This window comes from Cavia porcellus, unplaced genomic scaffold (genome assembly GCF_034190915.1).
Source record: "Cavia porcellus strain 051 isolate PalLab524CR breed Dunkin Hartley unplaced genomic scaffold, mCavPor4.1 scaffold_5, whole genome shotgun sequence".
NCBI classification, from domain to species: Eukaryota; Metazoa; Chordata; class Mammalia; order Rodentia; family Caviidae; genus Cavia; species Cavia porcellus.
This window is the reverse complement of record NW_026947488.1, coordinates 18,144,781-18,286,927: the sequence shown is the minus strand read 5'-3', so window position 1 is coordinate 18,286,927 and position 142,147 is coordinate 18,144,781. Positions and strand designations below refer to the sequence as shown.

At 44.6% G+C, this 142,147-nt stretch overlaps 4 protein-coding genes across 21 annotated transcripts; all 4 read left to right on the top strand.

Annotated features, from left to right (window-relative positions):
* The first annotated feature begins 20,367 nt into the window (after positions 1–20,367).
* On the top strand, positions 20,368–25,792 carry Srsf6 (serine and arginine rich splicing factor 6). The gene is made up of 6 exons (XM_003467664.5): positions 20,368–20,554; positions 20,781–20,929; positions 22,173–22,297; positions 22,422–22,630; positions 22,721–22,804; positions 22,915–25,792. The coding sequence occupies exons 1-6, from the start codon at positions 20,448–20,450 to the stop codon at positions 23,264–23,266; spliced, it is 1,026 nt and encodes a 341-aa protein (XP_003467712.2). The 5' UTR covers positions 20,368–20,447; the 3' UTR covers positions 23,267–25,792.
* Positions 25,793–36,709: 10,917 nt separating this feature from the next.
* On the top strand, positions 36,710–72,985 carry L3mbtl1 (L3MBTL histone methyl-lysine binding protein 1). 11 transcript variants are annotated; one of them, XM_063248313.1, is made up of 22 exons: positions 36,734–38,218; positions 43,467–43,612; positions 43,807–44,033; positions 44,352–44,493; positions 44,721–44,871; positions 44,964–45,084; positions 45,728–45,812; positions 54,162–54,250; positions 54,750–54,854; positions 55,654–55,789; positions 56,151–56,242; positions 58,172–58,323; positions 58,736–58,812; positions 59,363–59,448; positions 59,531–59,737; positions 60,153–60,267; positions 60,661–60,760; positions 60,900–61,097; positions 61,191–61,240; positions 66,251–66,408; positions 66,851–66,913; positions 67,104–72,985. In XM_063248313.1, the coding sequence occupies exons 2-22, from the start codon at positions 43,477–43,479 to the stop codon at positions 67,251–67,253; spliced, it is 2,640 nt and encodes an 879-aa protein (XP_063104383.1). In that variant the 5' UTR covers positions 36,734–38,218; positions 43,467–43,476; the 3' UTR covers positions 67,254–72,985. The 11 variants fall into 11 exon arrangements, with proteins under 11 accessions (XP_063104381.1, XP_063104379.1, XP_063104383.1 ...); XM_063248315.1 differs by having other exon boundaries at positions 36,735–38,218; positions 67,378–72,985; XM_063248316.1 differs by having other exon boundaries at positions 36,741–38,218; positions 70,045–72,985.
* A 5,217-nt stretch (positions 72,986–78,202) lies between these two features.
* Sgk2 (serum/glucocorticoid regulated kinase 2) lies at positions 78,203–103,795 on the top strand. Of its 7 annotated transcripts, none has more exons than XM_063248304.1 (14): positions 78,203–78,664; positions 85,034–85,284; positions 86,427–86,486; positions 86,809–86,858; positions 87,357–87,414; positions 87,561–87,644; positions 88,553–88,684; positions 90,233–90,345; positions 90,619–90,655; positions 91,626–91,712; positions 92,794–92,889; positions 93,741–93,896; positions 96,567–96,656; positions 99,716–100,079. In XM_063248304.1, the coding sequence occupies exons 3-14, from the start codon at positions 86,451–86,453 to the stop codon at positions 99,980–99,982; spliced, it is 1,206 nt and encodes a 401-aa protein (XP_063104374.1). In that variant the 5' UTR covers positions 78,203–78,664; positions 85,034–85,284; positions 86,427–86,450; the 3' UTR covers positions 99,983–100,079. The 7 variants fall into 7 exon arrangements, with proteins under 7 accessions (XP_063104374.1, XP_063104375.1, XP_063104376.1 ...); XM_063248305.1 differs by lacking the exons at positions 78,203–78,664; positions 99,716–100,079 and adding exons at positions 79,213–79,370; positions 102,499–103,795; XM_063248306.1 differs by lacking the exons at positions 78,203–78,664; positions 99,716–100,079 and adding exons at positions 79,213–79,370; positions 101,071–102,493.
* Positions 103,796–104,675: 880 nt separating this feature from the next.
* Ift52 (intraflagellar transport 52) lies at positions 104,676–140,249 on the top strand. 2 transcript variants are annotated; one of them, XM_063248301.1, is made up of 14 exons: positions 104,676–104,870; positions 107,500–107,624; positions 109,170–109,257; positions 111,405–111,534; positions 111,817–111,892; positions 114,459–114,530; positions 118,605–118,731; positions 123,031–123,117; positions 123,849–123,917; positions 127,325–127,479; positions 134,250–134,337; positions 135,448–135,556; positions 138,795–138,940; positions 139,840–140,249. In XM_063248301.1, exons 1-14 carry the CDS (start codon positions 104,850–104,852, stop codon positions 139,885–139,887), a joined length of 1,341 nt encoding a protein of 446 aa, XP_063104371.1. In that variant the 5' UTR covers positions 104,676–104,849; the 3' UTR covers positions 139,888–140,249. The 2 variants fall into 2 exon arrangements, with proteins under 2 accessions (XP_063104371.1, XP_063104372.1); XM_063248302.1 differs by lacking the exon at positions 138,795–138,940.
* Positions 140,250–142,147: the final 1,898 nt, after the last annotated feature.

The following is a 142,147-nucleotide window of genomic DNA, read 5'->3' as shown; positions in this document are numbered from 1 at the left end:
GTTTTATCCAAATATTTTAAGGAAAAAGACAGACACTATGGTAACTACTATTCTTTAAAAAAATTATTTAGCTATTTCTTATGTTTATTTTAATTAAGGGAAAAACTTTAAAAGTTAGGATATATAGTAGTAACTCTTTTTGATCTCCTATTAACTTGTTTTGAAGTCCTGTAATACTCCCAAGATCTTGTTTTGACTGATTAGACTCTGTTCCATTCTGTGCGATAGTAGCAAGTTTGAAGGTATAGGCAACTAATTTGAAGGCAATAAGATTCACAAAGATGCCCATTCTGGTTTGACTATTGTCTCCTTTGGAAGTCCTGTAATGTTCACAATGCCTAAGTTTTATTGGTCTTGTTCTCCACTGTTTTGTCCGGCTTTATAATATCTAATGAGATGGACAATTCCTTTTAAGGAAACAAGAGACAATGTTGATAACCATTGTTGATGACCTTGTACTCTGTTCTACATCATGTGCTATGTCTATCCTTGGTTTTGACTTACAGCTTTGTTTTGTCATATTTGACTTTATTCTCTCCCCCCCAAAAAAGTAATAAGAACTAAGGAGTAATAAAATCCAAAATGTGTAAATTTTGTTATAAAAAAGAGAGGGAGGGGAAAAAAAAGAGCTCTAACGGATATAACAACAAGTGTGTTTAGGGATGTTAAATAGCTGACTATATTAATGTTTTTGGATCATTGAACACAGCTGTTTGCAGTCTCTCCGTTTGAATGTCTACTTTGTATTCTTTGATACTGTGATTTGAGCAACTATTTCCAAGATGATATTATGTAATCTATTAACAGGTGATTTCTTACTGTTATGTTTTTTTTTTTGTAGTTCTGTATTATGTGTAACCTTACACTGCTTTGTTTTGTTTTGTGTTTTTCTCTTTTTCCTCTTAAATAAAAAAAAAAAAAAGAAAGTGCTCTAAAGGATATAACTGCATGTGTTTAAGTATGTAGTATTAATAACCATATTACTAAGTTTTTGTTGGATCATTGAACAGAACTGTTTGCAGTCTCGCTGTTTGAATGTCCACTTTGTAAGCTTTACTTTTATAACTTGAACACCTATTTGTAAGAGGACAATATGTAATTATCAACTAGTGATTTCTTACTGTTTTTTTCTGAAATTATGTATTATTTCCACCCTTTTTCTGTTTTGTTTTTTTTTTTTCTTTAAATAAAGAAAAAGAATTGCAAGGAGGCCCATAGATGAAAAACAAAAATAAATTTTTATTTTCTCCTGTTTTAAGTAATATTTAGCATTTCCTGCAAATCAGAACGTAGATGACAAACAAGTACCTGAGACTTGGTACCATTAGAAATCACAAAATTTGAGAACATATTAGAGTTATTACAGATGTCTCAAATCATCATTTATCACTATTTTAAAATGTCAGTACAGTAATTAATAGACCTTCTATAGGACCTTGCTTTTTCAATCACTAATAAAGAAGCACTGTGGTAGGCAGCTGGCTCCCAAAAAATAAAGTTCTGCTATACAGCATTTACCAATTGCCTTAGTGTAAATACTCTGACCTTTATTAATGTTAAATGTGGCTACATTTAACAAGTGCTTTGCAAATTTCCTTAAAAGGACAGGACAGCTCTAACACAGCACTGGCACAAAAGTGGGTTTTCCGGGGCCTCCATACCTTCCAAAGCACCTCTCTTCCCTGAAACTTCTGCAGGCTTGGGTGTGGTAATGCTAATAATAAAAGTAGATTTTTAAAATATACGTGTTAGGTCCTAACTCTATTCGAAGCATAAGCATAGGCACTCAACATGAAATACCTCGTTTAAACTACCAGAAATCAATGGGCTGGGATTTAGCTCAGGGGCTCCAGTGCTTGCCTGGTAAGCTTGAGTTGTGAGTTTGATCTCCTGTACCAGAAAAATAAATAAATAAACTATCAATAATCCTATAAAGCAGATATTATTGGAGTTGTTTTCAACTGAGTGGAGAGTATGGAAGGGAAAAGATGGGTTTTGCCCCCTGGAAATATTTGGCAAAGTCTCGAGACATCCTTGTCATAACTGAGTTTGCTACTGGCATCTAGTGGGTAGATACTGCTAAGCATCTAACAACAACATATGAAACACACAGTCCATCCAACAAAGAATTATCCAGTCCAAGATGTTAATAGTGCTGACATTGAAAAAATAATTTTTTTTGAGACAGGGTTTCACCATGCAGTTCAAACTGGCTTTGAATTCACTTTGTAGCCCAAGCTGGCCTTCAACTCACAGAGATCCTCGTGCTTCAGCCTCCTGAGTGCTGGGGTTAGAGATCTGCACAACCAGGCCCTGCCTCTCAAAAATTGTTTATTACTGCTATTCCCTTTTCAAAGATGGGAAAAGTACAGTCCGCTAAAAGGTTACTTCGTTCAAGTTCACACAGTTTTCATACGGCAAAGCCAACATGAGCACTAGTTCCCACCCTCTGCCTGACTCTCCCTCAGCAGCTATAGGGAGACTCACTTACCAAAAAGAAAGAACCTGCTAGGCTCAAGCTTGGCAATGAGTCCAAAACTTGTCCCATGAAGGCTCCAGCAATAGGTTTTAGGGATTTCAACCCTAGCTGCTTCTAAAAAGTAAGGGGATGTAGTCCCAGAAATCCTTCCCAAATGAGATCAACCAGATGGCCCTCTGGGCTATGTCTTAGTCACTTTTCTTGTTGCTGGGACAGAAAAACTGACACCCACAACTTGAGGGAGGAGAGGTTTATTTTGGCTTCTGCTTTTAGCCCGCAGTTGGCTGGCTCCAAACCCAGGTAGTAGGCAGAGGGGAGCAGCAAAGCGAAGATGCTTAGTTCGTGGCTGTCAGGAAGGAAAGCAGAGAATCAGCGCCAGAGAGAAACGGGCCAGGGATCAAAGGTAAGCCCCAAGGTCACACCTCCACGATCTGCACAGACACCCCCGGAAATGAACCTCACTGACTCCCCGGGAGGCTTCCAAGCAATCAAATTGACACGATGAAGTTTATCCTCCACAGGGGACATCATCTCAGACAGACCAGCACGCCAGGTGGTGATGCTCTGCAAAAGGAAAGAGGGTGGTGTGTTCTAATCATCAAAAGAAGTCCCTGTGGCTGGAACACACAGGATAGAGGAGGGCAGCTCAGCACCAAAATGTAATGAGGGCAGCAGTGCCCACTGGGCTTTGTAAGCTACGTCCCCTTACAGTGTGTACATAGGACTGGACTCAGGACAGGTGCCTTAAATACAATGTGAGCCTCAGATACGACAGATGGAAAAGCGAATGGCTGGGAGGACAGAGGTAGAGGTACCTGCAAGGTCTTCTAGACTCCCCCTGCTCTCTCACCCACCTCCCTTTACCCCACATCCTCCACCCACACGAGATTCCCAAATGCCAGAAATCAAAATGTGTGTACATACACATGTATATGTGCAAAAATGACGATAACCAGGCGGTTACTGGGCAAATGCTCAGTTCCAAAGTCAATCATAGATAGCACGGGGAAGCCAGCACCGGCTCCACGCTGAGAAAGTCACTCTAGTAACTAGTCATCTGATTAGCTTCAGCCCACTTACGCCTGATCGATGCACTGTTCAACAACAGTTGGATGGGCTGGTGCTCAAGAGCTGGATTAACTCTGCTGAGTGGATTAACAGATAAACTCTGCTCAGAGAAGCGCATAATTCCAGATTGAGAGTCTCAGCTCAAAAAGCAGGGGAAGGAATGTGGGAGGCAGTGAGATGCAGAGGGAGAGAAACAGGAGGCCCTGGTGTGGCCCAGTAGTGTGTGATACTTCACTCTCTGCACGGGCAGCAGCACCTTTGAACTTACTATGTAGCCCAGGCTGGCCTTGAATTTGCAGCAATCCTAACTCAGCCTCCTGAGTACTAGGATTACAGGCATGCACCATCACGCCCAGCGGGAATAATGTTTTCAAACTATCAAATCCATGACTTTCAATCTCCATGGATCACAGTGCCCTGTGTCCCTTCTCCTTACTACTCTCAGCCTCATTAAATCAGACTTTAGTAGTTTAAGAGGACAAAGAGGGGCTGGGGATTTAGATCAGTGGCATAAGCACCTGCCTTGCAAGCAGGCAGTCGTGAGTTTGATCCCCGGTACCAATTAAAAAAAAAAAAAAAGAGGACAAGTGAGACCACCTGAAATAAAGAGGCCATAGCCAGCTTCAAGTCTGTATGGAGACAAGTATCTTAACAACTGGCCTGAGTGGGGGAAGAAAGAGATTCTGAATTCCAAAATATTCCCTTTCCATATCAAAGGCAGAGCCTGAAGTTTCTCACAAAACTCCCATCTCAGAGGTGAGATGGGATTCAGGGAGTGAGGTCAGGAACGGATTCCCTGCAAGAAGAAGTGTCCTCTTCCAGAGCTGGAGATAGAAGCCAGGAAGCAGGAAAATGTACAGAGAAAATGTGACCAGCAAAAAGCCACGACCTGCCTCTGCCGGGGCACCTCAGGCCCAGCGCCCATGTGAGCAAGTGAGGGAACAGATAAGGGATAAGGAAAATCGGGGCAGGCTCTGCGGTGCTGAGGGTCAGAGACCAGCCTCCAGGTGCCCAGAGAGCAGCCGTGGTACAGCAGGACTGGGAAATCCAATCCACTGGGGCTTAACCCCAAAAATGCAGCCTCCACAAGCTGGACCTGAATAAGAGATTTCATGTTGGAAAGAGAACATACGGGATACAGGAAGACTTGGAGACATGAAGGAAATCATCCAAGGTCATGTCTGCCAGAAACAGTGTCACAAGTGGACATCATAGAGTTTGCATGAAAACCCAAAAAGCCACTCCTGTCTGCCAAACGGAGACCTTAGCAGAAGTGTAGCAACAGGAAGGAAAAAAAAAAAAGAGGACAGAGTTGAGGGGCCACGGGAAGTGGGTCAGAAGAGCAAGAGCAGCATAACTGGAGTTGGGAATAGTAGCACAGGCCTATAATTCCAGCCGCTGGGAGGTTGAGGCAGGAGGACCCCAAGTTAAGGCCAACCTGGGCAACTTAGTAATGCCATCTCAAAATAAAAATCCAATGAGCTGGGGATGTAGCTTAGCGGTAGAGTGTTTTTCCAGCATGTGCAAAACCCTGACTTGAAGCCCCAGTTCCACACACACAGAGACTCACACATGTGCACACATACACACAAAGAGCTGAGGAGGGGTGAGGAGCCAAAAAGATCTCGGATTTCTGCTTGAACAGCTGAGTGGACCAAATGCCATCCCCTAAGATGGGGACACGTGGGAGGGAGAAGCTCGGCCAGGACTAGAGTGAAGAGAGTGAGCCACTCACTCCAGACACTGCTGTCATTTGAATGTGTCACCAGTTTGGCAACTTGGTCACCAGTGTAACAGTTTTGAGAGGTGCAAACTTTGCAAGGTGACTGGGTCATCTGGGCTTTGTGCTTAAGGACAGATTCACCCATTCATGAGTTAACAGCTCACTGGGGAGGGAGTGAGTTAGTTACCAGGAGTCTGCAGGACAATTTGGCTGCCTCTCAGGAGCCCCCTCCTCTTAGGTACCCGCTGTGGCACCTTTGGATTCTACAGTCACCACCAGCAAGAAGGTCCTCACCAGATGCCGGTGCCATCTGCTGGGACTTCTCAGCCTCCAGAACTGTGAACTGAATAAAACTCTGCTCTTCATAAATTATCCAGCCGGTTGCTTTCTATTACAGCAACAGGGCGCAGACTAAGTCACCACATATAAGGTATACCAAAAAAAGTAATCAAAGTAATGTTTTAATGCAGTAATTTTTTAAAAAATCAAAATGAATGCAAAAAATCCATGATAATAAGATCACGTTACTGATTTTTTCCTTTTGCCTCAGGCTTCAATACAACTTAGCTCAGTAAGGTTACTGATCTTACGTTGATCAAAATTGTTATTTTGTTCATCATGGATTTTTCTGCATTGCTTTTCTTTTCAATAGTGTGTTAAAACACTATGTGAATGCTATGTTTTTTGACGCCCCCTTAAATTTTGCAACTGAAATGAATGCTTCATTGATCTCATCCAATCCTAGCCCTAAGAAATAGGTCTGGGAGAGGAGGTCAAGCGAGATTTATGTAGTACACACATGCACTAGTAGACTAAAGTAATTTAAAAATCATTTTAAAAATTGTATGAAAATAAAAACAACTTAAAAGGGCTAGAGGTGTAGCTCAGCAGTAGAATACTTGCCTAGCATGCATGAAGCCCTAGGCTCAATCCCCAATGTTCTCAAAATAGTAACTAACTAAATAAATATTTTTTAAAAAGAATTAAATGAGATCACAAGTGCAAAGTGCCTGGGCTATAGTAACCTTTGATCCACGGGCAGCAGATTCTGTGTGTACCTGGCTCATCCTCCAGGCTTCATCATATCAGGGAATACCAGGTTGGAAACGCTGGATAATTAACACCCTAGTGCAGCTCTCAACTAATGATCACAGAGCCGGTATATAAATACCCCAGCTCCTTCATTCCTCAAACAGGAATATTTCGAGAGGTAATTTCAAGACTCATTTCGCAGAGTCCCCAGGTAAGATGAAGTTCCCACTGCCCACAGGGAAGTGGCTTGATAACATACCTGCATGCCTGATCCTGCCCCCTCCTCAATTTCCTACCCTCCTAACTAACCATCTTTCCTAGGAGCACCTCCCAGATCCACTGTGCGTACTTGAATGTGTATCTCAGGACCCACTTCCAGGACAACCCAAACTGAGACACACATGTCCTTCCTTGTTTTATCCGCTTCCCTGTGCAACACAGAGTGCTCAGAATACACTTGCAAGTCTGAGCATCCCTCAAAGAAGGCACCTCCCCCAGTTCCCCGCCTCTCTTGGGAGGAAGCTCTGTAGTGTGACTGCCAGCCAGTGCTGGAAGGCCTGGATCTGAAATGGGCTTGGCCATGTTTCTGTAATCTCTGCACCTTGAGTGGAAAAATAATTGGCAGGCACCTTTCCTGGCCATTAATTCTTTACAGCCATCTCTGAGCCCTTGGGGCAAAAAGTGATTGTCTGCAGTTACTGCCAGCCTGGCTCTGAATTCAGAACAGAGAGCTTGACTCCCCCTTTCCCGTCTTCACAGACTCATCTCCCTGTGCCTCTCCCACCTCCCTCCAGAGCCTAAAAGGGCCAGAGACAGCTGCCCTGCAGATCAGAGGACATGAGAAATGGCTATCGGTGCACACACACTAAAGGTCCATGAGTTAAAAATCATGGGTGGTGGAGGCTTTCTTCATGCTTCTTTCCAGAAATTATTTTTTTCAGCTTCCATACTTTTTACACTTTTTCCTCACCATCTCCATTAATACTCTCCATGCCTTCTGCAGAGGGTGCCATTATTGTGCCCACCTATGGGTACTGAGGCTGAGAGAGGACAAGGGCCGTAAGCCCAGCCCTCATGGAGAAACCCGCTCTCTTCCTTGGGTCATGTTTTTCTCTTCCTCAGCACTCATTTCCTGAGCATCTCCTACGTGAAAAGCCCCATAGTGTGCGTGACAGTTAAAGTGGGGGTCAATCTAATGGGCTTTGGAATCCGCCCTCGAGAGTAGGTCAGCACACTTCTGGCTGTGTCTGTTCTGTGTGGGTCACGGAAACATGGTGTTGGGGTCTACATCTGGTCCCTCACTTCTTTCTCCCCAGCACTCTTCCATTCTGCTTCCCAGCCACCATGAACAAAGCAGTTTTACTCCACCCAACCTTTCCAACGTGATGTGCTTGCCTTAGAAGCAACTGAGTAAGTATTGAATCCTCTCAAACTGTGAACTAAAATAAGCTTCTTGTTCTTCAAACTGTGGCTGTCACATATTGTCCAAGAAACAGGAAAACTGACTATATGCCAGGACCAAAGGAGGATAGAAGGGTGAATTTTTAAAAACATTTATTCCCTCTGGGAAGGAGAAATAAAAGCTTTCCCATCCAGCCCATTCTCTATACCATAGGCAGCACACGTTCTTTATAATGTCTATGTAATGCTTGTGGTGGTTTTAGTGCTACCAGGCAGTTTTTAATAGATGCAGTAGAGATCATGTGGCCCACAAAGCCAAAGCATTTAATGCCTGACCCTTTCAAAAAAAGTTTGCCACAGTCTACGCTATGCCAAGCACTAAAGACAGATAAACTTAGCTACTCTGCTCTGTGAGGTATCCTATTATTGTGACCCTTTTAGAAGTGAAGGAAAGGTGCCCCTCCACTGCTCCAAGTCACATAAAAAATACTGGTGACCAGCAGGCCATGGTGGTGTACACCCGCAATTCCAGCCCTTGAGAAACACTGGCGTTCATTCTTGAAACAGCTCAAAGCCTGCATGAAGAGTGGGCCACTGAGCCATCCCTCTCATCCTGCCTCCCTGTAATGCCAGCAAGGATAGAGTATTAGCTTTCTGTTACCATGACAAAATACCAGAAGCAACTAACATCATAAAGAGAAAGGTTTTATTTGTTCAGTTTTGGAGATTCAAAGTCAAAGATCAGGGTCAAGGATGTAGCTCAGTGGTATAGCACTTGCCTGATACGAAAGAGGTGCTGAGTTCGATCCTCAGCAACACAAAGCAAAGCGAAAGAAGGAGCGGCCCATCTGTTTGGAATCTGGTGAGGGAAGTGGACAGCAGCACATCCTGGCAGGAGCACGTGTAGACGCAAGCAGTCACACCACAAGTTGGAGGCTGAGGGAAAGAGGACAGGAGGAACTAGGCTTGCTTCCTCTAGAACAGTCCTCTCTCAAGAGTTCACACCCTGCCCCCCAGTAACCCGGGACTCTCCTAGGCCTCACACCCCCCAGATTCCACCACCACCTCCCGACAGCACCACCGGGAACCAACCCTCAGTACATGAGTGTTTGGAGAACACTCAGACCACACCCAAGCCACAGCAAACTGAGCCCTGGCCATACCTTGGCCCCAACCTCCATGAGAAGTAGACCACTAAACAATCCAAATGGACTCCTTCAGCCCCGAGCTCGAGAAGGTCACTGGGTCTTCCCCTGATCTCTTCCTTCCTGTCACCTGACACCTGCCACGTTGGCCACAGGGCTGAATTTGGTCTGGTCCCAAACCTGCCTGAGTGTCCTTCTCCTACAGGCATCTGAAGACCTCTTCTGTAGTAAACAGGCATTCATGTGTTAATACAAACCAGGAGGCTGGCATAGCTATCTTTTGTTGGTTTTATTATTAAACCTTTGTGGGAAGGGCAGAGTGACAACCATGCAGGATGGCATGCCAAGGAGGATCTGGCAAAGGCAGGGAAGAGGACAGAGGGGACCAGCTGGAGAGTGTGCGTGACAAAAGAGGCCAGGCCAATTCACAAGAAGCTACATCCTTCTCGGGAGAAAGTGCCTTGGAAATGGAGCCGTTTTGGGAGGCAGGCTGACTTGCCTGTGGCAGACGCTGTCCGCTCCACTCTGTTACCCCAGCATTCGCCTCCACCAGCCTCGGTCGGCTCCCTGGGAACACCTGCCTTGCCGCCCTAGGGCTTGATTTCTGGCTGTGGAAAAATATTCAGCCACTCAAACAAGCTGCAGTGTCAGAGAGTGAATGTTCCTGGAAGCAGCCCTCAACTAATGACAATTTCCTCCATCCTGGCAGGGAAGACACCACTCTCTTTCCTGGATCTGAGGTGTTTTCTGCTATTTCTCTCAAAGTTCATAGGGACATTAAGAACCCTTTGCTCACAGCAATCCACTAGACTTCTGCAGAAACTATCCAGATGGCGCTTCTTATGTCAAATCCTAACAAACTGGAGCCAGAAGCCCAGGCTCATATGCCCATGGACTTAAGCGCAAGAATGTCCTGTGTAAATGTCTACAATGAGAACTATGCAAGGAATGCCTCAAAACAGAATCCCAAACAAGTCACTTACAGGATCCAGATAAGCTGCTCACACAAAGACGTCTGCCCAATAATGGCCTCTGCCAACCACTGTGGGTGCTGCAGTGGGTGCCTGCAATCAAGACGCTTAAACATGTTTCAGAGCAGCACCTCCGAGCTGCTTCTTTCCTTGCCAGGAGAATGGCACTCACCTACAATCTCAGCTACCTCGGAGGCTAAGGCAGGAGGCAGATGCAAAGTTTAAGGCCAGCCTTGTCCACTTAACAAGATTCTGTCTCAAAACAAAAAATAAAAGTGATGGTACTGAGCTCAACGGTAAGACACCACCCCTGGGTTCAACCCCCAGTAACGGAGGGAAGAGGAGGCTGTCCCTTTTCTATGGTCCTGTCCCCTCAGAGGTGCTTGTGTACCCCCACTTGCAATCCACTATTCCCAATAAGCTCTTATATTCTGGAAAACCTCTCTCTAGCGTTTCCTTAGATTGATCTTCCTTCTATCCTCTGCCCTGTAACATCTCCAACTGCTGATTTCCTGGGGTTACTTCCAAATAAATTACTTGTCCACTGAATTTTGTTACAGAGTCTGCTTCCAGAAGAATCCAAATCAACACAAGTATCAAGCACTGCTCACATCATCTCCCCTGACCCCCAACACAGCTCTGGGAGCAGAGATCATCCCTATTTTTCAGAAATGGCAACTGAAGGGCTCATAGAATTAAACAGAACCCCAACTGCAAGGGACCATCAAGCACCACAGCGCTCAAGAAAGGTTCCTAGGGAAGAGATGCAGACTTGTCTCCTTGACCACAGACGAACCATGCTAGACCTAGGCTCAGGCTCCCCCTTACAGCTCATTCTGCTCCAGTTCCAGCCCCATCTCCATCCTTAGGAATCCTGTCTTCCTGAAGACCGATGAAGGGAAGACCCAGAGCCCCCCTATCATAAAAGACAAGTTCTTATAAAAGTATCTCTATGGAAAAAAGGGGAGGTGAATAGGGATGAAATTTGCATTTCTTCAACAATAAATTCCAATCCTTTTTGCACGCCTATCATACACTAGTGGCTATTCTAAGTGCGTTACAACAAAATAACTTGCAATCTCTGACATAACTCCTTGAGACAGATACTATTTCTTTCTCCATTTTACAAACAAGGAACAGGAACAGAGAGGTTAAGAATTTGTCCAAGGTCACACAGCTACCAAAGGATGGAGCTGGACCCAAGCAATCCAGCTCCACCCTCAGAGGCCTCCACAGAGAAACGCACCAGTAGAACAGAGCAATGGACACAGCAGACTTCTCCAGGTTCAGATGTCCCTCAGGAGAGAGCACTTGGCTGGCAGCCATGTTGGAGAGAGGCCAATTGAGCTCAGGACTCAGAACAGCTGCAAGCCACCTCCATCTGGAAGCTCCGAGTGACAGGGTCAGGGAGCCAAGTTGAAGTGGGCAGGAGGCAGACTGACTGCTGCAGGCTGAACAAATCTGGTTCGTCTCACCGCCAGAAAACAGCCTGAACCTCAGCGGAACTGAAGGTACGGACCCACTGGGATTATCCACTACCCTGCCCTGCAACCACAGCTGGGTTTCTGGGCTCCATCAGCACAGATCTGGGCCCCATCTGCCCACTGTGTCTACCAGTTCCCCAAAGTTTGCATGATCTTCCCTTGTCCTTCCAGTCTTCCAATCTCTTCCTCTTCTTCTATTTCTCTATTTTTCACCCTAACCCTTTTTAAATTTTTTACCCCGAGGGTAAAACTGCAATACTGAGAGCTTGTTTCCTGTATACAACCTTCTGGGATGTAGTCATGACAGGAAATATTTCCCTCTCTCCAAAGCATCCCTTCCTGCCTCTTGGCACTGTGCCCCACCCCTCACCCAGTTACCAGCCCTGGTGATCCCTCATCTGCTTTCTGTCCCTTTAGCTCTGTCTTTTCGGGTGTGGTCACCTGTCCATGTGCATCACAGTTAGAGGAAGCTATTAAGCACACAGACCTCCAGGCCCTCCTGCCCACACCCAGGAAATCTGATTGTGGAGCCCTAATACCTGCATGTGTAAACCTCACTCCTCAGTGACTACTGCGTCACTACTAGGTCTGTCTTGTTCCTGGTTTCAACCCCCAAAACTAGTACTGTGCCTGGACCATGCAAGGCACCTAGGATTCATTTCCCCCTCACTCTCCTAGGAGGTGGGCTCAGCCCCGCCAACCAGTTCAGTTCTGCTCGGCTTCTCCTGCCTGATGGCATGAGGGAGCCAGTGTTTGATGCAGCCACAGAAAAATCACGGCACTGAAAAGCACAAGCACCCACAAGGCATTCAGGAACACATTTCCACTTAAATTCGTCCGAATAACAGGAGCTGGAACTACTGATGAATAAAGAGTCTGCAGCCACAGCTCAGTGCCGGGTAGAAGGACAGAAATTCAAACGAACTAGCTTTGGGGAAGACCCAGGAGGGGGACGCCAGTACCGCCTCTCACGGGACCATGGGATTCCGGCAGGCTCCAAGAGCACCATCGGGTGTGCCGTCGGTGTGCCTATGACTGCCTTCTCATTTCCACTGTGGCTGCGTGCTCTTCTCCTCCGCATGGCCAGTGAGGATTTCCCACCTGGCATCCCTACCTCGCCACGGCCCCAGACGCTGAACGGGGCCCTGCACCTACCCACCAGCAAACACTGGCTTCCTGTTCTGCTGCCCTTGTTGGCTTCCACTCGAAAGACAAATTCTGTTTGCCACAACAGGCAATTTCAAGAAGAATTAGGGCTGAATGATGAATCGGGCACCAGCTGCCAGCTCTGCGAACAGCCACACAGTCCTGCATGGGCCGGAGAAGCATGCAGGCGTAACTGGCATACCCAGGCACATCCAGGAGGGTCAGGGTCAGTGAAACGGGGCCACGCAGTCATCAGTAGTCAGCGGCCAGCTGAAGAGGAGATTTGAAACCAGATCACAGGAATTATGTTTTAGGAATTGTGGAGAAAGGCATTGGATAGAGGGTGTGAATGCTGTCCCCAAACATCTGTAAGACCCATTTGTGGAAAACAAATCTGGTATTTGCACAGTTTCAGCCACAACTAGCTAGGACTAATGGGGGAGACAGAGGCAGCAAATTTTTTACGAAATCATTTACACACAATAAAACAATGTGTGTAATAGTCGAATGGCTACCTCCTTAGGCAGTGGACTGTCCACCACAGAGGTGGTTAACTGGGGACCAGAAAACTTCAGCATAAATAAGAGACTTGACAACAGAAGATTTTCTTGCATTCAGGGACCATCAAAGCTCTATCCCTGGCTTCCCTGAGAGCCATAGAATTTATCTAACGAGGTAATCACACAATAACCACAAGGTGGCAGCAAAGCCACACCTTCGGGTCAACGGAGAGCACCTTAGCTGGTAATTAGAATACAAAACTAAAAATTCACATGCACAAGGAATTAATTCGGACAAATCAACATTCGCGGGCAAAAAGTCTAAGTCAAGTATTTAGTAGAGCATTAGTTCCCCACAAAGCCCAAAGGTCTCCAAGTAAAGTAAATTGCTATGATGGTTCTTTTTTTTTTTTTTATAATTGTTCTTGGGACTTATTACTCTAATTTTCCAGTAAAGAACAACATTCATACAATAAAACACACAAATGATAAGTACTTCAATCAATGAACTGTCACAGACAGAGCACACCTGTATAAGTGGCACCCAGATCCACAAAGGAAATATGACCAGGACCCCAAAAGCCAGCACCCTGAGGTTTCTCGTCACTCTCCTGCTCGGGGTAACAAGCACCCTGACTTTCGGCACCACCGATTATTTTTGCTTGCTTTTCAGTTGCACACACATGCAGTGATAAAATGTGGATTCCTGAATGTCTCCTCTCCACGTTGCTTGTGAGATTACAGGCATACACCATACCCTGCTGTGAGAACCCAGAATTCTGCTCTGATCACCTAACAAATTTCTTTTGTAGGTTTATGACCATATTTCCATTAAGTGTGTAACTGCTAGGTCACTGGGGTAGCCACTGCCAGCTTTCAGCTTTGCAGACAACCTCAGTAGACACTACTGCCTTATTTTTCAAAGTAATTCACACTCCTGCTAAGAATGTCTAAGCATTCCAGTGGCTCCTGAGCTATACTGGAATTTTCTGTTAAAGCAAATTTTGATGGAGAAAAGATGGGGTGGAAAGGTGAGCCTGTGAGCCCTCAAGGGGTGGTCTGTCTGGACACTACTAATGGGTGGTCATAGACCAGAAGGCAGAAGATCTCACCCCACCAGCAAGTTCAGTGAACTCAGGAGCACACAAGCACTGCTGAGCGAGATGCCCACCGCCTGTGTTCTCAGCAGCTCCACAATGGCACTGCTCCCGGTGCGACCTCACAGTGTGTGTGCAACTCTTCCAAGTGCTCGGGGGAGAGACTGGAAAAACTAAGACAGCAGCTCTGTTCCAAGTCTTCTATATTCTAGGGGAAGGGGAGACAGCATGGCGTATATCTACATGTCCCCCCCAAAGCCTCATGTGCTCAGAGGCGGGTTTGTTGGGAGAGGATTGGGTCACAGAGGTGTGATACTCATTTGGGGACTAGTCCACTGATGATTGTACAGCAAAGTCTGCCGTTGGAAAGCAAAGCCTGCTGGGAAGAGGGGGGTCCCGGGGGCTGTGGCCTGGAAGCGGGTGTCTCCCTCTCTCCTCCCTTGATCTCTGTATCCTGCTGCCATGCTGCGAGCAAGCCTCCTCTGCCATGCCCCTCTGCTTTGGACTGCCAGAGCTGACTGCGCACTGATACTTCAACAAACAGTGAGCCAAAATAAACCTTCCCTCCTAAGAGTTGTGAGTGTTGGGTATTGTGTCTCAGTGATGAGAGAACTAACACAGGTCAAGGGATGAGAAGTTTTATAAGGAAAAATAAAACAGGAAAGGACAATACAGGGAGGGTGGGTGTTGTTTTTAAAAAGACTGTTAGAGGAGTACCCTCCAATAAGACAATTTTGAAACTGAGGCCACATGTGTAATCTTGGCACTTAGGAGACTGAGGCAGAAGGATCACTGTTACAGTGCCATAGGAACTGCCAGGCTGGACAACTTAGTACAGCTCAAAACTCGAGCTAGGAGGGATGACACACAGCTATAATCCCAGCACTTGGGAGGCTGAGGCAGGAGGATCACAGTGAATTTGAGGCCAGTCTGGGCTACGTAGCAAGACCCTGTCTGAAAAACAAATTTTAAAAAACCTAAATATATAAATAAAATAAAAAAAGAATGAGCCAGAGGAAAAGTTTAGTTCAAGAAACAGGGAGCTGTTTGGTGAAAAAGACATGAGGTGGGTGTATGTCTGACATATTCGAGTAAGAGGGGTAAGAAAGGCAGAGAGAAAGCTGGAGCTGGGACAAATAGCACAGGACCTGCCCCCGTGCTGTACCCCACTGACACACCCCCACTGCTGTGCACAAGGCTGCACACCCTGCTCAGCACAGCAAAGCGATGGTTTGGGGCCGAGTGTTGCAGGGCATGTGCATAGAACACACCAAGCCTGGTTCAATCCCCAGCACCAGAGGGAAATAAATAATAAGAGTTAAAGAGTTCAGGAGTTTAGGTGGAAGCTGCCTACCAAAATGGACTCACAGACTAACTAATATTTCCGGCTTTTTAAACTTAGCTCTACACCACAGGCTTCCCCCCCGCCCCCCCCCCCCCCCACTTTTTGAGACAGGGTCTCACTCTGCAGTTCAGGCTGGCCTTTAACTCACTTTATAGCCCAGGCTGGTCTTCAACTCACTGCAATCCTCCTGCCTCCGTGTCCTGAGTGCTGGGATTACGGATGTGTGCCACCATGCCTGGCACTACAGGCATTTTTATAATAAAATAAATAAAATATAAAATAAATTGGGGTAGGCAAAGTGAATTATAGAGCAAGACCTTGTCTCTAAATAAGTAAATAAATAAGAGTTGAAGAGCATTTGGTTGCTGAAATAACCATCCTTGTTTTATTTTGTTTTGTTTTGTTTTGAGACAAGATCTCGCTGTGTATTTTAGGTTGGCTTTGAACTCACTTGGAGAAACTAGAAAGGGAAAGGAACTAAGAGTCTCCTCTAGTGCCTCCAGGAGAAATTCAGCCCTCCTGTCACCTTGATGTTACCTCAGGGACCCATTCCAGACTTACGACTTCCAGATCTGTTTAATAATAAATTTGTGTGGCTTTAAGTCACTAAACTGATGGGCCTCTGCTACCGTGCCATAGGAACTGTATACAGAAATTAATCCAGCCTCTTACAGCCCGGGCCTCAATCTTCTACTCTCTATCTACTCTTCTGTCCTTGGCTGGGCGTGGTGGCACACACCTGGGATCTCAGTGGGCAGAAGGATCACTCCCAAGTTCAAGCCCAGCCTGTGCTACACAGTGGGACCCTGTTTCAATCCTCCCCACCCCCCATTAATCCTATTTCTTTGAGGATTTTCATCCAGTTGGTGACAACCTCACAAACTTTTATCTCTGGTCCTTTATGTGTACCTTTTCTGCCAACCCTAACAGATTTTTATTTGCTCACAGGTTCTTAACACAGTCATTTTACCAAACACACGCTTAGATGTTGTGGCCTTAAATTCATGCGTTCAGAATGAAAAAACAAGTGTATGCCACAGTTAATATTATCTAATTTCCTCTGTCCATCACTCAGATAAAATCAAATATTTAACTAGTTCAGGTGATCCTCACTCTATCTGAGAATGCGATCCAACTGTATCTTGATGAAAATGCCATTTATCCCGCAATATATGGAGCACAAGGGAGGCCAACCTCAGTGCCACGGGTCCCTTCACCATTAGAAGTACATCAGGGGTTCTAGATGGGGGAGGATTCTGTTCCTCAGGGAACATCTGAGGACACTTTTTATTATCACACCTACAGGTGTGAGCGAGCTTTTGGCACTGTATAGATAGAGGCCTGGGGTGCTGCTAACCATCCTCCATGCACAGCACAGTCCCCTACAACCAAAAAGTACCTGGCCCCAAATGACATCAGTGCTGAGGCTGAGAAACCGCTGTAGGTGATTCCAAGAATCAGATGTCTCAGCCAGGCGTGGTGGTGCACTCAATCCCAGCACTGGAGAAGCTGAGGCAGGCGGACAGTTGCAAGTTCAAGACCAGCCTGGGCTACCAAGTGAGCCCAAGGTCAGTCTGAACTGCATAGTGAGATCCTGTCTCAAAAAGATTAAAAAAAAAAAAAAAAAAAAAAAGAACAATCAGATGTCTTAAACAAGGGTTTGGGTTGGCTCAGCAACATTTAATTCAATCTCCCAGCTAAAAGAGCCTTGGAGGCTCTTTTGATCATGCAGTTCACAATTCTTTCTTTGTCGTGGACAGTTTCCATTTATGGATTCCGTTTCTGGAGGAACGTCAGGTACAGGCACTGCATTCCACATAGACACACTTGAGTTGCTCTGTTAGAGTCTGCAGAAAGACACAATCAAAAGGAGATAGACAAGTAAGAACACATTTATCAGCGGAACAGGTTCATGCTATTATGAAGGCTGGGAAGTGGCATGATAGGCCATCTGAAAGCGGGAGAGCCAGGGACACCATGGGAAGGCTGGATCCAACTTCAAAGGCTGCACAACCAGGAAAGCTGACAATTACCCCCCCCCCAGTCAGTGGCCAATGGGCTAAATTTGGGGGACCACTGGTGCAAGTCCTAGAGCCCAAAGAGCACAGAAACAGAATCCTGATGTCCAAAGGCAGGGGGAAATCCTGATGTCCTAGCTCTTAGACAGAAAGCAAACTCACCTGTTCTCTCCCTTTTCATTCCATCCACATCTCTAACCTGATGTTACCTGCCCACACTGAAAAGGACAGATCTTCCTTACTCAGCTGACTAATTCAAATGTCAGTCTCTTCTAGAAACACTCTCACAGACATATCCAGAATAATGCCTTACCAGGTATCTAGGTATTCCTTAATCAAGTCAATTTGACACCTAAAAACATTTTTTTTTTTTTTTTGCAAATACCAGGAGCTGATCTCAGGACCTTGCACTTGCCAGGTAGACACTGTGCCAATAAGCTATTATCTTCAGTCCTTGACACCTAAAGTTAACCATCAGTTGCTACGGTCTCCCAAAACATACTCATGAAAACAGCTGCTAGAATACTAAAATTTCAGCCAGGCATGGTGGCTCACGCCTGTAGTCCCAGAACTCAGGAAGCTGAGGCAGGAGGATCACTGTGAGTTCGAGACAAGCCTGGGCTACAAAGTAAGCTCAAGGCCAGCCTGAACTGCATAGTAAGACCCTGTCTCAAAAGGTAAAAATAAATAAATAAATAAAAATTTAAAAAGAATACTAAAATTTTCAGATATAACAAAATCATTCAGAATCTGGTTCATAGCCACTTTGAATCATGCGGTGTTTTGAAGATCCCTTTGGTTCCCAGGTAATACATGTAAGAGCATGCACTGGATTGAAAAACACAATCACTATGTACTCGAGACTGGCTTTGACAATCTGGACGATTATAAACCTGAAGTTAACACTTTTCTGGATCCAGAAACATGGATCCCGGGAGGTAACGCTTCCTTTTCTGCTGACAGATTCCTGCACTTACTGCTGTAATTCTAGAAATGAGCTTTCCTGAGGCACATTCAACATTTCTCCTTGAGTTGTTCTTCCGAAATATAAAATTAGCTCATCAGCAAGACTCCACAGAATGATAATATTAGAGACTATTTTCTGCTGCTGTTGGTCTCCAGTGTTGTTATCATTCATGTTTGTTTTGTTTTGTGCAGGGAAGATACTGGGAACTGGACTCAGGACCTCACACTTGCCAGACAGGTGCTGCACCACTGACCTAAATTCCTAGTCCCTTGTTTTTGTTTTGTTAAGGGTATTGGACTCTGGGAAAAGTGAGAGCAGAAGATGTTAGCTCCATCCTTCTTTTTCCACGAATGAATGAGGAGCGGGGCAGCAACACCTTACTTTCCACTGCAGCCACTAGCTAAGTACTACTCCAGCTCCTTCCCTACTAAAGGAATGTTCGGTTCCACTGACAGTGTATTAGTGTCAGATCCCGGTTCACTTTTTTTTTTTTTTTTTTTTTTGGTCTCGGGGATCGAACTCTTGACCTCACGCTTGCAATTCAGGTGCTTATGCCGCTGAGCTATATCCTCGGCCCTCCTGTTTCATTTCTTGTAAATAAAGTACTTTAACAACCAAGTACTGATTGTTTGACAGGCGACCATTGTTGAGTTCTCATTTCCTCCCCTACATTCCATGAATATTTCAATCATTTTAAGCCTATTTATATTATCTAATTTTAAGTTTGACCTCTACTCACTACATGCCAGTATTAACATCGCTTGCCCAATCATGACAATCAACAATACATACTGACTCTGCCAAATCTCCCATAGGGGACAAAACCGCCCCTTTTCAACAGAAGCTGAAGCCCACTGAGGCTGCATCACTTTAAAAAAGGAAATAGAGCTCAGGGATAATCTTTTTGGTCTTAGTTTGTGTGACTTTATACTCTCTTATCTTTTCTAATCTACTTCTCTAATCATTCACTTCTCGTTCCCTTTCTTGTACTTAAATAAATTTTAAGAGTACCAGATGACACAGTCAAGGGTCTTCTGCTTTTACTCTTTGAAGTTATCTAGTTCTGCAGCTTTAAATGGCATCTGTTGATAAGCTCACAACGTGTATCGCGACACATAAAATACTTTCCAAATCAATGAGAACAAGGATAGTATGGTAGAACACTCCATATGAGAGGGAAAGAGCCAATTTCTGTGGGAGGGCTGCCAGGTCTTGTGCAAACTCCACCACGGGCAACTGCCTTCTTTGGTGCCAAGGGCTTTGGCCATACTTGCTTTGTAAACAACCGCAGCAAGCGCGGGATGCCCCTGTGCACTGCAACAAAAATGCCAGTACTCCAAGCAAGACCCGTGGAGACTGGAGGACGAGAGAAAGGCAGTGAAGGCTGTGATACCCCGAGAGACTGAAGCCGGCAGGACCGTGCACTCACAGCACGACACTGGCCGAGTCGCCACGACCCCGGAGCACAAATCTGAGATTCTATGAAACGGGAGAACCGGCCGTGTTCCAGAGCAAGTCCCCAACCAAAATGAGCGTGAACCATTCGGTGGAGCAAGTCCCAGCCTCGGTTTTAACGTACCAATGAGAAACCACGGTGGCCTATTATGCCAACCTCGAGAACCAATGAAACACGGCGACTGTTTCAGGCTGCCTCTCAAACTCTTGTCGGAGAAATCACGCGGGAACAGTTTATTCAAAAAGCGAGCTACGGCTGGAGTGTGGATACTGTATTTTGATTACACAGATGGTGGGGCGGGTTAGAGAAGATTCTGGAAGCAAAGTAGCACTCTATCAACCGCCGCCCGCCAGGGACTCACCAGTCAGTCTACAACCAAGAGCACGACGTGGGGGGTACTACGTACTGCGTGCTGACGTCACACAGCGGGCCCCGCCCTCAGGCCGCCCATATAGCGTAGTCCTGGCGCGCGCGCGCACCATTGTGTGGCTGGACTCGGCCACCGCTGCGGTGTGAGGCGCGTGTTCGGGTTCTCGCCGTCCCCGCACCCGCACCGCGGCTCCTGTTTTGCGGCTCGCCGTTGGACTAGCCTTCGGGACCCTGTTCGCCACGGACATGCCGCGCGTGTACATAGGACGCCTAAGCTACAACGTCCGGGAAAAGGACATCCAACGCTTTTTCAGCGGCTACGGCCGCCTCCTTGAAGTAGACCTCAAAAATGGGTGAGTCCGGCCTGGGCGCCTGCGTGCGCTCCCGGCTCCCCGGCACTGGGGACTGAGTGGCTGTTCGAAACAGAAGGCAGCCAAGGCCGCGGCGCCGCGTGGCAAGGCCTCCAAAATGGCGGCGACCTGGAGCCGCGGGTGCGAGCGGGGTTGCGGGTGCGCGCACGCACTCGCGCCGCCGGCTAACGCGCCCCCGCCGGTGTCTGGCCGGCGTTACCGCCCCCAGATACGGCTTCGTGGAGTTCGAGGACTCCCGCGACGCCGACGATGCCGTTTACGAGCTGAACGGCAAGGAGCTCTGCGGCGAGCGCGTGATCGTGGAGCACGCACGGGGCCCACGTCGCGATCGCGACGGCTACAGCTACGGAAGCCGCAGTGAGTCCCACCCCCGCGCGCTCCGCGTCCTTGGGGCTTGGGGGCGGGGCGCAGGCACTAGGGTGGGCGGGGTGGGGCCTCCCAGCCCGGGCAGGCGGGAGGGGGCCGGGAGTTGTTTCACCCGGGCGTCTCCGGGGCTCGCTACCTTCACGCCTGCCTGGGATGGCCATGGGACAGTGGAGCGCGGGGATTGGGTCTGGGTTTTGTCAGATTTGGAGGGGGTGGTTTCTACTGGGCCCTCTTTAGCACTGTCGTGGGCTCTGCCCACGTTGGAAGCGAGGAGTAGCTGTATTTGTATTCCCTTGCTTTCCTGGCAGTGCATTAGCCAGATGTGTAGAAGTTTGTGGACAGGCTGGGTGGAGGTGGGGGAGCGGAGGGGGCGGGAAGAGGAGGGGCTTGAAGGATAGGCCTTAGAATTACTGAAGTTAGTGGGGGCCAAAATTACTGTTTTAAAGTAATGTGGTATTGTACCACAAAGTAACTAAACGAGCTTTATGCTATATTTGAACTAGTTGGGGCATGTTATTGGGAGGAGGTTGGGGGGATTTTGGCTATGTTAAATGTTTGATGTTGAAATTGTTGCATGTTGAATTCAAACTTTTTAACAAGTCCTTGATGTTTCAATTTGAAAGTGACCAATGGGGCTGAGGCTGTGTCCACTGAGGCTAAGATGACTGCCTTTCCTGATTGGCCTTGGCTTTTCCATACATTGTGTGACCCTTGCCCTATGACCCTTTGGCTGACCTTACCGGAAGCCATGACGACAGCAGCCTTTTGCCATTAGACGCAGGGTGATGGTGAGGATTCCAAGGGTTAGACAAAACTGGTTAATCTGAACTAGGTGACTGTTACCTTGCGTGTTTTGTGGCCAAACCACCACCAAAAACCTCACACTGTGATGTAAGTACTTAGTGTAACTAGTAAACATTTTTGTAAAATGTAGAAATGCATGTAATCAGTTAAGTTTTATATTTTACAATGTTCTGTAAAATAAAACTTAGCGAGGTAAATTGAATAAAGGAGCAGTCACTCTCTAACAGATTGTAGGAGAGGTTTAGTTGGATTTAGTGTGTTTGACTTGCCCTTAATTTAATTTATGGCAAATCACAAATGTATCGAAGGTTTAGCAGTATAATAGCAAAGTCCTACTCCAGTATATGAAAGTTGATATGTTTGTACTAACTTTCAAAACATGCACTCCTATCATTACAAAGCATCTGATTGTTCGCTCCGTGTGATAAAGGTGGTGGAGGTGGATACAGCAGTCGGAGAACCTCTGGCAGAGACAAATATGGACCACCTGTTCGTACAGAATACAGACTTATTGTAGAAAATCTTTCTAGTCGTTGCAGTTGGCAAGATTTAAAGGTATGGACTATACTTTCAAGTAAAATCAATGCTTCAAAAGTAGGTCTTTTAATGTTTTCCTATAAAATCAGTGTATAGATGTTTTTATTTAGATTTCTGGGTCTGACCAGTCTTACTGTTTTAGGATTTCATGCGGCAAGCAGGTGAAGTCACCTATGCAGATGCTCACAAAGAACGCACAAATGAGGGGGTAATTGAATTTCGTTCCTACTCTGACATGAAACGTGCTTTGGATAAACTGGATGGTACTGAAATAAATGGCAGGAATATTAGGCTTATTGAAGATAAGCCACGAGCAAGCCATAGGCGGTCATATTCTGGAAGCAGATCCAGGTAACTTGAAAGATGTGGAGAGGAGGCGAAGAGTACTTGAGTTGTTTTCAGTAGTTTGATTTTAAGGTTTCATTGGGTTTTATCTTACAGATCACGCTCTAGAAGAAGGTCACGGAGTAGGAGTCGCAGGAGCAGCCGCAGTAGATCTCGAAGTATCTCAAAAAGTCGCTCCCGGTAAATCATAAAGTGTTGGGCTTTTTTTTTTTCTCCTGAACACAGCTGTACTCATTTGTGGAGTTTACATGTATGTTGACAAGGTACTGAAATCTGGCCTTTTTGTCCAGATCCAGGTCACGGAGCAAAGGTCGATCTCGTTCTCGATCAAAAGGCAGGAAATCTAGATCAAAGAGCAAATCTAAGCCCAAGTCTGAACGGGGTTCCCATTCACACTCTCGAAGCAGATCTAAGGATGAGTATGAAAAATCCCGAAGCAGGTCTCGGTCTCGATCTCGGTCCCCCAAAGAAAATGGAAAAGGTGATATAAAGTCAAAGTCCAGATCAAGGAGCCAGTCTCGTTCCCATTCACCTGTACCTGTACCACCCTCAAAGGCTCGGTCTGTATCCCCTCCACCAAAAAGAGCTTCGAGATCCCGTTCTAGATCTCGTTCAAGGTCCAGATCAAGTTCCAGAGATTAATCCAGAACTCTGTTCTTTGCACACTATTAGAGAACACTTTCCTACTTGCTTAGGCAGTTACTCTTCCATGTTTGTACTTGGCCTCTTCTGCAAGAGGATCTCCTAAGAACAGGGGCACACAGAAGTTTAATTTGTGGCCAAATTTGATGAAAAAGATGAGGTTCTAAAATGGTGGCATGAAGTTAAAGACCCTCCCCCTTCTTTGTAGAATTAAGATAACTTTTGATTTTATAGCTTTTGAGCTAAAATAACTTTTGTAAAGATTAAGCTCATTTAGATTTTTTTTTTTTAAGTATTTCAGCAGGATCTGCTGCAGGGTTTGTTTTTTGTTTTGTTTGCTTATTTTTAAATTAACCGTTTCAAGCTTTGGATACTTAAGGCTTTAGAGGGAAACCCAATTTTCAATTATGTTAGCTTTTTATAAAGCTTGAGTTATGTAAGTTTTAAATAAAAGTTTGCTACCAAGATGATTGCCTTATTGAATAGGTCACTGTTAAATTCTTTAAATGTTGATATCTGGTATTTGTGAAAACAGTGTAAAACAAGGCAAGCCTCAGACCAGCAATAAATTATTCCGTTTGGATAACATTATTTTGTGCTGTTAATCAAATTTGCCAAAGTCTTTATCTGTCCCTTAACAAGTTGAGTTAAAAATAAAAATTATTTTGTAGTTGGTCTATTACATAACTTTGTTAAATTGATAGATTTTTAAATAATGAAACTTTTCAGGCTTAAATTTTGAACTTTGAAGAGCTCCTAGTGCTTGGGATCTTGTTTAGCTGGCAATCCCATGTTCTGCAAGTGATCGATGTGACTAGTCCTGTTAGGAGTATGGTTTGGTGGTCTTTAACACTTGTTACGTAAAAATGGAAGTAGTCCTACCTAGAAATTTAGTGTATTCCAAGTGGAAAAGCACATAATGCATTTTCTGCTGAAAGATCATTATACTTAACAGAAAGATCATTATGCTTAACAGGCACTTAACAGATTATTTAGTAAGTCAGTTGATAATTAAACTCCCAATATTCAGGTTCCTTAGTAGTTACAATTTGTTTGGCTCATCTTTGTAAATGTTATACTTTCATGTGGTTGATTTAAAAAACAATGAAATGAGTACTTTGTACTTTTTGAATGAAGTATAATGGATACTGTGGAAATCAAATTATACTACAAATTTGTGGGACTTGTTGGGTTACTAACCCATACATCCATTCCTAGGTAGATTGCAGTTCAAGAAATGATTACCTTCTACCCCTTTGGGTACTTCTAAATAATTTCATTTTTAAAAATTAGCTTTAGTCTGAAGTCAAGGTTTAGGTGAATTGGCTTAGGTTTAATAATTTCTAAGACCTATCTTGAATTGTCAGTAAGGCATGATAATTCCTACATTTTTAGATTGATAAATAGGACTACATAATCAGAAGACATCCTAATAAAACAAGGTTGATTGAGAAAAGTGAGCCAAGGATCTAAGTAGATGTCAGTCACAGTAGTTGGAAGTACTTGGTAACATGGAAACCTGGTTTTTAAGAAATTCTTACCTAGGTTTTCTGTTTGAAAAAAAATTTTCAAATCCTAACTTTGGGAATATAGTGCACCATAAAATTGATGCTGCTTCCGTTATTTTTTTCTTTGATGCTTTATGTAGCTGTTTATAAGAAATTGTTTTATTTTTTCAAGATAAATAAGAATATAAGGAGAAGAAGAAATGGTGTCTGTAAGTTTAGTTATTTTGCCTGTTTAAAGATTAGAAATCCATAACTCTTAAAATAGGCCTTGAGCAGTTTTTTTGTTTTCAGAGAAAGACCCGTAAAGGCTTTTTGAGCCACAGCCTTTTAAAAGGAGGCAAGGACCGGGGAATATAACTCAGTGGCAGAAGTGCTTCCCTGCCAAGCACAGGGTCCTGAGTTCAATTCTCGAGATCCAAAAAAAAGGAGGCAAGGGTGATACTACATTGAGATTTGGCTTTCTAAAAGTATCACATCTCATGTGGACTTTGTTACTATGACATCATTTGAGAAGAGGCATACAACTACATCATTAGCTGCCTCAGTAAGTGGTTATTACTTAGGTACATATTTGCATCCATAAATTTTTTAGTAATGGTGAAGACCAGTTATTAAAAATTCTATTCCGAATCTGTAGACCTAAGTTACTGAATGCTTTAAGTCGCTGTATGTATAACATTGGCCTACTTACAAAAACAGTTGACTGATTTAAAGTGCTTCCTTGCTAACTAGTGAGCAGAGTCAGAGAATCAGCAACGTGCCTCACATTTTTGTTCAGTTGCTGGATGCAGTATTGATCATATAGCACAAGGAAGGTGAGGAGCATCGAGAATCCCCTTTCTTTCACTCAGTGTTTTATTGATTTGCCATAGTACCTTTCTGGCCAGTTTGAGTCCTGCCTACTCCAACTTTTTATGTTCCCATTCCTGTGTTACCACCTTTCATCTTGAATCTTCTTTTTTCCACTTTGTTAACCAATTTTACGCATTTACTTCAATAAAGTGCTTACTGAGGGAAAGACTTGTTTTGAATTTATTGTGTATTTCCACTTAGCACCAAGTTCTTAGCCAGTGGGTTTTTGCATAGGGTTGCCATTGGTTGACTGTATCTGTCTTGTATGAGAAAAGAATCTCAAACAACAAGAGTTTGGGATCTTGAGAGTAGCAGATGATTTATTTTGGGCAAATCATTAACACCTATGCTTCATTTTACCCTTTGAAATGGTAAAGATGAAACAGACTATAAAGATTAAAAACTTATAAACTACTTAGAACAGTGCATAATAAATAGCTGCTATTATGAAGGATTAACTACACTAATTTTTTTATTGACTTGTTTTGTTTTCATGTAACATGCACCTGTTTTTACCCTGTAGTAATCATTTTCTAAGCCCCAGCCGACTCCTTAGTTCTGGACCTGGCAGCACTTTTAAAACTGCAGCAGTGGGGCTGGTGGTTTAGCTCAACGGCATAAGCACCTGTCTTGCAAGCAGGCAGTCGTGAGTTCGATCCCTGGTACCGATAAAAATGAAAAAGACAAAAAAAAAAAAAAAAAAAACTGCAGCAGTTTCCATTTCAGTACCTTCATATTTTCATTACTCAACTTTACCATCAACCCGTTTTTCCATCTTCAGTCTTGATGGTTGCATGCAGTTTAGATAACATGATGGCAAAACCTCATGGAGAATTTCATTTTCTCTTAAGGTCTGATTAAACTGCTTATGAAAACATTCTAAGACTGGAGGTCACTCAGTGAACAATTAAAGCACTTACCTAGTGTGCTGTCAGAATTAGACTCCCTAGCACTGCCCCCCTCCCTCAGAATTTACTTACTAAGGTAACCATTGTTAATAGTGTCTGTTCAGATTGCTGTGGTCCTTGTTTTATGTTGTTTTTACACAATAAATGCTAATCCAAAGCCCCAAGTGTTTATTACACTATATTTGATTGGGGTGTTTTTGTTTTTGGATACTCATGACCCTGCATTTGCCAGGTAGGTACTTAACACCACTGAGCTACCCAGCCCTAGAATGAATCTTTTTTGAAAATCAAATTTGTATGAAATAATTTTGGCTCATAGAATAACGCAAAATGTGTTTTCTCCTTTTTTTAGGGTCTTATGTAGATGGGGCTAGCTTCAAACTCTTAAGCAGTACTACTCCTGTCTCAGCTCCCAAGTGCTGGCAACGTGATTTTTTTCCCCACCTCTGGTACAGGGGATCAAACTCAAGACCACATGCTTGCAAGGCAGGTGCTTATGCTGCTGAGCTAAATCCCCAGCCCTGATTTTTAAAATTACTTTGAGCATTCATGAAACTACTTTAGAGCTGTGACGGTATAGCACCTAATGTAATTCAGTTTACATGGTACTTTTTAGATTTTTTTTTTTTTTTTTTTAAGGTAGTGAAAACATCTTGAATAGGATACAATAAGTAGTACCTCAGTTCACCAACTTGCACAATTCTGGTAACAGTTCCTCTTGTTAAAACCTACAGAAATAGACTGAGGATTTAGCTCAGTGGCATAAGCGCCTACATGGCAAGTGTATGGTCAGGAGTTCGATCCTTGGTACCAAAAAAACTACAGAAAATAGGTTAAAATCTTAAAAAAATGATCTCTTAAAGTTATTTTTAGAAATTGTACTATTTCTACCCTTTTTTCTGTTTTGCTTTTTTTTAAAATTAAAATCTTAAAAAGACTTGCTGCATTTGTCACTTGTTTCATACTTAGGGAAGACTTGGCAGGTATAGCACCAAGAACTGTATACTACTACCTTTTTTCTTCCTGACTTGTAGAAAGTAGGTTGGAGATAACTATGTTTTTAGATCCCTAAAATGGTATGCACAGTTTGCCTCTCAGTGTCCACAGGGAATTGGTGCCAAGACGCCTTCCCTCAGATACCAGTTGGATGCTCGGGTCCCTTAAGAAATGTTACTAAATGACATATTTTCATATAAAACCTTACAACATCCCATATACTTCCGATATACCTGATAAACTGTCACAGCACATTGTGTTCCATGATGTACTGCACATACTGTCCCATGAGATTTTATCACTCGAAGCTGCAATCATCTTAGTTTGAGTAAGTATTCTTACATGCCCCTGGTGAAGTCACCTAGCAATGCACTGTTAGAATACTCCAGTTGTTAACACATAATAGTTTTACACTACAAGGAATAAGAACAGGCAGGTGGAAGGCTGATTGCACCACACCAAAGTTGTGTTAAAAGGATATGGCTTAATCAGTCCATATTTACTTTTTGGATTTGTGTGTGTGTGAAGACAGACAGCATCTTACTATATAGTTGAGGCTGCCTTTGAACTCATTGTGCAGCCTAGGTTGTCCTCAAACTCCATGATCCTCTTGTCTCAGATTCTCAAGTGCTGAGGTTACAGGCCACTATGCCCAACAGTATTTAAGCTTTAGCTCAGCATTTTTCATAACCTTGTTTTCAAAGAAGAAAGCCAGGTGAGGTAGTGCACACCTGTAGTCCCAGCCCTCAAGAGACTAAGGCAGGTAGACTGTTGCAAGTTCCAGACCAGCTTGGGCTATAAAGACCTCAAGACCAGCCCGAACTGCATGATGAGATGGTCTCAAAAAGACAGTTATTTCATAAAATTTCTAGCAGTTTGGGTTTCTCATATGACTGAAATAACCCTCAGCATGAGTCTTAATGCATTATATCCAGTGGCCCGTGGCAATAACGTATCACTGTAGTTCCTTTTTCCTTTCATAATGCTTTGTAAAGACATGAGTCTGTTAAATACCTACTTATACAGACACCACCTGTGGATGTTTTCTGGTGTTCTGTACAGTGGTACCTCTGTTCACAAACTTAATTCTGTGATTTTGATTACAAATCAAATTGAGAACTGACTCGATTCAATGATTGGTTAGTTTCGATGTTACCCTTATGAGGAAATGTCATTCAGTTCATCCAGTTCGGTTTGTGACTAGAATCGTGGGAATTAAGTCTGTGCTACTGCTATGTTTGCTGGCATTTTGTAAAGGAAGTGCTTTCCCTTGGGAACATTGCCAAAGAAAAGATTTTGACATCCAGTTGTGGAAATGAGAGAACTTGAAAGTTTGAAGGCATTAGATTGAACCAATTACTCAGACCGAGAGGTCGCTAGTTCAGGGCAAGAGTAGCACTGGGAGGCATTTGTGTAAGAGGAATAAGGAAGAGAAAATAAGCTGCGTCCTCATCTATATAAAACAATGCCTTCTAATGACAGGTGGATGCTGTTATCAAAGTACTTTGCATAGTCACTAGTAGCTGCCTTGTACTGTAACTATAATCGCTAAGCCCTAACACTGTCGGGGCCAACTGACAAAAAAACAAGGTTGCTGAATGTGGTGATGCAATAGTAAAGTATATCTACTGCCCCTATTTCCTATTTTGTATATCTTGAATGGCCTGAAAATACTAAACATTGCTGTTACTCATGGAGGATCAAACACCAGTGGAAAGAGAACAGGATGATGAGCCACCCACACACCTGTCCAGCTTTAACAATATGTGTCTGTCAGCTTCCTCCTCCAGATAATTTTAAAGGAAATCCAAGACATTTCTTCTGTAGGTACATTGGTGTATACCTCTGAAGTCTAAATGTAGTCTTATCTGTTTTTTCTTTGCAGTGTATTTACTAAACAATCCAGGTCACTTTCCTGCCCTTTCAAAGTCTTGATTTTGCTATTTGTAATCTTGTCAGTAGTCTAATTTTGCCCCCTGCACTTCCTATAAATTGATAGAGCATTGGTTTTCAAAAGGAAGAGCCCTGAACCAGCATCTTCATTGCCACCTCAGACTGTTGGAAATGCAGGTAAGCCGGGCATGGTGACTAATGCCTGTAGTCTCACCTATGAGCGACAGAGAAATCACAGATTTGAGCCTAAGCTGGGCAATTAACTTGACAAGATGCTGTCTCAATAATATAAAAGGACTGGTGACTAGGGTGGGACTCCGCAAGGGCCTTGGTTTCAGGTTCCCAGTATCACCAGAAAGGTGAGTTCTCAGGTCCTGTCTTGGACTTACTGACTCAGATACTAGGCAAAGCCCGGCTTCCAGGTAGTTATGGTGCATTCTAAAATTAGAAACTAGTCCAGCTTCTTCAAGTTGGTTTTCCTTTTCAAGACAACTACTTAGGTGTCCTGCTTTGTTATAATGGTAGCCATTGATCTTTGCCTAGATTCATCAAACCATGAATTAATGATTTTTGGGTTTGTTATTTTTTGGTTTTTTGTTCTTGGGGTTTGGTTTGTTTTACGGTACTGGGGATCGAACTCAAGACCTCGTGCTTGCCAGGCAGAATCAATGACTTTAAAAATTTACTTTGCACTATTGTTCTTACTATTGCTGCCTTATTCTGTCTTGTCTTGGCAAGACAACTCAGTTGCTTTCTGAGTTCTTTGGAAACAAAAAGAACCTGTACATTCTCATGCTTTCTGGTATAGTATTTCCAGGATCATCATGTACATTTTCAGCACCAGATCTGAAATTAGCCATTTCTCCAAGGAAATGGTTATTTTTAATTAGAAATTTATTTAGCAACCACAAATCTGGGCCCTTGGGATGCTCATGTTACTTGTTTCATCATGGGCTGTTGAACTAGACAGAGCTGGGAAACCACTCATTGATTCTGCTTCTGACCATACAAATCATGTTACCATCTGATCATCTCCTGTCTTGTCTATGCAGCAGGTTTGAATACCCTGGCCATCTCATTGTCCTATACTGTGGTTTGTGAGTGTCCTTGTAATGTAGGATCTACAGGAGAATACAGCATTCCAAATTCACTCTAACCTCTAAAGCAGAAAATTAGCTGACCTTCTCTGCCCTAATAGAGGCTTCCACAACTGCCTTGTGTGCTATTTCTGGTAAAGAATGAGGGGGTTAAAAAGGAAACACTGCCAGGCATCAAGTCATACCTATAATCAGAGCCACTCACAAGACTGAGGCAGGAGGATCTCTGGTTTGAGACCAACCTGGGAAATGTAGTAAGACCATGCCTTGTCTCAATAAAAGGGGTGGGGATATACCTCAGGGGCAGATCACTTGCCTAGCCTGCAGGAACTCCTGGGTTCAGTCCCCACTGCTGAAGGAGAAAAAGAAAAAGGAGAGGAAAGAAAAGAGGAATCTCTAAGACCCCCATCAGAGTTTAGAGCAGATAATGTTCTGGTATTCTAGGTAATGAGATAGAGGGTACATTTGAGAGCCTAAATTTCATTGTGATTTTGGGAGTGCACAGCAGCACTGTCACGGAATGAGTAAGATTTTAAATTACAGTTTTCATCCATCTTTGCCATACACAGCAGTGTGACTTTGATTATAATGAGAATTCATGGGTATTTTTAAGAAGCCTTGAAGAGTTGCATCTCGCTCACCATAGTCTCAATATATTCAGTAAACACTACTAAAGGAATTGCCTGATATTGGATAGATCAAATTATTGTTAGGAATATTGGCAGTCACCTTAACCACATGTGTTGGTTTTGGCAAATGAAATTTAGCCGGTATAGCAGGCTGGATGCGCCCTCTCTCCCTGAAATACTCCAGTTCTGCTTTCCAGAATCTGTGATTACATGACCTAACATGGTAGATGGAATTTTGCAGATGTAATAAAGGTCTGAGAATGAGGTTATCTTGAGTCATCCTACTGGACCTCGTACAATCACAAGCATCTTGGTAAATAGGCTGCAAGGTCAAAAAATCAGAAAAAATGTAATGTGAAACTGGAAGCAAAATCAGGTTGGAGATGCTGCACTGCAGTCTTTGAAGATGTTAGAGGCCATGGGCGAGGAAGCATTCTCCCCAGGAGCCTCTGGACAGAAGGCAGTCCTGCCGACACCTCTAATAACGCTGATGAAATCTATTTTGGGCCTCTGGTCTCTGGCAGTAAAAGATAATAAATTTGTCTTATGCCACATCTTGTGTGGTAATCGGTTCTCAGAGCTGCATAGAAAACTATTACATGACCAGCAGCGTAAACACTTGCATTCCCAGGCTTGCTGCCTGCCTCTTAACCACCATGAGAATGCCTTGGCAGCCTGCCAGGCCAAGGCAGAGGTGAGAGGAGGCTGGGCCACAGCTGCAGAAGCCCAGCCACCAAGAGCTTACAGCAGAAACCAACCCAGATCAGCCAACCTGGGCACATGTGAGAAATAGTTGGATGCTACTCAATTTGGAAGATTAGCATTAATATTAGCTAATTGATAAAGGATGCTAAGCAGCCCCACGTATGCCTTTGCAATAGCTAGCTGGAGGCTGGGGTGTTGCTCAGTAGCAAAGAATTTAGATTCAGTTCTCAGCACTACAAGAAAAAAAGATTGTGTTAAACAGATTGGATAAGTCCACATTCTGAGCATCACAATAGTAAGGTCTTGACTGTTCATCTACAGTTGCTGCTGCTGCTGTCACCACCCATTCACTCTGCCTGTTCTAAGCCTCAGGAAACCAACCTGTTGACTACCTGCTGTGCTCACTTGCTCTCTGGTTTCTGATGAGGCTCAGTCGCCAGAGGGCAGCAGTGGGATTTGAAAGCCAGTGGAGATGAAGCTGGGGTACTTACAGCTCCTGCCTTGCGCACTAAACGAAAGCTGACAGTAGCCTCAAGCTCTGACCGTAATATCTGGTTTACACAGCCCTCTTGTTCCAAGTCCTAATAACCACTGCCATGCTGTGTCATATCCCATGGTCTGATGCTAGCAACTGTGGTCTTCCTACACCCCACCCACACTTCATATGTAGCCCCTTTATTAAATTCTCTTTAGATTTCTCAGGCAGAATGTGCCTCATTTCCTGTCATTATCCTAACAGGCAACAACAGTATTGAAATAGTATATAGTTCATACTTCAGTGGAGTGTAAAAACATTGTTCTTAACTGACACATAAAATCGAAGTTACAGAAGTTTTCTCAAACAGTGATTATGCCGATAATGCCAGCTCCATTAGAGGCTAAGGCAGGAGGCTCACAGATTCATGTCCAGCCTGGGTGACTTAATGAGAACCTCCCTCAAAAAGGGCCAAGGTCTTATGCAGCTCAGTGGTAGAGTGCCTCTGGGTTCCATTTCCAGTATCACAAAAATTCGTTCTCATTTACGATTTTTTTATTTTAATATTTTTACTTTATTGATACCTGTTTGCAGCACATGAGTACATCCCTGTGGGAAGTTGGTACATGTTTACCTTACTTCTTTTATCCCCTTCCCCTCCTCTCCTTTCCCATTCCCCCAACTCTTGATCCCCTCACCTTTTGCAAAAGATCTGTTAAAAGAAAGATTCCTGAACTAAAAGTGCACTGAAGAATTTTCTTGTTGTTAGCCTCTCAAAGGAAGATAACCACCTATTCTTCTGCACGGACTAGCCAACAAGGCAAAGTGTATCAGTGCCTGGTGCAACCCAGAAAGCCAGAGTGTTCCTATTTATTTGTACTGAATATTAAACCACCTTCCTACATTGCTACATCCCCTAGCCCAACTTTTTTTTCTTTTTTAAGACAGGGTTTCACACATAGTTCAGGCTGGACTTGAACTCACTTTGTAGCCTCAGCTGGCCTTGAACTCACAGCAATCCTCCTGCCTCAGCCTCCTGACTGCTGGGATTACAGGCATACACCAACACACCTGGCCTCCCAACTTTTATTTTTTCAGACAAAGTCTCACTGAATTGCCCAGGCTTGAACTTTGATCTTTCTGCCCACCAGTGTGCTGGGACTAAAGAGACACATGTGTGCCACTATGTTCCTTAACTGAAGTGGAGGAAGAAGGGAGATTAGAAACTAACTTCCTAGCAGCCCCATTCAAACAGCTGAGAAGGTACATGATAAATGAACTCAGAAGATTGCCTGAGGCAGACAGAGCCAAAGCAAAGCAAGTTGATGGCTCATAAGTGTCAAAAGACAAAATTACAACAAATGTAGTTTAAAGGTCTAGATTTTGTGAATCAGGCAACACATCATTCTACAAAATAAAACAAGTGTTCTGATAATCTAGATCACATTCTCTGTCTCCCAGCATTAACTTACAACACGGTTGGTTGGTTGGTTGGTTGGTTGGTTGGTCTTGCTATGTTATCCAGGTTGCTCTTCAACTCCTGGACACAAGGAATTCTGCCTCAGCCCCACTTTCTGGTACTCAGGCATGCTCTACCTCACCCAGCTCACAATGAGATTTCAGTGTTGAGGGAATAGAGGAGGATTTCACTAGCAATATACAGCATTTCTTACCCAATCCCAAGTCTCCATTTGATGGTTCTATTACTCACCCACATACCTTCTCTCTTTCAAAGGAAAAAAATGTAGGCTGGGGGTGTAGCTCAGTGGTAGAGCACTTGCCCAGCCGTGTGCTAAAAGGAGGGAAGGATTCAATGTACTTAATTTTTATTGTTTGTTTCTTACCATATGCCAGGTAACAAGGGAGGACAAGGCTTTCAGCCACAGCATCAGAGAGTCTCAGAGCTGAAATAAACCACCATCATCATCTTATATCTGATGCTTGATTCTGTTAAACTGGCTCATCTCCTCTTGAGTTCCTGGAACCCCGTAGTGCATATTTTAAAGAACCTGAATTATAGAGGTCCTGTTATACTGAGTTGTGGCTGTCTCATCATTGTTTCTTTGATTTCTCTGTCCTTTTACTCATGTGTCCTGTGCTTCATTAAGCTAGACAATAAAGAGCACAGATTCCCTGGCTTTACCAGCTTGAGCTCAAACAAAGCAATGCAGCCTCTTCAGTCTGAGAATGGGCTCAGAGTTAAAATTCTGGGCTTTACTTTCCGCAGCGACTAAATGTTACTTGTTAAATTTTGGCAGGCCATTGTTTTAGACTGAGCATTTGCATTATGTCCCAACAAACCAAAATAGGGTTATGCTAAAGTTCTATAACACAAAAATAAACTGTTTAGCTTACTTTCCAGGAAAGCAGGAGAGAATAATGACAGCCAAATAGGCCAGTTTTAGATGACATGAAAATGAAGTTCCTCTGCTTTAAACTCTTACAAAGAAAACAAACAGCCTCTGAATCTGCTTGTTTTAACTTTTGCAAGTGTGTTGCTTATCCTGGCACAATTTTTGCATTGTTTTCCTAGTTTAAAGATGTACCAGGTGGGTGGCACAAATTTAGAATCCCAACCCATACAGAAGGGCTGGGCATGGTGGTGCACACCAGTAATCCCAACACTTGAGAGGCTGAGACAGGAAGATCAGTGTGAGTTGGAGGCCAGCCTGGGTTACATAGTGAGTTTAAGACCAGTCTAAACTACATGGTAAGAACCTGCCAACAAACAAAAAACCCAGAGATCCAGTCCACATAGAGCAGTATTAAGGATTTGATTTTCCACAGTTGGTTGCTCCTACTCCCTCTCCTAGGCAATTAAATTTGCCAGCTTCTTTTCTGTTAGGACTGCTACACTGAGTTTTTCTAGAACTCGCTTCACTGACTACATAGTTTGATGAGAGAAGGGTCCAGTCTTCATATAGTAAGTTTCAATTCCAAAGCCTAATACCACGTGGACCTAAGATCCTATCTCCTGTCATTGTGTAGGTGATAAAACCAAATTTCCAACAGGTCAGCTGTCTCTAGCCAAACTGCCACCTCTAGAACAGGAGACATCAGGCTTCTCCTGATTTCCTCTGTTTTTTACTTCTGAAGATTATGTATGTTCAGCAGTGAATTTACTTTCCTTCTTTTATAGCTCCCAAAAGCCTCACGTGCTCATAAATGGGGCTTTTTGCAGGTGACTGGATTATGGGTGTGTGAAAATGGATTAGGGTGTGTGGTACTGGGATTAAGGGTGTGGATAACGGAGCCCTTCCTGGATGTGGATGGCGCTACCCAAAAGACTGGTAGCCTGCATGAAACAAAACAGGCTTACTGCCTCCTCCCTGCTCTGCCATGAATTGTTTCTCTTCTGCTATGCCCATCTGCAGCCACTGAAGCCAGCCAACTATGGACCGAAACTTCTACAACTGTGAGCCAAAATAAATCTCCTTTAACTTTGGGTATCGGATATTTGGTCTCAGCAACAAGAAAAGTAACAAAGACATCTTCATTATATATTTGCTTGAGTCCTTTCTTATAATATTATCAAAGATTTTTGGGTGGCTTTTGAGTAGTTTGTGTTAGAAAGGGCTTTCTGCTAACATCAGTGAAACTAGAAGCTCATAAAGGGCATGTCCTGATGATTTTCCTAAAATCCATGTACTGTACCACCCCAATGATTAACTGTCCTACAGAAATAGGTGTGAGCTGCTTACAAACAAGTTTCCTCAGTGCTTACAGTTTCCAACAAGTGTTGGGCCACAACTATATAGAGCTCAGATAGTAGGGCTCTCACTTGAGGGAAGGACTGGACTTGTCCACTAGCTCTTAAGGTAGACTGGGACTAGCAGGGAAAAGTGGGCGAATAAGGCAGAACCTCCCTCAAACACATTACTTTTGGAGGAGCACTCCATCCCTGAACACGTTGAAGCAAACAAATATTGTTAATAGGTAGAAAAATAATCTGAGCAACTTGAATCTATGTTTGTTCTGGATCACAACCTGCTTGCGTTCCACTTGACTTAGTCACTCTTTCAAGGTTTCATTTGCTATTGAGAAGTCCTGTGTTTATGTAGGTTCACTGCTTCTCTTTAATCTTCTGAAATACCTAAAATAAACCATTTGGAATCCAGAACAAGCACAGTCTGGGATAAAAGAAGAGATAAAAGAAAACCAAGTTATGGTTTTGTGTGTACTGGCGTGTATGAAGAGGCATCCATTGTTATGGCAACCAGCTTCCTTAACTGATGCAGTCTTGTTCTCAAGAACACAAGACGCGATTAAAAATTGACACTGCAGCAAGGCAGAACACATGTAATGTGTTGGCGTGGCAACAGGAATAGTTAAATTTTGCATAAATTTAAACCTGTTGATTACAGCAATTTTGAGAATTCACCCAAAATTAGGAATTCTTTTTCATCTGACTGGTGGCCAAATGGACTTCAGTTTTTTTTGGGTTTTTTTTGTTTTTTGTCTTTTTCATTTTTATCAGTACCAGGGATCGAACTCACGACCACTTGCTTGCAAGGCAGGCGCTTAGGCCGCTGAGCTAAATCCCCAGCCCCCAGTTTTTTTTTTCTGTAAAATAACTAAATTTAAAATTTGGTATGGGAGTGGGGGATGGGACTCTGAAGAGTTAACCCTGTTTCATCTGCTTGAAGTACCTCATTAGTCAATCAAAAGGTATTTACTGAGTAAACACTTTGCTAGGTGGTAAGAATGCAAAAACTTCCCCTCTTGAAGCATGCAGTCTCATATTCTTGAAATACTTAAATCTGAATGTGAAATATGTGTGGTATGTGTAAGAAAGACAGATATTTTGTGTTAGAAGAATCCATAACTGCTGGGTGTGGCAGCACATACCCTGTACTGGAGTGACTGAGGCGGAAGCTGAAATAGAGGAATCACCACGAGTTTGAGGCCAGCCTGGGATACACTTGAGTTCAAGACCAGCCTGGACTACATTGTCAGTTCAAGACTGGTCTGAAATACAGAGCAAGAGTCTCTAAAACAAACAAACCCAATAACTAGGTTTGGCCAGAGAGATCTGACGGAGGCAGGAATCAGCAAAGGAAATAAGCACAGAGGAGCAATGACTTGCTAGAATCAACACCATAAGCCAGAAAGTAGCCTACACAAATGTTGAAATGGAGGACTAAGAGAATTGAGGGAAGGGCTGGGGATTTAGCTCAGCGGCATAAGCACTTGCCTTGCAAGCAGGCAGTCGTGAGTTCAATAAAAAGGAAAAAGACCAAAATAAATAAATAAATAAATAAAGAGAATCGAGGGATGTTCCCTAGGTCATGTCATAAGATAGTATCCGTGGAGTCACCAAAACACGCTGCTGATGTCCCTCAAGCCAGGAGAGACAGGGTCAGAACCCAGGGGTTTTCTTTCCTCTAGTTGCAGAGGTCCGTTGCTCTTCCTGGGGCAGTTTTCTGATGCTTCTTGACACCCCTTCTGCAGGTGGACGGCAGGTATGATGGGAAATCACAGGGACAGCCACCGACAGGGGTGCGTTGCAGGGTACAGCTCTGTCGCGTGTCACCCACCACCCAGTTCAGGAGCTTGGCAAATGCACGGTCTCTCTCTCTTTTTGGCTCCATGGTCTCAGCGCCACCCTGTGCGCCTTTGAAATGATGTAGGAGCGGGAGGCCAGAAAGATCTCAACCCTGAGCAGCAACCCCGTCTCAGGAAGAAGGTACAATTAGCCCTGCACTGCCAGAGCCTCGAAAGAAGGCCAGGAGACGTCCGCGCCGTGGAACGCCGGGGTCCTGGGGGCGCAGCAGATCCGAGCTCTGCGTCCTGCGGGGAGGCGGACCCGCCCCCCTGTGCGCGCAGGCGCGCGCCGCGCCCGCCTCAGACCGCAGCTCGGCGCTGGGCGGCCGCTGGCGGGCCTTGCAGGTGAGGCTCGCGCGGCGGGCGGGCGGGCTGCGCCCCGCGGTCCCGGGACGCCGCGCTCCGGCCCAACCCGCTCGGCGAGCGCTGGGCTCTGCGGTCCTTCCGGGCGCCCGAGCAGGGCCGGCTGGGGAGATGGCTGCCGCGACCCCAATGCGAGGTCTGGGCGGGCGGCCGCGGGGCGCGGGGTCCGGCCTGGATCGGGGCGCGGCAGGGCGGAGGCGTCGTCGGATTTGGAGAAATGCAATCAAGAGTTTTTCACTCAGGGAAGGGAGGGCGGTGGCGGACGAGGTTTTGGTTTTCTTAGGAAATGGGCCATTTGGCAAACTTTCCTGTCATTAATTTTTGATAACGGAAATGGGATTTTTTTGTATTTTTAAAATTTATTTATTTATTTAGGGTATAAAGGGAAAGAAAAATAATTCCGCCATTTTGGCGTTTAAAAAAGTAACAGCTCTGCAGAGCCCGCGGATCAGTGGCCGCCCCGCCCTCCGCCGTCTATTAGTCCCGGGTGGCAGGGGGCGCCTTCGGGTGCGGGGCCGGCTCGGGCGCGGCCACGCGTCCCGCGTCTGGCGATCCCGCAGCAGGTGCGGCCAGGGGGCGGCGCCAGGGCCGGGAGTTTGCAGGCGCTGTGTGTTGCCGCCACCGTATCCGTCTCTGGCACTAGCTCCACATCCTCAGCCGCTAGAGCCAGGGCGTTTATTTGGCGTCAGTTGTATACAAGGCCTTGAAGGGCAAGGGGTGGAGGGTGGGGGATGGGGAGCCTTGGCAGATAGCACTCTTGGCAGATGGCAACCAGTTTGGCTGCATTCATTTAGTAACTATTTATTGAGCAGCTGTTATGTGCACTGCTTTTGGCTGGGGGTAAGTTAATCATTGTTAAATTTGGTTTCCTGGGAACGCTGAGATTAGGTTTATCGGAACATCCATCCTTGTGAAGACAGTAGGATTGGGCAGAGATACTAAAATACTGGTGTAGTCTCAAGAGGAACCTCAGCCTGTCCCAAGGGAAGCTCTGGAACTGAGAGACACCCCCTACCAAAAAAAGAAAAAAATCCCAGATAAAAGGGACCAGACTTTTATACTCACGTGTCTGTATGGGAGTGAGGCAGCTCTCTTGGTGGAAGGTGATTCCAAGAGAATCTGGAAATCAAAGGCTGTAGCCCCCTCTTTGGGGTCCCCTCTCACCTCAGCACAGCTCTTCTGTCTTGTCACTGGGTCCCATCCTCTTCCCAACCTGTAAGTAGTAGTGAGCCCCAAGGGACCCCACCTTTTTCCTCTTTTACTCTGTCTCAGTTTTCAATGGCATCTACACAAGAAGACTGTCAAATTCATATCTGTAGCCCAACCTTATCTGTTATGTCGAGAGTGTAAGAGAGCCCTCCGTCTTGCTTTCCCTGCCTCCAAGAACACAGAATACTGCTGACACCGAACGGATTCTCCAGTGTTTGCAAAACAAATAACAGGCAGCAAACTTGAACAGAAAGGCTGTTCTCCCAGTCACTCTTTTTTTTTTTTTTTTCCTTTCCCCACTAGGTAGTGAACTCTGGAGTGTACTAACAGGCTAGCTTCCCACACTTGTTTTGTTTTGGGTTTTTTTTGAGACAGTCTCCCTAAATTGTCCAAGCTGACCTCGTACTTGGGATCCTTCACCTCAGCCTCCCAAGTAGCTGGGATTACAGGTATGCACTGCCCCAGCCCACTCTCATTCCTTCTTAATGCTGCCAGTGCTTTGAATAAAATGATTAATTCTGTTTATTTTAATAATGGTACGTTATTTCTGTGTATAGAAAAATAATTAAAGTTAAAATTCAGGAGGTTCTGGTTTTTTTTTTTTTTTTTGTCTTTTTTGAGTCTGGTCGCACTATGCAGTTCAGGCTGGCCTTGAGCTCACTTTGTAGCCTGGACTGGTCTTGAACTCGAAACCATCTTCCCACCTCAGTTTCCCAAGTGGTGGGATTACAGGCATGAGCCACCACGCCCGGTTTCTGTTTTATTCTTAAAGATTAGAAAATTCATCTTGGTTTGAATGTTAACCTTTTATACCTAGACTTTATCCTACCTGGTTATACATCTGTTTATATCTCTAGTATAATATATATCAATACTACAGAAAGTGGATTTTGCATTTTAGAGAGAAAATCTGGAAAATAGATGAATATACAAGAACAGAAGGAGTGAGGAAAAGCAGGAGACAGCAACCATCACAAACTGATTTCATAAACCAGGAGCTTCCACATTACTGTACTGCCAGAGCTACCACACTCCCTGGAATTTCTCTTTAGCGAGAGTGGGTTGGTATTGGTGTAAAACATGATGGTAGAGACATTTTCATCTCTTTTTCACATCTAAGCTTCATCAAAGCCTTTGAGATAGGTATCATTACCACCTTCCTGTTACACATGAAGACGCTGTCTCAGAGAGGTAGGTAAGCTGCTCATTTGAGTCACAAGTGTTAGGTGGGGGAGCTGGGATTCGAGTCTGTCTTGGGTTGATGCCCATGTCCTTTCCTTTAAGGTGTGTCAGAAGCCATTGCCAAATACCGCTAACAGGCAATCAGTAGGAATCAGTCCACAGTGTTTTGTTTTTCTTCTTTGGTGCTGGAGATTGAACTCAAGGCCTTGTACATACTAAACAATGGTACTTACTATTGACTACATCCCCAACCCTTCTAAGAATGTTTTTATTAATAAATTCCAATTACTGAAATACAACAAAAATACTGTGCGTGTGTGTGTGTGTGTGTGTGCGCGCGTGTGTGTTTGTTGCTGGAGATTGACACAAGTATTTATTGAGTACGTAATGTGTGCCAGTTGCTATTCTAAGTACTGGAGATATATCATTGTATAAGACAGATAAGGTCAGCGAGCACACATCTGTAATTCCCAGCACTTGGTAGGCTAAGCGAAATGATAGGCTACATAGCAAGTTGTAGGACCAACCTGAACTGTGTAACCAGACCTTGCCTCAAAACAAGAGAGATGAGAGTTTTGCATTTATGTAGTGATGACTGATCAAACACAGAAATACAAGATCAGTACTGATTCTAATGATGAATTTGACAGATGCAAATACAGTTAGTGATATACAGTGGTGGAATCCAATGAGAGGTGTGCTACTTTATGTGATCAAAAAAGACCTCTAAGAAAGAAAAGAAGGACCTCTAAAACCAGATGTGATGTCATGTGCCTATAATCTTAGTACTTGGGGAAACTGAGGCACAAGCATCATAAATTCAAGTTCCACATGGGCAATGTAATAAGACCCCCGTATCAAAATTTAAAATTTTAAAAAGGGCTGGGGATGTAGCTCAGTGTGAAGGCCTGAGGTTTAATCCTCAGTTTCAAAAAAGAAAAAAAGATAAGACATGACCTCTAAGCTGGGCTGAGGCAGGAGGATCAAAAGTTCCAATCCCACCTGGGCTATGTGTCAAGACCCTGCCTCACAATTTAAAAGAGAGGGGGCTGGAATGCAGTGTAAAGGTCCTGCATTCAATCCCCAGTACCACTAAAAGCAAACGAAAGCTCTAAAGGTAGTAGGCAAATCTGACCCGAAACTTACAGTACAAGAATGAGCCAGCCAAGTAGAGAATTTAAGGAAGAGCATTCTAGGTAGAGAGAACAGCAGTGGCAAAGGCTCTGAGGTGGGAACATTGGTGAAGCAATAAAAGGAAATTGAAATGGAGTCTGTTCAATATAGAGAACACAGGAAGCCTAATAAAGGATGCGGTCAGATTGGATACTGATCTTAGGGAAATGATGTGATCTGAGCTTATTTATTTATTTGTTGAGACGATCTCACTGTGTTGTTTAGGCTCTCAAACTCCTATATTCAAGTCACCTACCTGCCTCAGCCTCCCAAGTAGCTGAGATTACAGGCATGCACCACATTGTAGAGCTTCTGGTTTATATTTTTAAAGCTTTTTATTACTGCAGAATAGACTGTTTGAGCAGCAGAGCACCAGGGAGGTGAATTGGAAAGCAAGTTTAGAAGTCCAAAGAGACTGAATGGATGATGGTTGGGGCTAGGGATGGGAAAAAGCAGTCAGATGTTGAAATGTGTTTTGCGGTAGCATCCTCGAGCCAATTACAATATATATATATAAAGCTGTGCTATTCAATACATTAGCCATAGCTCCTCTTGCTATTTAAATTTATTTTAAAGTTAAAATTCAGCTTCTCAATTATGTGAACCACACTTCATGTACTTAGTAGCCACATGTGGCTAATAACAACTGTGGTAGACTGCTTAGACATAGGACATTTTCACCATCACAGAAAGTTCTATTGGATAGTGCCAGTGAGGCATCTGGGACAGTGGCCAACATGTTTTAAGAGTTGAGTAAATTCTGGCTATTAAGTATATTTGTTGCATCACTAGGTCTTTTTTATGCTCAACTGACTCTTTATTAAATGCCTCTGTAGCTTTGCTTTATTAAAAGAGAATTGTGCACTGACTAAGTTTCCATGCACTACCTCTTTGCTCTTTGATGCATGCATTTGTTCAACAGATATTTCAGAGTCTAGTCTGTACTTGAGTTGGAGGGAGTGCTGGTTGCACATACAAAAGAGCATGATCAGGACATACCCCACCTCCCAGGAAGATGAACCCTGTTTGGGTGAAGTAGATCCTGGCACATTGAAGGATCAAAGGAAGAAGGGAGTGTTTCTAGTGGGGAGGAAGATGGGATCCAGAAAGCAGTGAGCCTGGACTTGCCCCAGGCTGTCATAAGGCTACCAGCTGAACTGAGCCTGGACCCTGGCATTCTTTGGAGTTTGTGCACAAAATTTGTATAGTACCCTCACAAAGACTGCGGGAGGTGTAGGGCCTTGCCAGAGCCACCACAGTGACCCCAGTGGACCCAAGGAGCCAGACCTGGTGCTGATTTCCTAAGACACCCTACTGCCCTCAAGGCGAAAACCTTTCTTTGCAAGTTGCTGGCTTGAAGACAGCCAGCTTCTCTGAGAACCCCATTTCCTTTCCATCTTATTGCTTTGTAGCAGAGGCCCCCTCCTTGCCAAAGTGGCACCTATAGTCCCAGCTACTCAGGTGGCTGAGTAGAAAATCAAAAGCTTGAAGCCACGCTCAGGAACTTAGCAAGACCCTCTTTCAAAATTAAAAAAATAAATTTAAGGGACTAGAGGTGTAACTCAGTGATAGAGTGTTTGCTGAGCATAGTTAAAGGCCTGATTCAATCCCCATTACTGGGGGGAAAAAATCTCCTGATTGTCATGGGGCTGTGTTTGGCTTGTAGGCCTTTCAGAATGGAGAGTCGTACTGAAATGGAGATGCTGAGGACAATGAAGGGGCCTTCTACAGGGGAGGTCAGTGTGCACCTGGTGACCAGAGACAGCCCAGGTTCTGGTCCTCACTTGCCAGCAGCTGCCTTCATCATTCCGGGTAGGTTAAGCCATGTGTCTGGGGAGGGAGGCATTCCCATACTAGCCATAGCAGACCTTGTGGGTCTGAGGTCTGGGTGGCACTTTTCACCTTTCTACACCTACCTTCGTTCACCTTCCTATACATGCAAGGCAGGATTGATGGAGGACCACCAGGCTCACCTGTGCTATGTCTATCTGTGTACCTGTTCACAGCCAGCTCAGCCACCCTTAGCCTGCCCAGCAGTGCCCTAGATATGTCCTGCTTTCCGCGAGAGCCAATCCATGTAGGCGCCCTGGAGAGGGTAGCCAGCAACGAGCCAGTCACAGCCACAGTTCTGCCACAGCTAAGTGCTGGGCCAGCAGCCAGCTCTAGCGCCGGCACAGTGAGACTTCTGGAGTGGACAGAGACTGCAGCTCCGCCCCCTGGCAGTGGTCTGCGGGTCAGTGCCTGTGGGGTTTGACTGGACCTCTTGAGCTGCACCTGTGGGGCAGGGGCTGTGGGCTGGGCAAAGGCGGAGCCTGAGACAGAAAGTGGGAGGCTGGCAGATGCAATAGATCCTGGGAGGGTGTGTGGGGCGTGGTTTAGGGAGAGGCAGCCTGGGATTGGGCATGCAGGTTTGAGGCGTGGCTTATGGTGAGGCAGGGGCGGAGTCTCGAGGCCAGCTGAGGCTGAGTTGACAAGAAGCAGGGTTACAGTTCCTGAGGTGGGGCTAGGGCTGGTACAGGCGCGGCTGTCTTCAAACTCTCCCACGCTCCAGTTCCGGATAAGCGAATATGCGCCGCTGAATATGGTGGGAATAGAGCAACCACCGAGCCCCAAGCGGCAGCAGGAAGGCATGGCCGAATGCAAAGCTGGCGGGGCCACGTCGGAAGGTGGTCATGTGGACACCCATCAGCCCGGTAGGAACCTGCTCCCCGGGCTCCGAGCCAAAGCACCACAAAGGTGGGGCGAGGCCTGCGCAATCCGAGGAGACTTGGCCGTGGTGGGGGTGTGACCCGAGGCAGTTTCCACAAGTGCAACCGGGGGTGGTCCATAGTGAGAGGCTGAGAGCTATCCAGTGTGCACTTGGAACCAGGGTGGAGGCAGCGCCTGAAGGGGTGGCCTGAGGCCAAGTCGGCCCCCACAGAGGGCCTCCCCCAGGACCCTCCTGAAGACCCCTCTCAGGATCCCCCAGAGGATGACAGCACCTGTCGGTGCCAGGCCTGCGGACCTCAGCAAAGCGCTGGTCCAGATCTTGGTTCGTCCAGTGATGCCTGCCCTCCTCTGTTCCAGGCGCGGTAAGCTGAAGGATTCACAGCCTCCCTTGCACTGTCCCTGTTCAGGGTTTAGAAAGGGGTTGGCCGAATGGCTAAGGCTGCTCCTCCCCCAGGTCTGTCATAGTAGAGAACTCCTCAGGCTGCACCAGCGCATCTGAGCTCCTCAAACCCATGAAGAAGAGGAAGCACAGGGAATACCAGAGCCCATCAGAGGAGTCAGAGCCAGAGGCTGAGGTAGGGGAGGGTAGTGGGGAGGGAAGGGGAAGACTAGAGCAAGTACCTCAATTCTCACTATTTTCTTATGTATCCAAGACATAGGACTGGGCCAGAGAAGACACTCATAATAACTTACTCATATTTTCAAGTCCCATCTCAAGTCGAGTCTATCTGATTGGAGGGAAATAAATAAATCACTCCTGATTTTCTAGATCTCCAGTTTCAGTCCAGTGTCAGGATTTAGACAGACTCATGTGAATTTCACCCAAAGTGACTTTGTGAAAGGTGGAAAACTCCCATCACTGCAGTCCAGGAAGCACAGATCTCTTGGGCAGAGATGCAAAGAGACAGATCATAGAGATTCGAGTAGGCAGGTACAATCAGCACAGAGCAGGTCCCCCTGTGCTCACTTGGCCCCCTGGGAAGAAGGGGAATTGTAATAGTCATTCTATTACCCACTTGGGCAGTATATATGCTCACATGAGTATGTGTCCAAGTGGGTAACAGACTCTGCTGGAGCTATATTCCTGCTAGTGACCTATGAGAAATTCTACCTTCTGGGGGCAGAATACACATATCCAAAGAGCCAGGCATGGGCTCAAGTCAGAGTCTGGGCCTTTACCCTAAGGACAGTAGCTGAGATCAGGCTTTCCTTCCATAGGAGAAGCAAGAAGGAGGAAAGGATCCGGAGGGACAGCCCAGCGCCAGCACTCCAGAGAGTGAGGAGTGGAGCAGCAGCCAGCCTGGTATGGTGTATATATAATTGTGTGTAATGTGTGTGTCTGTCTTTGGAGGTGTGAGGCTAGGAGTGTGGGTCATGGTTGTGTTGGTAGGTTTTCCATATATCAGTGACCATGGGTGGTGTATGTGAAGGAGAAACAGTGAGAATCTGGCTTGTGTATTTTATGTGTGTTCTTTGGTGTTATGTTGTATATTTCCCTTTTATTATTTGATTGTGTATAGGCTCTTCTGCCAGGGAAGTCTTGGCTCAGTACCTAAAGATATGAGCAAATTTGACATCACACATGGCATTGCTTTGTTTCAGTGATATAGGCAAACTCACACTTGTCATTGGTCTGACCTTGCAGTTGGGCAACAATTCTGATCCTTTCAGTTCAAGAAAAATCAAACAGAAGTCATTCATACTCAGCTTTAGTCCTGTACCCTTCTTTGTTACCACTATCGCCCCCCCCCCCGAGATGACAGCTATCAACAGGAACAGCATTTGTCACATTGAGTAGCATTTATTACATTGGAGTGACCTAGATGCTATGTGGCAATTTGTTTAATGTCTGTCTTTGCCCCTCAAGGCTTAGCACAATAACTGAATTAACACAAGAACTGAATTTGTCTTATTAATCACTGTATCACAGATGCTTATCCTAGAGCCTGCTGTGGAGTAGTTTCTCAATGAGTGTTTGTTCAATAGATAAATGGATGATTTGTATGTTGATGATTTCTCATGGACTATGGGTCAATTACACGAATCACTGTCTTTTGCATCCCAAAGAATCAGAAGGGTTCTTAGGATATCTCTCTACTTTACTGGACCCAATACCAAGTGGGAGATGCCCAACCTGTGTCCATAACACCTCTTCCAGATTCTACCCAACACAGCCAAATCAAATTTCCACTGTGTGTCTTACCCAGGAACAGTCACATCAAGAATTCAAAGACTTAGCCCTCTTGGGTTTATAGACTTATAATACTTACACAGAGGAAAAAGATTGTATCTTCCTACTGTCGGCCCAGCTTCTCTATCTTATGTAGGGAAATAAATTCAGAAGTCAGTGTTATTTTAGCTGGGCTATGTTGACCAGTAGAGAGTTAGGTACCTTTTTCTTAACACTTACTGGAAACTGAACCTAAGGTTTCATGTCTACAGACAAGAGCTCTACTAGTGAGCTACGCTCCGTGCTGCAACATTATCTTTTTTTTTATTTTTTTGGTACCAAGAATTGAACTAATGACCTTGCGCTTGTCAGGCAGATGCTTATGCCACTGAACTAAATCCCTAGCCCTAACATTATCTTTTATTCATGCCATTCATCATCCTGACCTCAACTTGAACATGAGTGTAACATTGGTTTCTGAGGATTTTCCCATACCTTTTCTTTTTCTTTTTTCAAGAAAAGACACTCTATTAGTAGACAGAGGTTAGCATTCATGACTAAAATGTTTTCCACTTATTGGTCGGATCTTCTCAAAGAAGAATCTGAGGGCAGAGATGGAGACAACAGGTTTGCCTGAGTATCTTGTGCTCACATGCGTGCACATGCATGCACATGTGTGTGTATGTATGTAGCATGTGTGTTACCTGCACTTCTTGGCAATCTGATGACCAGCCATTGGATTTCTGTTGTACAGAGAAGAATATCTGGGGCTGGTGGAGTGCTTCAATGATTTACAAGTTAGGAACATGGGACTCACATACATCTTGGACCTATGTTTTCTTCAACTTTTTTTTTTTTTTTTGAAACAAGATCTGGCTATGACTATAGTTCACACTGGTCTTGAATTCACTCTGTACCCCAGGCTGGCACTGAACTCACAGGGATTCTCCTGCCTCAGCCTCTCACATGCACTGGGATTACAGGCATGTGCCACCATACACAGATTTCTTCATCTTTCTAACTGCTGTTTTGTATGAATAATCTCTGCCGCAATATTACAAAAGTCTTTGCAACTTGTTTAGTCATGAATAGTTATTCTGACCTTATGAACATCCGTTGATATTCTGTCATCTTTTGTTCTGCCCACGTCCAGATGAAGCATCTGTGGTGGCACCATTTGGGATGGGCTCATCACTGCCTTCCCAGATTCACTGCCTCCTATTTTGTTCCCTTATAGTTACTTTAGCAAAACCTCAAAAATACTGTGTAAAACTCAAATTTTTATCTTTTTCCTATTAATTCTTTACATATTGTGAACACAGCTCTTTCTGTTTACAAATTATTTTCTCCCAGTCTGTATCTTGCTTTTTTTTTTCCTAAATCATGACTTTTGAGGAGCAAAAGGTCTTTAGTTTGATGATGTCCAGTTTATCAGGGTTTTATCTCTAGACAAAAAATGACTTTTAGGAGCAACGGAGGTTAAGATCAGAATATTGATTGAGAGAGAATTAACTGAGAGAAAGAAAGCTTCTGTCTGAGAGAAAAGCAGCAGGGGTTCCGAGTGGGTTGCCCTATCAGGTTTTTATCAGGTTTTTTTTTTAAATACCAGGAATTGAACTCAGGACTTCTTGCTTGTGAGGCAGCTCCCAGGCCACTGAGCCTCCCTGCTCCCTGTGGTTAGATCATTATGTCTACATTTTAATGAGGTTTTTAATAGCTTTCTTGAGCTATAATTCACATGTAACATACAATTCACCCATTTGAAATATATAACTATTTATTATATTCAGAGTTGTGTAATTCTCACCACAACCATTTTTAAAACATTTTGTATCACCCACAAGAATGACCCCTAACCATTAGCACCCTTCCCTTGGGCTCCCTCTACCCCTTGGCAGCCACCAATCTGCTTTTTATACAGAGCCTATTTTGGACATTTTATGTTGATTTTATGAGGTTCTTTGTGAGTGACTTCAATCACAGTATTTTTGAGGTTTAACCACGTTTTAACATGCATCAATACCTTATTCCTTTTTATTATTGAAGCACATTCCATTATATGGATGTACTACAGTTTATTCATTAATAGGCACATAGGTTGCTTCTACTTCTGGGCTATTGTGAATAATGCTAACTAATAAGAACATTTGTGTATAAGGTTTTTGTTTCTTTGTTTGCTTGTTTGTTTTTTACCAGGAATCAAACTCTGAACCTTGCACTTGCCAGGCAGGTGCTTGTGCCTCTGAGCTATATCCCTGGCTCTGTATACAAGTTTTTGTGTGGATATATGTTTATACTTTCTTGGAATTGTACCTAGGAGCAGAGTTGTGTGTTCTTATGGTAACTCTATGTTGAACATTTTGAGGAACTACCTGACCACTTTTCAAAGTGCCTGCACCATTTTACTTTCCCACCAACAGTATCTGAGGATTCTAATTTATCTGCATCCTCACTGACACTTATTACCACGTGTCTTTTTAATTGTAGCCTTGCAGCAAGAATGAAATGGTATTTAATTGTGGGTTTTATTTATATTTTCCTGATGGCTAGTGATGTATTGATCATCTTTTAATCTGCTTGTTGGAGTCTTTCTCCTAGATCTTTTTTCCAGTACTAAAGATTGAACTCAGGGTCTTCACGTTGAGCTACATTAAGCTGCTCTGCTCTGCTCTGCTCTGCTTTGCTTTACTTTACTTTCTTTAGATAGAGTCTTGCTAAGTTTCTTGAGATAGAGTCTTGCTAAACTGCTAAGTTTCCCCGGCTAGGCTTGAACTTGTGATCCTCCTACCTCAGAGTGGTGGGATTACCGGAATGCATCGCCATGCCTGACTTTCTTGTGTCTTGAATAAACACTGGCTTCCTTCTGTCTGTATTAATCTCTTAGCAAACAGTTGCTTGTCCACATCCTTGGTTTGGTCTCCTAAATGTACCTTTTATCTCTTTCACAGTCAAGCTGTGACTTTTCAAATCTTTCCTTTTTGCTCTTGTAGATATAGACTTTATCATTAAGCCAGTTTTTGCTCTAAGATCTTTCTGTGTAGTTAAAAGTAGCCAAGCAGCCTAAGTACTTTGCTGCTTAGATATTCCTTGCACTATGTATCCTTCATCTCTTAAATTGTCTCTTAAATTCTCCCTGCCCCTTCCTCTTTCTCTCTCTCTCAGCTGAACCCAGAGGTTGGTGTGTATACTACCCTAGAGCCACATCCCCGGCCTTGTTATCCAGATCTCTACCAACAGTCTGATTACATCCAATTATGTAATCTCTAATAAGATTCAGATTTTCCCGGGCTGGGTATGGTGATACACAGGTCTGTAATCTCAGCACTCAGGAGGCTGAGGCAGGAGGACACCCATGAGTTCAAGGCCAACTTGGCAGTAATACATGGTGAGACTCTGTCTCAACTCCACCCCCAACCCAAAGAAAAAGATAAAATTTTCCTCATAGGTCTCCTATCCTTTTAACCCTCTCTAGAATTGCTTTAAAGCTCTATTTATGGCAATCTAGGCTTTTTCTACTCTTCCAAATACCTTGTTTGAAAGCTGCTTTCACATTTTCAGATATTTATTATAGCAACAGCCCTACTTTTTGACAGCAGTTTTCTTAGTCCATTCATGGTTGCTATACAGAATGCCGCGGACTCGTTCATTTATAAGCAATAGAAGTTTATGTGGCTTCCTGTCCCAGAATCTGGGAAGGCTAAGAGCATGGTTTCTGTGCTGTGTCGTCTCATGGTGGAAGGGCAAGTGAGCGCGCAGGGGAAAATCAAACCAAACCTCCTGTTTCTCAGGGACCAGCCCTCATGATCTAGTCAGCTCTTCAGAGTCCCACTTAATAAAGTCACAATGGCAATTAAATTTTAGCCCGAGTCTCACAGGGTCTATTCCTGCTTCCTAGAAACTGAAGGCAACTTTCATGGTTGTCAGCAGGAAAAAATAGACCACAGCATTACAAGGCCCTGCTTCTTTGAGTTTACTGTTCTCAAGCACTGGTTCATAGGAGGCACATGTGAAACCATGAAACACAAGCATCAGGATCTTGGTTAAACTGTCAGTTTTGTTTTGTTTTGTTTTGTTTTTTGAGATGGTCTGGCTATATAATTCATGCTGAACTTGAACTCACTTTGTAGCCCAGGCTGGCCTCGAATTCTTTGTAGTCTTCTAGCCTCAGCCTCCTGAGTGCTGGGATTACAGGCATGCACCGTCACACCTACCTAAATTTTGAGGGTCTTTTTGTTCCTTTGATGCTGGGAACTGAACTCAGGGCCTTACACATGCTATGCTAAGCTCATGTTCTACCACTGAACTGTACCCTCAATCCACTTACAGTGTTTTAAAATGAACTTATTATGAGCTGGCTAACCATGCTTCACAAGAGGAGGGTAAATACAAAGAAATATCTGTATCAAGTTTAAAATAAAAGACCCAGCACGTGGTAGTACCCTAATGACTGCATGCAATTGATTGTTCTTGAACTTTGGCATCCTGTTTGTCTCTTTACATTTTATTTCTTTCCTATAGACAGTATCTACTGTATCTTAGCACTGAGCTAGATGCTAAAAGTTCAGAGTAAGCGGAACTCAATCCCAGCACTTAAGGAGGTCACAGTCTAGTTGCAGAGATAGTAATATAAATGGGTAATTTATAGCATAACAGTATAATAGGAGTTGTGTTTCAAGTATGTAAATACAAAGGACTGTCACAAAACAGGCTCTGCTTCATGGAGTCAAAGAAGGCTCCATGGGATAGGGTGAGTGACATTTTATCCATCCTTCTAGTCTTTTTTTAGAGGTACTAGGGATCGAACCCAGGGCTTTGTTCATACTAGGCACACATTGAACTGTATCCCATCCCTTGTTTTTTGTTTTATTTTAAGAGAGGGTCTTGCTAAATTATTGTGACCCTTCTACTCAGTCGCCCAAGAAGTTGAGATTACAGGTGTGTACCACCATATGAGGCTTCTTCTACTCATGTAACAAACATTTGTTGAGCCCCTTTTATGTATAAAGCCCTGAGATGGGTGCTGTAGCTATACTGAGTCTTGAAGCGTGAGAAAAAAACAGGAGAATGGTATGGGAGAGGAGGAGTGGCTTTGAAGAAGAGGGATCAGCCTGTGCAAAGGCACAGAAGCATAAAGGCATGGACATGCCCGATGAAGCTGAAGCAGTTGGTTTACTGAGGGCTTTGTGTGCTGTGGAAAGGTGTTTTGTTTTGTTTTGTTTTGTTTTTCAGTTGTAAATGAGCAGCTGTTGTGGAATTTAAGTCTGAAGCACAGGGATCAATTAAGACACTAGGTTCAAAACAAAGGCAGTGAACATGGAGAGGTGAGAATAGAGTTAAGAGAGACCTAAAAGCCAGAAGCAGCAGGACTAAAGGGTCCTTGGAAAGATCATTTCCAAGTTCCTGGCTTGTGTGACTGGAAGGATGGATGCTGGATCATCACCTAGGGTATACAACACCAAAAGGGTCAGAGCTTCCACAAAGGAATTACAAGTTTGGTATAGTCAGGCCAAGCTTGCCAGTGTGTTAGCCAGGAGCATCTTGCCTAAGGAAGCAAGGATAAGCAGAGGAGCATTTCTAGGAGTTAAGGGAGCATCTGTGACAGCTAACTTGTATGGCGCCTTTGTATAAGTCTTACGAAAGTGCCTCTTCTGAGCAGACCAATTAGCAAAGGTCATCTTTCCTCACTGTAGACTCAACCACGCGGCTTGACAAGAAGCCCACGCTGGACTTCAGCCTTCTCACCCCCATTCCCGGATACCAGTGTACATTGCCCAGTCACACACAGGAGGTTAGGACTTCCATGAGTTAAGGGATGTGTCTAAGGCTTAGTGCATTGTTCCCCAATGGAAAAGAAGATGGAGGAAGCCAGGGACTCAGCTAGAGAAGGATTCCAGTTATTACCCAAAGGGCCAGTGGTCAGTCCTCTTTCAAATGGATGATATTTAATCTCTTCTATCTGTGAAGGAGATCATTTGTCTTAAGGCATTAGAAGACTTAAAGGAGATGATAAATGAAGTCTCTGAAGCATCTCCATCCCCGGTTTCTGGCACACAGGTGTCAGACATGGCACCTAGGTGACTCCACTAACTGACATAAGCAGTGGTTAAAGTAAAACAAAGTGGTGTGTGATAGGAAACTGCGAAGACTGCAGACTTTATTGTGTTTAGTGAGAGTGCTGAGTTAGCACAGGCTGAGGCTGGAAAGTGGCAGAGCCAATCGAGGGGCACTAGTGTAAGAGAGAACAGCTAGAGAGAGTACCTGCTGGTCAGAGAGCTGGTCAGAGGTACCTGCGCAATGTGGGGTTCTTAGGATTTAGCTGCATTGCAGGATGGCTAAAGGGAACTGAAGTCCTCAGGAGTAAGACAGAACTGAAGTCCCCAGGAGTGACACAGAGGTGCTTGAGATGAGAATTCTGACATTTACAGTCTCCAAGGAATAGGCAAAAAGCAGAATGTTATCTCGGAAGGAAGGAATGAGCAGTGTGAAGGGCTTGGCCATAGCAGTGGTGATTTGGATTAAGTAAAGCGGTATTAGGCAGGATGATAACAAGGCAGAAACAGCAAGACAGATCATGCTAAGCCTGGCATTCAGAGGTTTCTTTCTCCTCCTCCTCCTCCTCCTCCTCCTCCTCCTCCTCCTCCTCCTCCTCCTCCTCCTCCTCCTCCTCCTCTTCCTCCTCCTCCTCCTCCTCCTCCTCTTCCTCCTCATGTGTAAGTATGAATGAAACCCAGTGCAGACCTAGAAGGTTTTTCAGGAACATATCATAGTAGATGATGTGTTTTAAGGAACAATCTGGGTCTCACTTAGGACAAATGGTAATTTGAAGAGATGCGCCCTACATTGAAGCATTGGCATAAACTGAGCTCTGGCATAAAGCTCAGAGAAAGCGTGACGGCTTAATGAAACTTTGGTCCAACTGGGTCAGGCAGTTGTGACCTCAAGTTTTTCTAGAGTGACAAGAATTTTAGTAGTTGCAGGACAGATGCTTTTTCCTCCTATGTTTTCCCTCTCATTTCTCCTTTTCTTCTTTCTTTTTTTTTTCTTTTTTCTTTTTTTGTCTTTTTCTTTTTTATCGGTACCGGGGATCAAACTCACGACTGCCTGCTTGCAAGGCAGGCGCTTATGCCGCTGAGCTAAATCCCCAGCCCCCCTTTTCTTCTTCCTTCATGAGGTAAAGTAGCACTGTGATTAAGTTCTCTGGCTCAGGTCTCGTTACTCATCTTTGTCCTTGTTACATATCAGAGGATGACATATCGCTCTGTGGCCAAGACTTTTTAACTAGGTTGCTGTGTAATCCAAAGTACTTCTGATGACCCTGAAGGGAGGGAGGACTGGGCAGAATGTGGTAGCTTGGCACTGTTACAGTTGTGTGGCATCAGAGGGCATGTGTGACCATAGAAGAGAGATGGCTTGGAGTTTGGTCAGGGGAAACTTGTACATCAGGAGCAGGCCAAGTGTCACCTGTCTGTCTCCTCTTCACAGCATCAGGCGAGAAGAAAGAAGGCTGGTCATGGGAGACCTACCTGGCAGAGCAGAAAGCCGTCACTGCCCCAGTCAGCCTCTTCCAGGACGTGAGTTGGGCACTTCCCACCAAGGAAGAACTCGTCTTCCCTGTCCAGGCACTCACCTCCAAACTCAGGCCTTCTGGGGTTTTCTTTCTGACATTCCTTGATGGACTGGGATGTAAGAAAGAGTCTGGTTAGGGGCCCTGAGAAGGAAAAAGGGCGTCTGGTTTGGGAATAAATAGGGAAATGGGACCCAGACCTACCCACCACTGGGTCTTCAAGCATTTGAATTCTGATACCGCTACTCAGTACTGACCTTCCTAGGACTTGGGGCAAGAAGGAAGTCTTATATCCAGCCCTGACATACCCATCTCAGAATGGTCCCACGGCTCTTCTACCCCTTTCTGGATCCCACAGTTCGGGGATCTGTACAGATCCTCAAGTGCATTGCTCCTTTGGTAACACCAGGCGGGTGGGGGCTAAAGGCAGCTCCTTCACCCCAAGCCCACTAGGCAAGGATAAGGCTGGATGGAAGCTGGGTCCTCTCCACTCTGTGCGTTGACAGTCCCAGGCAGCCACTCATCTCAAGAATGGCTTCAAACTGGGCATGAAGCTGGAAGGCATTGACCCTCAACACCCATCCATGTACTTCATCCTCACTGTGGCTGAGGTGAGCTGGGGCTTAGTTATACCCTTCTGATGTCTCTCGGCATAGGACCCTGGATCCCCTGGGGGCATTAGGGAGACAGTGCCCTGCCTCGGAAAGCAGTCATAGAAGGGAGGGAGTTAAAGCACAAAGGAGAGGGAGAGCAAGAGGATGAGAGAGAGGAGGGAGGGAGGGAGAAACAGTGCAGTACAGAATAAGCCTGCTCGGAAAGATCCTAAGGGCTGGGGATGTTGGCTGGAATCTCAGCCAGGACTTCCGAGCTGTACAGGGAATTGGTCCGGTGAACATACCAGTGAGATCCACTGGGTGGCCAGTGCACAAGGAAGGAATGCACCTTTCCAACACAGGAAAGAGCCTGTCTCAAGGGAGGAGTGTGACTGAATGGGAATTCCAGGCAGAAGCAAAGTGAGCAAGGGTCTGGGGCATGGAGCTGGTCACCACGTCCAAAGACCTGCCATTATCTCAGCAAGACCGCAGAAGGGTGTGTAAATGGCGAGTGATGACATGTGACAGCAGGAGGAAAAGCAGCAGGGACCCAGGGAAAGTTCTGAGCCTTGTGGGCACCCTGCAAGCTCTTCCCAGGGCTGGAGAGGGCAAGCAATTGTCATAGAGTCCACATCCAGCACTTGGGGCTCTTGAGTATGTAAACTGTCTTTATTGCAGGATGGGACAGTATGGGACAGAGTTCAGGACAGGAGAGAGAAAGAAAGTTGCTATCATTAGAGCCCCTGAGATCCCAAGCCGACCGGTAGGGAATAGGGTATCTGTTAGTACTGGGGTCCCTATAATTCCCTCACTCTAGGTGTGCGGCTACCGCCTGCGTCTGCACTTCGATGGGTATTCTGAGTGCCATGACTTCTGGGTCAATGCCAATTCCCCCGACATCCACCCTGCTGGCTGGTTTGAGAAGACTGGGCACAAGCTGCAGCCTCCCAAAGGTAAGACCTATCCAGATTGGCCCCCTGAGGTAGTAAGGCCTGTGACCCATCCCTTCTCCCTGCCAGCCCCATTCCAGCCCCCCTGTTTTCTGTCACTGTCACCTATACCAAAGCCTGCCTCTTCATCATATTCTGATATGACTCTTCCCTGGGGCCAAGCTGGCCAGAAGCCCGAAGGCTTTTTCCTTGCCCTCCGAGTGTCCTAGTGGTCACCTGCTTCAGCATGGGGTTCCTGGATAGATAGATTCCTGAGGATCGTGAGGTCCTCAGGCCTGTGTGATTCTGCTGCCTCAGTATGGGGTGCCCACACCACGGACCAGTCTCTACACAGCGCTCTGTTCGTTCCCCCCGAGGGGCCTAGGTTACAAGGAGGAAGAGTTCAGCTGGAGCCAGTACCTGCGCAACACAAGAGCTCAGGCAGCCCCCAAGCACCTGTTTGTGAGCCAAAGCCACGTGAGTGCCCCTGAGCAAGAGCGGACAGCATCCCAGGGCCAGAATCACTGCAGCCACCCCAGGGGTTCTGACTCATCAGAGTTTATCTACTGGTACTCGAAGCTTTGTTGTAATTTATTCTATCAGATGGAAGAGGCATGGCTGGGTAGGGCGAGGGGCCAGAGGTGGGAAAGCTGGCAATAGGTTTTCCCTTGGTTCCTTTCTTCTGTCCTGTCTAAGTCTATATTCTGTGGCTGTAACAAAATACCCAAGGCTGGGTATTGTATAACGAAAAGAAGCTTATTTAGCTTACAGTTTTAGAGGCTGAGTCTAGATGAGGTGGCTCCATCTATTCAGCCTCTGAGAAGAGCCTTATGGTAGAGGACTAAAGGGTGGGAGCACAGATGGAAGAAATCACAGGCCAAGTCTGGAGCCAAAAGTACTCAAGGGTCAGGATTGCTTTTTTTTTTTTTTCTTTTTATGGTACCAGGGATTGAACTCATGACCTTGCACTTGCCAGGCAGGTGCTTACACCACTGAGCTAAATCTCTGGCCCCTGCTTTTTGTTTTTTTATTTGTACTTTATAGCACTCGCTTCCACAGGAACTAACCAGCGTCCTACAAGAACCACATTAATCTCTTCTGAGGGTGATGTCCACAATGTCAGATGTCTCCCGCTAGAACCCTCCTCTTTAAGGCCTTGCTAAAATACTGCCAACCTGGTGTTAAGTCTCCAGCGCATGAGCCCCTGGAAGACCAAACAATAGCACTGCCCTGCTGCAGAGTTCCCCCAGCATCCCCTCTGAGGCCACTGCCTGGCAGGACACTGACATCGTTGCTCATAATCCTTTGCTCTGCAGTTCTTCTGCACGAAGTCAAAGGCTCCATTCTGAGATCTTTGTTTTCCTTCTTTTCTGCTAATATTGAGGTTCTCCCATTCATTCTGAACAATTCACCCTTGTTTTTTCCTGTCAAGGCAACCTGCACTATATTTAGCAAAATATCTCACATAATTCCAGGCAAAGTGTCTAGGAGGTTTAGGGAACCCCTATTAAAAATTGTGCCATAGGGCTGGGGATTTAGCTCAGTGGCTTAAGTGTTTGCTTGGTAAGCACAAGGTCATGAGTTTGATCCCCAGTACCAAAAGAAAAATAAATGTAAAACTGCCATATTTGGAGGTGAGGTGTACTTCAGTGATAGAGCACTTGCCTGCCATATGCAAGGCTCAAAGTGTGATCTCCAACATACAAAAAATACCAAAGCAAAACAAAATGAAACCAAAAAAACACTGAAGGTCCAGGATCCCGGTATTGAATGGGCCGAGAACTCTGCTGTTCAGACAAGATCCGTTACCCACTTTGCCCCAGCTGAATACCAGAGACCATACCTAGGGGTTCACAGGTCACTGGCAGTGTCCCACCTGCTACATTTCCCACAGGAAATGTAGACTTTTAAGTCAAACTGTAAGTCTTGTCCCTGCCACTGATCAGCATTGTGTTCTGGTTCGACCTATATAACTTGGAAAACAAGAATAATGGCTAGGTGTGGTGGCGTACCCCTGTCATCCCAGAACTTGGAAGGCTGAGCCAGGAGGCCTGTTTAATACTGGACACCTGCCCCACTTTCCAGCTACCCCACTTATTCCTCAGCTGGGCCAAGCCAGGCCAGGCTAGTGTGGGTAGGGGAGACTTGTATATAGCCTGCTAGATTCTTCAGGTACATGCATAGCCTCCTACCATCACTTCTGCCACAAGTCCAGCCTCCTCTGTAACCGGAGGCCAGAAGTTCCTGAGTGGCTCAGAGCTCTGGTTATGACTGTCCTGAGAATCCTCCTTCCCAGCCTATTTCTCCTCCCTTTTCGCCAGACAGTTCCCTAGAAAACTTACTTCTGTAGTTTCAAGCGCTGGCTAGCCTAACCCTAGCCACAGTAGTCCCTCTTTGTACCCCTAGAATCCCCCTCCCCTGGGCTTCCAGGTGGGCATGAAACTGGAGGCTGTTGACCGCATGAACCCGTCCCTCGTCTGCGTGGCCAGTGTGACCGACGTGGTGGACAGCCGCTTCCTGGTGCACTTTGACAACTGGGATGATACTTACGACTACTGGTAGTGGGAGGATCCAGACTTGGTCTGTGGAGGGAGGGGGGGTCAGGAGCAGGGGGCAAGTACTTTCAGATCTCAGTCTAATCCTGGAGCTCAGATCTCTGCTCAGCATGGAAGATAATTGGCAGTCCTGTGGATATAAGCTGTATCATAAGAAATATATCTCAGTATTACATGTTTCATCTAAAACCACCCTGGTTAAGATGAGCAAACCTGTAACTCATGAGTCTCCCTTAGATACTATCATATTCTAGAGTATTTAACTAATCTGATGGTTTTCTGAGTCTAACTTTAGCTGCATATCTTCCTCTCACTAAGAAGTAACGTAGGGTGAGCTTTGAAACCAGGGTGTGGTGGGATGTAGGCTCAGCCCTGCATGTTCCCCCTGGGGCAGTGACGTGTTCTTCGGTTTCAGGTGTGATCCCAGCAGTCCCTACATCCACCCAGTAGGCTGGTGTCAGAAGCAAGGAAAGCCCCTCACCCCGCCACAAGGTGACCCTGTGGCCTGAGCATGCCCCTTCCTAGGCTTCGTCCCAATTCCTTGTCTCCTAATCCCTTACCAGGATCTCATTCGTGCGCTCTCAAGGGTCAGGGAGAGGGGATAGCTATGGCCAGGGATCTCAGCTTCTTGGCCAAGGACTTGAGACCCCTTTGACTTTAGGACAGTCCTGTCAAACTGTCAGGTTTAGGGGGAGAAATTTAGATGCCCACCTCAGCAAGGGAGCAGGAAGTCCAAAGCAAAGAAAGGGCATCCTTCCTCCTGGGAGTTCTACAGTCCAGATCCAGACGGACTGGAGGAGAAGCAACAGGACCAGGGTGCAGGGTTCCCAGGTGGCCCTGTGAGCTGTTGGAGTAGGTAGTGTGTGCTTAGTTTTCCCCAGAACTTGTCTGCCCCCGGAGCCCAGTGCAAGGCTGGCCATGGTCATGTGAATGGATTCTGCTACTAGGGGCTCTGCCCCTTCTGTGTTCCTGATCCTGCCTAGGGAAAAAGAGCTCTTCCCCTCACCTGGGTGGCACTCACTGCACTCACCCTGTTCTGTAGATTACCCAGACCCTGATAGCTTCTGCTGGGAGAAATATCTGGAAGAAACCGGGACTTCTGCTGTGCCCACCTGGGCCTTCAAAGTGGTAAGCTGAAGCTCCCTTTCCCCAGAGCTGAACTCAGAAAGGTGTGGAATACTCAGCAGCTTTGGTTCCCTCCTTTGGGCAGGCCACAGTTTCCCCAGGCACAGAACTTGGGCTCTCACTTTGGAGCCTCAGCTCTACTGAGCTGGGCCTTGGCCTGAAAGCAACTGTCCATCTGCAGCGACCTCCGCACAACTTCTTGGTCAACATGAAGCTGGAAGCTGTGGACCGTAGGAACCCAGCCCTGATTCGTGTGGCCAGCGTGGATGATGTGGAAGACCATCGGATAAAGGTGGCTTCAAGACCCTAGGGGTGGGAGAGTAGAGAGATCATTTGGGAAAGAATTCAGTAGACTGGTTCAAGGTCAAGGGCACGGCACAAGATAGGAAGCTGAAGGTTTTGAATCTCGTTTCCTCATCTGTGTGTGACTTACTTTTGGGGACTTCAACAAGTCACTTCTCTCTGAGCTTTAGTCTTCATCTATAAAATAGGCCTAATAATCTTTGGCCTGCTCAAGCACTAATGCAGATGTCAGTGATTTAATGCAGGAAGCCCGTGGGGAACATGGGGCAAGACCAGTTGCAGTGTGATGGCCCCTTCCTTCTGACAGCTCCCAAAATTGGGAGATCCTGCTGGAACTTAGAGGACCTCTTAGCTAGCTGGGCTCCTTGAGGAATGTCTGACTGCCAAGGGCCTTTCCTCCCCAGCTCCACTTTGATGGCTGGAGTCACAGCTATGACTTCTGGATTGATGCCGACCACCCAGACATCCATCCTGCAGGCTGGTGCTCCAAGACAGGCCATCCCCTGGAGCCTCCTCTCCGTGTGTACCCCTTGGGCACCCTGCCTCTTTCCCTTCTCATCAACCTCTGAAAATACTTACGTCGTATAGCTTGGCCAAGGGACTTTGGCCCCTGTGCCCAGGTCCAGAGCCCACAGCAAGTTTTAGGATCTTCTTCCTCCCCACCTAAGGCTGCCTGCTACACTAAGCAGGGCTGCTGGCTCCCAACCTGAGGGCATGGCCTGCAGGTTTCAGGGAAGTCTATGAGAACCAAACCTTCCTTCCCCGGCATCAGGCAGATGTCCAATAGCAGGAATAGCAGCACAACCTGGCCAGGGAACTAGTTCCAGCACTGACTCTCATGTAGAAACTGTCCCTTGCCCTCTATCCTTCAACCCTAGGACTATGGGTTGACTCCTCTCCCTGCTCCTCCAGGGCCCAGAGATCCCAGCTCTGCTTCTCCTGGGGGCTGCCCCCCTCTCAGCTGCAGGAGCCTGTCTCACTCCAGGACCTCCAAATACAGCTTTCACCACCGGTGAGTGAAGGCCTCCCTCCCACCAGCAGGTCTGTATTTGCTGAGTGAGGCTCTTCAGCACCCACTGAGACCTTCTCAACAGGGCCAAGCCTGGGAGGGCTGACGGGAGACAAGCATCTTATGCCTGATTCCTTTCCAGGAAGTGCCCCACTCCTGGCTGTGATGGGTCTGGCCATGTCACAGGCAAGTTCACAGCTCACCATTGCCTCTCGGGCTGCCCACTGGCTGAGAGAAACCAGAGCCGCCTGAAAGCAGAACTGTCTGACACGGAGGCCTCAGCCAAGAAGAAGAACCTGCCCAACCTGTCACCAAGAAAGAAGCCTCGTCCTCATGGCCGGTGCGAAGACCAGGGGATGTCAGGACCTGGGCTTCCTGGGGGCCAGCCTCCTGTCCTGACACCCTGCCATGGACCTGGTCCCTCTCTCTCCAGGATTGGACGCCCTCCAAAGTATCGGAAGAGTCCACAGGAAGATTTACAGAGTAAGCCAAAGTCCCCTGGTCCCATGTCCTCCACCAGTGTTCAGCAGTCAGCAGGATGGGACATCAGGGTGACAAGAGTGGGAGGAACTGGCAGGGAGGCCACCTGTGAAATTTCTTGGGAACCTAGAACAGTGCCCAGAACAGGGGATGAGACCTTGAGTGACCTTGGGTTCCAGTTCCATGGCCTTGCTGTGAGTCTGTGGAAAAGGCTCCAAGCTGCTCTCATTCTCTGGTCTCCACTTAGAGGTAAGATGATACCTAGCTGTTCTTCTCTCCTTCTGAGCTTCCTAGGAAGGAGACCATGCAGGCATTTTCTAGTTATGTGACCTGAGCAAGTCATTTAAAAATCTCTGAGCCTCAGTTTCCTCACTTGAAAACATGAGCAAAACCTGCCTTTCAAGACCTAAAATAACAGTCACCACTATTGTTTCTGAGCACCGGCCTTGGACCCAGCCCTGTGCCAAGTGCTTTAGACTCACGAGCACCCGAGAGAGGAATGCGAGGCTCAGAGGTGAAATCCTTTGCCCAAGGTTATTCACCTTGTGAGGGGCTGCACCAGGATTCACGTGGACCTGGCTTCTGCTGCATGCTGCTGGGGTAACAGACAAGCAGCACCCAACCCAAACTTCCCAACACCTTTGGCCTCGTTTACACGGGTCATCCTTACAAAATACCACTGACGGGTGACTTAAGCAATAGACATTTATCTCTCACAGCTCTGGAGGCAGGAAGTCAAGTGTCAAAAGGACTGGTTTCTCTTGAGGCCTCTTCTCAGCTTGCAGGTGGCCGTCATCCTGCCGTGTCCTTGCACAGTCTGACCTCTGTGTGCAGGTGTTCCTGGTGTCTCGTCTCATAGGATGTCCAAATTCCTGGGCTTCAGTGGCCTCTGTTGCCATTCTTTTTCTTTTAACGTGTAAATTTTGTTTTATTTTTAGAAGTTAACATGTTTTAAAAGAACAATCTTTTTATTCTTTTACTCCATCTAATATTACTATTTGGCACATTAGGCCAACTTATTTTTCTCTTACGCTGGGTGAAACCAGCTTTGCCAAAGCAGTGAGTACTGTTCAGTTCAGCAGGAGATGCTCAGATATCTGAGTTCCTTGTCACTTGCGTTAAGAAGTACAATATATAAACTCAGTACAGAAAACACTAAATTTTCTTAGCTAGTAAAATTTATGTGTATCGTAAACTCTAGTTTTTATTTGAAAAACCACATGAATGTGAAATAGTTTTTATATAAATGAGTCATAAGTATAACTTGAAAGTCAGACATTGTATGGCTAGTGAGGAACACTTAAAACATTCAGCACTGTTTTATGTTCTTATGTTAGAAAGCACAAGTTTCTGGCCTTCTCATTTGGTAACTGATCTCGGTTTAGACTCCCTCCCCAACCAAAAGCAATATCCAGTTTTTCTCAATAACTACAGGGCCAGGGATTTAGCTTGGCAGAGTAAGTGCCTGCCTCGCAGGCATGAACTCATGAGTTTGATCCCTGGTACCAAACACAAAACCAAAAACAAACAAACAAAACGAACAAACAAGCGTATTCTCAATAATTACAGAAGTGCCTCTGCTTTTATGTCTTTTATTTCAACTTTATAAACATGTATTCTAATATTTGTTGCTAGCATTATAAGGAATGCTTCTGTTACTCAATGTGTTTTAAAAGTTTTTGCACTAATTCTAGATCAATACATTTAGGAGAAGTCCTATTCATATTTTCTTTTAAAAAGTTCATAAATTCCATTTTTTAATGATAAACTATATCTGCCCACTCTAGGCAGCACGTTTTAGTATCTAAAATCAGGATGAGTCTGCAATTTCTTTTTCTTTCTTTCTCTTTTTGGGGGGCTACTAGGAATGAAACTCAGGGCCTTGGGCTTGCCAGGCAGGTGCTGTGCTGCTAGGCTGGTGCTGGCCCTCCGTGTGCTCACTTGTCATATGCTAACAATGATAATGCCACTGCACAGTGGGGCAGGCAGCCTCAGTGCCACTGTCATGTGCACACTTAGCATAGGTACCTGCAAGCGTCACTGTTAATCTGCATCTCCGACCTGACTCCTCCTTGCTGCCATTCCATACAGTTTCCTGTTGGTGGAAACAAGAAAAGCCCTCCTGCAGCCACCAGCCTGACGAGGAGGTCCTGGCCAGTGGCTGGGCCCTCAGATGAAGATTTTCAGGGATAGAACTCTAGTCGCAACCTCTTCTGCCCCTCAGCTTCCTTGAAGGACCAAGTTGTGTCTCCTGAGGGCACCTCCCAAATGACTAGAATCCTTGGGACATGAGTCTTTTCTGCCATCTAGACTGGCCCAGAGAAAAGAGGTAGAATGCACCTAAGGCCTTGGGGACCTTCAGGGACAGTGCAAGTCTGTGACCTCTGTGCAGGACTCCCCTGCTCTACCAGTAAGCTCTTGCCCAGAAGGTTCACTGGCAACTTGCTCGTTAAGGAGGGTGGCTTGGGAAGGATAGGGCTTGGCTGGGCTTCCTATTGAGGCTCCAGAAGTTCAGATGGTGAAAGAACCAGTGGGGCCACTTCTCACTTGCAGTTACAGTGGTTAGGTGAGAAGCTGTGGCCGCCTCTGAGAGCCTGGCTGGGCTCTCGGAAGACAGACAAGAAAGGAAGCCACCAACAGACTTCATGTTATCCCTCAAGCCTACAGTAGTCCATGAGGGGGACCAGACTCCGGGCTTCAAAGAGGGAGCTCCTGGGTGAACAAGGCTAGAGTGTGCCAGGTGCTGGTGGATCTCAGGAGTGACCCTGAGTGTGCCACGCTGCTTCTTAAGAGAAGGTGGCTGATGGTGCAGGGCAAGCGGCTCCTAAGAGACACTAAGGAGGCTGCTGGGGTGGGCAGGTACTCAGGCTGGGGCTGAAGAGCAGAGGCAGCAGGAGGAGAGCCCTCGCCTCCAGGCCCTCAGGTGGAGTGCGTGAAGACCACATGGGCAGGGCCAGGTCTGACCAAGCCGGAGAGCACCCATCATGAGATCCTTGCAGCCAGCGTAAGGCCGGAGATCAGGAGCCAGGGCTTCGCAAGCAGAGCAGCGACAGGCAGTGTGGAGTTAGGGAGCAGGGTTGTTCACCCTGTAGTGCTAGAGTAGGCAGACCTCAGAATCACCCAGGCTCTGGAGGAGCTGGTCAGGCCAAAGGCACTTAGGAAAGAAGGACAAACGGAACACATCTCTGACATCAGAGCTGAGTGGGGGGACCACTCTGAGGCAGGGCATCTAGAGAATGGCATCTCTCTCTGTCTCTCTGTCTCTGTCTCTGTCTCTGTCTCTCTCTTTTAAGAAACAGGGCTGGGGATTTAGCTCAGCAGCATAAGCACCTGCCTTGCAAGCGCGCAGTGGTGAGTTCGATCCCCAGTACCAAAAACTAAAGAAACAAAAAATCAATAAAACACAGTTTCAAGATAGGTTAGTAGAAGAGTTACAAAGATTAATACATTATGTATTGTTGTCTTTGTAGTAATTATTCAGAGTACAAGATACAGGCATGATATCTTGTCCAAACAATATTAGCGCAAACCTGCCTTTTCAATAAACTAAAAGAAACTAGATATATAACTATCTTAACTATCTTGTGTGTAACTATAATTTTTTCTTTTTCCCTTTCTTCCTTTCCCCCATCACAGTTTGTCTTTCCTTTTGAACAGTTTCTTCTCAATTCACAATATCTATTATACATTTTGGATCTTATTTACTCATTCCGTTTACCACACTAGTGAGACAGTATGATGTTTGCCCATAAGGATCTGATTTATTTCACTTATTACATGGTCTTGCCACTTACCTATAAAAGTCTCAAATTTATCCTTCTTTATGGCTGAGTATTTTATACAAATACTCACCCATATTTGTATAAAAATACCACATCATTTTTATCCTTTCCTCAGTTGATGGTCATTTGGGTTGTTTCCAAGACAGAGCTATTACAAATTGTGCTGCTGTAAACATGGGTGCACATATATCACTGCGGTATGATGTTTTCAGTTCTTCTGAGAAGACACCCAGAAATGGAATAGCGGGGTCTAATGGGACCACTAATCCTAGTTTTTGAGGGATCTCCACACATTTCCATAGTAGTTGCACCAGTCTACGCTCCCACCAACAGTGGAGCAGTGTTGCTTTTCCCCCACAGTCCCACCAGCATTTGTTGTCAGTTGATTTCTTGATGATAGCCATTTTTTTCTGTGAAATGAAATCTCAGTATTGTGTTAGTTTGCTTCTCCTGAATGACTAATGATGTTGAACACTTTTTCATGTATTTATTTGCCATTTGTATTTCTTCATCTGAGAAGTGTGTGTTCATCTCAGCTACCCATTTTGGATTGGGTCTTTGAATTTGGGGGTCTGATTTTTTTCAATTCTTTATACATTTTAGATATAAGTCCTTTGTCTGAGGGACTGGCTATAATTTTTTCCCATTCTGTGGGTTGTCTTTTCACTCTGTTGGTGGTTTCTTTTGTTGTACAAAAACTTTTTAATAAGGTAAGATGCCATTTGTTGATTCTTTGTAGTATTTTCTTTGCCGTTTGGGTTTTGCTCATGAAATCTCTGCCTATCTTCAAGATTTCTACCTGTTTTCTCTTCCAGTAAATTTAGTGTTTCTATTTTAATATTTTAGATTTTTGGTCCACTTGGACCTTGGTTTAGTGCATGGTGATAGACACAGGTCTAGTCTTAGTCTTCAGCATGTGGAGAGCCAGTTTTCCCAGCACCAGAATGGTGTCTCCTGAGATGCTGCAGCACCTCTAAAAAATCCTTGCAGGCCCCAAGGTGCTGCAACCTCAGAGAAATGGCCTGGGAGTCTGTAAGGAACCCACTGGTGCAAAAGTAGCGAGCACTGGGCGAGGAGTCAGGACGTGGTCACCCTGGTGGCTCTGCAGGCCGTTGGAAGAGGCCACTGGTCTTGTCCTCTTTGCCGGCCATTCTCCATGTGGTGGGGGTGTGGGCTGGCTCTGGGGACCAGACTCTAGCGTCAGCCCTCGGCCTGTGCCTCTGCTCCCCAGCGCTTGCTCCTGATGTCATGCAGCAGTCCCTCTTCATGTCAGCCTTGTCGGCCCACCCTGACCGCGCACTGTCCATATGCTGGGAGCAGCACTGCAAACTCCTGCCGGGAGTGGCGGGCATCTCGGCTTCCGCCGTGTCCAAGTGGACCATCGAGGAGGTGAGGAGCCTTTCAGCGCCACCTCCTTTTCCTCCTGCCCTGCTCCTCCCTCTCACCACAGCCTGGTGGTAGTGGTGGGATACTCAGGAAAGGCCCTGGTTAGGTGGAGCCCCATTCTCCTGACTGCCCTTCCTGTCCACTGTCCCTTCCAGCTGCCCAGCAGGACTGACTGACACACTGGGCCTATGGGGTAGGGGGAGGCATGCTGGCACTGAGCTGGAAATCCAAGGAGATAGGCACTAGACATGAGCCTAGGGAGCAAAGGGCTCGCCTCACACACCTGCCAGCACAAAGATGCGGGGAGGCCCCAAGGCCTCTCCTCCAAGGCCAAGGTGAAAGGCACCACTAGCACAGCTGGCGAACACCAAGGCCAGAGAGGCCCACCCTTCCTCCACACCGCCAGTCTCGGCACCGGGTCAGCGCGTCTTCTTTGGTTTCCAAGGTCTTTGGCTTCGTTCAGACCCTGACAGGTTGTGAGGACCAGGCGCGCCTCTTCAGAGATGAGGTAAGGTGCAAGCACAGAAGAGAACACAGTGACAAGGTCACTGTGTCAGGAGCTGGCAGGCAGCAGGTGCCCCACCAGCACTGCCCACTCAGGGAAGGGTATCTGTTATTCCCTGAGACTAGTCTTGGTGACTTAGATTTCTGGGAAGAATTTGGTATGGACTGTGACCCACCTGATACTGTGTGTTCAGGTCATCTTCAGGAAAGAAAGCACATCCTGGAGATGGGAATCCATTCACTCCTCTGCTTTCTACCCAGTCTTTCAATGGCCAAACTTAGTCTCATTACTGGTAGTCAGGAAATTAAAGTGGGTTTTTGTTTTGTATTTTTTGTTGGTTTGATTGATTCCATGCAAGGGGATCGAACCTAGAGCTTCACACCAGCTAAGCATGCACTCTGCTGCTGAGGAACATCCTCAGCACAAGGCACATTTGTTTTTGTTTCTGTTTTTGTTTTTGTTTGGAGGGTACTGGGAATCAAACTCAGGACCTTGTGCTCACCAGGCAAGTCCGTATACTGCTGAGCTGTATCCCCGGCTCCAACAAGGCATATTTTAAATGGCACAGTTATTGCTATTAAGTGTGAAGATCCTGATGCATAGTTATGGTTAAAACCCAAGACCTTAGCAAAAATAAGAAACAGTGAATTACTGGTAAAGAATCCAGCTTTGGCAACAGTCTGGATTAAATTCCAGTGCTCTCATTTTGAGCTGCTTATTGTCTCTGATCCTGCATCTCATTTGTAAAATGGAGATAAAGTGGGCATAATCAGCATGAACCTGGGGTCATTATGAGCATTGGAAAGGAGGAGAACTCATTATGCCATAATGCTTGTCATTACTGTGTGTGTAAACATATATATATATATGTGTGCACATATGTTTATAACATAATACTGCTGTGTATAAGTATATAACTATGTGTATATCAATATATAGTGATATTTATATATTCCCAAATATAATGATATTTACATATTGCTAATTAATACATAAGTGGTGCTAGCTTACATCAGTATTGTTGGGTAATATGTAAATTATATCACTATATGAGAAGTCCAGATATAGTGGGGGCTCTATAAATGGTAGTTGTGACTTTTAATACATATTTGCCCTTAAATAAAGAATTATACTATGATTCTCCTAATTGTAGAATTTGAAATTGGAAGGGACTTTTGAGTTTAATGTGTAGGGCTTTGTTCCAAAGAATACAAATATTCCTCCTATATATTCACCTTTGCCCAAGACTTGGCTGCCCCAAGTTGCCTATCCAGGTCAGATGTCTGTAAGAAGGAGCCCATGCCTCTTTAGTAAGATGCCTTCATCCAGGCCCGGCACAGCTGGTTCCTTCCTCCGATCCTGGGTGGTGCCCCCACCCCCACAGAATCAGGTGAAGGGCCCATCTAACCAGGCCTTTCTACCAGGCCTTTCTAGAGGCTTCCCACCAGGGTGTGGCAAGGGAGACAAGCAGGGAAGGAGGAAGGGGAGGAAGAGATTGAGGAAATGTTCATCTTAAAACTCCACATAGCGTCACAAGTTTTAGAACATGCACACTTGAACCCAGCCCTTCAATCAATTTGTAAAGCATTTCCATGCCCCTTTTAGTCCACATTCCAAGAGACAACCACTGTTCTGATTTCTAGCACCATAGAATAACTTGGTCTATTCTTGAACTTGTATAAAAGGAATCAGACACCATGTACTCTTCGGGATCTTTTTGTTCAGTAAGTGTTTTTGAGGTCTTTCCATGTTGTTATGTGTGCCCAAAGTTTGTTTATAGCTGATTAGTGTCCAGTGTTATGAGTGTACCGTAGTTGTCCTGTTCATAAACATTTGGATGGGTTTCCACTGCACAGGTCCCTACCCTGGGTGTTCTCACTCGCTCCTCCACAGCTGGCCTCTTCCCTTGCTAACTCTACCCATATATCTGTCCTTTAGAATTCGCAGCTATCACCATTCCTACCTATCTGTGGACAAAGTGATTTTACATTACAGATCTGACATACATCCCTGAGTACTTTAGCTTGCATCTCTGAAACAGGACTATCTCTGTATAACCACAATGTTGAAATCCCACTAACAGGGTGACAGTAGCTCCTTGGTACCGTGTCATACCTAGGCTGTATTCAAATCTTCCCAGTTGCCTCAAAACATCTTTTGTAGTTTTTGAAGCACACAAGACCCAAATAATTGATTTCAGTTGATATGATTCCTCAAGATCATTCTAGGATAGCCCCCCCCCGACTTTTCTATGTTCATGACATTTCTAAGAGTATTGCAGAATGTTCCCTTCTGGACTTGTTTTGTTTCCTTGTAATGTTGCTTCACTTGTTCCTCTGTTGCTTGTGTTCTCTATAAACTGAAGGTCAGGTCCAAAGTCTTGGTTAGGTTTAGGTTAAATCAATTTCTTCTCTCTGTGTCTCTCTGTCTCTGTCCCTGTCTCCCCCCCACCCCCCGCGCCCCGCCGTGTTTTTTATCAACAGTAGGTCAGGTGATAGAGCATCCCTCCTCCTGCATCACACTGGGGTCCCATGGGATGTGCACAGTGTCTACCTGTTCCACCATTAACCACTAGCAGCTCTAAGCGAGGATGTTTTGTCTTTGACATTTCAAAGGTGTGAATCATACTTGTGGATTTGGAGGTGGTTATAGAGATTACTGGGCTCCAGGAAACATTTACAGAGTGGATGACTAGTGAGGGAAATTGTTGAGGATGTGGGCAAAGTAAACTTCCTGGGCTCAGGGCCAGCTGTCACTACCTTGAAACTCTTAATGCTCTTTTGAACAAATGGGGTCCTCATTTTCATTTCATCCTGGTCAGCAGAGATAGAGAAAGCGAGAGTGCATACGTATGACCCTGGGGGGCCAGTGGCTGTTTTTCGTTCCTTCTCCATCCCATTGCTGTCTCCTTTTCTCCTTTCTTCCCCTTTCTCCTTTCTCCTGTCCCTCTCTTCCCTCTGACACCCCTTCCCCCCACATATGACACCCCCTTTGCTCCCGTTTTCTCATTCCCTGAGCACATCCTCACCTCTCCTTCACCCCTTCCCCTTGACCCTTTCTGCCTTCTCCGCCCTCCACCTCCCTTCCCGACCCCTCAGATGATTGACGGCGAGGCCTTCCTTTTGCTGACACAGGCGGACATTGTGAAGATCATGAGCGTCAAGCTGGGCCCAGCCTTGAAGATCTATAACGCCATTCTCATGTTCAAAAACACTGATGACACCTTAAAGTGACTGGGGCTGGGGCCTCCTGCAGTCCTTGCTGGGCCTCCCTCTCCAGCTGATGGTTCCTTCCTGGCGTGACCCTCCTACCCCCACTGTACCCCCACCCTCTGTACCTGACAGGCCTGCTCTTTCCTAAAAGGTGCAGAGGGGCCCTAGGGAAGGTAGAGACCTGGCCCTGGTCCTGGAGCTCACATTTACCTTCAGGGGCACTGGTGAAACCAGGACTGAGCTGTGGCATCGCCCAAGGAGTTGGTGGGAGGTACCCTGTCTAGGGAACTCCCACATCTCTCCTTGATTCTGTTGTGATCAAAGGTTCTTTTGCTTACTAGTGAGGAAGAATCTGGTAGAGTAGGAGTCCCCACACTGAGGCTCTTTTTCCTTTTGGCATCTGTATTTTTCTCTCCTTGACTTCCTTCCTCCTATCAAGAAGTGATCCTGCTACAGGCATTTATGTGTAAAAGCACCTTCTCCCTTTCTCCGTGCTGGTTTTGTGGCCTATAATCTGCAGCCCAGTTTCCTGGGCAGTGACCCTATCCATGGCCTAGCCAGCCCCTTGGCTTTAGATATGTGAGCCTCAGAAGCATGTCATCATAGCTGGGCTTAGTGGCACATACCTGTAATCTCAGCACTCTGGGAGGCTGAGGCAGGGTGACTGAAAGTTTAAACCCAGCGTGGCAACTTAGTGACTTAGTGAGATGGAGGGCAGGGGGACATAGCTGGAGGAGTAACTCAATGCAAAGCCCTGGATAAATCCCCAGTACCACCTAAGAGAGAAGGAAAAGGGAGAGAGAGAGGAAGGGAGGGAGTGAGGGACAGAAGGAAGGAAGGCAGGCATGTAGGCTAGATGGACATGTGCCATCAAGGAACCCATTGGGAGCTCTGTTTTTCCCAGCAGTAGAACAGACTCATAGCCAAGATGCCTTCAAACATGCCCAGTTCTGAGCCAGCAGGCATTATAGTGGCCCACATGATCCTAGATCCAGCAGCATGAGCAAGTGTTTGGATCCTGTTTTATAACTGGCAGAGTTTTGCACACACTGTCCCTGATGGGTGTAGGAAAGAGGAAGCCTGGTCAGGTAAATAGCCCAAGCCAGGAGGCCAGTTCAAGGAACTATCAGAAAATCTCTAGCCAAAGGACAGCTCCAGAAGGCGTGGTTCCCCAAAAGACAACTAGCATCCTCTCTACATCTATGGGTCTTTGCTAAGGTATTGCCCATGGGCAAAGGCCCCCTGCCTCCCAGGCCTCCCGCCATGGGAATGTAGGACTCTGTCTAGCACATAACCCCACCCCAAATATGAAATCACATTTGATCCGTCCCTTCTGTGTTTACCACTTGCTCTGGAGGTGTCTTACAAAGCCCACTTGGGGTTAGGAGTTGGAAAGGTAAGCTCTCCTATCTTTGAATTCTTTGGGTCCCTTAAGCCCTCTTATCTTGTCTTGCACTGCCAGCTGGGCCTGTGCTGGGGCTCTGGGTCTTCAGCCTCTCTGTCCACACAGGGACCCAGCCTCCACTAAACCACTGCCAAACCTTCCACCCAGCCTAAGTGGGAAGGACCAGAGCCACCCCAGAAGCCAGCCCCATGTGGAGGTGAAGGGTTAGTGCAAGCTCCCTCACCTCCAGGTGCTGAGATGGGCCTGCAAGCTGTGGAGCTGGGGTCCTTCCTCAGACTCCCCCTCTTTGTCATGTGACAGTATGGATGTGTGTGTGGGACTCATATACAGATGTGAGGCTCAGTGCTGGGACCATGTCAAGGGCTATTGGTAAAATATAAAGCTTTATTTTTGTCTTTAGAGGAAACCCAAAGCTCTGTTAATTTCCTGCCACAGCCGTAAAGAGGCAGCCCTCCACTGTGGGCCAGACAGTTTTTGGGGATACCCCACTAAGCCTCCAGCTGATCTCTGCAGAGCTTCAGATGTCCCTTCCCTTTCAGCCCTCAGGTGGCTCTGAGCACAGCCTTCCTAGGAGGACAGGTGGGCAAGCCAAACCACAGGGCATACATAGGCTGAGTTTACAGAGATGACATTGCTGCCCCTTGACTGGAGTAAAAGGAACACGTGCAAGTCTTTTATTCTAACTGCAGTGGAACCCATCAGCTCCTGTCCTTAATCTGCCTCTGAGATGTTCTCTGACTCTGTGGGTTGAGAAGGCAGCAGGTGCTCCCTTCCTGGTGCCGTGGACCTTCCAGCTTCAAAGGAGAGAAGCTGGACAGCCTTTTCCATGTGGATCTTCCAGCCACCTAATGCTCACCCATGGAAAAGGCCAGGTGGACCAAAGGCCTCTAAACTTTGAGGTCTCAGCCTTCTCTGCACTAATGTCAAACCCGTGGGGAAGAAACCAAATCTTAGAAGAGCAGGAAGAAGCCGGCCTCCTGCCCTTCACCCTACTGCATGCCCACACGAGCTGTCTGGACCTTGGCCTGGGATCACAGGAGGGGAAGGGAGTGGGTGGCGTTTCTGGTGCCCTGTGCCCTGTTCTCTAGCAACAGGCACCACTTATACTTTGGCCCCAGGAGGCTTGCTCAGCCCCTGTCCTGTACTGGCTGAGGATAAGGACAATTTTTGGTTTAATTTCTGAGGCGGAGAATGGCCCCAGAGTTTGAAAATTAAGCCTTTTTGCACTTCTATTCTCATGCACTTTGGTGAGGTTTCATTTTTGTACTTTGTGTGTGTACGCGCACGCGTGTGTGTGTGTGTGTGTGTGTGTGTGTGTATGTGTGTACTTAAACTCATGTTCTGTAAGAGAACTCTGGTTAAAATGAAAGTGACTCATGAAGAAAAAATTACAAAATATGGTGTGATTTGTCAATGTGTTGAAATGACTTATAAATAAAGTTGAATAGCTGGATGATACACAGCCAGAGTCTGTCCTCTTTCTATGGTGAAACACCCAGGCAACACTACAGGGACAGCAGTGCTACTATTACTGAGGAGAGTGTCCCCCTGCTGTTAGCTAGCAGTCCTGGAGAGCCTGGTCACTGTACTATTTTAAAGATAAGAGATAAGGATAAAGATAGGTGAACATTCTTGTCTGCACTGAGAGTGTAAATAATGGAAAGGGCCTTATCTTTGACATTTTACAAATGATCAAGGGCAGAAACTGAACAAGGCCTCCCATTTTAAAAATAGCACCAGGCACTCAAGGAGAAAGGGAGGTGTCAAGCCGAGTGGTAAGAATTGAGGGTTCCCATGGGACCTGGGAGAAGTGTCATTTTTAAGTCACTTCACCCCTTGCTCGTCAGTATCCTGCATTCCTTTCTTCTGTAGCTCTTCCAGACCACTTGGCTAGAATATAACCTGTGGAGCTGCCCAAGAGATCGTCTTCACCTTCAGCAGGAATTTACCTGACTGAGCAGATTGGTGCCATGGAAGACTGATGGTCTCTGACCTCCATGTGTCCTGAGACCTCAGAGCTGCCTCGGAAGCAGCTGAGGCTTGGGGAGCTTAGCTCTGACTTTCCCTCTCATGCTCCTCAACACTTCCCCTCTGTTACCTTCTCCATCATTTCAACAGGTGTCCTCACTGTTTGTCACAAAGCAAATGAAACCTGCACCTTCCAGCCACCTCAGCTGCCCGACCCCTCCCACCCACTCCCACCCTTCCCTTTTGCTTATCTCTTAGAGTGGAAGACTTGATGCTTCCATTTACCAGAAGTCAATCTCTGCTGGCCCTGGGTGCAATGAAAGGAAAAGAAACATTGACATACACAACAAGGGCTTTTGTGCCTATAATCTTACACTTGGAAGGCTGAGGCAGGAGTATCATCGCAAGTTCAAGACCAGCCTGAGCTACAAAAGTGAGTTCAAGGCCAGTCTGAACTGCATAGTGGAGTCTTATCTCAAAAAAGGGAGGTTTTGGAAATTCAAAATGTGACTGCAGAAATAAAAATTCAGCACAAGATTTGAAAGATAAAGTTGAGGATATTGCCTGGGAAATAACATAAAAAAGAGAAAGAGGTGAAAAATGGTAAAAAAAATTTTAATAATTGGAAGATTTGCTGGAGAGCTAATGTACAACTAGCAGAGATTCCAGAGAGAAAGCAAATTATATCAATAAAAACTTAAAAACTTTCATAGACTTGAGAGACTGAAGTCTCCAAATAAGAGTTCACACAAATCACCTAGCATAAAAGATATGAAAGGAAGTATGCAAGAATAACAAAAGAAAAAAGACCCTAAAGGCTTTGGGAAGAAGGAAACAGGTATCAGCTGAAGGAATATGAATCACAACAGCACTGCCTGGAAGGAGCCACAGGACAGGGTCTTCACACTTCTAAAGGAAGGAGACTTGAATACCCAGCTAAGTTTGGGTCAAATGTGAAGGCAGAAGATTTTCAAATGTTGAAGATTTCACACTTTTAGCTCCTGTGCACTCTAAGAAGAAGAAGATCCCACGAATGCAAGCGTTCAGAGTAAGAACACAGCACATTAGTAAAACAAGGCGGGGGGACTGGGGATTTAGCTCAGCGGCATAATGCGCCTGCCTTGCAAGCAGGCAGTCGGGTGAGTTCGATCCCCGGTACCAATAAAAAGAAAAAAGACAAAAAAAAAAGAAATAAAACAAGGTGGATGTGAAGAATAATTGATCCCCTCAGTTGACATATAAAAAGACATTTGACAAAGCCAAACATCTTTTCATGATAATGATACTCAGAAAGCTAGTATTAGAAAGAGAGCTTCCATGCCAGGCATGTTGGCACACAAATGTAATCCCAGCACTTGGGGTGCTGAGACAGCATGATTGCCACAAGTTCAAGGTCAGCCTGGATACATAAGTTCAAGCATAGCAAGACCCTGTCTTTGAAAAATAAAAAGGCAAAGTTCCTCCACCCGACAAAGAATATCTACAAAAAGCCCACAGCTAGCATCATAATGATAATGAATGACAACACTCTCCCAAAAATCAGGAACAAGACAAGGATGTGTCCCCTCACCACTGTTGTCCAGGCTTGTACTAGAAGTTAATTAGATAAGAAAAAAATAAAAGGCATTTAAATTGGGAAGGAAGAAGTAAAATTGTATTCATATGTGCAGCTAAGACGGCATAATCTTACATCTAAAAAATCTACAAGAAAGCTGCCAGAATAAACTTGCAGTATATCCACATAGAAAAATGAGTTATTTTTTATAGACCTGTAGTGATCAATCTGAAAAAGAAACTGGGTTGGCTAGTCAGCTCTTCATTACTGTTACAATTATACCACAGTAAAGACAGAACAATTTTTTTTGGTGGGGGGGCTTTTGTTTTTTAAGACAGAGTCTTGCTAAGTTGCCCCAGACTGACCTTGAATTTGTCATCCTCCTGCCTCAGACTCCTAAGTTCTGGGTTACAGGCATGTGCCGCCATCCTCAGCTCAGGAAAAAATATTTTTAAAAAACAACAATAGAGTAGTAAAGTATCATGAATTTATTTAATGCCATTAAAAATGCTTAAAATAGCCAATTTTAGACACATGCGCGCACACACACCCACACACACACACACACACACACACACACACACACACACAGAAGAGGAAGACAAAGGATTCAGAAGGAGAGACAAGGAGAATTTCCAAAGTGATGGAAAAGGAAGGGGCAGGGTGACAGCCAGGTGACAACAGGAAGGTGAACATCCAGAAAGATTGGGTGAGACCCAAACAAACCGAAACTGATATGTTAATATATTACAGGGAGTTATGTATAATAATATATAATTATCGGTTACATATAAAATATACAATTATCTCTAAAAATACTGAATATACAGTTATGCACCACATAATGACTTTCTTTTTTTTTTTTTTTTTTTTTTGTCTTTTTCCTTTTTATCGGTACCAGGGATCGAACTCACGACTGCCTGCTTGCAAGGCAGGAGCTTATGCCGCTGAGCTAAATCCCCAGCCCCCCACATAATGACTTTCAATTGATGATGGGCTACATGTGGAATATTTGGACCCCTAAAATTTAAACCACCCAGTGTCACCAAAGACATCCTAGTGTGTTAAGTCCACTCAATGACAAACACTTGATGCATTCCTCAGATCACATCTCCATTGTTCGCGCATAACTATGTATGCTCTATACTCAGGTGCAATTTCTTAAGCCGCCTAATTAAGCAATTATAAATTAACATCAGGAGAAACAAAAGTGTGTTTAGATGGGCAAGAACTGAATATTCATTCTCCACAGTCACAAGGAAACCCATCAGCTGGGCAAGGAGATGTCAGCCTGGAATCCCAGCACTTGGGAGGCTGAGGCAGGGGGATCACCATGAGTTCAAGGCCAGCCTGGAATACATACTGAATTCAAGACCAGGCTGAACTGCCTAGTAAGACTTTGTCTCAAAAAACAAAAAGAAAAAAAAGGAAACTCTTTGAAAGTTTATTAAACCATAAGATGGGAAAAGTAGTAATATAAAGTTATTTAGACACAAGGAGATAAATACCAAGGAAAGATCTTTTTTTAAAAAGATGAGGATAAAGAACTAACCTTTTTCATTTTCTACCCAATAGTCAGTCCTTTTTTAACTTCATGCATTTTTCACATCTAAAATCTTTTTTCTTTCCCTAAAGAAAACTGAGGCCCACGTGTGAGTCTGTTGGCACGAGGGTCCTGCTCCCAAGTCTCCTGAGTAACAGATTTGTCTGTACCGACCCTGGGCCAGGTATTTTCTCTCCCTGTAGAGGAATCCGTGGGTAGGCGTGGAGGTGGAGGTGGAAGTGGGGCTGGAGGACAGAGAAATGGGCTGAGAAAGGTTGAACTGGAGGGAATATTCCTGGAGGGGGCTGCCGCTTTCCATCCCTGAGACCGTGGCTTAGGCTTTCATTACCAAACAACAGAGTCCTTGCAGGGAGATGGGGAGGGCATGGAAGAAGGAAGGGAAAAGAAGATGCCCAGGGTGGGGATTTATGTCGCCTCACAAGCGGCCTTGGCAGTTACTGCACATCACTAAGAAGGAAGGATAAGTTCAAGCACTGTGAGTAGCCACGTCTGCTGGCAGAACTTTTTATAGAAATTTGGTAAATAGGTCAAAACTCACTTAGTACTCCCACTTTCAAAAGTTTGTATCCAACAAAAATATGAGCACAAGGCCACAGGATGTGACAGCAGAGATGTTGTCTGCAGTGTTATTCAAAGAATCATGAAACAGGTACTTTTATTTTGTGCTGGTTTATTGTTGTATGTTAATACTAGATAATGCTAGGCTTTGTTTCAGGAAGTTCATACCTGCATTTAGTGTAGCTTACTCCATTTCAACCAGCTACCCTCTTTTCCCTTTCCTTCTCCCCCCGCAAATGGGCACTTTCATGATATAGGAATAGAAAAATAGGAGCAGTGGAGTTGATCCAAGACCACGCAGTGTAATGCTGTTGTTAAAAAAATGTTGAGCTTTTAAACTGGGTGTGGTGGAGCACACCTGTAATCCCAGCACTCAGAGGCTGAGGCAGCAGGATCATTGTGAGTTCGAGACCAGGCTGGGCTACAAAGTAAGCTCAAGAGGCTGGGGATTTAGCTCAGCGGTTTAAGCACCTGCCTGGCAAGCACAAGGTCATGAGTTTGATCCCTGGGGACCAAAACAAAAACAAAAAACACGGTGAGCTCAAGGCCAGCCTGAACTGCATAGTAAGACTCTGTCTCAAAAAGACAGCCCCCACCACAAAAAAAAGTTAGATTTTTGTGTTGCCATGGAAAAAAGCATGGGAGAAAAATCAATGGATTGCTGAATGATATGTATAGCATGACTTAGTTTTTTGGAAAAAACGGTATATCAATTAGGGCAAGACCAACATCAGAAATGATTGTCGCTTTTTAGTTACCAGCACTTACCTCTGGGAATGAAACTGAAGACAGGTCTGGAGGGGAAGCTTTCACTTTTTATTTGACATTCATCCGTATGATGAAACTTTTGAGGGCTGGGTGTGTAGCTCAGTGGTAGACACACTTGTCTAGTGTGTGCAAGGCCCCACAGCATGATAAAGGTACGGGGCGGGGGTTTCTTGTACAGTTTGTACAGTTGATAACCACTGTGTGGTTTTTTAACAGCCAGCCCTGGAAGTACAGGGTGGGAGGAGTGTGGAGGAGCGGCACAGTGGAAGGGGCAGGACCCAGACTGTTTTCCTGATTTGCTCTGTGCATTTGGGCCAGCTGCCTCCCCTCTTTGGGCTGAGGCCAGACATGTGCTGATGTGTGTGCTGGAGGTGAGGAGCGTGGCCATGCAGGGCTCTGGAGCGTGTCAGAGCCGTCCGTTTTGGAAACACTGGACCTGACCATGAAGTTGTTGGTATCCGAATGGAAAGGCAGGGGTGGAAGCAAAGCGAAGTCAGACTTCGAGGAGTCCACTGCAGAGGGGCCACTGAGTAGAGCTTTGCACGCCTGTTCAGTGAGCCAGGTCCCTCCCTTGCCTGGGCAGCTTTGGAGCAACCACAAGAAAGCCTTCTTTTCCTGTGAACAGAACTAGCCAAGTCCTGTTCTGGGCCTCAGTTCTCCAAGACAGAACAGGCCCTGGATCTCCTCTCAGCTTTGATTCTCCTGCAGGCCTGTGCCAAGGCAGGTAAGCTCTGGGCGGCAGCTGTTGGCTCAGCAAAGCATGGGCCAAGGTGTCCAGCCAAAGCACCGGTCAGGACGGAATGCGCTGCACATCTCTGGGAGGGTCACAGAAGACTCAGCAGAAAGGCTGGTGGCCCTCAGGGAAAGGGTGGAAGCAGGAGTCAGGTGAGACAAGTCTTTTCATGGTCTCTTCACCAGGCTTGGAGAGAAACGGAAATTGCGCTGCTGGCTTTGGGGAAAAGTCAGTGTTTCAGGCAGACGTTGGGAAGGGGGCAATCCCAGGGAATGGATATGTGACATGATGAAAGGGACTTCAGAGACCCACCTTCAAGGAGGTTCTTCTGGGGCTCCAGGGGTTGAAATCACTTGCCCAAGGTCATACAAATGAAGTTTAAAACTCAGCGCCCCCCCCCCTTTTTTTAGCTGTAGCTTTTAAAAGCTCAGAGGGTCCCCAGGGAAGGGCTGTCCTGCAGCCCACGGTGCAGCCAGAATGATCATTCAGTCCAGTGGTTAATTAGTAACCGGAAGCCCGAAGGCAGCTCCCAGCTGACAGGACTAGGAGGCTGAGCTCTAGCTGGCCAGTGGGTGACAGGTCGCTCTTGCCAAGGAAGGTTGCTTGGCAAGTTAGGATTGGGTTCCCGGTCAGAAGGACCATGCAGACAGCGAGGCCACAGCTCTCCCGGACCGGCACTGGGACCCAGAGTGACCAGGTAAGAGGCTTACCTGTGTGCAGGGCACCTGCCTCCGGCCTGTCAGTGGAGAGGCCAGTCTGCTGAGCGGACTAACGAGGGACCTGACTGGCTCCCTTCCTATCTATCTCCTCTTCTTCCTCCCTCACGCCTTCCTTTTCTCCTTCCAAATTTCTTTCCTCTCTCTCTTTCTTCCTTTTTTCTTTCTGATTTTCTTTCTTCTTTCCCAACATCATTCTTCTCTTTCCTTTTTTTCCTCTACCAACTACCTGCCTAAATTTTTCTTCCATTTAAGTAACTAAATGACATCTTTACTTCTCACATTTATTCCTTCCTTTTTAAAATTTCTAATCTGTCAGAATTCCAGGCCATAGTTTTTAGAGTCAGACTGGTTCATCCAGGAGTTCAGATCCTACTTACATCATTTATTCTATTTCACTTTTTCTTTTTCTCTTTCTCCTTCTCCTTTTCTTCCTTCTCTTCTTTCTCCTTCTTCGTGTGTGTGTGTGTGTGTGTGTGTGTGTGTGTGTGTGTGTGTGTTGCTAGGGATTGAGCTCAGGACCCCTTCCAATAGGCACACATTCTATACTGAGCTGTATCCCTAACCCCCTTCTTTCTTAACTTTTGAGATGGAGGTCTCACTAAACTGCTCAGGCTGGCCTCAAACTTGTTATCCTTCTGCCTCAGCTTCCCAAATAGCTTGACTTAAACAGCTGATCTGTCCTGACTGCTAAGTTGCTCTTCCTCTCCATGTCTGTTTCCTCCTCCTTAACACAATGATACTTCCTAACTCGTGAGGTTGTGGGAAGAAAATAAAATCAAGCTGGCCCTTGAGCCAGTCAGCCAAACACTTGGATTACGGTGGAGCTGAGACAGGTGTAGCAGCAGAAGCAGGTATGAGGCAGGGGTGTCTGCAAGGTTTCTGAGGAAGGCAGATGAGGGCCCAGGGAAGGCTGAGCAAGCAGATCTAGTGAGTTGAGGGGGTGTTGTAAGGAGGGACAACCACAGCCCAGGCCGATGGAAGCAGGCACCCTTTGGGGAGATGTGAAGGCAGACCTAGGCTGCGGTAAGATAGGGAAGGGACGGGCTCGAGGATTTTAGCAGGGGCTTGGGCAACCCCCTCGGAATTCACCAGGGGCCACTGTAGGTCAAAGCGTCAGGAGAAGGATACTGATCAGGAAGCCACCATGGTGCAAGAGAAAAGAAAGCCTTAGGCACTGAGCTGCTCAGGTGTGGAGATTATAACTGAGGTGATGGTGGGCAGTGGGCATGTCAAAGCTCCCACCAGGACTTCGCACTGAGGTACTAACTGGACAGCAGCAACATGAGAAGTTTACACAGTAGCTTAATAAAAAGAACTTAACCTAAGAATTTAGTGTCATGGCCTCTTGCCTCGTGTGTGTGTGTGTGTGTGTGTGTGTGTGTGTGTGTGTGTGTGTCTGTACATACAAATGTACATAGTCATGTTTGCTGCTTTTTACTTTTACAAAATTGATACCCCTAGTGCATCTTGAAACTTGATTTTTTTTGGCTGATATTTTTTTGGATATATGTTTCTCTTTTGATTTGTGTAGGCTAATATAGAGCTTTTGATTGCATAATTTCCATTTTATATGTGATTTATCAATTCATTACTTGGTCTCACTGGTCAGATATGTTCTAAATATCTAAAATATTCCAGGCCCATTCAAAGATGTATGAAAATGTCACAAAGGGGCCAGGAATTTAGCTCAACAGCGTAAGCACCTGCCTGGCAAGCACTAGTTCGTGAGTTTGATCCCTGGTACCAAAAAAAGAAAATGTCACAAAGGGGCCAGTATTTTGTTCAATTAATATATGCTAGTAATTATAACTAAGAAAAGAAAGATTCAAAAAACAACTCTGCTAGAAAAGAAATAGAGAAAGAAAAAGTAAATTCACAGTAGAAGGATGCCCTTTGCTTGCCCAGGATTGTACTGGGCTATAGCACTGAGAGCCCTGAGTCCCAACCAAACCAGGAAAACCTGCCATCTGTATCAGCATAGACCTCTCCAAGAGGTGACGCCAAAGTGTGATCATGTCGCGTTAGTGAAAACCAGCCATAGACAAGCCTAGGGAAGAGCTTTGTAAGCAGAGGGAAAACAGAGTCAGAGGTGAGAGAGTGCTTTGTGTATGGAACAGCAATAGCCAGAGTAAGCCAGGGAGCTGGGTAAGATGGGGCCAGAGGGCGGATGCCCTGGGGACAGTCACTTAACATAATGTTCTCCAGGTTCATACCTGCTGCTACAAATAACAAGTGCAATGGGGTTTGAGCAATAAAAGCACATGATCTGATGTACATTTTGAAAGGCTTTTGATGGTGAAATATTGTGTAGTATTTAGGTAAGGAGTGAAGGGGTGAGGGAAGGCAGCGTGCAGAGGAGCTACTGAAGTAGCGATGGGAACTCAGCTCTGGCTGTAGCACTGTGATGAACAGCATGGGCTCTGGAGATTTTAAAGAATTGTTTTTAATCGGCACATGAAAATTGTGCATATTTATAATGTGATGTTTCACGAATGTACACACGGAATAGTATTCAAATCAAGATATTTTGCTTACTCCTCACCTCAAACATGTTTCAGTTCTTTGTGGGAAAAATATTCAAAATCTTCTCTACTAGTTATTTGGAAATGTAATGCAGGATCATTAAGGATAGTCACTTTACAATAGAAGACCAGAGTGTCTTTCTCCTGTCTGTAAGTTTTTACTTGTTAATCATTCTCCTTAGAGTCTCTACGGCTTGCTTCCTCAGCTTCTGGAGTCACTGTTCTACTTTACCGTGAGGTCAGCTTTTTTAGATTCCACAAATGAGATCACACAGTATCTATCTTTTCTGTTTCACTCAACATCATGTCCTCCAAGTTCATCCAAGTTTCAGCAAAGGCTTGGACTCCTCCTTTGATGCTGAGTAGTATTCCATGGTATACGTATACCACAGTTGCTTTACCCATTCATCCATTGATGGATACAAATTCCCTATCTTTGCTATTATGAACAATACTGAAATAAACATGGGAGCGCAAATTTCTTCTCAACATGCTAGCTTTCTTTTCCGGATAGATTTGAAGAGTATTTCATGATGGAGTGACACTGTGGTTTCAAGAATGAATTCCAGCTTCTAGCTTGAAGTTTTGAGTAGGTTATAGTGAGATGACTGAGGGAGGAGTAGGCTGGGGCACAGAGGTAGGTATAGGAGTCAATGCTTTTGTTTTGGACATGTCAAGGCTGAGATGCTTCTAGATACATAGCAAATTGTCAGGAAGCAGATATGTAAGGCCAGAGCTATAGAGAAAATCAGAACTAAAGAAATAAATCTTGGAACTGTCTAATACAGTTAGTTAAGCTATAAAACTGGTTTTGATCCTCTAAGGAATAAGTACAGAGATCCAAGGATTGAGCCAAGGCTGAAGGGTTGAAAGAGGAGAGAATCCAGCATAGAGATGGAGTAGGCAGTGTTACCTAAGGAGCACTAGGAGTTCCCAAAGCCACGTAGGTAAAATGAGTGTGCCTGAGCCTTCACAGAGCTGGGCGTGGTAGTGCACGCCTGTAGTCCCAGCACTCTGGAAGGCTGAGGCAGGAGGACTACAAATTCAAAGCTTGGGCCAATTTGTGACTTGTGAGACCCTGTCTCAAAACTTAAAAATAAGCCCAGGCATGATGGCACATGCCCATGATCCCAGCACTGAGGAGGCTGAGGCAAGAGCGTCACCATAGTTTGAGGCCAGCCTGAGCTACACAGTGAGTTGAAGACCACCCTGGAATACATAATGAGACACTATCTCAAAAAATATTTAAAAATATAAAGTAAAGCCCGGCGTGGTGGCTCATACCTGTAATCCCAGCACTCAGAAGGCTGAGGCAGGAGGATCGTTGTGAGTTCAAGACCACTCTGGGCTACAAAGTGAGTTCAAGGCCCGCCTGAACTGCATAAAGAGACTCTGTATCAAAAAGACATTATATGGGGCTGGGGATTTAATTCAGCGGCATAAGCGCCTGCTTTCAAAGCAGGCAGTTATGAGTTCGATCCCCGGTACCGATAAAAAGCAAAAAGACAAAAAAAAAAAAAAAAAAAAGACATTATATATAGTAAAATTTTAAAAGGGCTTGAAATGTAGCTCAGGTTCTGGGTTCAATCCCCAGACAGACAGACAGACAGACCGACACACACACACACACACACACACACACACGGAGGAAAAAAAGAAAGAACGATGCAGAGATGTGGATGGAGTTTCTCCCTGGCTTAGGCCACCATCCACAGAAGCATTGAGTGTTGGGATGAAGCCCTGCTTGGAAAGGGCACAAGAAATGAACAGATAACGAATGGAAATGATGATTCCAGTCAATCCTTGAGGAGTTTAACTGAATAAAACATACATGGGAAGCATCTCAATGGAGCAGCAATGGTATAAGGTGAAAAGGGGGAGCTCTCAGAGCCAGAGGGTGTTGTGAAGTGCCCTGTGGGGGAACATTGAGGTTATTATTATTGTGGTTACTTTACTCTTACAAGTAGTGCTTGTTATTGAAAAGAAATGTCCTTGCTCCGGGTATGTGTTTTGTCAACATGACATCTAGAACATCTGTGTACTGGTTCAATATTTCTGTTTTGTGGCAAGATGCTGGGCTTCAGCACTGTTTATTCATTTTTCTTGGACCAACACTTTCCAGTTTCCTGCATTTCAGAGCCTGCAGAGAGCTGTAGTTTGTGGCCACATAGAAAGTTCCAGAAGGTCCAGGGCTGTTGGACCTATCAACTCCCTTCCTTCCTCCCTTCCTCCCTTCCTTCCTCTCCTTCCTTCCTTCTTTCCTTCCTTCCTTCCTTCCTTCCTTCCTCCCGTCTCCCTAACACCTTCTCACCCCTCATAAGTATCTAGAGAAAGGAAGGCTCCCCACACAAACCCAATTTTTCATCAGAGAGCAAAGCTTTTGTGAGGCAGGATGCCCTATGCTGTCCCCCATAGAGCAAGAGAGCTGTGGGCCAACCAGGCCTGCCCCATGGACAGTGGCCCAGAGCTTAAGTGGCCAGCAGGGAAGATGCAAAGGGCCAAGTGCTCAGCAGTCAAAGACCAAGGCAGGTGACCTGAGCCCCAACTCCAGCTTTCTCTGAAATCCCTGTTAACTCTTGGGAATGGAGTGCTCTCAGTGGTCAGTGTTCAAGCCACAATGACAGATGCTTCTGCCCCAGGGGTCCATGCAGCACCTGGAAAGTGTGTTCTTAGAGACAGCCCCCCTCCATGTGTGCACACGTGAGCATACACACACAGGGAAATTTACTGCTGTACACAAGTGTGGACACAGACACACAAATGATGTGCCTATACAAACATGCGTGGTTTTACATACATGTGCATATTAACACACACTCATCTGCAGACAGACACCCTGATATAAATATGCTAACATCTATGAAATATGCCTGACACACACCATACACAGACATACTGAAAAACATCCACACCATACATATGTCGAAGCACAATGATGCATAGACACTCGCAGACATAAATACATAAAAGATGGGGTCACACTGAAATAAATTTGTGTACAAAATGCTTGCATACACACACAACACACACCCTGAACCACATGATCACACTCATTCCAACAAGCCCTAGGGTCCAGGCTCCCCTGAGCTGTTACCCACCTCCCTCTTCCATTCTCCCAGGGGGCAATGGTGTCTCCAAGGAAACAGAGGTCTCCTGTCCCATCTTAAGCTCTGCTGGATCCCGTGTGACATCAGCCAGCCCCCTCGCCACAGTCACCACCACTGGGAGTTGTGAGCTCTGTGCTGGGCCGGGCCAGCACCAGGCACTGACACTTCAGCTGTTGTTGGGAGAACAGAGAGAAGCCCTTGTCTGCTGCCTGTTCTTGGCTCCACTGCTGGGTTCCCCGGAGGCTTTTCCTCAGACCGCACAGGTATGTGGGATCGGTAAAGTCTGTGCCTAGCGCAGGAGCCACCAGGGTCAGCCCTGGGGGCAGGAGGTACCGGCTGCCGGTGGGAGCCAGCCCAGCCACGCTCCCTCCTCTGCACTTCTGCAGCTTGCTTTGTTGGGATCTTGCAGGGCTGGGCCTCTCAGTGGAGTCTGGCTGCAGGATTCCCTCCTTTCGCCTGTGGTCACTTTCCTAGCTGCGGAGAAGGGTTAGGGTTAAGGTTAATGTGGCCTTGTAACAATTGGTGATATCTGTTCAGAGAGGCCAGACTGCTGCCTGGGGCCCACAGTGGGCCAGTATGTCTTGAGTTGCACAATTTCCAGTTCTGCGAGCAAGTTCTGTGAGCAACTGGGATCTTGGGTGAGATCTTGGCTCTTATCCTTGACCTTCCGAGTGGGAAGTGCAGGGGTTGTGGGGTCCTCAGCATCTTTAACCAGGACCCAGACACCCTGACTTCTTCCACGTCACAGGACAAGGACAGGGGAAACACGGCACTGCTGGCTGCGTAGACTAGCTGGTCACTCCCTCTGCTGCCTGACCTCAGATGATAGACACTGGCCAATCTTAGAGTTCTCTTTGGCTCCAGTCCAGTCAACTGCTGTTCTTGGACACTGAGTAGAAGTCCTTGTGGTAAAATTACAGTCAACACAGAGCTCAGCCTGGGACTGCCCACAGGAATTGGGGATTGCTGACAGCCTATAGGGGAGTCGGGATTACAACCTGCCCCTTACAACCAGAACCCTTGAAAGCACTTTTCTAGGCCTCTGGTGCCTACCTGTGGGTGCCCACATAGAAGAATGGTTTCAGACTTTAGGCCTGCAAGGTTCCTTCCTGCCCTGGTTATGGGACTGCTGTGGCTCACAGGGGTCTTGCTGCCCTGGCTGAACCCAGTCCTGGGAGAGCCTGGGACAGGCTGTCCCTGACTCCAGCTCCATCCCTCCCGAGATATTTAGTGATAAAGGCTGAGTCCACTTCTTGTCCTCTCTGTGCAGGGGTTGTGAACCTGTGGGATAGGAGCTGCTCGAGCTGAGGCAGGGATTCAGGGTTGGGAAGGCAGGAGAGAACCACTATGTATGAATCACTGGAAGAGGTCTCTCTCCTCTTACCTCCTCTCCCTACACCCCCAGAGTCCACCCAAGCGTGACTACAGAATGGCATCCAGCCCGGCTGAGATCCCTAGCCCACAGGTGAGTAGTTCTTGGTCTCCCACCCAGCACTGGGGGCCTCACTTTTCTTCCAAGTCTGTGCAAATCTGAAGGGACACTGGCCAGTCCATAGGCTGTTGTAGACCAGGACTGGAAGGCAACAGAGATCACAGTGGCTCACAGAGATGGGTCATTTAGAGAGTAAATTGAGGAGAGATTTGAATGAGGGCTTCAAGAAGTAGATGGGGTGGAAAAATTGTGGAACTGGTTGTGAAGACAGATGAGATGTTGGAGAAGAGACCAGGCCTGGGCTGGGGAAAGAAAGAGGGTCTATTAATCACCTCTTTTTTAAAAATGTCTTCAGCCTTCCAGGGACAATGGGAACATCAACCTGGGGCCTTCAGCCAACCCAAAGTGAGTTCTGGTTGGTCAAGTGACTTTCCTACCTGGCTTCCCTCAGAGCTAGCTCCTCTTGCTTTGGGAATACAATCCAAAGTCTCTGGGATGGTGATTAAGTCCCTCTCTCATCTGGGCTCAGAACCCTCCCCCAGCATCGTCATCCACTACTTCCCTAGCCATTGCTCATGCTGAGCCTTTTGCCTGGAACACTGTCCCTTAAGACCTGCACTGTTAGCAACTCCCCAGTCACAGGCCATTCTCAGCGTTGGGAGAGGCCAATCCCTGCTTTCTATGCAGTGGGATGTTTTTCCTTCCTTGCCTGTTAACTATGAGCTCCCTGAGGGGAAAGGCAAGTCTTACAAGCCTCTCTTGGCTGTGAGGATGGGTTCTTTAGGGTCGTGGAGATGTGGACCCTTGAAGGCTGCTTGCATTTTCCAATCCCAAAGTTAAAAAGAAGCCTAGATTTATACTCAGGAGCCTGGAAATGCTGATCCATGTTCTCTCTTCCCCCAGTGCCTGTCCCACAGACTTCGACTTCCTCAAAGTCATTGGTAAAGGGAACTATGGGAAGGTGAGTGGACAGGAGAGAGTAGGTCTGCCCTTCTCCAGACACCTCTGCCCCCCCCCCATACCACTTGCATGTGCAAAGAGAGAGCTCACATTCCTGCATAACGGAAGTAGTCATCCATAGGGTCTTGCCTTTGTGCTCCTGCTCAGGTCCTGTTGGCCAAGCGCAAGTCTGATGGGACCTTCTACGCAGTGAAGGTGCTGCAGAAAAAGTCCATCTTAAAGAACAAAGAGGTAACAGGACTCAGGCACAGGCACTTCCTCTCCTCCAAAAAGCTCTCCAACCCTGTGTGGCTTCCAAAAATGGTCCCACTTCCAAGAGGCCCACAGAGCTGGGTGCAGAAGTGGCCACAGCAAGGGGTCCAGTGAGTATGCAGGAGGCTGTTCCATCTCGAGGGAGGAAACCTAGTGCCTCATTTAGAGGGCCTCTGCCTTCCTGTGGGAAACACAAGTCTGCATGAAGCACGTGTTTTCTGTCCTGTCAAGGTGCCAGGCTCCCCTCCTGCACACTTTGTGCTCTCCAAATGCCCTTCAAGCCAAGGGCAGCTGGATTTCTAGATGCCTCCACCTTTTGAGTCTCTTTAAGATCCAACCCCAGCCAACCCCATTAGGACTGAAGGTCAAGTCAGGGGACTTGGGAGAGTAACTAAAGCTAATGAGAACATCGTGAGGGGAGGAGGTGAGGTCTTTCTGAAGGAAATGGTCTTGCAGTTGGCCTTGACAGTAGCATTCCAGTGGACTGAGGGTGGGATGGATGCCCAAGCGGGAAAATTAGCATGAACAAAGGCATGAATATGGATAGCATATGGCTCCTTTTTTCCCCTCATTTATTTTTTGACTCATTTATAGAATCAAATTTGCTTTGATTTTCCCCTTGGGAACAGGAATCTCTGATCCAGGGGCTGAAATTATACTGACAAGAAGTGGCTGGGGATGAGTCTAACCACTCTGGCCCCAAGGATGCTAGCAAGGAGCCTGGACTTGGCTTTAAGAGGCATAGGGAACCATCATGGGTGCTTGAGCTGGGGGATGAGAAAGTCCTCGGCAGGGCAACCCCTGCTATCAAGGGCAGGTGGGATTGTACTGCGATGAAAGGGGCTGTGGTGGGCGGTGACATGGTCCCCTGTCTGTGTGACTCACAGAAGAGCCACATCATGGCAGAGCGCAACGTGCTCCTGAAGAACGTGCAGCACCCGTTCCTTGTGGGCCTGCGCTACTCCTTCCAGACCCCTGAGAAGCTCTACTTTGTGCTCGACTATGTCAACGGAGGGGAGGTGAGTAGGCTTGCAGGGAGGCTCCCCTGGGCTGGCTGCTGGCTGGGAGGTATCCATCCCACATGCCCATGATGTGCCAGGTCTAGAATGATCTGAGTTCTTAGAACAGATGCACTTTGTAGATATAGCAATTGAGGCTCAGGGAGGTAACATTTGCTCAAGGTCACCTGGTCCACATGAGGATTTGAGTGTAGGTTTGTCTCACACCCAGCCACACTGCTTTTTCATGCCTTTCCCATGTGAAGTTGCCCACAGACTCACTTCAATCAATCTGGGAAAGGTTAATGGTAAGAAGAGCTTTATGGTCAAGATTTGCGGGGCTGGGGATTTAGCTCAGCGGCATAAGCACCTGCCTTGCAAGCAGGCGGTCGTGAGTTCGATCCCTGGTACCGATAAAAATGAAAAAGACAAAAAAAAAAAAAAAAAAAAGATTTGCAATGCTCCAATTTTACACCACAGGCCACAGGGTGGGGTGTATTCTGTCATTATTGTAAACATAGCTCTGAGCTACCTTGTGACCCAGAAGCATAGCTGGGACAATCTGGACTCCCTATTGGACTTCATTCTGTCTCACTGGGCAAGATGACAACATGTAATAGGACTCCCCCTCAGTAAGCCCAGACTTAACCTGTATGACTGAATACCTTCCAGTCTTATGCCAAGAGGAGAATCATTGTCCTGTGTCCCTAAGTGAAGGACCTTGAATGATGACAGATCAAGAGATTGGCCCATGGTGACAGGTAACCTGGGCATACTGTGACAGTCTGTACTGATCAGCTTTCTCATTGCTGGCACAAAAAATACCTAACATCACAATTTAAAGGAGAAGAAGTTTATTTTGGTTCAAAATTTCAGAGGGTTCAGCCCATAGTAGGCAGGCTTCAAGACAGAAACATCCTGGCAGAAAGGCAGGGTAGAAGAAAAACTACTCCCTTTATGGCTTCCAGAAAGCACCACAGAAGAAAGAGCTAGGAACCAGAAATATTTGGCAGTGTCGTGCCTCTGTAATTCACCTGGATATGCCTGGAAGTCTGCTTTACTAAGCCACTGAGCATCTCTTAATCCAGTCAAACTGATGATCAGGACAAATGGCCACACCGCAGTAATCACTGTATCTCTTGAATTGGAGGAAAAGCACACCTTTGAGTCACCTAGTTTCAAATCTCATCTCTGCCAACTGTAAGCCCCATGATCTTTGGCAAGTCAGCTAACTGTTCTGAACACCCAGTTCCCTTTACACAAAACTAGCATTATGCTCGATGCTTTGAAGGTTGTCATGAGGACCAAACAAGATAAGAGATATGAAAGGGAAGTTGGCTTGGAGCCTGGAGCACTGAAGGTGCTTAATCAATGCTAATTAGTTTTTCCTCCCGCTGACACTTTGGATGTGCTGACTGATCTGTGGGGTAGGGCCAGCACACCCCCTTGGATCTGCAACTCACATTGCGGTGGCTGAGCCATGGGTACAATAGTAGAGACACATGAGCCCCTGCGTTGTACTCTGGAAGCTGGAACCAAATAACCTCTCTCACATGCCTCCTCCCCTAGCTCTTCTTCCACCTGCAGCGGGAGCGCAGGTTCCTGGAGCCCCGGGCCCGGTTCTATGCCGCTGAGGTGGCCAGTGCCATTGGCTACCTGCACTCCCTCAACATCATTTACAGGTGAGGTCTACCAGTGGTTCAAAGCCAGTCCCCGCTCCAAAAGCCAGGGGTTGTGTGGACACCTAAACCCCAACAAAATCCTGGTGAGCCTGGATTTTTGTCTGAGAGGGGGTCAGAAGCTGGGGTAGAGTTGGGGCATCCTCTTTCCTACAGCCAAGTATCCAGCTTCCCTCTGAGATCCTCCATGACTAGTCCTTCCACCTGGACCCAGGGTCCCCAACTCTCACTAAATGGCTGAGACACCACCAGGCTATTTTCTCTTATTTTGTGCAGGGACCTGAAGCCAGAGAACATTCTCTTGGACTGCCAGGTTGGTTGTGTGTGTGTGTGTGTGTGTGTGTGTGTGTGTGTGTGTGTGTTATGTCTCGGCATGGTTGCAGTGTATCTGTAAGTACATGTATGTAAGCATTGTACATGCATCCACCTGGGTAGAGGATACATTTCTGTATGTGTGCCCATATACATATGTATATGTGTTATATATAAATATACAGATATGTATGTTAGATGTAGGGAGATTATGCGTACATGTATATGTATATATGTGTGTATATTTAACATGGGGTGTTAGAGATGGAGCCAGGTAGAGGCTAGTGGATTTTATAGTCCTTTTTACTTGGACCAGGTTCCCTGGAAACACACTTTGAGATGGAGAAGTGAGTGCAAGCAGCTTATTGGGGAGCACTGTCGAGATGCAGCTTAAAAGGGTTGAATAAGATGGGCCTGGGCAGAGGAATCAGCTCAGCTGATCTCACCTGGTGGAGGCCCAAGCTGAGATCACTCTTTAGGATCTCTCCTTTAGGATCTTTGATGCAAAGAGCCCGGGCCTTTGTGCCTCTGTATGGACCCGTCACTGGGCGTGGACTACCTGTAGGCAGAGACAATGTCCCAGCACTGGACAATGGGAATTGGAACTCTAGTAGAGGGGTCTGGGCAGAGCCCTGCGGTATCCACCCACTGTGCTCTCCTGCCCTGCTGCTACAGGTGTGGCTGCTTTTTGAGCCCCAGCATTCTGTCAAGGAGATTGCTGTCCAGAAGGAACATCTGGAGGTGCCAGTGCTGTCTTAGTTGGTGATGAGCTTAGGAAGACAGTGGAATGCCACATTCCAGCCTTGTGCCCTTTGGTACTTGTGATATCTAGTCTAGGAGTCTACAGGGCCTTTGCTCTCCATCTGAGCATTAGACCCCACAGCCACTGCTCTGGGTGTAACATGTGGGACTCAATTTAGACCTGGCTACATCCCTAAGGCCACCCTCCTGCCCATGTCTCTTGTCCTCAGGGACATGTGGTGCTGACGGATTTTGGCCTTTGCAAGGAAGGTGTAGAGCCCGAGGAGACCACGTCCACATTCTGCGGTACCCCTGAGGTAAGTGTTTTAAGTGCATCTCAGCAGTAATTCCACGTGTCTGTTGTATGCTGCTGAGGGCTCACTACAGCCTTGAGGTTATAGCCTTTTCTTGAACTCCTACTAATCTTGGACTTTTAGCTCAAAAGGGATCTCAGTGGCTTGGACAGGGACCAGGGCAGGGGCTACAGAGGGAGGCAGCTGCTTTTCACCTGACCAAGGGCAACATTGGAGCTACTGTGCTTTCTCCATATTCCTGGAAGGCTGGGCTTGGAATCTCAGATGTTTCTCCTCCATCTAGTGCTGTGATAGCTGATGGACAGGTGACTTCCCTGAGCAGGAGCTACTGCCTGTGTTTGTGTCTGGGAATGTTCACTGGATGAAAACGGGCCTCCAAAGCTTAACAGTGAGCCATCCTTTCCCAGGAAACTGCCAGCAGTGCAAGTTCGAAGAAGGTACCCACTGTACACAGTCTAGTTAGGAAAAGCACATCTTTAAGCAAAAATAAAGTTGCCAAATGTACTTCTGAGCTAGTTACAGCTTGGTGAATGGGTCAGAACCAGGAATGCAGCTTCTTTACCTCTTTGGCTGGTGAAACATCTATGTTGCCAGGGTGGTGGCACATGTCTATAATTCCAGCACTCTGGAGGCTGCAACGGGAAAGTCCAGAGAGTACTCTCACAATGCAGTGAGGAGCCGAAAAGACAAGGTCTAAGGAATGTGGCCCGTGCTCGTACTTGAAACCCTAGTGACAGGCCTCAGGAAACCATGAGTTTGAGGCCAGTCTGGACGATAGAGTTCAAGGCCATCCTGCACACATAGCAAGACCCTGTCTTCAAAACAAACAAACAAACTTCTGCGTGATACGTAGCATGTTCAGCTGTACGGGGAAGTCCTGACTGATCTCTGTGTCACTAGAACACATCAAAGGACCCTGCAAAAAATAGGTCTTTGGGGAATAGAAGTTGAATGAGCATGTGTCCAACTTCATGACTGTCCTAATAGAATCAATCCCTGCTGACCTTTAAGTGCTTTGTGTACAGATATAGAAACTGGGTATTTTCAAATAAATGTGTTTCAAACAAGTATGTTTCCCCAACAGTATTTGGCTCCCGAAGTGCTTCGTAAAGAGCCTTATGACCGGGCAGTGGACTGGTGGTGTCTAGGAGCAGTTGTCTACGAGATGCTGCACGGCCTGGTGAGTAGGATGCTGCTGGATACACGGGACATCTGGTTCTGGAGACAGCTGTGGATGGGTCTCTTTAAGCTCTGTGCAGGGAAAGAAATGAGCCATCTTGTCCTCAGTGCAGAAAGATGATACCAATGTGACTATAAGTATCCTATCTACTTTTTCACAGTTAGTTTAGCACTTTAAACTTTATAACCTACCATTTTACCTTAGAGACCTAAGCAGCCTTTGGAGGCTAGCACTGAAGGAAGGATATAGAATAGCTTTGTTTTGCTGAGTGAGACACTGAGGCCAGGAAAGGTCACAGTGCGGATAGGTGAGATGCCCTTCCTGAATGACCTGCCTAGGTGGAGACCTGTGTGGAGCCCGGGCGGGCTCCTCTCTGGGGATTCCCCAGCATGGCATGGTGGGGGGCAAGGACTAGACACTCAGGAGGCCAGCAGGTAGAGGAGCCAGAAGAGCGGCAGGACGAGAGTTGGACCCTGGGTACAGCTTGCGGCCTGGCTCTCTTCCCTACTTGCTGTGTGGTTTAATTCCCCGGAGCCTCATCTGGGAAACCGCAGCCCCACTAAGATGGTTATGAACTGGACTGAAATCGTGAAAGTCAAGTATGAACTTGGGCATAAGCTGGATAGGAGAGCTGGGAAAGGGGAGCCTCCCGTCTAGGCAGAGCTTTCGGGACTTTTTGGCAACCGTCTCCCTTGTGCTAGAAGCCTGGAGCTGCTGACTCTCCCCGTGTGCCGGTGCACAAGACATAGGTCTGACTGACTCCTCCACCCTACTCACTTGGTCCGAGTCTCCCTGGATCCTGTTTCTGTGCCCCATGGGTGACCTTACAGCTTCTCTCCCTCTCTCACCAGCCACCCTTCTACAGCCGAGATGTTGCCCAGATGTACGAAAACATTCTGCACCAGCCGCTACAGATCCCTGGGGGCCAGACAGTGGCTGCCTGTGACCTCCTACAAGGCCTTCTCCACAAGGACCAGAGGCAGAGACTCGGCTCCAAGGCAGACTTTGTAGGTGACCTGCCAGTATAGCACGGGCCACTCTGGGGCTCCCGGGTTCCTGCAGAGGTAGCACAGGAACAAACCAACATGCCTCCTACTGCCCACTAAAACCAGGCGTCACTAACTGACTCACCTGGAAATTCACTGTGCTGCTAGCCAACTACTTTCTTTTCTTCAGTTCTTTTAGTCAATCCATCTTTACTGAACACCTACTATGTTGCAGGCACATAGGGTGAGTTGGGTACTAGAGACTTAATAGACGGGGTTTTTGCCCGTATTAGGCTTAGGTATGGGAAGAGGCTGACAAAAAGACAAAAATTATATACAATCATCACAAAGTGACAAATGTCAGGAAAGAAATTAACATTGAGCACATAGAAACAATAATGAAAAGGGGAGGAAGTGACAGTGAAGCTGGGACTTGAAAGATAAGCAAGAGCCATGCACAGGCCTGGGTAAGGGCACCCCAGACACAGGCATGTGCAAAAGTCCTTGGGGGGAAAAAGGAGGACAGTAGTAAGTTTTGTGTGTTCTGACCTAAGTTTCCTCTGGCTTTTACGCAGAGAACACAGTGAACTGGCTTTACACAAATATCTGGATAATTCTCTTTGCCAGAGCTCAGGCTAGGCACTTGAAATATAAAGTTGTTATTCTCTTTTAAGAAGGTCTCAATTCTTTTTTATTAAAGTAGCACTTTAAAAAATAGAGGGCCAGGGATTTATTTCAGAGGCATAAGTGCCTGCCTGGCAAGCACAAGGTCATGAGTTCAATTCCCAATACCAAAAAATATAAAAAAAATAAAGTAGCACTTTTAAAATCATTTTATAGCCAGGTGTGGTGGTACATGCCTGTAATCCCAGTGCTTGGGAGGCTGAGGCAGGAGGATTGCCTTGAGTTTGAGGCCAGCCTGAACTACATAGTGACACCCTGAATAATAAAAAATAAATAAAAACAACAAAAGCTTACATTCAACATAAACTCATCCAGGGGTTACATGGCTGTAGTCCCAGCACTCTGGGAAGCTGAAGCAAGAAGATGTCAGTTTAAACCCAGCCTTGGCAATTTAGCAACTTAACAAGACCCTGTCTCAAAAAGGATGATGACTGGGGATGTAGGTCAGTGCTGAGGCTCTAGGTTCAATCCCTAGTACTACATTAAAAAGAGGTAAAAGAAAAGAAAACATAACATCATTTGGCTTTAAAAAAAGGAGGCTTGGGCTGGGGATTTAGCTCAGCGGCATAAGCACCTGCCTTGCAAGCAGGCGGTCGTGAGTTCGATCCCCGGTACCGATAAAAACGAAAAAGACCAAAAAAAAAAAAAAAAAAAAAAAAGGAGGCTTTAGTACAGAAGTCCCTTGATATATGCAGGTGGTTCCAAACTACCCCCTATACACACCAGAACTCTTAGATCGATGCCTGGCATATGGGACGGTCTTGTGTTTGTCCCAAAAGCCCCACCAGGCAGACACTGTAAAGAGGCACAACAGTTAGATCATGTACCTGCCCATCTTTATCCTGCGTAAAGAAAGGGTATTTCCATGCAGATAGGTCCCCTCCCTCCAAAGGGAATAGGTATGACTTTTAAGATAAGTTATGCATTCGTGGAGATCAAAATTGAAAGGGTGGGGCCAGGGATTTAGCTCAGTGGCATTAGCACCTGCCTTGCAAGTGCACAGTCGTGAGTTCGATCCTTGGTATCAAAAATTGAAAGGGTGCAAGAGAATATCCAGAAAAATTTACTTTGCCCATCCAGCTCCTGAGTTACCAGTTTCTTTAGTATTCTGGAGATACTTTGGACTTGGCTTTTTAACTCACCACGGCAGTATTACTAGCACAGGAAGTCGGGAAGACGTCAGTATTAATGCTGATTTTGATTGAGAGAAGTGGTAGATCATGCCCAGGGCTGAATCCTAATTCCTAGGTCTCTGAGAATCTGCAACTTTTCTCAGGGTGTTATTTTTCAGGCCTTCCTTAATGAAGTGATTTGGTCAATTTCTCTAGAGTTCTCTAGTGTGTGTGTGGTTTTGTTTTGTTTTGTTTTGTTTGTCTTTTTCTTTTTTATCGGTACCTGGGATCGAACTCATGACCACACACTTGCAAGGCAGGCACTTATGCCGCTGAGCTAAATCCCCAGCCCCGGTTTTTTTTTGTTTTGTTTTATTTGTTTGTTTTTTGAGACAAGGTCTTGCTGTGTAATTCCAGGTGGCTTTGAACTCATTATTTTGCTCAGACTGACCTCAAATATGCAGCAACCCTCCTGCCTTAGCCTCTCAAGAACTAGGATTATAGGCATGTACCACCATGCCTGGCTCATGGATTGCATTCTGGAAGACTCAGGATGCACTGGTGGAGAGTGGAGTGAAGCTCCTCCCAGAACTCTTCCTTCACCCCTCTTGAAATTCTCTCCAAAGTGTTGCTCATTGACAAGCCCCCAGACCTTATAGGGAGCTCAGTCTAGTTGTGGAATAAACCAGTGCTGGGGCAAGGGTTTGGCTTCTGGATGGTGCACAAGTGACAGGCCTGGCTGCAGAATGCTGTCTTGTCCCAGGAAACCAACAAAAACTACAAGGGACTATCTAGGTGACAGCCAGTTGACTGGTAGTGTCATATCTCTGGAGGCATGGGACAGGGAGAGCACAGATGAGGACAGTGATTTCTGATTGGCACCTTCTTCCTACAGCTCGAGATAAAGAACCATGTCTTCTTCAGCCCCATAAACTGGGATGACTTATACCACAAGAGACTGACTCCACCCTTCAACCCAAATGTGGTAAGGGGCCCTAGAATTCTATTCTGGATTCCCAGGGCTGTTGGGAGTTGGAGGAAATCTGGGCCAACTCTCTTCATACAGTGGGGGAAGCCGGACTAAGAGTCTCCATGATTTGCCCATAGCCACCGAGTCAGAGGCTGACTCAGCCCCGAGGAAGGAGCCATCCTGTCACTCCCTCCCTCATCGCTGGCACCATAACCCTGGCGGCAGAGCCCTTCATGGATTTTACACAGCTCTGTGTCCCTTAACACTCCCAGCCAGAGGCACCTCCTATAGAAATATTTTCAGACTTTTCCTGATAATAAAATGACATACGTGCCTTGTACAGTGTATAAAACAGAGAACAACAATCAGGAAATGTTTGGTATCTCATTACCTAAGGGAAACCACCTGGTGACTTCCTTCTAGTCTTTCTTTCTATACAGGTTATAGTTTTTACATAGTTAAATCACACTTTTTGTGTATGTGTATGCATATATATAAATGTATGCATGCCTGGATGTACAATTGTTCCTTGGTATCAGTGGATGCTCAAATCTCTTATATAAAATGGCATCATATTTACATACAACCTATGTATATCCTCCCACATAACTTAAGTCACGTCTAGATTAGAGTCCTTTCTTGCTTGTACCTTTTCTTCTCTTCCGTTCTCTCCCCGCAGCCTCTGGAATCCCCTAGGAACTGAACCAAGGGCCTTCACACTGATCTATTTCCCTGGATCTTGCAAAGTATTTTTACTTCTCTGTGTGTATCTGAGCACCAGAAGTGCTTCCCAAACACATCCTTTTCATTTCTGCAGAACATGCTGGAGGTTGAACTCAGGGAGTGCTGAATTACATCCTCAGGCTTTTAGTTTTAGCTTTGAGACAGGGTCTTGCTAAGCTACCCAGGTTGACCTCAAACTTGTGATCCTCCTCCCCTAGACTCCCAAGTACCTGGGATTCCAGGAATGTGACACTGAGCTTTGTGGAGCACCAGAGTCCTGATGACAGTTGTCAGACAGGATGCCTTCAGTCCAGACATCTAAACAGTTTCTTCTTCTGGAATTTTATTTTATTTTACTTTGTGGCTCTGGGGATCAATCCCAGGGACTTGCAAGTGCTACATAATCATTATCACTAAGCTATGTCCCGACCCTTTTTTTCTTGGGAATTTTAAAGGCAGTAAGAACAATGTCAAACATACAGCCTAGAGGGAAAAAAATATACAGAATTCTAGGAACGGGGCTTAGGGTGTGGCTCAGTGGTACAGCTTGTGCCTAGCAGGTGTGTGGTCCTCAGTTCCATCCCCAGCATTGCACACACTCCTAGGAAGGCAGCACTAAAACAGAGCAGTACACTGACTTTAGAGGGAGACATACTGGGCATGGAATTCTGGTTCTGCTGCCTACCACTTTGCTGGACCTTGAGTAAGTGTCTTTAGTGTCAAATTCTATTTTTTTTTTTTTGGTTAAAAAAAGCCAACCAAACAAACAAAAAGAGAAAATAGCTGCTTGTCTAAGGCAACACATCTAACAATGCCCAGGGCTATGACCAGGATTTACATTCTGGTCCTGGAACTTTGCAACCCAGATTACACCCCGGGCCGATAAGCTTTTTTAGAAACTGGACGTCAGGGCCTGTTTGGTTCCACAGCCCAAGAGCTACATGCTAAAACCATCCTGCAGACACTTCCACTCGCTCAGCTGCTTCCGTCCTGAAACCCAGAGGACAGTGTCATCTCCCTAGACAGAATCTGCTCTGCAAAAAGTCTGTATTGATTAGTCTTGCTTCATAACAAGTCAGCCCAATACCAGGTAGCCTCCCAAAATAGTCCTTTATCTCATTCAGAGTCTGTGTGTCAGCTGGGTGGTTTTTTTAGTCTGTCAGGGCAGCCATTTTTAAAAAAAACTTTGATTAGTACATGTTTGAAGTACATAATGATTATACTCACTGTAGGAGATTGGTACATGAACATAACACATTTCAGGGCCACAAACACAGCTCAGTGCACAGCACCTGCCTGGCAAGTGTGAAGTCCTGAGTTTGATTCCAGGTATGAAAACAAACAAACAAGCAAATTAAAAAAACCACATTTCAATTCCCTTCTCCCTAAGCCACTCCTTTTATTTTTCCAGCATCAGATTCATTTATCTTAGAAGACCTTATAGTTAATTATCATATATACAGATTAAAAATAAGACATAGTTCGAACAACATATAAAACAGGCAAGGCAATTATAGTAAGTAAAAGCACACTTTTAGATAAATTGTCTGCACTGGATTACTATACTTTTCTTTCTCTTTTTCCCATTAACTATCTTTTATTTTATATGATCTGAGTTATGTCACTTAACATTATGCCCTCAAGGTATATCCATTTTCCTATGAATGACTTAAGTTCATCCTTTTATGGCAGAGTAGTACTGCATTGTATATGAACACATTTTTAATTCACTCATCTGTCAATGAATATATAGGCCATTTTCAAGATTTAGCTACTATGAGTTGTGCTGCTATAATATTGGGTATGCATACATCACTTTGGTATGATGTCTTTAACTCTTTTGGGAAGATACTTAGAAGGGGAAGTGTGATTTCTACTTAACAGTTTTTTGAGGAATCTCCATACTGATTTCCATAGTGGTTGTATCTGTTCACTGTTCCACCAAAGTGAGGAAGGGTTCCTTTCTCCCCCACAGCCTTGCCAGATTTGATATTGATTGATTTCTGGGTGATAGCCATTTTTCCTTGAGTGAGATGGAATCTCAGTGTTGTTTTAATTTGCATTTCTCATATGGCAATATTGAACATTTTTCATGTTTATTATTTCATATTTCATGTTCAGGCACTCAGGACAGCCCAACATCTGGCCATTTGTACATCTTCATCTGAGAAGCATCTATTCATTTCAGATGCCCATTTTTAGATTGGGTCTTTAAATTGGGGGAGCCTAATTTTTTTTTTAGTTCCTTATCTATTCTACATATTAGTCCTCTGTCTGAGGAGGAACTGGCAAAAAAATGTCCGCAATCTGTAGGTTGTCTCTTTCCCCTAATGCTTTCCTTTCCTGTGCAGAGGCCAGCTGTTTTCTCGAGAGCTGTCTCAGGTCTGCGGTCAGTAGTGGAGCAGCCAGCAGCTGATGATCTAGAACTGCTTCACTCACATGTCTGGGAGTTGGCAGACAGCCAGATCACCAGGGTTCTCCTTCCTGAGGCCTCTCACCCTCCAGCAGGCTGGTCTGGGCTTGTTCACAACATGGGCCCAGGGTTCCAAGCACAACATGAGAGACAATTTCCAGTGTGCATTTTTCAAGCCCCTACTTGGGCTGGGGCTGTGCCATAGTGATACAGTGCTTGCCTAGCTTGAATCTCATTTGTCAATTTCCCTTTGGTCTAAGTCACACAGCTAACCCACATTAAAAAGATGGAGACACATTCCACCTCTGGATGGAAATCAGGAATCTGTGATCCCTTTTTCAATCTCCCACACAGTTCTTTCTCCAAAGTAGCAAATGCAACACCAGTCTATCACATTATCCTATTGTATTAGCCATCCTGTTGCTGAGACACAATACTCAACACCACCACATAAAGGAGGAAAGGTTTAATATATGGTAGCTCATGGTTTCAATAGATTCAGTACATGGTTTGCAGGCTCCAAAGCAGAAACCTTATGACAAGGAGAGCAGAAATGCTTTAGTTCGTAGCAGCTGGGAAGCAAAACAAAGGAATAATGCTTGAGACAAATAGGATAGGGACCATATGAAGTACCCAAAGTCATTCCTCTATGACCTACCTAGACACCCTCGGGACAGTGCTTACTAATCTAGGTTTTGTGTGTGTCAGGAATCGACTTCAGGACCTTGCATTTGCCAGGCAGGCACCTGCTATATCCTCATCCCTAGCTGTTTCTTAATCTAACGAAGTTGACAAATCAGAATAGTCATACCTATTGTCTTTTCTTTAGACAGTGATAGTGTACCTTTTAGAACTTTCAGTAACAGTCCACTGTAGCATGCATGCCATAGGTTCACCACCACTGATCTAGGATCCATAAATACCCTAAATTATCTGCTTGAATATGTGCTAGTTATCAGGCTTACTAGTACTTACATAAGTGTGAGCTCCTTCGAAGCAGAAGTTCATTTTTGTTTTGTTTTGTTCTCCTGTTTTCCCAGTGCCATAAACAAATGCCTGCTAAGCAGTCAGGAAGAATATGCTGACCAAGGGTTGGTGTGGAGCAGGCAGGGAGCCAGGATGTTAGAGGAATCAACCACATGGAATTATGACAGAAATTGATTGATGTAAATGCATGGGAAAGTGATAGTTAAGTGTGGATGACCAGGAGGCACTCAGGACAGCCCAACATCTATGTCTATAGCTTCGCGCTGATCCTAGTGCTCCTTTCTCATCATTGGCTTATATTGACAGGCAGGACCTGCTGACCTGAAACACTTTGACCCAGAGTTCACCCAGGAAGCTGTGTCCAGGTCCATTGGCTGCACCCCTGATACTGTGGCCAGCAGCTCTGGTGCCTCAAGTGCATTCCTGGGATTTTCCTATGCACAGGAGGACAATGACATCTTGAACTGTTAAGAGTAAAGCATCTGTGAAGCCACAGAGGCAAGCTGGTAATGAGAGTCAAAGTTGTAAGTCTGATGGCTTAAGCAAGAAACAGGTATATTTTTCTCCATTCCCTAAAAGAAGCAGTGTTAGTTGGGACTGGCATGGTAAGACAGGGCACAAGACATAGAAGCTTTCTGTTTCTTTTCTGTTCTTTGTGACAGATGGCTTCCAGTATTATGGTTGTTACATGATCAAAAGATGGCTGCTGGTGGTCTAGCCACCACTTTTGTCTTCTGGGCAGGAATAAAAGAGGAATGGGGTTGAGGGAGTGGCCAAAGAGCCCAATGAAGAGCTTGCCTGGATGCCTTACCCAGTGACTTCTCCTGACATCTCGTTAACCAACCCCTGCTGTAATGGAGCCTAGGCACATGACCACCCCTAACAGCAAAGGGGTGCTGGTGCTCGTCCAGAGGGGAGGATGCTGGCTAGTCTTCAACTGACATCTGTGAAAGTCATGTTCCAGCTGCAGGAGACAGTGGGAATATGGTGTTGTCTCGGTAACAGTCTTGTAGGGTGCTAACATTCTTTACCAGAGAGCTTCTTGATGTTTGCATTTTTATCTCAATGTATAAAATGACAGATATGTAACAAGCCTGTATGGTGTTATCAACATCTTTTACTGTACTATGTTGATGGTGTCTTTCTTTGTTGTGGGTAGTACTGGACATTTGTTACTGGGTTTGGCTGCCTATCATCTGAACCTCTTCTAATATTCAGAGAGTCTCAAGTACCACACCTGAACCCAAAGTAAGCATCAGGAGCTTTCTTTCAGATGGTAGTTGTGGTAATGGTACTCACAAAATTGAGTTCCTGGTAAAGCAATAGCATCAAGGCAACCCAGTGGAGATAGAGTAGTTCTGAAGAATAACCCTCAACTGGACCCTTGTTCCTAGCAGGAGTTGGCTGCCAAGTTAATGCTGTGCTCCATCTCGTGTGGCATGCCTATGTGGTGACCACAGCTTCCTGACCATCCATTAAACTCCACGTGTTCAAGCTTAATCATTTCTAGTGCAATTCTGACTGGACAAAATGTGAGCTTGTAACACTTCATGAATTAAGGACACTCTGCTCCTGTGGGATGGATTATGCTGCTTTATTTAAAAGTAGTTTTTTCGGGGCTGGGGATTTAGCTCAGCAGCATAAGCACCTGCCTGGCAAGTGTGAGGTTGTGAGTTCGATCCCTGGTACAAAAAAATAAAATAAAATAAAAGTAGTTTTTTGTTTTTTCCGCAGACCCACGGTACATTCTTCAGCATAGCCTTATCAGCTTTTTCCTTTGGAGACAAGCAGAGGAACTTTCTTAGGAATGGTGTATGCTGGCAATTTTATTCACTTTTCCTCTTAACTCAGTCCCACTCCTTTACTTCAGTTTTTGGCCCCCTCTCTATTGTGCCCCAGAACTCAGAGGAATGAAGCTGGGAGACCAAGGTGAGAAAAACAGTGGTGGCACTGACTTATTGGAGATCAAAAGTCGGTCAGGAATAACTAATATTAGACTTTGACATGTGCTGAGAACATTGAAAGAAACTCTGATTTCCTTCTTAATAGCACTTATTAATTGCCAAATACAGAACCTGAGGACAAAATTCTTATAGTTCCCCAAAACAAAAAACAACTGTATAAATGTCAGAAAAATGATGAAACTCTCAAAAGCATGCAATCAGCTGTGGATTGTAAAACATGATTCTGTTTTAAGATTGTAAAATCGGATTGTTTTAAGCAGGATAGCGAATAAAAATTTTAAAAAAAGAAAAGAAAAATGAAGCTAGGCATGGTAGTGTATGCCTATTATCCAGCACTTAAGACGGCTGAGACAGGTGGATCACTGTAAGTTTTCCACCAGCCTGGGCTACATAGTGAGTTCAATGCCAGCCTGCACTACAAAGTGTGACCCTTCAAACAAAACAAATAAAAATGAAGAAAAACTATGGTAGTAAATTGATCATGCTACACCTATGTTTATTGAACACAATATAAAACTTATATGCATTATCTACAATCCTTATTACACACCAGCATTTAGGAATTATTAACCTCACTTTACAAATAGGAAACATTTACTCGGGAAGATGAAGCAACTTGCCCAAGATCAGCCAGCCAGTACCAGTCACAGCCAGGAATTGAACTTACTGGCATCTGACTCTAAAACCCATTTTTCTATAGCCTCAGTGGGAGAAGAGCTTCCAGCTGGTGCTCTTTTGGTCTTCTAGCAAACACTGACTAACAACAGGCAGAAGCAGCTCAAGCCTTATCCCAACTCTACAGCATTTCTGTTTTTATTCCTAAATGCAGCCGTCACTCAATTTTGCACAAAAATGCAGCGTCCTCACAAGGGAATTTTTCTGAACTGAGGATGTAGCTGTGTATCTGCCTAGCCAAGGCCTTGGGTTTGATTCTCAGTAATGGGGGAAAAGTTTTTCAAACATCCTCTTCACCTTTTCAATTTGCAGCGACAGTGGTTGTGAAAAGACAAGTTACTCTGTACATGGTGAAGACAAACATAAATCTAAATTAAAACTGTTAAGCTGTCTCTGCGTTCAATTCTTTGACTCTGGAAGCTGCTGCAGTGTTTTGCAGAAATGCACAGCCCTCTCTGGGCAGGCAAATGCGCTCCCCTAGGGAGAAGGATGGTCTGTGGCTACAGGAGTGGGGCTTCCCATTTTCACGGTGACAGCAGGATAACCAGTACGTCGTGATGTTTCTCTTTGCACAAGCAGTTCCTTCTGCCCGGGACGCCAGCCCTCAGCTCTTGTCCCAAACATTATCACTCTTTTTTCAGACCTCTAGCCAATGGTGGTGCCTTTCTGACCACCTTGGGGCCTTCACAGCCTCTCGAGACAGATTATATTTTTACATTTTGGCAGGAGTTGGCCAAGATCTAACTCCCCACCTGCAGACGAATAGAGGGCCGTAAGTTTTACCCTCATATTTCTGACATTCAACCTGGCATTCCAGCCCTTAAAAGATGTGGGGGTAATAGAAAAAGAACATCTTGCCACTCTCACCATACACGTGTCCACCCGGGAAGTCTTTCCGGGGCTTTCAGTGCCAGGAAATACTCCGCCAGACAAATATCCCTAGAATCTTCAAACACGACCGAATATAATATTTATACCCCTCCCTCCATCCTCGCCCCGACCTTCTGCGCCTGCGCCTTGGGGGGGGGCGTGATCCAAGCTGGGGCGTTCCACTCCGCGCCCATCATGGGAATTCTTCACTATTTTCTGCCCCCATGGTGGGGCAAACTTTGGGTTCTTGGTTGGCACCTGCCATTCTTGTTAGTTTCTAATGATGACTGCTGCTAAGTAATAGAATAAGGTTAGCTTCTTTTTGCCGAAAACAGTCCTCATCGTGTTTGTATTTACCCCACCCATAGCAATGGTATAGCCCAACAGTAGTCCCGCCCCTACCCTCCAGTCCCTGACACCCGCGGCAATTGGCGGCTGCTGTTTTGACGTCATCACGTTGCTGCGGAGGTAACTCCCCGTCTGGGGCCACGCCTTCTCAGAGGGCCCAAGTTCCACCGTTGTTGCTAAGCGGCCTTGGATACCTGGCCGCAGGATGCTGGGAGACGTCAGGTGAATATGGTGGTCACTGGGCCTCAGGTGAGCAAGGCTTCGATGTAATGGATCAGAATGGGTGGCAGGGTGCCCTGGGGTCTAATGACGGCCTACCTAAACTGCTTTGGAGATCTCTGGGTCAGTTTTCTTGAAAAATCCGAGGTTCGCTGGGGTAAGATCTGCTGACGGCGTGTAAATAAACAGAGATCCCAGACCTCAGCTGGGCTCAAATCTCTAAAGCCTCATAGTAGATTCGCAGTCGTCTTACTGAACATTAAAGCGCAATGGACAGAGTCCTAGGGTCGTAGACCCTTGTCTGTCATTGCAGCCGCTCTTCGTCTTTTTTGTCACTTATCTGGGAAAGTAGGAGTTGGCTGGTTAGCTTGCTGAAGTGAAAGCGAGAGAATGTTTGTTTTACATAAAACAATATTGTTTTATGTAAAAACAATATTGTTTTATGTAAAACAGTATTGTTTTATAATATTATCATTATTACTGTTTTTAAGCTCCTTGTCCTTAAGGAACATTTCTGAGTAGTTGTAATAGGATAGGACTCTCCAAGTTGTAATAGGATAGAACACCACACTTAACTGGAAGTAGCTTACATTGCACTTTTTTTTTTGTACCCTGAATCAAACTGAGGACCTCGTGCTTGCCAGGCAGGCGCTTTGCCACTGAGCCATATTCCCAGCCCTGCACCATCTCTTTAAGAGCTATCAAATGCTGAAAGGATTATTCCCATTTTCAAGGAATCTGATTTTTGACAAAAAAATCATTAGTGGCAAAAGCTGAAATTTCAGTACTGTCTGTGATGATTATTTGTTCTGGGATAATCATGCAATAGTTCTTGCATCCAGTAAACTGATAATTGAATGCTTTTTTTTTAAATCAGGAAACTGGAGAAAACAATATAAGATTTTATATACAAATATGAAAATAAGCATGCAAATGAAAAGTAAAAAGTGTTGTCACAGTGTTAGACTTGTGGGGCATTTTTTTAAAAACTGTACAAAATGATTTTTAAATTCCATTGGAAAAAATAAATGAGACTAGCCTGAAAAATTCTACAAGGTAATAATGAGAATTAGCTCTTAAGCAGGATGAGATACTATATAACAATATAATAGCTGTGTGAGCTTTTCATGGCTGTGACAGACTACCTGAGAAAATTAGCTTAAACAAAGAAAGGTTTTTATTTTGGCTCACATTGCAGAGGTTTCAGTCCAGGATCATCTGGCTCTACTGCTGTGGGCATGAGATGTGACAGAATATTAAAAAAAAGAGGGGGCTGATGGAGCAGAGCTGGCCTCCTCATGGCTGCCAAGAAGCAGAGAGAAAGGGGGTGAGCTAGAGAGAAAGAGCCAGGGGACCAGATATAGGTAGTCCCCACGATACAGTCTCTTTGTCTGTGGATTATCTCAGGAAACTGATTAACTGATGAAATTAGAGCCTTCAAGATCTAATCACTTCCCAAATCCCAGCAGCAATCAAGCCTTTAACACAACCAGGCTTTTAGAGTATATTTTGAATCTCAATCATAACAGCAGTGAAATTCGTATGGAATTGAGTAGAAACTCACAGGCAAAGAGAATGTAATAGAATTTAGAATCAAACCCAGATATGTGGGCTGGGGATGTGGCTCAGTGGTAGAGTGCTTGCCTAGCATGGGTTCAATCCCCAGTACCACAAACAAAGCAAACCAGATATGTATAGGCAGTTACTATATAGCCAAAGCAGTATTTTTACATCGGCCATGAAAGGATGGATTGGTAATGAAGCAGCCTTCTAGTAATTGAGGAAAAAGTAATGAAATTCATTTTGAGCATGAAAATACATTCCAAATGGATGAAAATTTAAATGTTAAAAGATTTTCTTGTGTGTGTGACCATAATCCTGCCTCAGCCTTCCCTGTGATTTGTTCAGTGAGTTTAAAGGCCAGCCTGAACCACATAATAAAACCATGTCTCAAACAAACAAACAAACAAACAAGCAAAAAAAGAGGGAGTGGAGATTTAGCTCAGCGGTGTAAGCACTTGCCTGGAAAGTGCAAAGTCTGAGTTTGATCCCTGGTACCAAAAAAATAGAAACCAACAAACAAAAAAAGATCCTGTTTCATAAAACCATAAGTTAATATATATATTACATATAAATATATAATATATATATAAATATATTCTATATAATATATATATATTTAAAATCTAAAAAAAATTCTAGAAGGTGCCAGGCGTGATGGTATATCTGTAGTCGTAGCTATTCTGAAAGCTGAGGCAGAAGAGTTAAAAGTTTGAGGCCAATCTAGGCAACACAGCAAACTTTGCAAAAACTGGCAGGCTCTACTCTATACTTAACCATAGTTAGCAGTGAGAAATCAGGTTGGAATCTTGGTTTCAGGCATCGGAGTGGGGTGATGGGAGGAAAGACCAAGAAAGGAAGGTGGTAGGAGCACCAGAGCACAGGTTCAGGCACAAAAGCCAAAATGGGCTGGGTTTTGTTTGGCCTTTGCAGCTGTGTTTTGCATTTCACTCTTAACCTTGAAAATGTAAGTTTCATAGGTAGGTTACACTTGTGTACCTTTGCTTTATAAATTAGAAGTGGAAGGCAACTAAGCTGGGGGAGGTGGAGCTTTCTTGGGGGATGTTATTATTTTTCTGATCCATCTTTTTTCCATAAGGCAACCATGGAGAAGGATGTTCGCAGCACCATTCTTTTCAATGCATACAAAAAGGAGATATTTACCATCAACAATGGCTATAAGTCTATGCAGAAAAGACTTCGAAGTAATTGGAAGATTCAGAGGTGACCATGACCGTGTGTATTGTTTTCCCATCTAAGTGATCATGATAGGCTTCTGGTTACGTTGAAGTTTTATTTTTTTATGTACAATAGATTGTTTAGTTGGAGTAGCTCAATTTCAAGATTACTCAAAAATAAATAACTATTAAAATGTATTTTGGAACTTGACCATCAACATATTGTTGTCTTCCAAGTTACAAACCAAAAAAATTAATCTATATAATGCTGTTCAATGTTGGAGGCTTTCTCCATATTTTAACTTGGGTCGCTACTTCAATTTAGTAAAAAGAAAAATGAGAATTACATGAAAATACCTATGCCTGTAGGTAGTGCATGCATTCATGTGCATTTGTGTTGGGAGGGGTATTGCACGTTGAACCTAGGAGTTTGAGTTTGCTAAGCAACTGCTGTGCCATTGAACTATGCCCTCAGCCCATTTTATTTTATTCTGAGATAGGGTCTCTTTAAGTTGCTCAGACTGGCCTTGAACCTATGACCCTCTTGCCTCAGCCTCCCCAGAAACTGGTATTGTAGGCATGCATTATCACACCTGGCTTGGCATGTATATTTTCTTAATGAGTAAGACTATACTCATGTTGATTAATGGAAGAGCTGATAGAAACAGTAATTGGAGGATTTTTTTTAAATATTAAGGATAGAACCCTTGAACACAAAGCATTTGCACTGAGCTACATTTCCAATCCTTTTTATTTTTATTTTATTTTAAACTGAATAAACCAAAGCAATAAAATGAAACAAAACAGAACCTGATATTGGATTAAAAAAAAAAAAGACAGTAGGAAATCCACCATAGTTACTATATTACATATTTTTAGCCTCTAAATAGTTGCTCAGGCTACCAGCTTTAAGCTTACAAAGTCAATCAAACAATACAAGCATTAGATTATTTCTTTACTTCAGTTGCTATTCTCTCAGCCTGTGTTCTTCAGAATCAGCCTGTGGCTTGGGTGGGGTGGGAAGTGTGGCTTCCTTCCTGGTTCTCCCCCACTAGCTTTTTGTTTTTCGAAACAGGGTCTCACTGTGTAGCCCAGGCTGGCCTTGAACTCGTCATGTAATTTAGGCTGGCCTTGAACTCACAGTGATCCTTCAGCCTCAGCCTCCTGGATTCTCGGGTCATGGGCATGTGGTACCACGCCCAGCACCCTTTTTATTTTTCACTTTTGAGACAGAGTCTCACTAAGTTGCCCCGGATGGGCTCAGCTGTATGATCCTCCTCCCTCAAAGTGCTGAGCATACAGACATTATAGACACATCTGGATAGGAGACTTTTTTATACTTTTGCGTAGTTAATTGGAATACACTGGCTTATTGGAAGTATTTGAAGGGAGGCTGGATGACTCTGGGGCAGGCCTGTGAGGGGATGCTGCCCACTCTGGGGGTGAGGCTGTAAGGCTGTACTAGATACCTGTAAGTCCCTTTGTCTGTTGGGTTTAGTGGTTTCGGTTTCATGCAGTCAAGAGGTTAAACTATGTGATAAATCAGTTTAAATTACAGATCTAACACTTGCTTTTAAAATCATATTTCCAGTTTAAAAGACGAAATCACATCTGAGAAGCTAATTGGGGTGAAACTGTGGATTACAGCTGGGCCAAGGGAAAAATTTACTGCAGCTGAGGTAAGAAATGGCCTAAAAGAGGCCGGGGATTTCGCTTATCTGAACAAGTGCCTGCCTGGAAAGCATGAGGTAGTTAGTTCAGGCCCCAGTACCAAAAAGAAAAGAAAGCAAGAAACAGCCTAAAAGAGAAATATAATGGTACGGTTAGGGACATGGGCTCTGAAACCTGGAGCTGAACCTCCCTTCACTGCTTACCGTGTTGGCTTAGGTAGTTCCTTCATCTTTGTCTTTTTCTTGGAAGAGTTTTGATGTTTGACTTAATCCATGTAAAATGCCAGATACACAGGGAAGGCTGATTAAGTATTAGTAAAAAAAATTAAATAAATAAATATTAGTCATCTGTGTTTGCTTTGAAAATAGAAAAAGTTTCATTTAAAATTAGACTTTTAAGCTGGAGACAGTATTTTCAGCATTCTGAGAGGCTGAGGCAGGAAAGTCATCTAGCCTGGCAATTTAGAGAGACCTTTTTTCAAAATAAAATGAGGTAGGTGTAATGGTGACCGCCTGTAATCCGGCACTTTGGAGGCTGAGACAAGAGGATCCTCATGAATTTGAGGCCAGCCTGGGCTATATAAGTGAGTTCAAGGCCACCCTGCACAGATAGGGATATCCTGTTTCAACAAAACAACAACCAAATGACCTAGGATGTAACTTAGTGCAGAGGCTCCGGGTTTCAGTGCCAGTACTGCAAAAAAAGAAAGAAAATTAAACTTTAAAAATTCTATGTCATGGACTAAAGAATGAGAAGTAAAATCTAGCATACGAGTTGTAGATATTGGTGAGGATGTGAAAAAAAAAATGAGAATCCTACACTGTAGGAATAGAGGGCATGTAAAATGGTGTAGCTGCTGCAAAAACAGTATTATGGTTCCTAAAATAATTAAAAATAGAGTTACCATATGATCCATATCTCACTTCTGGGCATATGTACAAAAGAATTGAGAAGGTCTCAAAAAGTAATTTGTACACCCATGTTAATGGCAGCGCTCTTTACAACAGTTAAAGAGGGAAAGAGCCTAAGCATCTGACTGCAGATGAACAGATAAGCAAAATGTGGTGTGTACCTCGTGTGGAATATCACTTAGCCTTAGGAAGGAAGAGGGACTGGGGCTGTAGTCAGTGGTAGTGGGTGTTTATTCTTAAAACATTTCCAGTTTTGAGAATATGTTTGAAATTATAAAATATATATATTTTATATGCAAACATATACATAGTGGAGTTTACGTTCTTTTCTGATGAGTGCATAGTGAAGAAAGTTAGAAAGTGTTGGTCTGAGCTTCATAACCCCCAGGTCTTCTCAGGCTGAATCAGCAAAGTTGGCTCTAGATTTTTCTCTCCTCTCTAGCTCTGTGAGAACAAGAGAGAGCTTCCCAGAAGATGAGCAGGCAATTTGCATTTCTCACTGTGGTTTGGTACTTTGGTCCTGGTGTAAGATGCAGCCCTTAATCCTGATCTTGGTGGGCAGTGAGGAGAAGACATGGCCTAGATCAGGGATGCCCTCTCTGTTGGCATGCAAGCCAAGTCGCTTCAGCAGCCAGGCATGAGATGTTCAGGTTTAATTGCCATGTGGGCACTTTGTAATAAATAAGTGAGTTTGGGTTATGGTCTCTAAAAGGTTTGTCATCTCTGTGGTCCTAGATCAGTGGTTCACAGCCAGAGGTGGTTTTGCTTCTTCCTCCTCCCAAGGGGACATTTGACAATATCCGAGATATTTTTGGTCTGTTGTCTAGTAGGTGGACACCAGGACTGGTGTTGAATGCGATTCTGTGAGCTTCCTTTAGCTGATAGTTTCCCACTTTTGGTTTGTCATCCAGATATTTAACTATGAAAATGGCAATGCAGTGTGAATATTTTAGAACTATTTGCTCAAAGACAAACTTTGAGCAAGTATACAAAGTACATTTTATATTACTCTATACACATTTATATTTAAATGCCTTACAGACTTGAAGTATTACTTTTCAACTAGTTAAGGTCGTATTGGTCAGCTGAGGATTTAGCCCAGTGGCATGAGCATCTGCCTGGCAAGCGCGAGGTTGTGAGTTCAATCCCTGGTACCAAAAAAAAAAGTTTTATTGGTAATACAAGTATTTTGGATATAAATCTTTTGAGCATATTCATAAGATGATACTTTTCCCTTTGTATAGTTTGAAGTCCTAAAGAAGTATCTTGACAGTGGTGGAGATATCCTTGTGATGCTTGGAGAAGGTGGAGAATCCAGATTTGACACCAATATTAACTTTCTACTAGAAGAATATGGAATCATGGTTAATAATGGTAATTATTATCTTTTTAAACAGAGGCACTGATTTCCTATTTCTTGTTCACATCATAGCCTGCTGACCCCCCAGTGTAATGGAAATGCCCTGGGCTAAGATCACATGGCCCAGCATTTGGGACTTGCCAGCAGTCTGAGCCTCCTAGACCTAGGCTGCTGCTTCTACAAATGTGAGGGGTTGGAGCAGAATTCCAGAATTCCTTTCAGGTCAAAACTGGTATGAATGTACTGTAGCAATAAGATTTCCAATCTGTAATATACCTCCTCTTTTTCCCCTTAAGATGCTGTGGTTAGAAATGTGTATTACAAGTATTTTCATCCTAAGGAAGCTCTGGTTTCCAATGGAGTGTTGAACAGGTAAGCATGTGGAAAACAGAAATATCTTTAAAAATACTCTTTTCACACATTCTTTTCATGGCTCCATTTCTTCTTTTCTTGCCTTTTTGCTTTATTTTATTACATTATTATAATTTTTTAGATTAATGCTTATTTATCAAATTCTTTATCTTTTGAAACTTTATTTCCCATTCACTTTTTCTCAGGGCTCTTTGAGATGCAAGTATAGAAAACCTAATCCAAATGAGATTAAACAGTAAGGAGGTTTTACTGATTCATGTCATTGAAAAGCCCAGAAATAGGGCAGGCTTTGAGTATGAAAAGATTCATGTCATTTCTGTCCACTTCTCTTGGCTGTGCATTCTTGTATGTATAGGCTGAGTAGTAATAACAGTTCCTAAATTCACAAGAGAGCATTCTGTGGTCCCAGTGTTTCCAGTAAGAGCTGTCATGAGACATTCTTTTGAGCTGGCCTAGCCACAGTGCATCCTAGATAGGCCAAGTGACATAGCTAAGTCATCTCTTGCAGCTTGGGATGGAATTTGCTTTCTTGGATCTGGATCCTAAAATATAGGAATGGGCCACATCAAATGCCCTCTCAATTTTCTGCCAGATTCATAATGATTTATTCCACATCTGAACTCTGTTGACCCAAGAGTGCAGATCTAGGCTATGGACTCTTTGTTTCCTCAGGACTCAAGAAAATAGAACTGACCCTAATATATCTTTTGTTTTTTTAATCCTCTCTTTTATGCTTTATTGATCTGGACACAAGTACACACGCCTGTAAACAAAACAAAAGAGTCTTGCAGTATGTCCACAGTGATAATAAACTTTCCCAGCATGAAGAAAAGTGCAGCCCAGGCCAGTTACACAAAAATGAACAGCTCCTGTGATAACAGCAGCTCTTGGTTTGACTCAGCATCATTGCAAGGTGGTTGTAGCATTGGCCCAGGCTCCTCTACAGACGGCTGGGAGTAGACACTGTTGCACAGGAGACAGTCTGGTTGCTTTCATTTCCACAGCAGGATTTGTTCCAGTATTTGCAAAGGCATTTCAGTGAATCAGCTATTCCACTGCATATTCTGATCAAATAACATCTAAGAGCAGCCGTAGATCATCACCCTGACTGTATGTGAGCAGAAGCTTGGCTTGGTATAAACTCTAGACAACCAGTCAATTGAGAGAAGTCCATTTGTGGCACATTTTGTGGAGGTAGGCTCTGGATTGGCCATTTTTCTGGTTCCACCTTTTTTATCATTTTTCTTCCACAATTTCAACTTCTGTGCTACCCTTTCAGTGCCTCTAAGATGAGAATAAAGTTTGTGGAAAGAGTCCAAACACAGTGAAAACCAGCAATCAGGAAAACAGGCTATGAAACCTATTCATCTATCTTTCTCTGAGGAATAGTCTCATTCCAAATTTTCTATACCAAAGCAATGTCCAATGTGATGGTTAATATATTCTTTAAGCAATGCTTCCTCCACATGATACACCGTGCACTTGCCCCATCATCACAGTGATGCACCAACTATTCTGGTAGTAAGTTCTGTTTGAATGCTGAGCAGTCCTTTCACATGTTCTCCATAACCATATGTATACTCACAGTTCACATGATAGGAATTTGTAAAGAAGGATAATCACAGGTGACCCGAATACATCTTTTTTTAAAGAGAATGACCAAATAACCAAACAAAGTAAAACTAAATAAAGCCAACTGAAACAATACAGTGAAAGTGATACAGGACTTTAAAACAAGATACTAGGAAATCAACAATGGCTGCCATAATGTATCTTGTTTTCTTCCAAATAGCTGCCTTTGCCATCAGATATAATAAATTCTGTAATCCTAGTTCTTGGGAGGCTGAGGCAAGAGGATTTCTGTGAGTTTGAGACCAACCTGAACTACATAGTGAAACCCTGTATCAAAAAAACCAAAAAAGTGTGTGTGTTTATGTATATATATATATATATATATATATATATGTATTAAAATAAAACAGAATAAATGCAAATCAAGCAGAACAATACAGGGCTTCAAAGCAAGACACAGGAACCAGCAGTGGCTACCACCTTGAGAAGGAGATCCCTCATGGTTGCTATATGCCATCCTCTAAATAGATGTTATCCTCTGAATAGATGCTCAGGCTACCGGCTTTCAGCTACAAAGTCAATCAAACAATACAAGCATTAAGTTGTTTTTTTTATTTTAGTAGCTATCATCTCAGCCTGTGTTTCTCCAAATTAGCCAGTTGCTTACTTGGTGGAGGGTGGAGCCTGGCTCTTGTCTCCCAGCTCACACACTGGCTGGCTCACTGAAACGGGTTGGCTTCTGGTTCTCCTTTGGACCCACATGGCTGCTGCTGACTCGCAGGAAGGGACTGGTTTCTTATTTCCGCTCTTGGCCTCCTATTGCCAACCCTAATATATCTTTAACATTGACATTTACAAGCTTCCTAGAAGAGGGTGGGTGTGTGGGTATACTTTTAATTTTTAAATGTCCACAAAATTCTTGCATGAATATTTACTATTCAGTATGAAGTTCCCTAATGCTTTTGTTGATTAAATTTTAATTTTTTTCTTTAAGGGAAATCAGTCGAGCTGCAGGAAAGGCTGTGCCTGGAATCATTGATGAGGAGAGCAGTGGAAACAATGCCCAGTGAGTGTGTTCTGAGGCCACCTGAGGAGGATGGGTTTATCACTTTAAATGTTTTCTTTTTCAGCCAGTTATGGTAGCATACACCTGTAATCCTAGCACTCTGGGAAGCTGAGGCAGGAGAATTGTAAATTCAAGCCCAACTTCGGCAACTCAATGACTTGAAACAGGGATATAAGCTCAGTGCAAAGGCCCTGGGTTCAATCCACAGTATGACAGACACACACGCACGCACACACACACACAGAAAGGATTTTCTTTTTCAAAATTAAAAAAGTTTTCTGATCATAATTCTTAACCTCCATGGGCATGGTAGAGCACATTTGTAATCTCAGCACTGGGGAAGCTGAGGCAGGAGGATTGTTGCAAGTTTGAGAACGGCCTACGCTACAAAATGAGCTCAAAGTGAGCCAGCCTGAGTTGCATAATGAGACCCTGTCTCAAAAAGACAAAAAATTAATAATAATGATAATTCTTAACCTCCCAGAAGATAGTAATTTGAATAATTAAAAAAAGATTTTTAAAAAGTAGAAGTTCTGAAATATATATCCATGTCTTTCTTCCTGAATATGTCTTAACAGTATAGATTTGGATTTCTAGTTTATTTTCCACATGTAAAGACGTAGTTAGCTGGGTGTGGTGATGCCCACCTGTAATTGGAGCGCTTGGGAGGCTAGGGCAGGAGGACCACAGTTTGAGGTCATCCTGGATGACAAAGTGACTTCAAATCCAACCTGGATTATCCAGTGGGACTCTATCTCAAAACAAAATAAACACATGTAAGTACTTTATCATTTTAAATGACATTAAGTTGAATTTATCCTAATTTATCTACCAATCCCCCATTTTTTGACATTTAGGTCCTTTACACTGTTTCACTTTAATAATACTAATTGAGCTGGGCATGGTGGCAGATACCTATAATCCCAGCACTCAAAAGGCTGGAGGATTACCTGAAATTTGGGACCCGCCTATTATATAAGGGATTCAAGGCAAGCCTGAACTACATAGTGAGACTGTCTCAACAAAACAAAACAAAACAAAACACACAAACAAAAATTACTACCTAACATTTATTGAACATTTGCTGTATAACAAAAATGTTACCTGATTTTATCTATTGCAACAACCTTAGAAGGTTATAAAAGAGATAAAAATAGAGAGTTGCCCATCATGGTTTCTCATATATAAGAAAGCAAAGCATAAATAAGGAGCAAACTAAAAGGTATATAGGTAGACTGAGGCAGGAGAGTATGAGGCTCACCTGGGCTACATAGTTCAGCACTAGTCTGAACTGCAGGGTGAGACCTTGTCCAACAGAGAGACAGATATTTGCAAATGGGAAGGGGATCAAGGGATAAAAGGGGATAGGAGGGGAGAGGAAAGGAATGTAAAAAGAATTAAGATGTGTTATGTACAGATTCTGTTGCTTGATGAATGTAATCCTTATATACTTCAAACAGAAACTGAAAAACCCCACCCTTGGTATTAAAAAAAAAAAAGCAAACATAAAGTACCCAAATTCATCTGACTACTATGAGAATTTAGATGCAGACCTAGGCAGTCTTATCCAGAGCCTGTACTTTGAACCTTTGCTCTACCTTGTTATTGTAAACAAGTTTGTTACAAATAAAAAGCACAAGTGGACATCTTTTTACATTTTTTGTGTGCTTGTGCTAATATTTGATTAAGGGTTTTTTGTTTGTTTTTTTTAAGTACTGGAGGATTAAACTCAAAACCTCATACTTGCCAGATGCTTGTGCTGCTGAGCTGTATCCTCAGCCCATTAAGATCGATTCTTAACACTGGAATTTCTGGATCCAAGATCTTCCCCTGATTCATTGTCCAAGTGTAATGCTTTACCAGATCACCCTGCAGGCAGCTGGTGGCACTTACACTCCCTATGAATGTGCCCCCTTTTGCCACAGGGTACTAGTAAATATTCCATGCAGTTCTTTAAAGAATTTTTTTTTTTTTTTGTCTGAGGCTGGGGACATAGCTCTGCAGCACAGTGCCTGCCTGGCAAGTGCAAGCTCCTGAGTTCGAGTCCCCATACTGCCTCCCCCACTTTTTTTTTTTTATTTCTGATACTAAAGATTGAACCCGGGGCTGGGGATTTAGCTCAGCGGCATAAGCACCTGCCTTGCAAGCAGGCAGTCGTGAGTTCAATCCCTGGTACCGATAAAAAAAAAAAAAGAGCAAGATTGAACCCAGGATCTTGTGCATGCTAGACAAGGACTATGCCAGATCTGCAGCCTGGTGTCTCTTTCTTTTAGTTTGCATAGTCCTTTTTTTTTTTTCGTACCGAAATCAAGCACAGATTTTTAGTGCCTGGGTAGGTCTTCCCTATGCTAAGATTATAACATATTTACCTGTGTTTGATTTCGGTACTTTTATTATTTCATTTTGAAGTACATTTCTAATCCATCTGGCATATATTTTCAAGTGTGGCATGAAAATGGAACTTTCTCCAAATAGCCAAAACTATGCCACCCATCTCCAATAATTTGAAATGCCATTTTTACTATATACTAGTAGCATTCACCTCCTATATATATTTGGACTGATTCTAATCTATATTATTTATAATTTACTATTTTTGTCATTTGTTTGTTTTGAGACAGGGTCTTGCTACATGGTCCAAGTCAGCCTTGAATTCACTGTATAGTCCAGTCTGACTTCAAGCTCATGACGTTTATGCTTCAGCTTCTTATGCACCATCATATCTGGCTACTGTTTACTATTTCTGCACTAGTACTGTATTATTTTAATTACTATAAGTTTGTAACATACTCTTTTTTGTGTGTGCCTTTTTGAGACAGCATCTTGATCTCTAGCTCAGACTAGTCTTGAACTCATTTTATAGTGAGTTGTCCTTAAACTCACAGGAACCTCCTGCCTCAGCCTCCCAAGTGCTTAGATTAGCAATGTGTGTCACATACTCTTAACTACATAAAAATGTCAACTTCTTTGGAGCAAAATGGTAACCCAGGAAAGATATTTGCAATATAAAGCCAGGAGTGGTGGTGCATGCCTTGTAACCACAGTACTTGGGAGGCAGAGGCAGGAAAATTGCCACAAGTTTGAGGCCATCCTGGCCTAAATAGTGAGCTCAAGACAAGTCTTACTACATAGCAAGGCCCTCTCTTAAAAAAGAAAAAGAAAAAAGTGAATAAGAAAAGACTGACATCAAGAAATAAAAGTAGGGCTGGAGATTTAGCTCAGTGGCACAAGCGCCTGCCTTACAAGCGTGTGGTTGTGAGTTTGATCCCTGGTACCAATTAAAATAAATAAATAAATAAAAATTACCCCACCCAGTGTGGTGGTACACACCTGTGACCCCAGCACTCAAAAGGCTGAGGCAGGAGGATCACTGTAAGTTTTCAGCCAGCTCAGGCCAACCTGAGCTACGTGGTAAGACCCTGTCTCAAAAAATAAAACAAAACAAACAACTTAAAAAATACAAAACAAAAACCAGGAATAAGAAAAACTGACACAGGAACTGCAGTCTCCCCTGAATACATTTAAGGAATGGAAGGAAGGAAGGGTTGCTTTAACATCTGGGTGACCGCTTCTCGCATTTACCTCTCCCCCTTTGCTTGTCCCTTTCGCCCTGGGCCTGCGACACATGGCTGCATTTCCACTTCTGTAATACTGTTGGGTTAGGGTCCGAAGGGAGAGAACAGAGGAGGTGGGGCAGGTGTTGCTCTGTCCTCTAGGGGAAGTTGAATCTTTACTGAAGGGCCTGAGAAAACTAACAATGTAAGGAAATAGTGGTTTGTTTTGTTTTGTTTTGGTTTTTTGGGTACTGGGAATCGAACTTAGGACCTCGTGCTTGCCAGGCAGGGGCTGTACCATGCAGCTATATCCCTGGCCTTTAGAAGGAAACGATCTGAAGGGAAAAAAATCTTGATTGAAAGCATGTGCTTTCCCCATAATGTTCCTTATTAAGGCATAGAAGAAATTTTGCATTTGATGGTGAATCAAAGAATGGTGCTCAAGAAACACTGCGATTGTTTTCAGACTTGTAAAGCCATGTTTAAAAATCTTTAGATGTGATTCTTTACCTTCTCACAGGGCTCTCACCTTTGTGTATCCTTTTGGTGCCACCCTGAGTGTCATGAAACCAGCAGTGGCTGTTCTGTCCACAGGCTCCGTCTGCTTCCCGCTTAACAGACCCATCCTGGCTTTCTATCACTCGAAGGTACGGAGTTCCCAGGACATGGGTGTGTACGGTATCTTTATTGTTGAAATAATAAAAACTGCCTTGCAATTTAGTATATGAAGAATTTTGTATATTTTCTTACTGGCCTGGGAAGTAGATTTCAGGCATGTGCACTGATTCATGGGGAAACAGTGAGTTGTCCAGAAATTGATGTCAAATCCTGCACCTAATTATTGTCATTGGAAATCCAAAGTTTTCCCACTATAGCATGAAGCTGCCCGCTTTATAGCTCTAAAGTAACATTTCATCCTGTCTGAGCCTCTGTGCTTTCCATTCAGGAAAGTAGAATTCACCACTGTGCAAAACTGCCCAGAATTATGCTGCTGTAATTTTAGTTTATTCCAGAACTTATTAGAAGACTTGTCCGGTTTTCATCCTGGGACCAGCCCCCTGGGTGGTTGCACATGTTCCAGAGGTCTCATTATGATGCCCCCTTTCCACTGCCTTTTGATTTATATTTTGCTGAATTTACCTTCACCTGTGCACCACGCACAGAATTCATCAGTTGACCTTCCAGTTTTTCTCCAGGGACACAGATGTGCCTGGTCCTTCACATTCCCATTTTTCTTTGTGAGATGTAGGTATCACCTTATTTAAAAGCTCTGATCTCATTGTTTTAAGAATATACGATGTATCTGAAAGAGTTAAAACAAAATTCATGTAGCTGTTATGATATTGTGGTAGTTGTTCTCTTCCAAACAGCTGCAAGTATTATGTTAAAATTACACTACTGCGTGATTTCCAAGATGTGGAAATAGGTAGTTTATGTAAACTATGCTTGTAGACACAAATGTGAGACATTATTTTAAGAGTCCTCTGGTAGTTAAATACTGCATACAGCTATGATCATTGGATTTCGTAAGCACACAGAGATTTTACCTGGTGTAATGGAGCATGAAGAAGTTTTTTGTTAAGTGTGGTGACTTTTTTTCCTTCCCAGGACCACTGCCTCATCATGACTTTTTTTTTCTCTTTTCCTTCCTTCTCCTCCTCCTCTTTCCTCTTCATCCTCTTCCTCCTTCGTCGTGTGTGTGTGTGTGTGTGTGTGTGTGTGTGTGTGTGTGTTTTGAGATAGGGTCTTGCCATCGCTATATAGTTCAGGTTGGCCTTGAACTCACCATGTACCCCAGGCTGGCCTCAAATTCATGGCGACTCTCCTGCCTCAGCCTTCTGAATGCTAGGATTACAGGTGTGTGCCACTATTCCTAGTTACTTTTGTTTGTTTGGTAGTATTGGGGATTGAATCAAGGGTCTTGACACTGAGCTATATCCTCAGCCCTTCAAATTTTCTTTTTAGATTTTGGGATAGGCTCTCTAAGTCACTAAGTTACATAGGCTGGACTTGAATTTGTGATCCTCCTGATTCAGCCTCCCAGAGTACTGGGATTACAGATGTGTACCACTGTTGGAGACCACTACGAAGTGGCTCTGAGCAGGATTTAAATTCTACTAATTGGCTTTCTATGTTTATCTGTGAGTCTGTCCTAGGCCTAGGCCCCTTGCCTGGCGACAGGAGCTGATTCATAGTAAGTGAACCTCTATGAATCACTGGTCCTGGCTGAGGCCTGTAGTGGCCTGTGAGGCCAGAGATACCTCAAAGGGCAAGATAAGGCTACAGCTGCAGACATTTGGCTCCAACCCCAATTAACTAGGTAGAGACTGCAACTGCAACAATTACTCCTATAGTCTCACTTCTACCATGTCTTCATGATAAGACAGTGCTACTAGTTGACTTGATTCATGACTTGGAGATGTCCTTGAAGTGACTCCCAAGGTCCTGCTCATTGCCGGCACTTTCCTCAGTCTCTCTGCCCTTTGTCCTTGGTCCTAATATAAGTGGACTGATCCAGAGAATCCTTTGTCTTTACCCTCGAATTAAAGGGTTTTGACCCTTAATTAAAGGGTTTTGACCCTCCTGGAGCCCTAAAAATCATACAGTCTGTCTCTTTTTATTTAGCCTCCACCGTACACTCATTTGGGAGATCGGGGATATAGGTCAGAACCCGATAGACCACCACATTTGAATCTTTTTTTGGGGGAGGGTTCTTCTGGAAATTGAACTCAAGACAGAAAATATACAATTAACTCAGTGAAAATATCTTCTAGAATGAAGGTGAAACAAAGATGATTTCAGGCAATCAGAACTACAAGTTTTTTAAAAGAAGATTCTAAAAGTTAAACTTTAGGACAGGTATGGTGGTGCATACCTTTGTCAACTTAGTGATTTAGACCTGTCTTAAAATAAAAAGTTAGCCAGTTATGGTGGCACACACCTGTCATCCCAGCACTTGAGAGGCAGAGGCAGAAGACTACAGGGAGTTTGAGGCCAGCCTGGGCTAGAAAGTGAATTCAAGGCCATCCTGAAACACATAGTGAAGTCCTGCTCAAAAAGACAAAGTTAAAAAAAAAAGAGATGGGGCTGGGGATTTAGCTCAGCGGCATAAGTGCCTGCCTTGCAAGCAGGCGGTCGTGAGCTCGATTCCTGGTACCAATAAAAATGAAAAAGACAAAAAAAAAAAGAGGGGCTGGGGGAGCATCTCAGAGTGAAGGTCCTGGATGTCACACACAGAAGAGGGTTGGGTATGAGTTCTTTAATTTATTTCAGAGTGTTTTGTTGGATATATTGAGAGTTGCAATAACAGTGAGTGAAGGAACTTGTTTTACTGAAATCCGAACAGTCTACAGTCAGTTTAAGTACTTGATCTGATAGGGAAAAAGACTTCATTTTAATTTGTTAAAACGATGAGTATTGAAACATTTTTTGTTTTTATTTGAAATTTTTTTCTTAAGCTGTGTGTGCTCATGAGTTCAAGACCAGTCTGTGGTATGTACCCTGAACAACATAACAAGAGCCTGACTCAAAAAAAGCATCAGCAGAAATTTTTTCTTATTAACAGTTGATATTTCTTTTGGTGAGCTTTAGTTTTCTGTTTGGAGTTTAAACTTCTTTTTTGCTTTGTTTTGTTTTTGGTACTCATGTTTTTAGTTGTATACAAAATACTTTTTTTATGGTTCATCTTTGTTTTTAAGGTTGGATCTCACTGTGTAGTTCAGGCTGGCCTAGAACTCCTTCCCCAGCCTCCCAAATACTGGGCTTACAGGACTGTGCCACCATGCCCAAGTCTTTTCTTTCTTTTAAAATTATGACTTCCTGTGTAAGGTAACTAACAATGGAGAAAGACTTTAGAATCAGTTTGTGTACTTCTGTTAGAATCAAAGCAATGCAGAAGGGTCTAAAGTGAAAGATGGCTGGGATATAGTTTAATGGCAGAGTGAGAGGCCGTAGGCTCAATCCCCAGCATCACAGAAAAGGAAAAAAATGCGTTAAAATGAAAGACAGGTTAAAGTCTAGTTGTGACCATAGAAGATATTTCTAGACTATTAAAATCCTGGTGTGGATTTGCACTTATTAGTAAATAAGGCAGTTGCTAACCCGATTCTTTTTTTTTTTAATGGAAAAAAGTAAAACAAAATTTCGTAACAGCTGGATGTGGTGGTGCACGCCTGTAATTCCCGCACTTGGGAAGCTGAGGCAGGGCAATCATTTGGGAGTTCGAGACCAGCCTGGGTTACAAAGTGAGATCAAAGCCAGCCTGAACTGCATAGTGAGACCCTGTCTCAAAAAGACATAAGACAAAACAAAACAAAAAAATCGTAACAGTAGAATAGGAACATAACAATAGTTAGTACACTGCATATTGTTATCTTTAAAGTACTCAGAGTAGAAGATATGAGCATAAAAATTCTCCAAATGCTATTGGCATAAACCTTTCTTTTCAATGAACTATTAGAAACTAGTAGTATAACTACCGTGTATTTTTTTCTTTTTCCTTTCATCCTTTCCTCTGTCTCCTACTCCAGTTCCTTTTTCTTTTCAACAATTTCTTCCCATTTCACAATCTCTATTATACATTGGATCTTATTTACTCTTTTAGTTTTTTACACCAGGGAGCCAATACAATATTTACAAAATGTGAATCTGATTTCTGGTCTCAAGTTGCATCCATTTACATATAAAAGTTTCCAATTTATTCTTCTTTATGACTGAGTAATACTCCGTTGCATAAAAAAAGACCACATCTTTTTTGTCCATTCCTTGGTTGATGGGCATTTGGATTGTCTCCAAGATTTAGGTATTCTTAATTGTGCTGCTGTAAACATGGGTGCACATGTATCATTGAAGCAGCTAACCTGATTCTGATGGTGGATGTTTGGGGACTGGGATATATGCAGTATATTTTGCGTTCTGAGTATCAGATAGTGCTTTGTCTTCAATAGAACCAAGGTGGGAAGCTGGCAGTGCTTGGGTCATGTCACATGTTCAGTGACCAGTATTTGGATAAAGAAGAAAACAGCAAAATCATGGTAAGCTTTTCCTGTTCATTAAATTAATGTACAGTGTGCTGGGAATGTAGCGTGGTGGTTAGAACATTTGCCTGCTGTGCGCTAGACCATGGGTTCAGCATTGCAAAATTAGAAAAATTTAAAAGTAAATTGCATAAGTTTGATTTTCATGTCATTTCAAAAAGAACCTACACGTGCATTTATTGACTTAAAACTAGCCATTCAGAACCCGTCACATGCCAGGCACTAAGAATATAAAGTTATAGCAGGCCTTCTCCAATTAGTGCAAAGGACGCATGTGCTGTGAAGGGTGACAGCAGGGAAGCAAATGTCTTCACAGAACATGCCAGAGCCGTACATTGCGGGTGCCAGTGACTCATTTGTCAGAGGATGGTAGGCCCGCTGAGCTTGTCATCAGTGTTGTAATTGTTACACTGAGAAGCTGAGCAAGGTCTCACTACTGTGGAGCCCGTATGAGGTACCAGTGCCTCTGGATGTATTTCAGAGGTCTAGATACTCAAACTGTCATCATCTTAATAAACAGGTGGCTTTGGGATTGTGAGCAAGTTTTAATACCGTTGGGCTTGTGGTTAAATTTTCATATGATTTCCCTAACAGAAGGAAGTTTTGAACTGCTAGCTTAGTCTTTTTCCCTTCATTATTTTTCTTGATTGTTTTAATTTTCTAATCTTAAACTTCAGCTTTCTCAAATAATCAGGTGTCTAACTCTGTGTTCAATTTTTACACTCTAGGATGTTGTTTTCCAGTGGCTCACAACAGGAGACATCCACCTGAACCAGATTGATGCTGAGGACCCAGAGGTAGGAGGCTGTAATCATTAGGAAGCTTTTAAATGAAAAATGGTTCCAGCATCTCAGCACCACTTCAAACAGTTCCAAAGCAGTTTATCTCTTTCATATCTATAAGACCTAAGGAGCTGAATGCGGTGGTATAGGATTATAATTCTAGCTCTTGGGGTGAGGCTGGAGGATCACTAGTTTGAGGCCAGTCTGGGCCACTTAGCAAGATACTACTTAAGATACTCAAAATAATATTTAAAAAGGACTAAAGCCAAGCATGGTGGCACATCCATGTAATCCCAGCACTTGGGAAGCTCAGGCAGAAAGATCCCGCCATTCTGTCATCACTGTCCACCACGTGACACTAGACTAATTGAGAAGCACACTGCGCATAGGAAGCCGGAGAAAGATTATGGGGCTGGTAAAGCCTTCCTTAAATAGCACACATGCCTTCCAGATTTAAGACTGCTGGAAAAGGCCCTTTGTATTGTAAAGCTTTAGAAAGTTAAATGCTGCATCCCGTAACATTGCAAAGTGAAAAAGCCTGAAAATCTGAACTTCCTATGAGTTCAGATCACATCGTGTTATAATTAAAGGAAATTTCAAACCCAGACAATACTCAGTTTCAAGCAATATTTAATAAAATCTTGTCATGCAATAAAGAGCTGGAATTTACCTAACAAATTTTAACCTCAGAATCTTGCAGGGGGTCTTGAAAGCCAGTGATCCTGATACACTTTTCTGTGTTGCTTTCTGGACCTCTCAGTCCTTGATGGTTCAGTGAACTAGAATTTTGTGGGAGGCTCTGTGCAGAGATAAGGGAATTGGTCTCAAGACCTTTGGGAGTGCTCTCCCATTCCTCGATTCCTTGCTGCATTTGGGTTCTATGTGGCATCTGTTAGTGCCCTTGATAGCACTGCTGCTATCAACCTACTGTCCTTTTGGAGGGCCAAACCATCTGAAATACCAGATACTGCTGAGAAGAACTTTTTTTTAATTTTAAGGAGAATAAAACCAAACAAAATAAAATAGAATAAAGTCAATCAAGATAGAACAATGAGACCAGATGTAGTGGTGCACACCTGTAACCCTAGCACTCAGGAGGCTGAGGCAGGAGGATTGCTGTGAATTCGAGGCCAGCCTGGGCTACAAAATGAGTTCAAGACCAGCCTGAACTGCATAGTGAGATCCTGTCTCAAAAAAAAACAAAACGAAAAAAAAAGAACAATGAAAGCAATATAGGACTTCAAGTCAAGATAATAGGAAATCAACCATGGCTACCATAATGTCTCTCATTTTTTTAAAAATAGCTGTGCATACCATCAGACATAATAAAAGCAAAACAGAATAAAACCAATCAAAACAATGGAAGAATTACAGGACTGCAAAATTCAATAATAGAAAATAAACAATGGCTACCATAGTGTATCCTGTTGTCTTCAAAATAGCTGCCCATACCATCAGACGTAATAAAATCAAACAAAACAAGATAGAATCAAGCCAAACTTATGAAAACAATACAGAAATTCAAACAAGATAATAGAAAATTAACAGTGCCTGCCACCTTCCCTTTTTAAAGGTTTCCTCCCCTATCACTTTCATAATGTTTATTGTACATTTTGGGAAACTTTTTTTGGTGGTACTGGGGATTGTACTCAGGACTTAGTGCATGGTAGGCAAGCACTCTACCACTGCACTGCATCCCCAGCCTTCTCTATTTTGGATCCCACCAACTTCTTCCGTTTTTTATGCTAGGGAGATAACACCATTGAGTCCAAACCATTTCACCCATGAGCATGGTCTCCAGGTGCATCTGTTTACCTATAAGAGCCTCAAGATTATCCTTCTTTATCGCTGAGTAGCTTTCCATTGTATAAAAATACCATTTCTTTCTTAGCCATTCTGCAGTTGATGGACAAGCTACACTTGCTTCTTTCTAGTTTCCTGTCATATGGAACATTGTTTAACTTTGAAGTTAAGTGTATTTCTTGTATACAGCATATTGATGGATCTTGTTTCTTGATCCACTCTCCCTGTGTTTGTTTTTATTAATGAGTTGAGGCCATCTACATTATTGGTTACAGTGACATACATTGGCTCATCTCTGCCATACTGTCCTCCTGCTGTTGGCTCCCCACTTTTCCCCTCTGTTCAGTTGACTGCCTTGTTTGGCAATCCTCCTCTGCTGCTGTTCCTGGAGCCCTGGTCATCTTTATCTATCTCTACAATATCTTTTAGTGCTCTTTCTAGGGTGGGTTTGGTGGTCATGTATTCCTTCAGTTGTTCTTTATTATGGAATTCTTATTTTTCCATCAATTTTGAAAGATAATTTTTCAGGGTACATCAATCTGGGTTGGGAGTTGTTTTCTTTCAGGATTTGAAATACTTGGGAAGACATTTTTTGTTTATACTCTCATCTTGGTTTTTGTGTTGTTTTCCTTTTAAAAAGTTTGAGGATTGAGAGGGGTTTTTTTTTGTTTGTTTGTTTTGGCACTAGGGACTCACACTGAACTATATTCCCAGCCTTTTGAAATTTTAAATTATTTATTAATTATTTATTTATTTTTTTGACACAGAGCCTCACTATGTAGTACAGGCTGGTGTCTTGAACTCACTGTGTAGCCCAGGCTGGCCTTGAACTCATGACGGTCCTCCTGCCTCAGCCTCCCAAGTGCTGATATTATAGGCGTGTACCACCATATCTAGCCCTAAATTAGTGATTTTTGAGACAAAGTCTTACTAAATATTGTACCATATTTGAGTCCTCTACCCATAGCTTTCTGGTCTTTTACTGTTATCAACACAGAGTCTGTGTCATTCTTAAGGACTCACCACTGTAGGGAGGTGAGCCTGGCTAGGGGAGAGACGTGGGTCTGGTGTGTGAGAGGGAGGGCACCTGTGCCAGTTGCACAGGCAGTCATGTATCTAACAGGACAGAGAGCAGACAGTGTGGCCCAGACGCGGGTGGGCCTCATGTAATAGCGGCAGCTTGTGGACTTTATTTTATGACTGCCTCCAGTTTGTCACTGAAATGGAAAATTCGTCTGCTAAAACTGTGTAAAAGAACATTGTTCTGCTTGTGGAAGTGACTTAAGGGGAGCGTTGCCTGGGAGAGCAGGAGCATAAGTGGATCAGTGAGCTGACTGCTGGTTCTCAAGGTGAGAGATCGTGAAGCTGAGAGGAATCCAAGTAAGCATGGTTACTCCTCCGGCTGTGCTCAGCTATGTGTGAGAACTGGAGAGCTGGACTTAGCCAAGTGAGTTGGCTCCGCTTTCTACTTAAAATGGCCTGTTCAAACATTAGTTGCCAGTGATCGTGAAATCTCTGGCAAAGGAGTGTAAATCTGAGATTGAGAAGGAGCTGGTAGAAACTTGACTGAGCAAACTCCTGTTCCTGCTCTGCTGAAAGGAACCTCTTGTGGCTTTCAGATCACCGATTACACGATGCTGCCCGACACCGCCACCCTGTCAGAGCGGTTACGAGTGTGTCTCCAGGAGGGCGATGAGAACCCACGCGACTTTACTACCCTTTTCGATTTGTCCATTTACCAGCTGGACACCACCTCCCTCCTCAAGGTCATCAAGTCAGTACCTGATGCTCTCAGAGCTACAGTGCAGTCCCTTCTGTGTTTGCTTTGAACTCATGAGTCTGGGGGCAGGAGTGGGGCCACAGAAAATGTGGCTGGCAGCACATGTTCTCAGGTCTGAGAGAAGGGCAACAGAGAAGGCTGGGGGCGGGGGTGGTGCGTGGTTGATGAGAGGACCTAACCCAGCGGGCATTAGTCCTCCACTGCCCCAGGCTCTGCACCAGGCCTTTGGGGTGACTACTCTTTCCCTGTTGAATTGAGGCCCTTTCCAGGTTTTCGCACAGAAGCTTGTAAGTGTTAGAAGCCCTCAGGAAACTGATGTGATTGGTCATCCTGCAGGCACTTTGGCTGTTACATCCCTTAATGCTTCAGCAACCCTCTGAGTCACCAGCCTTATTTCCACATGAGAAAGCTCTGGTTTAAAGAAGGGAAAATATTTTTTCAAAGTGGAATCTAGGAGACTGGGGAAGTGGCTCAGGGTAGGCTTCTTGCCTTGCATGTCTAAGGCCCTCGGCTTGGTCTTCACCGCCCCAAAAAGAAAAAAAAAAAGAAAGAAAGCTGGGTGATGCTTGCCTATAATCCCAGCACTCAGCAGACTGAGGCAGGAGAATCACCACAGCCTGGGCTACATAGTGAGTTCAAGGCCAGCCTGGACTCCATAGCAAGACCCTGTCTTAACAAAAAAAGAAAACCAAAATGGGATCAGGAGTTTAAAGCTAGGCCAGAGTGACTTTCAAGCCAGTACTTTTTCCTATTTTATTATCTATTTCTTCGTTTTCCATGCCTGATAACAGGATGAGTGAATAACATTTGTTAGCATCTTTGGCCTGGCACAGAATCTATATCTGAATAAACCAAAGACCATAGATACTTAGCTACAGCTACAGATACTTGTCTTCCTACTCCTCTGCTTGGGTTCAAAGTTGAACAAAACTGAGTGCATACTGTGCCAGGCACTATGCCTGACATTTCCATTTTCATCCAGGAGACAGATCAAGGCTGTGAGACAAGCTTATTCAAACCCTAAGTGTGAAGGGTAAACTGGGGCGGGGGGCATAGTGAAGAAAGGGAATTTAGTTCTGACTGACGATCTTCTGAACGAACTGCTTTTTCAGCTATACACTGATGATTCAACAAATATTTAAGCACAGTGTCTGCTTAACACTGTGTGCTTTCAGGAGTGAGAAGGATTGCAGGAGATGGACAGAGGCATTGGTAGAGAGCACTCTGCATTGAGGTCACTGAGCAAAAAAGCCCTGGACAATCCTCTGTGTGCAGTGTGTTCAAGCAGGGGAGTAGCTTAATGCTCAGGGCCAAGGCCAAACAAGTGAGTGAGGACTCGGGCACCTCGTGTGCAGGAACTATGGGTGTTTGAATCTGTTTTCCAAAAGCAGCCAAAACAATTTCTTGCAAGTTTGTATAATTAATTGAAATCAAGGAGAATGGGAGTGGAGAAAGAAGTCGGATTTGTGCTGATGAGGAGGATGGAGAGCTGAAGCTGGTAAGGTGGTAGCTGTGGAACTTGTGCCATGGAAGCCTTGATGCACAAGAGAAACCCAGGACTGATTTTCCCCTGGAGCTCTGGGAACTGGTAATGCTGTTAACCCACACTAATGCCGGGAGGAGAAAGCAGCTAGGAAAATGGCATGCTCCTGTGACCTCAGTGCTGGGGCTGAGGCAGGAGGATTACAAGGTCAAGCTCAGTCTAAGCAAAGTAGTGACTTAGACTTTGTCACAAAATAAAATACTAAACAAGAGCTGGGGGCATAATTCAGTGTGAAGGCCCGAGGTTCATTCCCAGGAAGGAAGAAAGGCAGGAAGGCAGGCAGGCTGACAGGAGAAGGAAGAAGAGAATGAAGGAAAGGAAGAAGGAAAAGGCACTCTCAGGCACTGTGGCTGAGAGGGCTCCTGTGAGGTGTGCAGGCGGAGCTAGCTTAGAGAGGAGGAGGCTGGTGAGGCAGCGCAGGACGCTGTGACAAGGGCTGGGTACATCCAGGGACAGCACTGGCCTCAGAGTTGGGCTCAAGGCAGGACCTCAAAACTGCGGATGGTTGAGAGGCAGGCGGCCAGTGCTAGAAGCTAGGGAAAGCACACTGAGGTACAGGGGACCTGGGGAGGACAGCATCCCAGGAGCCGACCGGGAGGAAACGGTATCTGGCAGGGTAGTTCTGAGAGGGCCAGAGAGTTCATCATCCCCGTTTCTAACCACCGAATTTCACTACACAGAGAGAGTGGATATTTAACTTGTCTTCCTTTCTGTGATGCAATAAGCCTGGACAACAGTCTTCTTGCCAGCCTGCAGTCCTCATTGGCCAGGACCCAGAACACACTGGGCATTTGGTGAATGTTTGTAGAATTAATGAATATTCTGCCATTTTCCCTTTCATTTCATATCTACTTATTCAGCAAATGTGTTTGGGAAGCTACTATTCCAGGCTTTTCTGTTGGAATTCAAGAAACCTAGTAGCAAATATCTTTGTCATTTTGGAGCTTATTTTCTGGCAAGACAAGCATGAAGAGGTGTGTGTGGTGTGTGTAAATGTAAATTAAAGCTGTGTTAAGAGTTGATAACATACAAGCGCATCATCTGACCTCTTGGGGGTGAAGGTACTGTGGCAGATTGCATTTTTAATAGAGTGGTCAGGATGTGTCACCTTGGGGTGATGTTAAGCAAAAGCTTGGAGGAAGTGAGCCACCTCAGTACCTGAGGGAAACGCAATGGGCAGAGGGGACAGCCAGTCCCAACACCCTCAAGTGGGAGGGCGCCTGATGTTCAAGGAAGAGCCAAAGGCCACTGCGGCTGCAGCAGAAATGAGGACGAGAAGATGAGGAACAGTGGGGTTCGGGAGCACGTCAGGGGCGGCCGTCTAGGCCTTCATGAGGACTTGCTCAGCCTTTACTCTGGGTGGAAAGAGAGACCCTCTGAGCATTTTGTTCCTCCTTGTTTAAAGTGAGGGAGCAGGAGGGGAAGCAAAAACTAAAGGGAAGCAATCACAGGGCTGCAGGAAGGGGTGACGCTGGCCGCAGCCAGGAGTAGCAGTGAGATGGTGGATATGCTAAATAGATGAGCTGAGGGACGAGCAGCAAAGGCGGCAAGGGTGAGCAGTTAGAGGGAGGAGCTTGCAAGGAGGAGCTGAAGTTCGGTTCGAGCTTTGTCTTGTTGAGATGTCTGTGAGGTATCCAGATGATGACAGGCAGTTGTGTGTGTTAGCTGGTGGTCAGAAGAGATATTTGGGCCAGAGATTTAATTTGGGGATTTAGGGGCATATCTATAGCTCATCTGAAGCAGTTTCTCATCTATAAAATTGGGATGTCTTACAGTAGATTCTGTGGTAGTTTAACTGGCAGCATTTTCTCCTTCTCAGTAAACCTTAAATATTGATGTTATGGGCTGGGGATTTAGCTCAGCGGCATAAGCACCTGCCTTGCAAGCAGGCAGTTGTGAGTTCGATCCCCGGTACTGATAAAAAGCAAAAAGACAAAAAAAAAATTGTTATGTTTGGTGCATTGTTCAATTGGATGTGATATCATGGACAATATTTAAAGGCAAAAGACTAAATGAGCTCACCAAGGGTACAAGGAAGAGCACAGAAGAAGAAAAGACCAGATACTAAGCCCCCAGGGCACCCCAAAGTTTAGAAGATAGGAAGAAATGGAGAACTCAATAAAGGAGCTGGGAAAGGAGCACCCAGTGAGATGGAAAGAAAACCAGTAATGGTGCCCGGGATCCAAGTGAGAGTGTGGTCAGCGGTGCTGGATGCTGCTATGAGGTCACATGAAATGAGGCTGAGACTCCAGCTTTGGATTTAGAAATGTGGAAGTCAAACACCTTGACAGGGTGTTTTTGGTGAAGTGGCAGCAGTGAAAGCTTATTTGGAGCTGGTTTAAGAGAGAATAACACCTAAGCCGGGCGTGGTGGCTCATGCCTGTAATCCCAGCACTCAGGAGACTGAGGCAGAAGGATCATTGCGAGTTCAACACCAGCCTAGGCTACAGAGTGAGCTTAAGGCCAGCCTGAACTGCATAGCGAGACCCTGTCTCAAAAAGACAAAAAAAAAAAAAGAGAGAGAGAGAACACCTGGACATGCTGATGCTTGCTTGTGATCCCACTCAGGCAGAATGACAGAGGAATCAGAGGTAGAGGATGTGGACAACTCTTTTGAGGTGCTTTGCCACCCAGAGGAACAAAGCAAGGATGAGGGTAGGAGGTAGTAAGACCTGGAAAGTATGTTTTAGATGGAAGATGTCACAAGATTTCTTTATATTGGTAAGAATGTTGTAGTAGAGAGAAAAATGGATAATTGATGAGACAATGAAGAGAACCGTCATAGAGGGCACGGTGCTGCACACCTGTAATCCCAGCACTCTAGGAGGCTGAGGCAGGCAGAACATGAGTTTGAGCCCAGCCAGGGCAATATTTTTTTTAGGGTGGTGATTTGGAGAGAGGGTCTGGCTATGTAGCCCAACCTTGAACTCACTATGTAGTCCAGGCTGGCCTTGAACTCACAGCTGTCCTCCTGTCTCAGTCTCCTGAGTGTGCTGAGAGAAAGAGTGGGATTACAGATGTGTGTCACTATGCCTAGCTTAGACCCTGTCTTAAAAAGGGACTAGAGGTCAGGGACATAGCTCAGCAGCATAAGGCTTGACTGGCAAGTGCGAGGTCCTGAGTTAGATTCCTGGTACAAAAACAAAAGAAAACAAAAACAAACAAACAAAAAAGGGGCTAGACATGTAGTTCATTGAAGATACCCTGGATTTAATCCCCAATATCAGAGAGACAGAAAGGGGCGGGGAGAGGGAGAGAGGGAGAGAAAGAGGGGAGAGAGGAGAAAGAAGATATGGGTAGGAAGATGATTAACTTTTAGAAAGGAGCATGGATCATGAGTCTAGAAAAAGTGTCTTAAGTTCCTAAATTTCTCAGGCTGGTTGAACCTTCAGAGTGGAAGGATTACAGGTGTGCACTACCACACCCAATAGACAACGCTCTTGATTGTATTTTTCTTTCATACCATAGCAATGGGCTTCTTATTTGGTACTCTTGGGTATTTTTCTTTGCTAGTACTGTTTTGTTTTGAGGCAGGGTTTTGCTATGCAGCTCATATTGACCTTGAATTTACTATGTAGCTCAGGATGGCCTCAAACTCAAGGCAGTCCTCATGCTTCAGCATCCCAAGTACTGAGATTATAGGCATGCACCACCACCATTGGCTTGCTAGTAATGGGTTTTGTTTTGTTTTGTTTTGTTTTGCTTTGTTTTATTTTTGAGGCAAGGTCTTACTCTGCAGTTCAGGCTGGCCTTGAGCTCAATTTGTAGCACAGGCTGGTCTCCAATTTGCAAGGATCCTCCTGCCTCAGCCTCACAAGTGCTGGGATTACAGGCGTGCACCATCAAACCCATCTTCTAGTAATGTTTTTAAAGTCTCTTTTCTGAGATAGAATTGTTAGGCTTTTAACTATTTATATCAAGGATAGTGCAGTCTAAAGTAACTTCATTGGTTCATCCCATATTTGTTGACCTCCGTGGGAATGAGGAATAGACAGTGTAGAGTCCACACTCAGAATTTCTGGTCTTGTGTATTGGAGAATGAGACATGGTGCAGTAAAGACACAGTGCCACAATTCAAGTTAGAATACTGTGAAAATAAGTAGCAGCTCTGCCTCATTTCCCAGATTTGTATTTAGCTTTGGCATTTATTCTTTCCTTCCAGACGCATTAGGCTTCTCAATTAGATTTTGTTTTAAGATTAGGTGGTTGTGCATGCTTTTAATGCCAGCATCCTGAGAAGCTGAGGCCAGAGGATTGCAGGTTAAGCTCAGTCTAGGCCAACTAGCAAGACCCTGTCTCAAAATGAAAAATTTTTAAAAGGACTGAAGATGTAGCCTCCAGGACCTGCCATGGTCTCTTCTCCCTGCTATTTAAGCACTTTTACTTGTGATGCAGAAGTGCTGAGGCATAGTGGATATTCAGTCACATCTGTTGAATGAGTGAACACACAGAAACGTATAGTATCTACAGATCTGTTCTCTTGCTGGAACCAGACTTCAGACTCGACTCCTGTCTCTTGATGGTAAAAACAAATAGAGAAACACAATGACTTATGTGGGTCATGTTGTACATCAGATAAAAACCAAAAGGCTATATAGAAGAAACTTGATAAAATATAAAATTTGTAAGGCAATTTTTCTTTCAATTCTCAATAAATAACATTTAATTATACATTTTGTGTATTTTTCTAATATAGGGCTGAAGCACCAACTTTTTGGTTGTTGTTGCTTTAAATTCTGAAGAGTCGGGTTGGGGATTTGGCTCAGTGGCATAAGCACCTGCCTGGCAAGCACAGGGTCATTAGCTCAACCCCCAGTACCAAAACCAAAGCAAAACAAAAAACAAACTGTGTTGTTAAATTTTTAAGAGTGGGGCTAGAGATACAGCTCAGTGTGGCATAAGCGCTGGCCTGGCAAGCACAAGTTCTTAAGTTTGGTTTCCAATACAAAAAAAAAAAAAAAAAAACAAATTCCAAAGCGTTAAGTTATGGTCTTCACACTGAGCTACATCCCTAACCCTGTTTATTGAGACACAAGGTCTTTACTAAGTTGTCCAGCTGGACCCAAATTTACAATCCTCCTTCCTCAGTCTCCTAGAATGCTAGAATTACAGATACGCACCACCACAGCTGCCTTGAACCGTCTTTGACGGGGTACAATACCGCATGGTCACTTAGATGTGTACTGTGGTATCTTACCTTGATCCCTGCTTTTTCACACAGGGCTTATGAGCAGCTAAACGTGAAACATGAACCACTCCAGCTCATCCAACCGCAATTTGAGACACCGCTTCCTGCCCTGCAGCCTGCTGTGAGTAGGTGTTTGGGGTCCTGCTGCAGAGCCTAACTGTTCACTCTCACCTCACCCATGGGGCCCTAATTGTAGATCTTTCCATGTGCCATTTGTGGTGCTACTTATGGAGTCATCGTTGTGCTTGGCTTCTAAACACCGAAATTTCATATTCTGTAGGGTCTTCCATATGGTGAGTTCAGTTTCCAGGTGAGGATAATAGGTGTGGACTTTTCCGGCTGTTAAACATTTTCTATCTTATGAGGCTAGAGAGCATATAAGAGAGTGCCAGGGTAAAGAGAAAAGCTGAGCTAGGATATAGTTCAGTGGTAGAGTACCAGCCTGGCATGCATGAGGCCTTGGTTTGATCCCTTGCTTGAGGAAGTGAGAGAAAAATCAAGAGATAAGAAAATCCTAGTGCTATCTTCCAGGCAGTGGACACTTAGGTTTATAGCACAAGTCTTAACAGCCTAGGGGATAGTTATATGCAGACAAGGTATTTTTTTAACTTTCTGGGCCAGCATTAATTCAACCTGCCTCATTTTTCTCCTGTCCCAGTACATTTTGGAATGTTATGAGCCAGTTGGTTTTAACTAGCTTGTTTGAAATTGGCTGTGATAGGAGCATTCATACCATAGAAAACAGAACATATAACAAGTTAGATTCTTGTACTTTATTTTGAGAACTGGTAATAAAATATTTACCAGCACAGCACTGGTCCTTACCTATGGATTCTGATTCTAAGTTCAGTACTTTCTATACTAATCTATATTTGCTTCCCCAAATATTGTCTGTCTCTAAAGAACTCAAGATTAAATAAGAAACCAGTTATATAATCAGATGTTCCACAGGAACCTAGTACTTAAGCTTTGCCTTGTCATGCTCAGTTAGTTGGCACTGATGTGTCAGGATGGTCAGTTTAGTGCAGTTGGAGCTGGTTCCTTTTGGTTGCTTGCATGGAATTCGTGATCTTGCTTGACCTGGGTCTAAAGGGTGAAGGCAGGAGGAGAATGGGAATTGAGGAATTTGGGTGGTTCAAACCAGGGGAAAGGCTGAGTGGGCCTCTCATTTCTCATGTGTCTTATCACTCTTAATTATGGCTCAGCTCTTATGCAAGACTGTTTCCTTTAGGTTTTCCCTCCCAGCTTCAGGGAGTTACCCCCTCCTCCTCTGGAACTGTTTGACTTAGATGAAACATTTTCCTCCGAGAAGGCACGGCTTGCTCAGATTACCAATAAGTGTAAGTCTGGCCAACTTTAAAACTTTTTTTCTTTTATGAGTATTATTTAACTCGAAACCTCTGAAATTTGCTGTAAGAGAAGCTTAGAGATTACTTAGGGAGGGCAAAATATGAAGAGATTTATAAAGTTAAATTTTGTTCACTTCATGTAAATGATACTGGTTGTTTTTTTCTCGAGGCTGGCTATCTCCAAGAGTCAGAACATGATGCTCAGCAGAAAGCCAGAGGTTGTCAGCTTTAATTTGAGTAGGTCCTTAGTTCTGACTTACTGAGTAACCACAGTGAATCCCTATTCAGGCTACCTCCTAGCAAATCTAGGTCACTGATCATAAGAACAGTTAGATAAGAAAAATGAAAAAAAAACAACAACCAGGCCCACAACAACTGTATCATTATGTATTATAGACATGCACTCATAAAAACAAACATTTTAAAAACAAATGAAAAAAGGAAAGAAAAATACATCAGAGCCTGAGGATTACAGAAATTTCAAATTGGGCGGAGCATGAGGGAACAAGCCTGCAGGCCACCCAGCTCCGCTGGGAGGTTCTCCTGACTGTGGACTCCTCCTGATGTGCCCTGCAAGCAAGCCAGCACACATGCACCTACCCCTGCAGACACAGGGACCCTGCTCCCAGGAGCTGAGTTGAAGGGGATCAGTGAAGGCACACAGATGGCATCCATTCTATTTATTTTTAAAATACAGTAAAATTGGGAATAGCCTCACTGTCCACAAGCAGGAGTGAGGTACTAAATGGTGTCACATTCAGCTGGGGGTGGGTCAGTATGTAGTCATAATGACAGTGATTTACAGAGGCCAGGAAGTGACTTGGACAGAATTTAAGAAATAATCCTAATGAAGACAGCAATATACATGCCAGGGATATAGCTCATTGGCATGGCACCTGCCTGGTAAGTGTGTTCGAGAGTTCAATTCCTGGAACCCTCTCCCCAAAGTTGCAAACCTGTGCATGGTGCAATCCCTACTAAGCAAACACATTTTTTTGTGCCCAAACACCAAAAAGGCACATGCAAAAATGGAAATAGTTCGGTGTAAATAAGATATTGGATCTCTGTGCTGTGCCGGGTATTATGTTAGATGCCAGGCAGTCAAAAATAACGATTACTTAGGCATGATGGCACATGCCTAGAATCCCAGCACTCAGCAGGCTGAGGCAGAAGGATTGCTGCAAGTGTAGGGCCAACTTTGGTTACATAGTGAATTCAAGGCCATCCTGGAATACCATGGCAAGACCATGTCTCAAACAAACAAAAAGACATGAGGATTAATTCAGAAAGGATAATGGATCTGTGAGAATCAGATGCTTTAGCCTATGGAAATCCTTGTACAAATACAAAACTAAAGTGTGTAGATATAAACTACAGCGTTAAAAGCTAGAAACAGTCAGGGGTATAGCTCCATGGCACAATGCCTGCCTGGCAAACACAGGTCCCGAGCTCGATTCCTGGTACAAAAACTCGAAACAGCTCGGGATAGTGGAACAGAGAATACATGTAATCCCAACATTAGAGATACTGAGGCAGAAGAATCTTGAGTCTGAGCCCAGCATGAGATACACAGAGACACTATCTCAAAAAACAAACAAATTGGAAATGGTCTAATGTTCATGTACCAGTGAGGGGATTGATTTAAATGATTATAAAATAAAGTAGAATGTTATACATCTATTAAAAGAAAGCATAGAGCATTAGCTTTAATGTGGAAGGTCTATGGTGTATTAAATGTATGAGGTCCTCTATCTGATCCGTAGCACTACAAACAAGTAAACAAAAATGATAAAAGCAATTTACAAAACTATTCTATTTTGATCCTATTTTGTGAAAACTTGTATTTACGTACAGAGGCACATACAGTCATATTGTAGGTGCTATTTTGGGGGTTAGATCTAGGATGAAAAATTGTTAGAGCTGTATACTTAATTTTTCTATGATAACTGGGCCCTGTCCATGCTAGTCAAGTGCTCTACCACTGAGCCATACCCCCACTCAGATCAGAATGATTTCAAAACTTGGATTTTTATCATGATTTTAAAAAATTTAAATTAGCTGGCCAAGAGGTACATACCTGTAATCCCAGCACTTAGAAGGCTGAGGCAGGAGGATCACCATGAATCCAAGACCAACCTGGGTTACACAGTGAATCCAAGGCCAGCTTGAACTACATAACAAGACCCTGCCTCAAAAAAAAAAAAAAAAAAAGTGAATAACTACATAAGCCAAAATAAAAAATTTAAATCAGAGGGGAAGAAAATCAGTCTGGTGTGAGAAGGACAATAATGGCTGTCCAACCTAGATTTGCTGGGGGCAGATGTTATAGTTCACATCTATAATCCCCAGCACTCTGGGAGGCTGAGGCAGAAAGACTGCAAATTCTAGTCTATCTTGGGCAGTTTAGTCACCTAGCAAGACCCTGTCTCAAAGTAACAAACAAATTAGGGATTTGTCTCACTGCAAAGACTCTGGGTTTAACTCCCATCGATACCCCCACCCACCAGGAAAAAAAAAAAAAAAACTGCTGGAAATGTCTTCACAGAGGTTTTATGGAGATGTGTTGTTAGTGGAATTATGGGTGATTTTTCTTTTCTATAATAATCTTATAATTTTAAAATACCTGTATTTCCATCTCATAGTGGCACTTGTTATATTCAGAGAATTAGTCACTTCATTTCCTACTGGTTGCTCTTCTACATTTTATTGTAGGAATGCTACGTTTGGGATTAGGAAAGCCAGAAATGGAACCAGTCCACCTTTTCTGATTTTTTTGAGATGAGGTCTTGCTATTTTTTTTTTCCTGGTTTTTTTGAGAAGGGTCTCACTATGTAGTCCAGGCTGGCCTTGATCTCACTGTATAGCTCAGCCTGGCCTTGAACTTTCAATGATCTTCCTGTCTCAGCCTTTTGAGAAGAGTGTTGCCTTTGCCCTAATTTATGAAAGCAGCACATCTGATATCACTAGAGTTTGTCACTATTCAAGTCCTGAGGTCCTGTCATCTTGAGAAGTGGTCAGTGATCTTGAGAGGTGTAGAAACTTCATAAAGAATACCTAAAACTAAGTCCTTACTTTGGGAAGGACAGAAGTCAACAGTTACACTAATGGGCAGGGGATATAGCTCAGTGGCATAAGTACCTGCCTGGCAAGCACAAGGTTCTGAGTTTGATTCCTAGTACAAAACAAAACAAAACAACAGAGTTATACTAACTAGCCAAACTGTGCTTAGGTACTGAAGAAGACCTGGAATTCTACGTCAGGAAATGTGGCGACATTCTTGGAGTAACCAGTAAGCTACCAAAGGATCAACAGGATGCCAAACATATTCTTGAGCACATCTTCTTCCAAGTGGTAGAATTCAAGAAACTGAACCAGGTACAGAGCATGGGAGGCTCCCTGAGATGGGAGCCCTTCATCCACAGGCTGTGTTTATCATGCATTAGTTCTATAAGTATTTATTAATTTCACTGTGCTCTGCAGTGAAATGTGGTCTAGGGACTTGGGTAGCTTCTCAATAGTACTCACTTCAGAGGGATGGAGGACAGATACCCAAAGCCAGGAAGAGGAGTCTGCAGTGATCTTTGTACCAGTGCCTTCAATTTCATTTGCTATCACTCATCATGTTGGGTAGGCAGTGGTCAGAAACCTTGTCCTGATAGAAGAAATTAATCATTGGGTCAAGTTCAGTCCTAAAGCCACACAAAACCTATATGTCTCAATTAATGATTCAAAATTTCAAATTTAAGATTAAAAATGCCACTGGGGATTTAGCTCAGTGGTATAAGAACCTGCCTAGCAAGCACAGGGTCATGAGTTTGATCCCCAGCTAAAAAAAAAAAAAATTTCAAAACACTAAAGCAGGGTGTGGTGGTACCTGCCTATAATCCCAGTTCTCCAGAGGCTGAGGCAGGAGGATCCCTGCCAGTTTGAGGCTTGCCTGGGCTACATAGTGAGTTCAAGGCCAGTCTGAACTACATAATGAAATGCTGTTTCAAAAAAACCAAATATAAATAGGTGATAATAACTTAAAATTTAAAACACCAAAGTGGCACACACTTATAACCCCAGTACTTGGGAGGCTGAGACAGGAGGATCATTGTGAGGTCAAGACCAGCCTAGGCTGCAAAGTGAGCTCCAGGCCAGCCTGAATTGTATAGGGAGACCCTGTCTCAAAAAAAAAAAAAAAAAAAAAAAAAATTTCAAGACACCAAAGAGTTGATACTTTGGGCTGTGTACTAAAATGCTGAAATTTTGTGCTTTATTCTCTCATCCAGGAACATGATGTGGATACAAGCGAAATGGCATTCCAGAACAATTTCTGAAGACTGGCTCTCCAAGCATTTTCTGCCTCCTGAATCTTTGTACTTTGAATTTTTCTTTGGTTTTCACCAAAGTGTGTATACCCACCTTCCTCTGAGTCATGCTTCTGAACTCCTGAGGCACTCATTTCTGTTATTTAAAAGGTAACAGTCAGGCCTCAGGAGCTAGATGGTGCTGTCCTGGGACAGCCTGGGTAGGATAGTTGTTTGGAAATGCGTAACAGCATATTGAAATACACCTAAGAACTTTGGGGGAGTCCAGAATGCCAGACAGAAGACTGTGTAACCATTAAAGGTGGTAAGCGAGATAGCACAATGGGAATCATTTAGCTGGTGAGTTCAATAAAGTTTGAAACACCACTGGACATGGTGGCACATGCCTGTAATCCCAGCACGCTTGAGAGGCTGAGACAGGAAGATCATAAATTCAAGCCCAACCTGGGCAAATTAGTGACTTAATGGGACTCTTCTCAAAAAAGGGCTAGGGATAAAGTGCAGTGCAAGAGTTCTGGGTTCAAACCCAAGAAAATGCAAACAAGGGGGCAAAAGGAGGGCCACTTAGGGAACAATATGATACAACTCCAAGAAGCAGTAACAAGGATTGGGACTAAACTGCTGCTTTAGGAAAGGTAGTTTTTATTTTTATTTTTTGTTTTGAGACAGGGTTTTTCAATCATGAACTCACTTTGTAGCTCAGGCTGGCCTCGAATTTGCAGCAGTCCTCCTGCCTCAGCTCGAGTGCTGGGATTACAGGTGTGCACCACCACACCTACCTAGGAAAGGTAATTTTACTTTTTTTTTCCTGGCACTAAGGATTGAACCCATGACCTTCAAACTGAGCTGAGCTACATCCCCAGACTTTTTATTACTTTGTATTTTGAAACAGGATCTCACTGAATTGCCCAGGTAGGGCTGTAACTTGGGATCTTTCCAGTGAAGACTTACAGAGTGGTAAAGTTACAGCTGGGTATACCACCATACCCAGCTGTAAAAATGGCACTTTCAAGTAGATATGAGCTGGGGTTGAAAATTTGAGCACTCAGGAAACTGAAAAAGTTTTAGTTTAACCTGAGCACTTTACTAAAACCATGTCTTATTAAAAAAGAAAGAAAGAAAGAAGACTGGAATATAGCTCAGTGCAAAGGCCCTGTTTTCAAACCCCAGTACTGCCAAAAACAAAAAAAGCAAAACAAAAACCCCTCAAAACCTAAACAGTGTATAAATCTTGACTGAATCTTAGATTGAAATATTATCTGCGAAACACACTTTGGGGACATTTAGGAGGTAGTCTGGATACCTATTACTGTTTTTTCAGACAGGGTCTCACTGCAGAGGTCAAGCTGATGATGGCATACCTGTGTAATCCTCCCACCCAGGAAGGCTGAGGCAGGAGAAGTGCCCAACCTGTCAATTTAGTGACTTTATCAAACTATGTCTCAAAATAAAAAATTAAAAATAACTTAAAAGGCTAGGGCTGTAGCTCAGTGTGAAGGCCCTGGGGGTCCATGAGGAACGAGGTAGGCAAGGTGGGCATGGGGATTTTCTTAATTGGCAGTTCACAGTGTGATGGCAAGAGAAATTAACCTAGTGTCAAATGGTAATTTGGGGCTGGGTTGGTGCATAAATCTAGCATTGGGGAGGCTGAGGCAGGAAGGAGTATGTAAACTGGAGGCCAAACTGGCCAACGTGTGTGGTGTGCGCGCGTGTAAATGTGTGTGTATATGTATAAGGAAACAGCATGAAGATAACTATGAGTGCTAGGAGTTCGTCTAGTGGGCCTCTTATACCACAGCGGGGAGTCAGAATTCGCGGCCCGGGCCACCAAACGCGAGCTTCTGCAACGGGTCAGAAACTGGCTGGCGCTGTCCGCATCAGCTCCCTGCCATCCGCACCGCGGAAGTGGCGGGTGCCGGGCGGGAGCCCCGAGGCGCTGGCGCGGAGCTCCTCGGGCAGGTGTCCCGCGTGACGTCAGAGAGCGCGACTCCCGTGACGCGCTGCGCCGCGACGGCGCCGGCGCTGCTCTTCACTTAAACCGCGACCGGAAAGCCTCAGGCTTTTGACCTCCGCCTTCTTGAGAGACTGGCCACGTCACTTGTGCCAGGTCACCGCGGGCCACGATGGACGGCCGAGACTTGACTTTCCCTCCTAGGAGGAGGGGAGGATGGGAGGCTGCCGTCTGGTTCAGCCACAGCTTCAGCGAGGCTGTGCAGAGGGTCTCCCCCCGCCTCTACCTGGCCTTGGGTCCGCTGGCCGTTCCTCTCGG

Excerpts from the sequence above, each read along its gene's own strand:
- Srsf6 (XM_003467664.5), top strand. The coding sequence starts at position 20,448 with ATGCCGCGCGTGTACATAGGACGCCTAAGCTACAACGTCCGGGAAAAG. Across the intron at positions 22,631-22,720 it reads TATTCTGGAAGCAGATCCAG|ATCACGCTCTAGAAGAAGGT; the intron begins GTAACTTGAAAG and ends TTTATCTTACAG. Across the intron at positions 22,805-22,914 it reads ATCTCAAAAAGTCGCTCCCG|ATCCAGGTCACGGAGCAAAG; the intron begins GTAAATCATAAA and ends CTTTTTGTCCAG.
- L3mbtl1 (XM_063248309.1), top strand. The coding sequence starts at position 43,477 with ATGGAGAGTCGTACTGAAATGGAGATGCTGAGGACAATGAAGGGGCCT. Across the intron at positions 60,761-60,899 it reads AAATACAGCTTTCACCACCG|GAAGTGCCCCACTCCTGGCT; the intron begins GTGAGTGAAGGC and ends ATTCCTTTCCAG. Across the intron at positions 66,409-66,850 it reads CCAAGTGGACCATCGAGGAG|GTCTTTGGCTTCGTTCAGAC; the intron begins GTGAGGAGCCTT and ends TTGGTTTCCAAG.
- Sgk2 (XM_063248304.1), top strand. The coding sequence starts at position 86,451 with ATGGCATCCAGCCCGGCTGAGATCCCTAGCCCACAG. Across the intron at positions 86,487-86,808 it reads CTGAGATCCCTAGCCCACAG|CCTTCCAGGGACAATGGGAA; the intron begins GTGAGTAGTTCT and ends AAATGTCTTCAG. Across the intron at positions 96,657-99,715 it reads CACCCTTCAACCCAAATGTG|AGGCCAGCTGTTTTCTCGAG; the intron begins GTAAGGGGCCCT and ends TTTCCTGTGCAG.
- Ift52 (XM_063248301.1), top strand. The coding sequence starts at position 104,850 with ATGGTGGTCACTGGGCCTCAG. Across the intron at positions 118,732-123,030 it reads TGGCTTTCTATCACTCGAAG|AACCAAGGTGGGAAGCTGGC; the intron begins GTACGGAGTTCC and ends TGTCTTCAATAG. Across the intron at positions 123,918-127,324 it reads TTGATGCTGAGGACCCAGAG|ATCACCGATTACACGATGCT; the intron begins GTAGGAGGCTGT and ends TGTGGCTTTCAG.